Source organism: Trichechus manatus, unplaced genomic scaffold (assembly GCF_000243295.1).
Source record: "Trichechus manatus latirostris isolate Lorelei unplaced genomic scaffold, TriManLat1.0 scaffold00085, whole genome shotgun sequence".
In the NCBI taxonomy this organism is placed as follows: Eukaryota; Metazoa; Chordata; class Mammalia; order Sirenia; family Trichechidae; genus Trichechus; species Trichechus manatus.
Window position 1 is genome coordinate 2,760,413 of NW_004444021.1, and position 123,805 is coordinate 2,884,217.

General features: G+C 35.2%; 1 protein-coding gene and 1 long non-coding RNA gene across 4 annotated transcripts; one reads left to right on the forward strand and one right to left on the reverse strand.

Annotated features, from left to right (window-relative positions):
• Positions 1-12,832: 12,832 nt before the first annotated feature.
• Positions 12,833-83,061, reverse strand: HGF (hepatocyte growth factor). 3 transcript variants are annotated; one of them, XM_004381471.2, is made up of 19 exons: positions 82,701-83,061; positions 82,297-82,441; positions 75,295-75,460; positions 68,245-68,357; positions 67,494-67,608; positions 61,058-61,185; positions 54,458-54,578; positions 52,348-52,466; positions 39,670-39,844; positions 36,317-36,444; positions 29,930-30,032; positions 28,213-28,346; positions 24,445-24,483; positions 23,208-23,304; positions 20,113-20,187; positions 19,139-19,285; positions 18,537-18,643; positions 18,253-18,398; positions 12,833-15,045 (listed from the first exon to the last, which is right to left on the reverse strand). In XM_004381471.2, the coding sequence occupies exons 1-19, from the start codon at positions 82,908-82,910 to the stop codon at positions 14,869-14,871; spliced, it is 2,445 nt and encodes an 814-aa protein (XP_004381528.2). In that variant the 5' UTR covers positions 82,911-83,061; the 3' UTR covers positions 12,833-14,868. The 3 variants fall into 3 exon arrangements, with proteins under 3 accessions (XP_004381528.2, XP_023591810.1, XP_004381529.2); XM_023736042.1 differs by having other exon boundaries at positions 61,058-61,200; positions 82,297-82,426; positions 82,701-83,060; XM_004381472.2 differs by having other exon boundaries at positions 61,058-61,200; positions 82,701-83,060.
• Positions 18,544-32,077, forward strand: LOC111821447 (uncharacterized). The gene is made up of 3 exons (XR_002824869.1): positions 18,544-18,602; positions 26,685-26,807; positions 31,546-32,077. It is a non-coding gene; the product is annotated as an uncharacterized LOC111821447 (long non-coding RNA).
• Positions 83,062-123,805: the final 40,744 nt, after the last annotated feature.

The following is a 123,805-nucleotide window of genomic DNA, read 5'->3' on the forward strand; positions in this document are numbered from 1 at the left end:
ATTTGTTTCCTTGGTTCAAAGACCTTAGGGTCATGGTTTCATTGGTTATTTCAGACAATTGGCCTAATAAAATTGTTGGTGTTTCTGTTTTATTTCCTAGTTTGCAGTATGGCACCTGGGATCTTAAAAACCAGATGATGCCCAATTAGATTTGTTGAGCATTGTTGATAAAAGATTCTATAACAAGATCATGATCCAAAGGAAAGAATGATGAGAGAGTTGTATATAATTCTCCTGGAATCCAGATTTCTGGCTTTCAGGGAGGTTGAGGCAACCCACACAGGCTATTGCCTTTGGGTGTACTTTTGAACCTTGAGCTTTGAGAAAAAAACTGGTTCCTGAAGATACTTTGAGTCAAACAGTGGTCCAGATAAACTAGTAAGACCATTTTGCTTTGGGTACTGAGCTTTTTTTTTTTTTTTTGAAGAATTCAGTCTGTTTTAGGAAACTAACTTCAAAGATCAGACGGAGAGTTATGTTTAGGGTAAATTAGTAATTACTTTAATCAGTCTTTAAGACAATGTCATATGAAATACCTGTGTAATGTTTGTAATCAAACTGTCACCCTCTTACGATGCAGAAAATTATGTATCTTAAAGAAACCAGATTCTCAGAGGAGATCGACCTCATGGCTCAAACTCCGTTTTGTCTTTGGTTCCATTTCTGCTTCTGAGAAAGTGACTCATAACTGTTAATAGGTAAACCAAGGAGGGGCAGCTTGCCCTTGGGAAGAACACGTAGTATGTTTTAAATAGACTAACTGAAGACCTCCTACAGGAGAGGTCCATCCTGTATTAGCTTGCTAATTATTAGTTCTCTAATGGAAACTTTGTTATCACTTGTAAATTTTTCTGTATTTTCTGTTTCTTCTAGACAAACTTTGTGCGCTCCTTATGGATATATGTTTCTGTGTGGTACATCCAACTATACTAATTTAGATGATCCCTTTCTAACTGATAGTGAATTTATGTGGGCAATCACTTGTTTAGATTCCTGATGAATGCGTGGACAATGCACTCAGAGAACTTTAGAATTATCTTTAAGTATTCATAGTAATTATGCTAGTAAATACTGAAAAGGTAATGTTAAAATTGTAAAATGAAAGTCAGAAGAAAACCCATTGGTCCAACACTCAGGATATGGTTGATAGCTTTAATTCCTACTTGTGGTATAGTTGAATTGGAGAAATCTTTAAGAAAATTTGTCAGTCACTATGGGACAAATAACAGATGAGATGGAAGCATAAGAGTGAGCTCTGACCTTATAAGCCAAGGTGACATGAGCTAACAAAATAGCCTTAGATTTTTTTTTTATTAATGTAGTCTGTGCTGTAGCAAATACCTCTTGTTAATTTGGATAAATAACACAGAGAGGTAGACAAGATATACATAGAATTGGACAACAAGCTACTAGGTTACACACACCAGATTTGTTTGGTTGGTTACTACCAGGAGTAAGTACATGGGCTAGATCACTATTGCAAGGAATAGTAATATTCTTAGTCTATATCCTGATAGTATTAGCCCTAATAAAATGTATCCTCTATTGTCTTACACACCTAAAAGGCAAAGAAGGCCTCGGGCTAAAATGTTGATGTACATTGAGTCTGCTCACTTGGGCAATGTGATTGATGAGAACATCGCTCTTACTTAAGATCCTGGTGAAGAACCAGACGGTATCCGGTGGAAAACCAGCACCATGAGTTTAAAGAGCTTGCAATGGCCGCCATCTAGGAGCTTGACTAAGTCCAGGTATTGATCATCGATGTGTTATCTCCAATCTCTGATCAAAAGGAGGGACTGATTTTGGAAATAATATTGGAGTTATTATTCCCTCTCCTTGAGCATACAGAATGTGACCCAACTGGAGCTGGGCTCACAAGAACTCATAAGGACACATCAACTGGGCCCTGAGGTATAAAGACAATAGCTAAGATAATCTTGGAAGACATCTTTTAGAGAAACTCTCACCTAAAGCCCATCAAACACAACAAAAAAGACTTTCCACTCTTATCTTTCTCTATTAGCATTTAGTGAATAGAAATTTGTTGGACCAATGAAGACTCTCCTGACTCTCGTTACTGAAACCTGTACCAATGATTGTTAACAAAGACAATTCAAAATGTAGGATCACAGTTTCTAGCCAGTCTGTGAAAAGACTAAGCTTTCAATGGTTTTGCCCATTTGTAATGTTAATATATACTGATGGCTCTGTAACTGTTTTTTGGACTTGGGCAGACATGGCTGTGGCAGCATGCTTGTCCGTTTTCCCATTCTTGCCTATTCTGTAATATTCTTTGGACTCAGGCAGACATGGCTGCGGCAGCATGCTTGTCCGTTTTCCCACTCTTGCCTACTCTGTAATATTCTTTGGACTTGGACAGACACGGCTGTAGCAGCATACTTGTCTGTTTTCCCACTTTTGTCTAGTTCAGTGATATTTCCTTGGATTCGGGCAGACTTTCTAGCTCTGGCAGCATGTTTGTCCGCTTCCTGCTTTTTGAATATATGCTGAATAAAACTTTCTTTTTGCTTAAAAAAAAAAATAAGTAACCAGTGAAAACCTTACAAATGGTAGCAGATCATTGTCTGATACAGTGCTGGAAGACGAGCCCCTCAGGTTGGAAGGCACACAAAATACAACTGGGGAAGAGCTGCCTCCTCAAAGTAGAGTCGTCCTTGATGTGGATGGAGTCCAGCTTTGGGACCTTCATTTGCTAATGTGGCACGACTCAAAATGAGAAGAAAGAACTAAAATATCCATTAATAATAGGAACATGGAATGTACTAAGTATGAATGTAGGAAAATTGGAAGTCGTCAGCAATGAAATGGTATGCATAAATATCAATATTCTGGGCATTAGTGAGCTTAAATGGACTGGTATTAGTCATACTGAACCAGACAATCATATGGTTTACTATGCCAAGAATGACAAATTGAAGAAGAATGGTGTTACATTCATCGTCAAAAAGAACATTTCAAGATCTGTCTTGAAGTATAACACTGTCAGTGATAAGATAATACCCATATGCCTACAAAGATGACCAGTTAATACAACTGTTATTCAGATTTTCGCACCAACAACTAATGCCAAAGAGAAGGAAACTGAAGATTTTTACCAACTTCTGCAGCCTGAAATTGATCAAACATGCAATCAGTAATGTATTGATAATTACTTGTGACTGGAATGCAAAAGTTGGAAACAAAGAGGAAAGAACAATTGCTGGAAAATATGGCCTTGGTGATAGAAACAGTGCCAGAGATTGCATGATAGAAACAATGCCAGAGATTGCATGATAGAATTTTGCAACGACTTCTTCATTGCAAATCTTTTTTCACCAACATAAATGGTGACTGTATGCATGGGTCTCACCAGATGGAATACACAGGAATCAAACTGACTACATCTGTGGAAAGAGAGGATGAGAAAACTCAATATCATCAGTCAGAACAAGGCCAGGGGCCTACTGTGGAACAGATCATCATTTGCTCATATGTAAGTTCAAGCTGAAGCTGAAGAAAATTTGACAAGTCCACAAGAGTCAAAGTATGACCTTGAGTATATTCCACCTGAATTTAGAGACCATCTCAAGAACAGATTTGACTCATTAAACGCTAATGATCAAAGACCAGCCAAGTTGTGGAATGACATTGAGGACATCATACATGAGAAAGCAAGAGGTTATTAAAGAGACAGGAAAGAAAGAAAAGACCAAAATAGATGTCATAAGAGACTCTGAAACTTGCTCTTGAACACAGAGTAGCTAAGCAAAAGAAGGAACATTAGAGTAAAAAGAGTTGAACAGAAGATTTCAAAGGGTAACACGAGAAGACAAAGTAAAGTATTATAATGAAATGTGCAAAGAAAGACCTAGAGTTAGAAAACCAAAAGGGAACAACATGCTTGGCATTTCTCAGGCTGAAAGAACTAAAGAGAAAATTCAAGCCTTGAGTTACAATATTGAAGGATTCTATGGGGAAAATATTAAGTGATGCAGGAAGCATCAAAAGAAGATGAAAGGAATACGCAGAGTCACCATACCAAAAAGAATTGGTTAACGTTCAGTAACATCAGGAGGTAGCATATGATCATGAACTGATGGTACTGAAGGAAGAAGTCCAAGCTGCACTGAAGGCATTGGTAAAAAACAAGGTTCTAGGAATTGACGTAATACTAATTGAGATGTTTCAACAAACAAATGCACTCGTCTATGCCAAGAGATTTGGAAGACAGCTGTCTAGCCAACCGACTAGAAGAGATCCATATTTGTGCCCATTTCAAAGAAAGGTGATTCAATAGAAATGCAGAAATTATCAAACAATATCATTGTTATCACACACAAGTATCACAAGTAAAATTTTGCTGAAGATCATTCAGAAGTAGTTACAGCAGTAAATCAACAGGAACTGCCAGAAATTCAAGCTGGATTCAGAAGAGGATGTGGAATGAGGGATATCATTGCTGATGTCAGATGGATCCTGGCTGAAAGCAGAGAATATCAGAAATATATTTACTTTTGTTTTATTGACTATGCAAAGGCATTTGGCTGCGTGGATCGTCACAAATTATGGATAACATTGTGAAGAATGAGAATTCCAGAACACTTAATTGTGCTCATGCAGAACCTGTACATAGACCAAGAGGCAGTTCTTCAAACAGAACAAGGGGATACTGGGTGGTTTAAAATCAGGAAAGGTGTGTGTCAGGCTTATATCCTTTCACCATACTTATTCAGTCTGTATGCTGAGCAAATAATCCGAGAAGCTGGACAATATGAAGAAGAACGCGCTATTAGGATTGGAGGAAAACTCATTAACAGCCTGCTATATGCAGATGACACAGCCTTCCTTGCTGAAAGTGAGGAGGAGTTGAAATAACTTACTGATGAAAATCAAAGACTACAGCCTTCAGTATGAATTACACCTTAACATAAAGAAAACAGAAATCTTCACAACTGGACAAATATATAAACAACATCATGATAAAAGGAGAAAAAATTGATGTTGTCAAGGATTTCGTTTTATTTGGATCCACAGTCATCGCCATTGGAAGCAGTAGTCAGGAAATCAAACAATGCATTGCATTGGGCCAATCTGCTGCAAAAGACCTTTTTAAAGTGTTAAAGAGCAAAAGTGTCACATTAAGGACTAAGGTGTGCCTGACCCAAACCATAGTGTTTTAAATCACCTCATATGCCTGTGAAAGCTGGACAATGAATAAGGAAGACCAAAGAAGAATCGATGCCTTTGAATTATGGTGCTGGTGAAGAATATTGAATGTACCATGGACTGCCAAAAGAATGAACAAATCTATCTTGGAAGAAGTACAGCCAGAACGCTCCTTAGAAGCAAGGATGGCAATCTTCGTCTCACATACTTGGGACATATTATAGGAGGGATCAGTCCCTGAAGAAGGACATCATGCTTGATAAAGTAGAGGGTCAGTGAAATAGAGGAAGACCCTCAATGAGATGGATTGACAGTGGCTTCAACAATGAACTCAAGGATAGCAATGATTGTGAGGATGGCACAGTGTTTGATTCTTTTGTACATAGGGTTGATATTAGTCAGAACCAACTTAATGGCACCTAAAAACAACAACAAATTCTTTGCTCTGACTTTCTCTCCTCCTCCTTTTTTCCCTTTTTTTTTATGATTCTTACTTGTCTTTCTTTTCCTTAATTTCTCACTTACAAAGCTGGAATTTTGAGCAGATGAGGGGATATTGTGAGGGCTGATTAGAGGAAATAATTTAGGCTATTTTCTGCTACTTTTGTTTTGGCCTAGATGGTGTTATAATAGGATAACCTTCATTTTTTTTTGTTATCAATATCAGTTCTATGTTAATGAGATGAGAGGTCAAGTAGATGATACACATATGTCGAGAAAAAATATACCTCCACTGCTAAATGTTTGAATTTCACTTAAATAGAGGGGGAAAAAATCATGTAAAAGTAAGATTGATCTGGAAAAATTTTTCAAATGGAAAGATTTGCTGAAAGTTTTTGTAAAGAAGAAAATCTTTTAGTAGATTTTAGGAGACAGTAGAAATCTCAAACTATATGGTTACTATTGTGTCTCAATCAGAAAATGGATATGTACATCAAGTTTTCCTCCTGCACTTAGCAGAATTCGAATGCTTAAAGGCAGAAATAAGTTTTGGTGGTACAATGGTTCAGTGCTTAGCTGCTAACCAAAAGGTCGATGGTTCACAACCCCCAGCAGCTCTGGGAGAAAAGACCTGGCAATTTGTTCCTGTAAAGATTCCCGGAAACCAAACCCACTGCTGTCAAGTCGATTCTGACTCATAGTGAGTACACAGGGTTTCCGAGCTGTAAATATCTAAGGAAGCAGACTGCCATGTCTTTCTCTTGTGGACCCGCTGGTGGTTTCGAACTGCCGAACTTTCTGTTAGTAGCCGATCGCCTTAACCACTGTACCACAGGGCTCCTTCCATAAAGATTACAGTTCTACTAAGTTCTACCAAGTCCTGTAGGGTCTCTGTGAGTCAGAATTGACTTGATGGCGCACAACAACAAAGGCATAACTATTGTCTTTATAAGGGAGTTCTGTATGTATGGTAAGTTTGAAGAATATGCCATACCATAAGGTCTCAAAATGTATATGAGCATCCAGAGGTTCTTAAGACTACCACAGAAAAGTGTATAAAACATCCTAGCAACTCCAAAATTTATTCAAGCCCTAATGTACATTTTGTTCTCAACACAGCTTTTAAGTGTCCAACAGAATGATGTTCCACAAGAGAACGGTTTGGTGAAAGCTTATCTCAGTCCCTGAAAAAATACATTTGTCCTTCCTAGAAGAAATATATTTGTATTTCCTATTTTAAGAAATGTCCATGCGTAAATATTTTATGAGTTTTCTGGTTCATTTGTACACTTAGTAGCCTTCTGTGATGGTTAAGATTGTGTGTCAACTTGGCTGGGCCATGATTCTCAGTGGTTTGGCAGTCATATGATGTTGTGATCACTTCCATGTTGAGATTTGATATAATGTGATCACCCACATGATGAGATCTACTGTGAGTAGCCAGTCAATTGAAAGGAGGTTTCCCTGGGCATGTGGCCTGCATCAGAACTAAGTGGTCTTTCTGGCAAGGCTTGCGTACTTTTGCTCACTCTGGTGTCCTGCAGCTGGCTGCTGTTTGTCTGACTTCTGGTTCTTAGGATTTGAGCTAGCAGCTTACCTGCTGTCTTGCCTGCTGGTTTTGGGATTCTGCGATTGTTGCAGTCTGTGAGCAAGAGCCCTGCTCTCTAACCTGCCGATCTTGGGTTCGCCAGCCCCTCCTGCTATGTGAATCGGGAAGCCTCTATCCTGACCCACTTGGGAAGTTCCAGCCTCTACAACTGCGTGAGCCATTTCCTTGATACAAATCTCTCTCTATATATTTATATACTTTACTGGTTTTGCCTCTCCATAGAACCCAGCCTAAGACACCTTCATAATTAGGAATGTCTGCCCTAGTGCTCAAACTGTATGACTAAAATGTCAATCTTAATGTTTCCCAAATTCTTACGCTCTGAAGTAGAAAGACCTGAGCTTTCCTCTTAGATAGCTATTTGAACAACCAAAGAAAGTTACCAAATCATCATTTTACTTTCTCTGCTTTAGTCTAGAGATCCTTAACAGCTCTTTTCATTCCATAGTGACAAATTTCTTATTAAAGCATTCATTAATTTTCTTTTACAGTGTGTAAATACTGTGTTTTAAGGTATGGTCGTATATTCTAAACTATCATTACACTTGGATTTTATACCCCCTAAAAATCAAAGATCTGAAAACCGGACAATATCTTTGTAAAGCTCTTAAGATATTTCATATAAAAACCCATGTATGTCTTGTTTCATTAAAACATGGTATCTATGTTGATTTTCTCTGTTAGTTAAGAAAACTCATCAAATGAATACATTTTGCTAATCGAGTAACAACATTGTGAAACTCTTCAATGGACAGCAGATGGCATGTTTGCACATAAGTAATGGACTATTGTTGACTCAGGATATTTTTGCAATAATGGGTGTGATACTTTTTTCCCTCAGATATTATGACATGAACACTTCATAGAAGAAACCCAGATGGGAAAATGTTCACCAGCATAACCTAAACTGTATTAGGTTTAAGTAAACAATTTTATACACTGTTGTGAGCCGTCGAGTTGGTTCTGACTCATAGTGACTCCATAGGACAAAATAGAACTGACCCATAGGGTTTCCAAGGGGCAGCTGGTGGATTCGAACTGCAGACCTTTTGGTTAGCAGCTGAGTTCTTAACCACATATATTAGTAGACTAAAATCCAGTTTTCTGTTTTTTAATAACCACATTTACAAATACATATGTATAAATTCTTTAAAGTTGATGCTTTCTGTCTTTTCCAGCTGCATGGTCTAGTTTATGCAATACACTAAACAATTTTAAAATAACCCACTTACCAATTCAAATCTGAATAATGCAATTAAATGTACAGCTCTAAAATTCTTAACCTTCAGCAAGAGTTGAAGAATTTTTTACAAAAATAACAAATCTTTTGTTAACATTGATAAGCCTTCAAAAGAGAATGAATTATAAAATATAGTTATAAAATACATATGTAGTACTAGTACGTGTGAAGCACTGTGCAAAGTAAAGAATACACAAATATTAATAACAAGCCATTGCTGATGTTTCCAAGGGGCTCCAACTGAGTGGAGACGAGTTCACATTAGAAATAAAGCAACATAAAATAATACAGAACAAATCTAATGTAGTCATAGGCAGACTGTTGTAATGGGTGAAAAGGAAGCATATGGAAACACAGCAGCAGGCTAAGGAAGTGATGACTTCTAGATAGGGAGGTTGAGGATGGGCTCACAAAATTAGGTGACATTTAAAGATTTTTAGGTGTGGTAGACAAGCCTGGTGTCCACAGGGTCTATTTTAAACGTGAAAGCATGTTCAAACACAAAAATAACATGGTGGGTGTTCAGGAGTATCTGGGAGAGATGAGAGTCCAAAGTTAGTTTGGAGTTATAATGCATATTAGATTGATAGTGTTTTTTTTTTTTTCTAGTTATTTTTTAAGGATAAATATGCATATTAATCATCTATAATCCCACACTTTTTAAAAAATTACATAAAGTAAAAATGAAAGCCTCTTTTCTTTGCACTGTATTTTCTGTCTTGCTTGGATATGCTTTAGGCAAAGATGTGTTATTCATAATAGTGTAAACGTTGCTCCAAATTACTGCAAATATTCCTTTCGTTTATCTTGAAGCTGATTGTAAATTTCAGCTTCCCTGAATAACCCATACAACTGAGATATTTGTAAATAAAAGAGATAAAAGAAAAACATAGGCTGTCTAGAATAAAACCTTTAATCTGAATTTTACATTAGTGGATTGTAATTTGGTCAAAGTGATATGGAAAGCTCTTTTGGGATTATACAGATTAAGAATGGTACCTCTGTAGGAGAAAAATGAAATACAATGGCGAGACAGCTTCTATACTAAAACATAGAGGAAATGCAGAACAAAGTGATTTTATTCAGGACATTGGCAAACAGTGACTAATCAAAATATTAAATAAGAGTAAATAATTTTACTATATTAAGAAACCCAAAGAAAAAGAGTATTTTCCCATTTTATTTATCAAATCCCAGATATTTACACAACTTCCGCCCTTGCTTCATTAAGGACCCTATTCAAATAGTATCTCTTGAAGAAACTTTCCTGGACCATTCTTCTGGATGCACATGTGTACCATACTTAATCACTCTCACTGTCTCCATAGAGACTACTGGACATAGTGACCACCAGTAGACACAAAGTTTGTGCCATAGAGGGAGATGATTGCCCTCTGAGAGACCTGAAACTATCTTAGTGGCATCAAGGGGTAAGCATTATTCTCTGACACAAGTAAGTCGAGAATAGCTGATCAAAAGATGGTTACCCACCCTGAACAGGGGCAATGAGTAATGTCAGTTGCCTACAGGGGGCCTTCTCCTTTTATTACTCCTTTCCCCTTTGATTATCTCTTTCCCCTACTCTCTTTCTATACATGCTGTTTGGTACGTAGCTTGCTAGTATTTTAACCCCGGTACATAAGGGCTTTTGGATTGCTTACCCTTTGTGCAAAGTAGGCACATTGGATGCAGTCGTAACATTCCCACCTGGGGATGGGAGCCTAACTTCGGGGAACTTTGGCTAATGGTGATGTTTGCTGTTCTTCTCATCTCTGTCTGTTTATTCAGTGAGTAATAAATACCTGTTGATCATGCCATTAGAACAGTGTGTGGTCTATACTGTGCTGCAAACGGTCCTTCACACTAAGAACTTGTGAACTTGGTACATTGTACATCCTATTTAAAATACAATGTAGGTTTAGAAAGGAATGGAGTTCTAAACAGTAGAGGGAAAAAAACAATTTAGGGAAAAAGTAAAATCAGCTGTATATGTATATGTATGTGTGTATATATATATGAAATAATTTTATTGGCACCATAAATGAATAATTATAGTTATTAATAAATTCTGATATTTTAACATTTTCTATAGCATTAGATAGATATAGCAATCATTGCTGGAGATCAGTATCTGTGCCAAAAAAATAAGAAGAGCAAACTTTTGTGGGAATAGGGCAGTATAATATAACTTAAAATAATTAGGACTCTTTTTGGTTAGATCATTCAAATTAGTTCTCCCAAACTTGCTTCTAATTTAAATGAATCAATATGATTCATATTTATTTTGAAGTTAATTCATATTTTGAAGAGATATCTCAAATTGATCATTTAAAATTACCTTTGTAATGTATAGTATATGGTAAAGGAATTTAGTTAAATCCTTCATGACAGTATTCGTACATATTAGCAAATTACATTATAGCATCATTCTAGTAAGTAAGAATGACTAAGTATATTTTATAGAGGAAGAGACTGAAATGCAAAAATAAAGCAAAATAAAACAAAAGAAATCTAGTGCAGTCATAGGCAGACTGTTGTAATGAGTGAAAAGGAAGCATATGCCAACGTATCAGCAGACTGAAGTAGTGATGACTTCTAGATAGGGAGGTTGAGGATGGGCTCACAATGAAAATTAGGTTGTGTTGAGATTAGTGGCTTACTGGAGACCACTGAGATTGTTGTGGATAGAGGTTGGGATAAAATTATTTTGTCATAGTTCTGTAAACAAGTTATATGACATTTCTTGCAAAAAGGTATAAGTAATTTCTGTCAATAAAATCAATGTTGCCATCGTTGTTTTCACTATTAAAGTTCTAGGGAAAGTTCAAATATGTCCATGAATATAATTATAAGAAAGGGAGAATTTGATAAAATATTTTATTAATAATAATAATAATATAATCAAGGTTACAAAAATAACAACTTTATTAACTACAGAAACTTTATAATACAAGTCATAACCACAGTGTTCCCTTTTTTGGGTAAGCATTCAGCTATACCACTCAATAGGCAGCTTATCAATTTCCTATTTACATACAAGACAAAGAGTCATAACATCCACAGTATTCCATTTTTAGTTTCCTAAGGACAGAAACTTTCTATACAAATGGAAATAAAACTATTAAAAAGTTACACTGTCAAGATTCCTACTGTCCAAAGATATTTAACTATTAATGTTAGTTATTGTTGTTGGTTTTTGTTTTATTTTGTATTAGTAACTTCCTAGTTCTAAACTCAGATAAGTGTTGAAAGATAAATTCTTTTTGGACTTTATCATGAAGAGTAATTTATTCACACAAACACTGTTACAATTTATTGAAAGCAGTTATTTTTTGAACCTCTGTAAATCAATTTAAGGTTTTTCAGTATAAAAGCTCACTAAAAGTATTCCTTACCTCATGATTACAATATTACAATAACAGTGTTTCATTTTTAAAAGATTGTTTAGAAACTACAAGAAAATGGCTGATAGCAATTTCCCACTTCTTGACAGTGTTCTTTTGAAGAGAATGCTGTGGCTATAACATTCACTTTGTACAGTACCATTGGTACCAACAAGAAATATTCACAGGAATAAGTGAAATTCAATTTTGCTATCCCATGCCATTATTGTTATTTTTTTCTTGCCTTCCAGTGTCTCACATTTCCCATAATTTGAAACACTTAGATAGCAAGTAAAAGCCTGTTAATACTAGAGATTGACTCAATATAAACCATTTTACTGAGGACCTGCCCACAGCAAATAGGCAAAAGTCATCACATATTTTACAATAAAACTAAAGTATACAAAAGGATTATCATCCCTTCTGCACGGCAGAGGCATCCTGACAAATATTTTAATTTTACATTTCTATTCCCAGTACACATAAGAAAATGTCTATAATTAAAACATCATATAACCATTACAGAAGCAATAAAACAAAAATAGCATTGAAAACTGCTTAACGGTCATTTTGTTCATGAATTGAAATGAAATGGATTTTGGGATAAATTGGGCTTTTTCATTTTTCGCAGTTTATTAAGAGAAAGTAAATAGTATATACCCAGTAAATAGTATCTTTCACCAGCAAGTGATGGCATAATTATACCCTGTCTTACCATGTAAAATAACATGGATCTTGTTCATCTTTCATTGTCCATTCCACCAATCTCCCTCTATCACAAAGGAAACCTCCCCTGGATAGAAGAACTGCTTTGTACACTACACTTGAAGATTTACTGGTGCTCTTTTTATCCTCTAATTAATTTGCAAATACTAAGTTCAAAATGCCTAAGAGTTAACTTCATCTAATATCTGGGTAGTCCCCATCTCTCTTTGCATGGAAGTTTAGAGGGAAAGATATGAAGGAAGTATTTAGAAAGGGAGTATTTGAAAGTATTGAAATTTGTCTAAATGTTTTACAAATATCATTAATATGTGTATTAATAAAATGAGGCCACATCCACTGGGGGGGGAAAAAAAAAAAGAAACTGTGAGAATTAATAAAATGTGGCCAGGCAGGTCAGAGGTTAAAAAAGAAAAACTATGTAAAAAATTCTTTAGACAATATGCCTTTGAAATTTCTATGGATTTTGATTAAAATTATGTGTTGTATCAGGGAAGGAAGAATACAATCAGATCAGATGGTATGGACTGGTAACTTGTTGGAGCTCTCTCTGCGTCCACTGTAAGTTTCTTGATATCAGCACATACCATTTACAAAGAAATATGGCACAGTCTGGATAGGCGTTTCTGAATTTTGATACTCTGTAGATTAAGCTGTCTAGTAAATTTAAAACCATTTTATTCAAGACTGAACAGAATTAGATCATTGTTTAGACTCCTGGCTTTAATAGCGATCATTCAAAGGAATCAAGTCAGAGAAATTGGAATACTGTTTTCAGATGATTCAAATTGGTATTTTTAAGATCTTTTCTACTGGAAGATTTTGTGAAAATTCAGAAAGTCTACCCTCTTACTCTTTGTTATCCCATTTCTGGAAAAATGTATGATTTGACCAGTTGTGCAGATACAGTAATTAATATGATAACTTGACTATTATGATACCAGAATAAGAAAATCGAATGAATATTTTCATGGCATTAGGAAAGATCTATGTAAAATGAAGTAAGGGAAAATGAAGATATTTTGATAAAATATCACATTCAGCAAATTCAATTCTACTTTTAAAAAAATAATTGAATACAAATTTTAGACAAGCTAATTCCTTTCTTTTTTTCCTTTTACATGAGTAAAGCTTTATTAGGCTAAAAGATTTGCAAGTTGAGAAAAGTACTTTTTTTCTTCAATATATACTTCAATGCATGAATTGATGATGGGCTTTACAAAACTTAGGAGCTATATAGAACTTTTGCCCTTAAATAATTTTCAAAACTATAAAGAGGGTGAGCTAAAAGCCAGTCACATCAGCAAGTCTTAAAATGAATTACATTTAATGACGAAAACACTTTTAAACTTCTTTATCTTGACACTATCTAAGAAATGATTTAGAAAAGTAGATCTGAAAGCATCTTGCATAAATAATTGGATTAAGTTTGGAGGAAGGAAATAATACAAATATACATATTACCCTTCTTCCCTATAAGAATTAGAAGCTACATAAAATAACTAGGATAAAAAATATATGTAATAACCTAGACTAGGCATTGTTTAACTCTGTGGATCGTGATCACACCTTAAGCGCCAATCAGTGAGAATCAGCTGCAGATTATGTATGAAGAATGAACTAGGCTCTTCCATTTTGCGCCTTTTCTTAATATTTCTATTGTCCTTTAGAAATTTCTGTTTTTTCATAAGGAAAAACTATAGGTACACACTTCTAAAATGTTTAGGGGTTACATTAGATACAACACAATTTGAACTCTATGCACATGTGTACCTAGGCATGGGTGTATGGGTATGTTTGTTGAAGTATGTTTGTGTAGTAGTATAGTAGGATACAGGGTGAGGAGAAATGCATGAAATATAATCTGTGGCATATGAAAGGGAATATAATTTAAATAGAGTTACAATTCAAGGACATAAAGTAATAAATGGTTGTGGTGAGGTTAAAATAACATTTAACTTATGGTTTATGCATTAAGAATCTAACCTTGGAAAGCAGCGTAGATCTTTTCCATTAAATCTTTTATCATCAAGCGATTATACCTTTGTATTTTGTAATCCATTCAAGTATCTTCAGGAGATATGTTACTACACTTGCATGTACCTTAATTCACTTCAACATTTACAAAATAACACTGACAAACAAAACAACAGAAACACCCACAAATGTTAATGAGTATCTTAACAAACTTGACACTCAAGTAGTTGTCTTCAGGTTGTTATAAGTGACATTTTAATTCCACATTCTCTGAAATCTTCATGTAAAAAAGAACTCTATTGATGGAAGTTTCAGACACACTTCAGCTATGTCTGTGGTACTTTATACGTTAATATAATTTTGTGTATCCATTTTGCATAATATGCTACTCGGACAAAAATACCAGGACGATTTGGAATGGCACATCCACGACCAGGAACAATGACACCAAGAACCATTCTCATTTTATGTTGTTCACACACAAGTGGGCCACCATAATCCCCCTAGGAAGAAAACATGAAACAACAAGAACAACAAAGTATTATATTGGCAATTTAAAAAAAAAGAAGTCCTTAAAGTTATTCTATATTATGTTGTATCTCAAAGGTACATATGAACAACAAAGAAAATAGCTACAACTGAAGTATAAAGACTATGCATCATGCGTTGTCCTTCTGTTGAATTAGCCAGGTAAGACTGAGAAAAATCCAAAAGTCCAAAGTGCTCTGTTATGTGTAGTTTTCAGATAAGAATGACTTTGTCTTTTCTAAAATATTCACTCACTTTTCAAAGTATACTTTGGCTTTGTTGAATGCATGCTAATATACACAACCATTATATTTGATAGATATTTATTTAATAAGGTAGATTTTTATACTTATTTTTACTTTCTTCTGATGTTCAAGATATGTTCAATATAGAAAATTTGGAAAATGTAGAAAACATAAGTAAAAAAGAAACCCACTTGTAATCATATACTTTTAATGATTATACTGCATTGCATTTTCTCTTATTTCTAAAGCTCTTTTTTTCTTGCCCCAACTCCAACTCCAGAATGATCTTTAAAAGTTAAATTAAAACTTGCAGTTGATAGAATAATTTCATTTGCTCTTTTAAAACTGATTTTCCTAGCATAGAGAAGAGATTTTCCTCCACTTGTTGGAATTAGCAGTTAATATATGTATAGAACCTCCTCTTGAAAGGTGCTTCATTTCCACAGAGTAGCTGATTTTTATATCATCTCTTGTGTGGTAACCTTACTGTATTGTTAGATATAGATGTGAGAGAGAGAGATACGTGTGTGTGTGTGTGTAAGATTTTCACTAAATGTGATTGGATTATACTACTACTATATTGTGATGCGATTATATAAACATTTAGGGAATTTCTTTTTCAAATTTCCTTCAGTAGCTAAATTATATATTTTTAAATGTCAGTTCAAACAGAATAAGGAGATACTGCAGGGTTTAAAATCAGGAAAGGTTTGTGTCAGGGTTGTATCCTTTCACCGTACGTATTCAGGGTGTGTGCTGAGCAAATTATCAGAGAAGCTGGACTATATGAAGAAGAATGTGGCATCAGAATTGGAGGAGGACTCATTAACAACTTGGAATATGCAGATGACACAACCTTGCTTGCTGAAAGTGAAGAGGACTTGAAGCACTTACTGATGAAGATAAAGGACTACAGCCTTCAGTATGGATTACACCTCAACATAAAGAAAAAAATCCTCACAACTGGACCAATAAGCTACATCATGATAAACGGAGAAAAGATTGAAGTTGTCAAGGATTTCATTTTACTTGGATCCACAATCAGCACCCATGAAAGCAACAGTCAGGAAATCTAACGATGCATTGCATTGGGCAAATCTGCCGCAAAAGACCTCTTTAATGTGCTAAAAAAACAGCAAAGTGTCACCTTGAAGACTAAAATACACCTGACCCAAGCCATGGTATTTTCAGTAGCCTCATATGCATGTGAAACCTGGACAATGAATAAGGACGACCAAAGAAGAATTGATGCATTTGAATTATGGTGTCGGCAGAGAATATGGAATATACGATGGAATGCCAGAAGAATGAACAAATACCTCTTGAAAGAAGTACAGCCAGAATGCTTCTTAGAAGCAAGGATGGCGAGACTTCATCTCATATACTTTGGATATGTTATCAGGAGGGACCAGTCCTTGGAGAAGGACATCATGCTTGGTAAAGTAGAGGGTCAGCGAAAAAGAGGAAGACACCCAATTAGATGGATTGACACAGTGGCTGCAACAATGGGCTCAAACATAGCAATGATTGTGAGGATGGTGTAGGACCAGACAGTGTTTCGTTCTGTTGTACATAGGATAACTGTGATTCAGAACTGACTTGATGGCCTAACAACAACAAATGTCAGTGATGTAGAAAGTAAAACATTCTGGAGGATAAGCGTATTTTTGAGAAGCAGCAGAATCAATTTGAAGTCAAGACTTGTTAATAAAAATAAGAAATGACAAATATGGCATAAGGGGAAAATAATGCTAAAGTAAGAAAACTATGTTAAGAATGTATAGATGATAAACCTGATTAAAGGCAATTCCTGAAGAGCAGTTTTAAAGGTGTTTTTAGTACTGGCAAGAAGATTGGAATAAGTACACAACTTCCTAGATGACATCTAAGACTGAGACCAGCTTGAATCTCTTGGTGGGCAAGGAGGGGGGAGGGCGTTATATTTATTTCTTAGTAATACTGACTTCCTGGAAGGACACTAAATTCAAAAGTAGTTATAATCACATAATCTGTTTCCAACCATATCATTTGGAACAGTTTTCAAAATTCTTTAACTTAGTAAACATTTCTTTTTTTTTTTTCTTTTCAGGAAGGAGACCTCAGAGCAATGCATCTAATACATACATTTCCATAGATATTTTTGCTCTATGCTTAGGACATTTTCATACATGTCCTTCCATGTTAAAGGAAGTTAATTTCTATTAACTCATTCTATGCCTTGTTACACATAGTATTCCCCACTTCCACAACTCTAAAGTTTGGAGAGCGTGTCTCTCACATTCAAATTACAAAATCTAAAATAACAGTTTAACATCTTGTGTATGTAAAATAGGGATAGGAACACTTCCAAGTTAAAAGAACAGTTGCTTAACAAATGGGAATATGCATGCCCTTAAAGTCAAAAACTTTGACCCTCTGGGTTTTGTTTAAACAAAATTTGTTTAGCACACACACGCACACACACACACACACATACACACACACACACACACACACAAAACAGACTAACCAAAGGCACATTTAAAAATTTAATACTAGGCATGCATCTCTTAATAATTAATGGGGTTCAGTAAGGAAAACTTGGGGAAGATCAGATAAATTTTGAAAAACAGTAGAAAAATGCAAGCTATTTTATCAAACTGCATATTGGATACTTATGATTTGAATAGCTTTCCTTTAGAGTTCTAGCTGTATTTGTTTATTGTTCTTTTGAGAGAAAAATGCTATCATAGTTTGCTACTAATGAAGCCTGGGTTGTCTTACAGTTTAGTTAAAAGAAATTTTGCAGGGACTACATAGGGTTAATTCCCCAGTTCTCTCCTAGAATAGATTAGAATGTAATGATTTTGATTTGAGAAAAATACACAGAGAAAAAAGTAAGCGTGAGAAACTATGCTATCAATACCATACATTCTGATTAAAGGGCTGCCTTTTTACCTCACATGGACCTGATCGAATCTTTTCAGCTCCAGCACATATTTCAGACTCGTTCAGAGTCACTTTCCCTTGATGATACTGGCTGCATTTCTCATTCCCCATAATATAGAGATGAGCTACTCTTAATATACCATCAGAGTTGATCACTAGAAAGGAGCAAAAAAAAATATACAGTTAATGAGCACGAGGTAATGGTGAAAAAAAATAAACCCACGTGATATTTTTATAAAATAAATATGACATTGCTACATGACACTGCCTTTCTTTTTTCACAAAACACTTACATCCAGTGTAGCCCCAACCATAAACACTGCAAGTGGTCTTTTCAGGAATTGTGCATCCATAATTAGGTAAGTCAATTGTACTAACAAAGTCATCCAGGACTGCAGGCCTGAAAAGTGAAAACATAATGATAAATACTCTTGAATAGATCCAACAAAATTTATATAATAAATTATATTATTTAGATAGACTAAACAGTCTTGTTATCTTAAAAAAAGAGGGGGAGACTGTCTAATATGTAGTGTAGAAATTAAGAGTAGATAGTAGAGAGACGAGTCATTTATCTGCTGTTATTTAAGAATTAAAAAGTCACTGTTATGTATTTTAAAAAGCACATCATTTTACATATTAAAGTTATCAAATAACAGCTCATTCGGCTTTCAGTTTTAAAGCAGGAAAATTAGATTGTTGGCCAACTTCATTTCTAAAAAAACGCCTCTCTCTCTGTCTAAATATATACGTATATATGATGTATGTTCTTTTATAATAAATCTTATAATAAATCATTAGAGAGAAAGGATAGCGATACAGCTGAAGAAAATACTTCAACAATTCTAGTGTAGGTTAAAAATACAAAATCTTCTAAAGGAACTAACAAACTAACCGAGCGAGCTTCAGTAAAACCAGATCTGATCCTTCAGGCCCATATACCAGCTGGGAAACATTGAGGACCTGCTTGCGTTTCTCATCTCCTCTTCCATGGACATCATGAATTCCAAGCCAAGCTTCATAATCTTTCAAGTCTTTGTTTCTAAATTAAAAAAATAAATAAAGAAATAAAATGTAAAACATGATTTTAAATTTTACAAGGGCAGTAAAATAACCTAAATTAAAAATTGTATTCCAAATATAATGAATTAAGGGAGATTCTGAATGCTACAAGCATATATAACCAGAAAGAGCTTTAAATTTCTGAAATTCTAAATGGGTAGTTACAAAACTTACGATTATATTTGCTACAGAGTAACTCACTTGTGAAACATTCTCAAGTAAAGTGCATTACATGAATTATAATTTACTATAAATTTTGCTTTATTTATCTGAACTTTGTATATTTTTGGTTTGTTAATGGGGGGTTGAAGGTTTATACATCAACCAACCTTGAGGAGAATTAGGAAATAAGCTTATTTATGCTGCCTCCTTATCTATTCCTTAGGCAAATTTTCATTAAAAATTATTCCCAGGATGATTCTGAGACTATTTTTACATAAAAAAGGATAAGTGAAGATTGAGAAAATTTTATTAATAATTCAGCAAAAGTATTTCTATCTAGATACATACAGTGCAAACAGGAGGTTGAGGTCTAAGTTACCTGCATAATTTTAGCAACGTTTTCCTCCAAGTTAGAGTAAACCCTTCAGGTTATGCTAATTGTGAAAAGAGGTGAATGGAATTAGTACCTATAAGTAGGTATCAAGGAAGTCTAAGTTTTGTAACAAATCCGAAAAGTAAATCAATTTGCTCACTCCACACTGTACATCTCCATAAAATGAATACACACTTTTAGGCTTAAAAGAAAGTGGAAAACATACATATTTAAAAATTCTAAAAACAAATATTTGTTTTGAAAACACTTACCGAGAAGGAAAACATTGTCTTGCGGTAAGAACCCAACTTTCTTTTATCAATGATCCTCCGCAGATATGTTTATTTCTATGAGAAAGAGGAGAGAGAAACAAGTAACATCTGTGCAGAAAGAGCATATGCCAATTAATGCAAATCCTATGGCTCTGTTTGTTAAAAATAAACCCACTAGAGGGAAAAATGTAGAAACTGACTCATCCAGATAAATGAGTATTCTTTTTATCTGAAGAGAGATATTTGTTGTTGGTAGCCTCAGCACTTTTGTTTTTCATAATGTGATCATATTTTGATGAAAACTATTTCTTTTTTTGTGTAACTTAAAGAACTCAGTCACTACACACCAACGGCAATTCCCTACATACACATTCAAAGATGTATATCTCTGCCTTTGTAAGAGTATGTGCTACAAATATTGGAGAATTGTTGTTGCTAGGTGCCATCCAGTCGGTTCTCACTCATAGCGACCGTATGTACAACAGAACAAAACACTGCCTGGTCCTGTGCCATCCTCACAATTAGAATGCAAAAAAAAAAAAAATCCATATGGACCTATTTTAAATTAAGTAATTGTGAAAAATGTACGTTGGCATTTTATTTAGACTCTGAAAATCATCTGGTGGTACCAATATATATTTGTATGCTAATTTCTTCTTTTACTACCATTATTTAGTTCTGATATGTTAACTTAGATATAACTGAATTTGAATGAATTTTTTCAGTTTAAGGCCAGCAATATAATATTTCACTTATAAAATTAAAACAATTTGTAGGACAAATCATCTACGAAATTATAAAACATTTGTAGAGAATAGCAAATACCAGTACATGTATTCACTGATATCCAAATTCTGTAAATCCATTATTTTTTGGCAGAGACATGAAAAAAAGTACAACTTTTCACAATTTACATTTCCAAAGAGTACAGATGTTCAGTGCTTCAGAGAGTAATACAAAAAGATTCCCAGACTAAGACCACAGTTATTTATGGTCTTTACCACACAGGAGGATAAGAGTACAATATCAAGTTTTAATTTCTATCTCTCTCAGTATGTGTTTTGGAAGAATAACTAAACAGCTGTTTTTACTAAGAACTTGGATTAAAAGGAAAAAAAAAACTTTTTAAAAAGCTTATAGTACTATAATCTGATGCAGAAGAGTTTTACCTGCTTCTCCATGAATTTTAAATAAAGATTACCAAAGGAGCATCCTTGTATGTTCTCCAGCTGGTAAAAATAACTCAAAAGTATATGGCTCTTTCTTCCCCCCCGGGGTTATGAGATTAGCAAAGTATCACTACTTAACTCAAAGATGTGAATTCTTTGAGCATTTTCTGCAATAAAGAAAATTAAACACTCTAAATCTTTTATTTAATCTTCATGGCCCTTATTACCTCTTCATACTGCACAATCAGCTTTAATATTTTGGCTAGTTTCACAATTTTATTTCAGAACTACCCACCTAGGACAGCTAGTACACTAGAATTACCTGGTATAAATATTTATGAGATTTGACAAATTTCTCCTTGAGAGGGACATACTAAAAGAGAGCTTTAGGCCATCTCTCACAGTACGGTAATTTCAAGTTTACTGATATGTATGTATATAAAAGGATGCAAACTCCATGCTTGCCACTAAATGGCTTATTCATAAAAGAACTTAGTTTCAAATTATCTCTATCCTACTTTAATGTCACTGTTTAAAATAGATAATTTGTTCCTTTACTATTGGAAGCTAGGAGTGAAGGGATGGGGAGTTGCCACAAAGGAGAGACATTCAAGTTGGGATTTGAGGAATGAAAAGGAATTTCCAGACATAAAATGTGGACAAAGAAAGCCACAAAAAGCAGTGGAAAAAACAGTGTCCAGGCTTGGAGGCTTAGGGTGTGGGGAGAACATGGGGTGTTTAGAAGACAGGGGAAAATGTGGCTAGAATATAAGTACTTTGCTTTTACAACCATAGTGAAAAAACCTGCTATCTGACTGTTTTGCACATTAACGATGTATGTCTGGCAGTAGCAAACGCTGAGGTACAAGGCGAGAGTAACACTGGCTGTGATGGTTAAGGTTATGTGTCAACTTGACTGGACCAGTATTCTCAGCAGTTTGGCAGTTATTTAATGATGTAATTTGGAAGTTATATAATGATGTAGTCATCCTCCATTTTGTGATCTGATGTGGTCATGCTCCATTTTCACATAATGCTGATGGTTGCATAACGACCTGGTCTTTGGTACTTAACCATGTTCATAAGTGAGGAGTTGGTGTACATAATTCTTACCACATAATTACTAAGCTTAATACAATTTGCACAGTGCTTTTATATAGAACGTCATTGATTCTTATGAGCATTGAGAAGTAAAGATGTCAAGAATTTTTTTTAATCCACCTGACTACTATAATATCAAGAATATTCAACTATCAATATAGTTTGCTAATTCTTAATAACAGACTCTAGAATTTAGAATTTTTGCTATTTGTCATTAAAATTACTAGAAAGTCAAAAATTAAACACAAATATGGAACTTCTGATATTCATAGGCATGTTGGAAAATAAAATCATAATATCCTAGATTGGGAAATTATTAACATATTTAATGTAACTAATATGGAGCCCTGGTGGTGTAGTGGTTAAGAGCTTAGCTCCTAACCGGAAGGTCAGCAGTTCAAATCCACCAGCTGCTGCTTGAAAACCCTATTGGGGCAGTTCTACTCTGTCCTATAGGGTTGCTATGAGTCAGAGTTAACTAGACAGTAACAGGTTTGGCTTTTTGGTTTTACTATGGTGATATCAATGGTAGAGTATAAGTCGGTCCTCTGTGTAGTTTGCTTAATCAGAACTGAAGTGTCACTTGGAATTAGGGACACTGCCAACACATATGGGACCTTTCTGAATGCTTAAAAAGGCACTACATCTGGAAGAACGAATTGCAAAACTCAGGACTCGCAATTTGGCAAACGGAATTTGATCAGTCTACTCTTGTATCCACTCGGCTGAGTGCCCAACCTGCATGACCACATGTGGCCATACTGCTGGGAATATATCATTTGCAAACAGTCTGGATATGTATGATTTGTACCAAATCATAATTACCTGTATTTCAAACTAACCATCCATCCTACATTTGTTCGCGTTGGAATCCCATTTACAACTCGCAATTGTTTTGTTTTGGCACATGATATTACAGGATCTAAAAACAGGACCAAACATAACATTTTAAAATAATTAGTGTCTCTTGGCTTTCTTAAATGGAATGACAACTAGATAAATACAACTACTGTAATTGTGTCAGAACATTTTGGAGAAAGAGTAAATATTGTGATCAGAGTGCCAAATCAGGCCAAAAATGCTTTTACCCCCATCTAAGGAGCTGAGTGACATAGATAAGTAGTCAGATCAAGGTACGCAGGATTTTTACGATAGTGGCGATGGCTTCTAATTGTATTTCCCCCACCAAAGTCAACATAGAATGAAACAATGTTATTTGTGATGATTAGTTCTAAATGTCACTGAAAAGCAATAGCCTGAGAGAGGAGGGGGGAATAGCTATTTCTAGTTGTTACTTCTGAATTAGCACAGTAAGAATGTTAAGCCATTTTGAACATGTTACCAACACGATATTTATTGAAATTGTGTTTCAAATGACTAATTATTATGTCCAAATCATTATGTTCAAGTGATACAATACAAAATTCTTTGGAGTGAACTTTATCCTGACCCTCCTCTGTGTTCCTTGCCTTATCCTTTCTGCTCTGGTCCATGGTCTAGAATAGATTTCTATTTGTTTCCTCAGCCTGGGGCACAACAGATGGTTTTTAAGATCAAAACACTTGATTAACTTCCTTCTGCCCAAAAAATACGTGAAAATAAAAAATAAGCAGCTCTCAACAGATCTTCTTAAACTGAGGATTAACTGAACCTCTCCGATTGTGTCATCTTTTGCCTGGCAGACTGCAGGGCATGCAAAGAGCTCTGAAAATTGAACAGAAGGGGGGACACAGCACAGTTTTTCAGCCTTTCCCTTTTCATTCTTTCTGACTTCAGCATTCTGGTGAAGGTCCATTATATTCATTGTGCCCAAAATTAAAAGCAAATATAAATGTTCTTTCAAAGTCTAATATCTTGTAGATTTTCTGAGAATTGAATTTTGATATTCAGTGTGCAGTTGCCTTTGTTACTTCTTAACTTATGCACGTAGAAAAAAACAAAAATAGTTCTAACTTATTTTTATGATGGAAGTCAATACAGTGATGTTTTTCTCTGAAGAAAATAGTATCATTTCTGATACAGAGAGACTCAGAGATACTTTATATTGTGAAAGTTTACTTACGGTCCAAGTTGACTATTGTAGGTGTGGTATCACCTTCACCTATAAAAATAAATATGTACATACATAATTTATTCATATATATTTCTGTTATGTACAGACAAAGCTATCTAGAGATATCCAAACATCCAAGAATTGGATACTTTACTAAATTTGACATTTTTTTTTTCAAGATAAAATGTAATACAGGTAGTCCCCAACTTACAACAGGGGTTCCCTTCCAATGACTCTGATCTAAGTTCTGACTTAAGTCAAATACCTCATTGTTTTTTTAGTTTCCATTATTATTGATTTTTATTATCACTATCTTTCTAAATCATAACATTGAATATCTGTGAGTGAATTTCTGAGAATGATAGCATCAGCAAATTATGCACTGCAGCATTGTATGTAGTACATATTACTAATGATAAGACGTACAAAAAAAAAAAAAGACGGTTGTAACTTCACTATGTCTTAAGTTGGGGACTACCTGTAGTATTCTTTTGAGTAATTTTGTATCATTTATACTGGCCAGTGTTACAAGTATGTGACTACTGATACCAGTTAATGTGAAGAGTGGTGTTTTATAACTGTGGAGACTCTGCTGTGTGGTTTGATGACTGTTAGCAGCTTGAATTACACTGCTGGAATCAAAGGGCTGTTACATTCTACCAAGATGCCCAATAATGCACACAATGGACAGTCCAGTGAATGGGGTTAATTCTCCTTGTTTGCTTGGACTCATAGTTCTTTTTTTTTCCTATTATTTGGCCCATTTACATTCTTTTCTGAAAGCCACTTTTATTTTCATGAGGTTGAGGATAATCGAAACTGCACACGCTCCAGAAATCTTTGCAAGAACTCTAGAGGATAGAAATCAGCATCACTACTGGGGAGAAAAAGAGGGATAACCAAATAATAATTACACTTTGTTTTAATAGTTCAAAGTTTGCTTTTTCAGGACAGCAGTTAAAAAAAAAAAAAAAAGGTATGAAAAAAAGAACACTGAAAACTGCAAATGAATTCTAGCTAAAACCTCATAATTACTTTTTTTTCATAAACTCCCTACTAGTGTTTAATTGCTACGAAGAGAAAGGGTTAGAAGATGTTAGAGTTTGGAAGCACTTCTGCAGTAATGAAGGCAGCACAAGACATTTTCTGGAGCTTAATGGCTGACTGTTCAGAATTGATGGCGTAGATTTCAGCCAGGCAGTGTTTAGACCCAGCTGGTAGTTAATCTCTGGAGATGCCCTGAGCTCAAATAAATGAGCCAAAGCAGGTGGGGGGAGATAACAATAATGGCATATGGATTCCTTTATAATAGATGCAAATTTGATTATTATTTATGAGGAATTGAAAATGAATTAATATATGCTAAGGGGTTTCGCTTTATTTTCATTTTTCAAATTTTATGTATTTTACATGAATTAGCTTATCCTGGAGCAGGGTTTTGCCTTAGAGTGGACTGGGTCAGTGTTTAGCATAAATTAGGATTGATGCAGACTATGGTAGTCAAAACATCCAGACTAATGGCTTTTTGACTGAAGTCAATTACTGGAAATTTTTTAAATAAATAACTAGATACTGTTTCTTAAATTGTTGTGATGAGAAAGACTAGACTACTCAATTTATCCTTAATTGCATATGAAGTCTTTTATTTCTAAGCACCAGATTAATAGATCAACAAATTAGTTAATTCATTATAGGATTTTACTAAAATATTTAAAATTTTATCAAAAAATTAGATTTTTATAGTTTGTATATATGTATATATATGTGTGTGTATATATATGTGTGTGTGTATATATATATACACACCAAAAGCTAAACTTATTGCTGTCAAGTGGAATTCCGACTCATAGTGACCCTATAGGCCAGAGTAGAACTGCCCCATAGGGTTTCCAAGTCTGTAAATCTTTACGGAAGCAGACTGCCACATCTTTCTCCTGTGGAGAGTCTGGTGCGCTTGAACTACCAACCTTTTGGTTAGCAGCTGAGCGCTTAACCACTGCACCGCTAGGGCTCTCTCTGTATGAATCTTCCTCTAAGCCAACATTTCACACACTTTAAGCAGAAACACTAGTTAAAATCTCATTTCTGGAGATTCTGGGTTGATGACTAGGTACTGAGTGTTTTAAAAGCACTCTAAGTTGTTCTGTTGCACACTTGGAGTAAAACATTGAGAAACTCGGCTCTCTAGGCCTTTGCCTTCTCACCATCAAATACTATTCTAACCTCTCTTCTTTTACTTTTTCCCGTAGTCCCTACCACATTACTCATCTCTGAAAAATATATATGATACAAATCTTACTTTGTATCAATTCAGCTTAAATTTGAAGAAAGAAAACATGCCAACAATAAAAGTTGTATCTATAGAAGAGTAGGTAAGCACCTGTGAGTTTGTGTGTGTGTATAGTCTCAAAGCCAATGTGGGCTCTTCCTAAAAATTCAAAGATACCTTTCTTTTACTATATTTTTAAAATCTCAAGTTCAAAACTTTATGAACACACGTTTCCCCAGGTAGACATCTATCTTCTCATTCTGCAGTTTATATATTGGTTTATATTTATTAAATGATATATTGCTTTGAAGTTGTTTACATAAATATATCCCATCTACACTGTAAACTATTTGAGGGTAAGAAATATTATTTGTATTGTGGTATCACTAGCATCTCTTACAGGGATTTACCCACAATAGAAGTTTAATAAAAAATTATGAATGAATGAATAAATCAAAAGATGAGATGGAAGTTTTTGAGTGCTTACTATGCAAGAGGTACTGTTCACAATATCCTTATAGGATAGATATTTTTACTGTATAATTTTTAAAATACAGCAAATGAGCCATAAGTATGTTAAGTAATTTGCCCAAGGCACTTAAGAATAATGGAGAGGGAATTGTTTCCCAGTATATCGGAGTTGAAGCTCTTAACCACTATACTCAGTAGTTAATACTTTAGATTTTTCTAACATGTACTGTGTGTGTGTATGTATACACAGACATATATGCATATTATACATTTTAATTTTTGCATATTTAGTAAGCTTAACATATATGTTAAATATTATTTTATAAGCATTTTAGAAGAAAAGAAATCGAAACCTTTACATAGTTTATAATACAAATGTACAGTGTGGAAATGATTTATACAGTCTCTGCAGTTAAATAAATAACAAGAACTCAAATCTTCTAAGTATAAATTTTATTAGCTTTTCACCAGGGAGGAAAAGTAAATACATCCTGGTTATAAATATTAAGAAAATGGCAATGTAAAAATATTTATTGAAATTAATGTTTGGAATGAAATAAAAATGAGTTATCTGCAATAGCATTCAATTAAATACTAGCAACACCCTGAAGTCTTTCTACAACACATTACTTTTAGTTTTAAAATGTTGGTTGAAAATATTTTTAGAAGATCTTAAAATTATTAGAGTTCTGTCTCCCTTAGTTAGGTTTGTAAATCAAATCACAGTGCTTTGAAATTCTAAGGGAGCATTCTACTCTGTAACTATGCCTATATGCTAAGATTGGCCCACTGCAATTTTTACAATAGATGGAATTCTGTCTGGGAAGAAATCCATTTTAGAAGCCATATCACTTTTTCTCCTTTTTCCTAGATTTTATTACAGCTCTCTATAGCAAACATCCTTACTATATTGAACTACCTTCCTCTTTTAAAAGGACATAGTTTTACAAATTAAATAAGAACCTTGTTTTAAAAGTGTTTTTCTTGTGAGACAAGCCAAAATATTTCACGTGAAATAGATTAGTAAATATACTTACAACGAGAAATGGGGCAATAATCCCAAGGAATGAGAGGATTCCCCGTGTAACACCAGGGACCATGGGCATCATCATCAGGATTCCGGCAGTAATTCTTATTCAGCTTACTAGCGTCTGGTTCCCAGAAAATATGCCTATATAAACAACAAGCTTCAAACATCACAGGATGCTTATTTCATCCAAGAGAAACAAAATATTACCAAGAATATAAAACTTCTACTTAATGTGAATTTTGGTTATTTTGTTTGGGAATTTTTTTCTTATAATTTGAAAGCTTGTTTTTGAACTCAGGAATATCAAGCTTTACACATTCAATTCATGTTCCAAATGAAGGTGGGATCTTTTGGTTTAAAAACCAATATGAAAGCAAAATTCCAAACAATTAGAGAAGTTGTATAGCCTCTGTTCTGCTCCTTCTCTTTTATTTCTCTTTATTAGTTCCCTATCTCAATTTTTGGAGAAGATGAAAATTGGAAGTAAAGACATAAAGAATCTACCCAAATTAGAGTATCACAAGCAAAACTATAAATATGGATGCATATAGATAATAATAATTAGAATGTATAAAAAGAATGAGAGATTTTGTAGCTTTGCTTCTAGTTAATAATTACAGTGGCAATGTAACGATATCCCTGTGCCTAGAAATGGAGAAACATTGTCTAAAAGATCGTTGCTGTGTGCCATCAAGTGGATTCCGACTCATAGTGACCCTATACAACAGAGTAGAACTGCCCCGTAGAGTTTCCTAAGCTGTAATCATTACAGAGAGCAGATTGCCTGGTCTTTTCTCCTGGGGAGCAACTGGTGGGTTTGAACTGCAGACCTTTCCTTTAGCAGCAGGCACTTAACCACTGCACCACCATGGCTCCTTAACTCCTGCTTAAAACATTTTAATGGATCTTTGTAATGCTTAGGATAAAATCCAAACTTCTTAGCACAGCTTACAAGGCTCTATATGATCTTTCCACTGGAGAATTCCTTCTCTCTGTACATTGATTGCATCACATTCAGATTCAACCTTATGAAAATTACTTCAGAATTTCAAGCACATCAACCTGTGGACCTTTGTACAAGCTATTCCATCTGCCTGATGTAGTATTCTTCCTCCTATACTTCCCTTGTCCAGCTATTTCTCACTATGTATGTCCAGCTCATGTCCCTTCTAGGAACCTTTCCTGACCAAATAAGTCTGGGTAGTCACTTCTTTGCATTTCTATGGAATGATTTTTATAACATGTTATCAGCCTTTCCTGTTAGCTATCCCACACTAGGGTGTTAGCTCCATGAGAGCAGAACTCTGCCAATCTTTGATGTTTTAGAGCTATAATGACTAATAGACTAGCTACTAGCCATGTATGGCTATTGAGCACTTGTATTGTGGCTAGTTCAAATTGAGATGTACTGTAAGTATAAATATACACCAGATTTTTAACATTTAGTATGAGAAAAGAATGTAAAATATCTCATTAATAATAATATTCTTATTACGTATTGAAATGATAAAACTTTAGATATATTGGGTAAAGTAAAATATTAAAATTAATTTGCTTATTTGTTTTTACTTCTTTTAATGTGGCTACTAGAAAATTTTAAATTACATAGATGACTGCATTTGTGAGTCACACTATATTTCTATATATAGCACAGTATTTATTGGTGTATACATATTTGCTGTTATCACTACATGCTATATATTGAAAGAAAGAAATTTACACACCGGTGTAAGTCTTCCATATTCTTATCCCACATGGAACACGTTAGTCCAGATCTTGTCTTGGATAAACTACCCATGTAATTCTTGCCATTCCCACGATAACAATCTAAACATAAAATATATGGAAAAAGCCTAATGAATATTAGGGAGATTAGGGAAAAAAAAAATTTTTACAGCCATATGAATTCATGAAAAATCAACATGAAAACAAAGCACTATGAAATCTGTACAAATCAAAAAGACTTACATATCTCAGATTAAAATACCTGTATTTTCAGTCAAATTTCTTCATTAAAATGAGTGCTTATGCAAATTCAAATAATACATACAGTAAAAAAAAGTCAAAGAAGAAATTAAATGAGTATGACCCTTTACAACACTAAAGAAATGAGAATTTTTAGAATGACATACATATCGTACATCTTTTTCTTCTAAAAAGAATTGAGATTTATAGAAAAGTCACAAGAATAATATAAGGAGCACTCATATAGCCTTCACATTCTTCGTGTTTTGATTTTTGATCTTTCATGTCATTGACATTTTGAATCATCTAGGCCAGCTGTTTAACAAATGTTCTTTAATTTGGATTTGTCTGATTATTTTCTTATGAATAAAATGAAGTTAAAGATATTTGGCAGGAATATGACATAGGTGATTTTTTTTTCCTTTTCAGAACATTATGTCAAGTGACATATGATATCACATCCCATTATTATTTAAGTCATGTAAAAGGAAATTTTCACTTTATATTGAACCACCAACAACAAAAATCTCCTGGGGCCTTTGAGAGTGAGTAAATATCCAATTCCCCAACAAACTTTCACAAAATTCTGTTTAAGCATACTTCTATAAATTTTGTGTGAATCAGTTTTTACTATGCTGGCTGTTAAGTGGTTATTTTTCTAACATGTACTTATATTTCTTAATAGGTAAACTTTTGTAAATAGGACTTTTTCTTTCTCTCCTACTCCTTTCCATTTAGTTATTACTACTTCGTGCCCTGGTGCACAATGTTTATGTACTTGGCTAATAACCAAAAGGGCGAAGGTTCAAACCTACCAACCGCTTCATGGGAGAAAAGACCTGGTGATCCCCTAAAGATTACAGCCTCAAAACCCTATGGGGCAGTTCTGGGTCATAATGGAATCGACCCAATGATACACAACAACAATGACTAGTAGTAGTAGTATACTAGTACTAATAGAAGTATCAATATAACTATGGACTTATGTAATCTCTTTTTATTCAATGTGATGTATAATTTATTTCTGTCAGCATTAATTTTGTTTGCTGCCCAAATTTTCAAAATTTACCCAGTGTGAGCTACCTCAAGCTGGCTCCTGTGTCTTTTAACATGTCTTCTGAGATTTTCTTTTTCTTTTAATGGAGCAACTTATATTCTATTAAACCTTAGTAGAAATGCCACTATTTTTAATCAAAAGAAATCTAGTTTTTAAAAAAATGTAAGTTGGAATTCTACATTTAAAAGGAAACATTTCATATTTTGAAATAATACTGAAGATTTAAAGATAACTTTTTCTATTAAACATATCTAATCTTTTTGTAAATTAAAACTGCAGATTTGACTTAAAAATGTTATCCGTTGCTGCTATTGTTAGGTGCCCTCAAGTCGGTTCTGACTCATAGCAACCCTGTGACAACAGAAGGAAACACTGCCCGGTCGTGCACCATCCTCACAGTCTTTGCTATGCTTATCTAAAAATGTTAGCTGCCAGTGTACATCCACATTAAGAATATTCTATGATGGGGTTGTTAACCAATGTCACAAAACAATATGTGTACTACTATTTCATGAGAAACTGTTTGTTCTGTAAGCCTTCACCTGAAGTACAATAAAAAAAAAAAAAGAATATTCTATGATAAAAAAAATTGGTAAACCATGGCATGCTGCTATTGGATTTAAAATATATCTTGTGATTATCATAAATAGTAGTATAAACCAAAAAACCAAACGTTTTGCCTTCGAGTCGACTGACTCATAGTGATCCCATAGGACACAGTAGAACTGCCCCATAGAGTTTCCAAGCAGCGGCTAGTGGATTCGAACTGCTGACATTTTGGTCAGCAGCTGAGCTCTTAACCACTGCACCACCAGGGCAAATCTCAATAAAATTGATTAAACGTGTAATTTAATCATTTAGGCAGGAATCAGTAAACATAGTGAAAAAGAAAAGTAATAATTGTATTCAATAGTCATGTGCATATAGCCTTGGATCACATTTCCCATTTCGGCTTAAAAAATAAATATTTAAATAGGATAAAATTTGATACAGATAATATAAGTCATTACAGTATACAATAAAATTGTTTTAAACACCAATTTATAAATACAAATTTATGTTTATATAAATATTCCATATATGTATTGACATATCCCCTTCTTTATTACTCAAAAACTAATATACTGAAGATACACTTTTGTGCCTTTTTTTTTTTAAATTAACAATATACCCCAAATCACTCCATATTAGTTTATGGAGAGCTTCATTATTCTTTTTTGCAAATTCATAGTAATCCATTGTATAGCTTTACCAGAGTACTTTCGGGTTATTTTTCTATTACTGATAATGCTGCAATGAAAAACTTTGTGCAAAATTTTTGCAAATTGTTGGAGGTATATCTGTGTATATTCAGTTAGTAACATTGTTGAACCAAAGGGTGAGTGCATATGTAATTTTACTAATTATTGTCAAAGTCTGTTCCATAAGGGTTTTACCATTTTGCTCTCCTAAAAACAACGTATGAGAGTACCTTTTCCTCCACAGCTTTCCCAAGAGATTGTGTTGTCAAATTTTTGAAGTTTTGCAAATGTATATAAGAAATGGTATATCAATGTACTTATATTTCACTTTTCTCTTATTATGAATGAATATATCTTAATGTGCTTAAGGGTAACTTTGCCTAAATATTTTTAATAGTCTTTCTGTTCACATTTTTTGTACATTATTTAATTTTTTATAATTTATTCTTGAATTTTAGAGTTTTTTAATATTAAGGATATTTGCTTATCTGTGGTATATATTTTAATGTGTTTCAGAACTTTTTCCAAATTTGTCATTTGTCTTTAGACTTTAGTTATGGTGAGCTTTTTGCTGTTGTTTGATTTTTTTTTTTTTTTTAATATTGCCATGGTAGCTTTTTGATATTGTTTGTCTTTTTATTTTCACTTATTGCCTATAGATTTTGAGTCTTAATTAGAAAGCCTTTCCCCACACCTAATTTATAAAAAAATTCTTCTAGGTTTACTTCTATTATCTGTATCATTTCTTTTTTTCACTCAGATTTCTTATCCATTTGGAGTTTATTTCTGGGTATAGTGTAGGGTATGTATTTATTTTTATCTTTTTTTCAAATGGTTATTCTTTTGATCTAGTATCATATTTTAAAAGCCCATATTTCACCTAGTGGTATAAATTGCTGCTTTTGTAATATAATAAATATTAGTATGTCCTTACGTCTATCTCTGGGCTTCCAATTGTCAATTTATTCATGTGCGAGAACTATAATCTTTTAATTTTAAACTCCTCATAAAATATATTTATATGTAATAGAGTTAGTTCCCACAATAGGTCTTCTTGTTCAAGGTTTTCCTTGTTATAATTGCATGTTTATTTTTCCAGGTCTTTAGAATCATACACTTTAATGTCAGAAAAAAAAATTGCTGATCCTTTTATTAATGTAGCATTAAATTTATAAATTAGCTTAGGCAGAATTAATATTTTGTCATGTTATGTTATGATAAGAACAAGGGATATTTTTCAACATGGTTCTTTTTCCACCTGTTTCTTTACACTAAAGAAAGTTTCTTTACCTGGGTCAATTGCGATAACTTGAGTTTTTCTAGAATATTATCCATTTCATCTAAGTTTTAGATTTTTGTTATGTGAGGTTGTATGAAGTAGTCTCCTATATTTTATAATTTCCCTGTTTCAATATTATTCCACCCTTGATAAATTTTATTTTCTATATTTCTGGTTTTCTTTCTTGAGTCAGTTCGCTGGTAGTTTATCTATTTTGTTAGTTTTTTCAAAGAACATCATTCTGGTTTTTCCATTAGTTCTATTAGTTGTTTCTCTACCTCATTAATACCTGCTTTTATCTTGATTATTTTGTTTCTTGTGCTTTCTTTTGGCTTATTTCCTTCCCCAGTTTTTTGAGTCCAAAATTTAATTTACTTTTTTTCATTATTTTATGATACAGACATAAATATTTAACACTATGGACTTTTTTCTGATTACCACCTTAAATGTATCTTATAATCTAATATGTAGTGTTTTATCAAATTTTTAAGAAATTCTGCAATTTCAATTTTAGCTTTTCTGTAATAGAGAGTTATTTAATATCCAATTGGAAGAACATTTGTATATATGCTAATTCAGATACTGCAAGATTTGAGAAAAAAATGTCTAACTCATCAAACTATATATGGAATATATATGTACATATATATATTATATGTATGTACATATATACATATATAGTGCATACCATTAGCTGGGCAGTATCATACAATGGCATGTACTGCCATTTGAAATTTCACAGATTTATATCAAATTGGGTAACTGTATTTCTTAAACAGAAGGTCTGTGCCTTCTTTGTTTTTGAATTCTCCCATAGAGCCTAACATGTATCAGATATATTGCTGTATCAGATATATTGCTAAAAGAATAATATAACGTATTATTAAAGAATGAGTAAAAGGAAGAAAGCATGGAATAATGAAGAGGTCTTTATAAGGAGAGTCAGATTCTAATATCAGCTGTGCCAATTTGAGAATTTAGGCAAGTTACTTAAATTTCATAAACCTAATTTCATTATCTGTTTACGAGTAGATTTATTAGATAAGCAACAAGACCTGTTTAACCTCCAACATCCAAAATTCTCGTATTCTCGTACATGATCATACGCACCAGAAGCTTATAAAACAATTGTTCTTATTCCCTCTACCACTCTCAAATTATCAGTACTTGTTCAAGTGAACAAGACAGGGAAACAGAAGACCCAGATGTTACCAATCTTCTTTTAATCATTGGTTTCAACTTTATTTCCAGCTGACCTTTAAAATCTGCTAAAGAAAAGTGAAATTGACTGATAAGGGACTCATCTCCTCCCTCTAAAACTCTATTTCACAGTTGTTCATGAATAATTAAAGGACAACAGAAGGAAAAGTATGGATGGAGGAATAAACCTATGAAACTGAGCATTAAGTTTGGCTTGGATGTTTTGGGGATGATTTAGGACTGACCGTGCCATTACAAATAAGTTCGTGTGAAATAGAATATGATCATTTAAAACCATACATCATTATACATTAACAAAATGTCCATAGTTTACATTATTAATGTTTAACAGATGAATTTTTTTTAGATCCACTTTAATCTGGCTTTTCTCCACCACTGCACTCTGAAATAGTTATATTCAGTGGCCTCCATGTTTCCAAATCACGATGGTAATTTATTCCAAACCCCACTGCTACTCATCTTCTCCACTGCCAACCCCCAGGTTCAAATCCCTCTCATCTCTTGCTTGAATTATTCAATCAACCACTCAACTGGTTTCCCTATTTCAGCCTTTGCAGGAAGTTCAGGCTATATTCCATAGTGAAGTCAGAGTGATCAATTTAAAATTTAAGTCAAATCACATAACTTCTCTTCCCAGAACCTTACAACAAAGTCACTTTTTCTGAATGAAAGAGCAAACTTTTACAATTCCTGCAAGGCCTATGCAACTGGAGCCACAATGCCCCTCTTATCTCATCTCACACTACTCTCCACTTTGCTCATTTTGTACCAGGCCACATGCAGTCCTTGTTTCTTTTAACTTTTCAAACACTGTCTCATATCATGTCATTTGTGTTTGCAGTTTCTTCTACCTAGATTGTGCTTTACCTGTACATGACATGGCTTATTCTACTTACACATTTCCTTTGGGACCGCCTTAAGAAGGTTACCTTAATGAGTAAGATCTTGAAAGACATTAAAATATAAAAGAGTCCCTACAACTCTGGGGCATTTTTCTCTGTAACACTTATCACAAACTAACATACTATCCTCACCCCTTTTTTCTTTTTCGTTTTCTTTTCTTTCTGTCTGCTAGAAATTAATTCCATGGAAACAGAGAGTTTAGTTTTGTTTACTGCTGTAACCCTAGTGCCTAGAACTGTGCCTGGCACTAGTATACACTCAAAGAAATAAGTTTGAATGAATAAATAAATATATAAAAGAAATCCAACTTTATATCTGATGATTTTGTTTGCTAGCCAACAAAACCAGTTCATCAAAAAGTAGATCTTCTGCTATAAAATGTGTCCTCCCTTTAGGCATTTCCCCTGAATTTAATCATGCCACATTGCAAAATGCCAGCTGTTACCTTGTCCACTTGACACGTCACATTTTGGAATTTGGGAGCAGTAGCCAACTCGGATGTTTGGATCAGTGGTAAAACACCAGGGTGACTCAGCTCCATCTGGATTTCGGCAATAGTTTTCTCTTAGGTCCCTGTTGAGAATAAACATGTTTATGTAAATTGCCTGAGTTTTTATATTAGTGAAGTCAGCTCTGTTACGTTTCTAGAATCCCAGAAGATATGCATGTCTATAAATAGAGTTTTAAGTCTTTGGACTTAAGATAGTTATAACAGTTTAAAATTCAATATACACAACAGACACTGCCCAAATTACTGAACTAAATGCTGTTAGATGTCAGTATCCTTTTCCTTCCATAGGCCTGGAGTTCATGCAAAAATAACTGTTTCATGAGAGAGAGAAATGGTGCCATTATATTCTTATTACTTCTTCTCATGACTTAGATTCTCAATCTTTACAACTTTAAAAAAATTGACCTGTCATTTATTCGTTTTTGTGGCATGACCCACATATAATGTAGAAACAACATATATCTCTCTTTGAAGGCGAAAGATTATTCTTAGTAGTCATTAACTACTCTCATTTAAAATAAAGTTCAACCTATTCAAACATTTGACACAAAAGAGGATAGCTATTTCTTCCTTGAATTCTGTATTTCTTTGATTCATTTAACTTTCTACATAGATTTATTTTAATTACAAAGTAGTTTTTTCTTGATTCAGAGTAATTATCTGAAAACTTTATAAATATTTCTGTAAAATTAAAGCCTAAGCATAGTCAGAACATCTAGCTATAGGACTTTTTGGTCAATATAACCCATGTGCGTCCTTTATCTTTTCAGTGCATTAATTAGAAATCTAGAGTTTCCAATAAGGGGGAAAAAAAACTAACTGTGGTAATATCCCTTAAATGTGAAAGCTTTTAAAGGTTTTCTACGTTAATATAAGTTGTAATTAAATAAAATGTGGACTTTGTTATTTGAAAATTGCTCTCTATTTCTAAGTAAGCATGTGCATTTTTTCTATAGATCCCTGGCTAATTATTTAACTAGATTACTACTCCATACACTGGCAACTACGGTGTATCACTGAAGTCCAGTTAGATGCACTATGATTGTATTAATGCCCAATAGGAACATCAGAAACTGAGAAACATTTAAGGCAAGAAGCTTGAGTATGGTTAGGAAATCAACAGGTAATATTCTTTCCGGTCAAAATAGTTTCAGATTGCCAGCCACATCAACCACACATATAATTTCATTTTTTTGACTGCCCTAGGTTTTGATACAAACTGTGATATTTAAGGATTTAAGAATTTTGATTGTCAGTATTTAAGGCCATTGAATCACAAGTGTTCATAGTTAAAGCCCCTATTCAAATCTTTAGACTTCTTATAAAATTATTAGTTGGAAAACATGAGAAAAAAACCTTTTATTTCTCTTATACCAAGTTATACTTGTGATTTGCAAAAATTATTAAGTATAAAATATGTGTATTAAATTTTACTTAAAATTTACACAAGTTTGCAATTTTAAATGAATAATTGTAGAGTAAAATTATTTCGGGTTGTTAATTTAAGTCAACGTAATTGAATGGAGGTATAAGATACACGCTTTCCAATGTATCAGTTTCAGCTAACTTATAAAATCTAAATCCTGAGGCACCTCATTAATCAAGATTAAATGAGAATGAAAGGCTAGGTTTGCCAAAATATTTTTCCAAAGGTCTTTCTCTTCACTTGAAGTAGGAATTGTTTATAATTACTGAAGGGGATGGACAATTATACGATTTATGTAGTTTCATCACAGCCATATTGTTCAGTTATAGAGTTTTAAAAATTGTTATTTGGAGTCTCAGTATTGGTGTAAATAGTGTTTAATGCAACATAGGCCCCTGACTGATATTGCTAGACCACAAATGGTAAATAAATGCACTCATATTCTGAGCAAAATTCTGTTTCATGTTTTATCAGTTCTCTGAAACAGCTCACTTTTTGTTTTTTGATATTTCAAATGTTTCATTATTTTGACCAAAGAACTAAATTAGGAAAAGATGGCTTAAGGTTATGATAACAATCAATGGCTACATTTTTTATACTTAAGTTATAATTATAAAATGTGTGAATTAAATTTTGATAATCATTCTCTTTTTCTTACAAAAGAAGTTCTTTGGGCACTTTCGCATGCACAATGTCTTACTTCAGTATTACCAGTCATTACAAGTTAACAAAAAGTGTGAATGACATTTTATCACTATCTCCTTTTGTCCTCATTAACTAGTTTCTTCTCATTTTCTTTGCTTTGTCAACTTTGATATTTATTTCTGAAGTGGGGCTTCTGGGTCAGGTATAGAGAGTGAATTGCTGAGAAGGAAATGAGGGATGTAAGCCCAGAAGGACAACTGTAAATTTTGTAATTATGAAATAATGAAAAAATATCACAACATATGATATTTACCATCTAAGCAAATAATCACTAATTAGCTTCAAAACAAAACAAAAAAACATGAAATATCTGTCCTCTACTGTGGATGGGCCAACTATTGCTCATAGTTTTTCATCCTGAAATGTTAAGCTCTCTTATTAAAAGTCAATTACATCAAAGCCAATATATGTTATTTATAGTTGTTATTTCAGCAAAGTCACTATGAATAGCATATGTGTTACAAATTTCAAAAGCAATCACTTTATGTTCCTCATAAGAAGGTGGACAATTTAAAAACATATGGCATTGTAGCTATGTCTGTTCAACAAAAGTCAAGTGGTGAAAAAAGAGTAGTTACAGAAAATGCACATAATAACTTTATCATTGCAACTCAAGGGCATCAAGGGCAGTTTCTTTGGCTTTATTCTTCTTGATTCTTCTACACATTTTAAAGCAAATTTAGAAACAATGAAAAACATTCATTTAAATTAAAAAAGTTTATGTGTTACAGTTCTTCAAGGCTGAAAAATTATTAATCTAAAATACCAACCGAAATCAAAGCCCTCTTTTTGTAAGGAAAAAAATTCAAATCTCCCCCAAAATTAATATAAAAATCTGAAAACACACTTTTTTGAAACATGTATGGTTTTCATTATCATTAAATGCCTATTAAATACCCCTGCAGGAGCAAAGCTGTTATCAGGAACAACCTAGGGATGTGTTTCCAGAACATGGTACATCAACCACCTGCATCAAAATCACCTAGAGTGCTTGTGAGGACCAAATCCCAGGGTGGAGCATGGGAATCTGTCTTTTAAATCCTGATTATCATAGGCAGTCTAAAGTTTGAGGACCACTAACATAGAAATTAATAGTAACCACTCTGTCTCATTTCTCCCAGGGCCTACTGAAGTTTTTAACATCTAATTTACTTACTTGCACTTGAAATTTTCAGGAGTTATGTCATGCTGGTGAGGATACTGGGAATCCCAGCGCTGACATGGAATTCCATTCCAAATTGTATTGGTCGAGCCCCGATAACCTTCTCCTTGACCTTGAATGCACTCAGTTGTTTCCATAGGAAGATCAGTATCATTCATAGTACTGTGAGCTATTGGTAAAAAGAAATATAAAAAAATTAAATCTGTTGACATATACATCATCTACCTCTTAGAGTTCATTTGTATTTTTATAACTAGGGTTTTTCTGTCACTTGTAAGTTTTCGTAAAGCTTGAGTGTAAATGACTGTACAATTACCCCTAAAATAAGGTTGCTCAAATACATAGAAAATTGGTAATAGTGTTAACCATGAATTTCCTGTACCATGATTAATATATTCTAAGCCAATATGTTACATTTATCTTTTTAATCATCTTATTGGCATTTAAGGAGCCCTAGTGGCACAATGGTTAAGCATTCGGCTGCTAACTCAAAGATTGTCAGTTCGAGCCCACCAGCTGGTCTGCAGGAGAAAGATGTGGCAGTCTGCTTCTGTAAAGATTTACAACCTTAGAAACCCTATGGGGCAGTTCTACTCTGTCCTATAGAGTCTCTGTGAGTTGGAACTGACTTGACGGCAATGGGTTTGGTTTGGTTTTAACATTTAAAAAATCAGTTATTTTTAGGAAAATTTATTTCTTGCTTTTTTTCCTATTCCAACTGCACTGTTTATCATACTTCATGAGGATAATGAAACCCTCAATAACTAAGTCAAAAAAGTACAAAATTCAATTTTACTATAACTTGGACTCTGCTTTTAACTTTAATATTTGCTTAATCAAATTATAACTCAGAAAATTCTTGAACAGCTAAAATTTATATATCTTCTCAAAGCATACATGAAAATGTTTTGGTTCAATAGAGTAATGCCAATGTAAACTCCCCAACTACCTCTATAATTGAAATGGTATTTCAAGAAGTCTCTGGATAAAATTCAAGTTAACACGCTCTATGACAGTATAAGATTTGAATGGATTGCTTTAACTCATTCCATTCTGGAATTAAGTGTAACACTTCTCCAAAGGAGAGTCAGAATCTGACCTGCCTTCAGAGGTTAGTGTAAATTAAAAAACCAAAAGAGGAAACAAACAACGGTTCTTAAATTTCATTTAAATTTATTTCTCTCTTACAAATAGTAAATACTTTTTGTGGCTAAATGCTTTGCTTCATTGAGTTCCATGCAAACTAGGTACATCCTAAGTTTGGAGATGCCCTATGAAGCTTTATGAAAAGGGAGAAGAGTTACATGAATAACCACCGCAGCCACTGGAATAGTTGTATATATAGGTATATACAAATTGCCTTTACATAACTTTGCTTCAGTTCATTTAAAAATGTTTTTCAATTTCTTATGTATCTACTTTAGGGAATAGAAATGTGACTTGGAAATATCCCAGTTAAAAAGAAATTCAAATGGAGATGATAAATGTCCAGATTGACCCATAAAGAAGTAATTGAGAGTTGATAGCCTGGAGAAGTAATTCCCACAATATATTGATTCAGGAAGACAAAAATTATTGACCTGGGAGAAATGGCTTATAAAAAAAGTTGATGCTGGTTACCAAAATCCTTTATGATTTTAAGGATATTGCCTGAAGGTCTTTGAGGAAATACAAAATAAGATGATTAAATATAAATTCTGAAGAATTGTATTTCATCAAGACAAATGCCACTAAACTACTATATTTCTGATGATTTGAGTTAACTATTCATTTTTTTGGACAGGCAGCATGTGTGGAGAAGTTTTTAAAAGGTAATAACCCTAAAACAAGTGAAAAAAGATCAAGCTTATATTGATATATTACACATTTACAGTAAACTAATAAAAACAATGTTCCACAGAGTAAATATAACTTTTTATTAGGTCTCATGAAGATATAAATAATCTAATTATTATGTTTTGTCTTTACTGTAATGAGCATCTATAACTTTAAAATACATAATTTCAAACACCTTGACAGTTTTACTTATTCTTGTGTTTTAATTTGCTAAAAATAACTCTCTCGTGATTTTAACCACAAACTAGCACTACTGAGCTAATATTTTTTCTTTAACTAAAAATTGCCCTCTGAAATCAGTACATCTGTATTTATTCATTTGGCATTCAGCTGCTAGAAGTGACCCCATAAACATATTACAGAAAAACTAATTAATTCTGATGGCAACGTAGAATAAATAATACAGGCAAATAAAGAGATATTAGTGCAGCAAGTTCACCAAATAGTTTTTATCACTAAATAAGAGTTATTATGAGACCTTCATGAAGCTGTATAATAAATATTATCTGATGAGGACAATGATGAATGATTTTCTCACAGACCATTTAACTGTGATATAAATGTTTGATCTTTGCTGCTCACATATTTGCTATCCAAACAAAATAAATTATTCCCGAACTGTGAAAAAAAATAAATAAACCCCTTCTGCTATTCTACTGCATAAATATCAAAACCTAGTGCAAAAACAAAACACATGTTTCTCACCGATTGATCTGGAAAGGACTGTTAGATGTTGGGAAAGCAGTTCCTTTGGACTTAATACTTTAACATGGGATCTGAATAAGGAAATGTTTTGAAGGGTCTCCAGTGGCCAAGCAAAGTGTTAGGGAAGCCCAAAAATATCTCCAAATATCAGCTAAAGCTGATCAGGTTTAGCCAAAGCAGCATGTCTTTTTTAAAATACTGCATCCCCACGTACACAAATATTTTCACAAATATGTCTCACAAGCTCACATTGAAAATACCAGGAGCTCTTCTGAGAGTTCCTCAAAAATAACACATTTTGCTAGAGGTGTCAGTGGTGGCCAGCCTTTGGAAGCAGATGCAAAGATATTTATATGATCCTCACAGTGGCCTATGAGTGAAGGAATCTTTTCCTTTGATGATTGACATGAAGTTTTCTGTTTGGAAATGTTTTAAGGAAAGTAATATTTGCTATTGGAATCTTTCACTGTCCTGTGAGAATATAATCAAAAACAATGGATGGCTCTTAGAACATTAATTTTTCTTTGCTGGTGTGGATGTGACGTGGTCTGATTTCTACAATATTTGCTAGGGAGTTAAAAGCTTTGGCTAACTTTTCTGAGAGAAAGGGCATTAACTGTTAGCTAATTTCTGGGACAAACATCCTGTCCCTAGACGGAGAGAGACCAGTAGAACAAGATCACATATCTAATCCATTTTCTCTGAAGGGCTAGCCAAAGCCTTGCAGAGATCCCACACAACCCTGATGAGAGTTCCTAAATGCCATCTGAGAACATGAGCGCACATGTATATTAGAGTGTTCCACATCCGGTGTTCTGTAAGCTTTGCATAGACGATAAGCAAAAGCCAGATTTTCCAGTGATGACAAGCTATTGCTGTTCTTTAACCCATAGCTAAGAACAAGTTGCTTGATAGGTCAATGGACAAATACCTGATTATCCCTTAGAGTAGTTCAACCCAACCCATTTCTTATTTCCAGCTACTGAAGAGCAGCTGAAACCTAGGATTTGCTTTATGATGGTCCCCAGAGATTGAGAACAGTGGTAAAGCTGCTCTCCCATCAACAGTACTTGTGCTTTTGGGGCCACAAAGGGCAGGATGGGGATCATTGTAAATTTAAAGAGCTTCGTGTTTTAAAATTGACGTGGGAAAATAGTAAAGACCTCCAAAGTACAAACCTCAAATTGCTTGCACGTTTGTTTTCCATGTGAAGCCAGAAATCATATCTGAAACTTTCCCCTGGATTTTGTCCAAGCCTTTTCTGGTATAAAATGCTCGGGAGACAAGACTTTCATAAAAAGTCCTCAATTCTATAGTCTTATTCCTTAGAAGATGACTTGGAAAAGACCTCTAAGTACAAGATTTTTCTCTTGAGAAAGGGTATGGATAGCATTGTTTTTTCCAGACTCAGAATACAGTAAGATTTTATGTCTACAAATCTGTGTTCTGGCCTTGGATATTTTAATAAAATTCAGAGAGACAATCAGCATTCTTTATGAGTATAACACACTTAATTTTAAAAGATTAGATATTCTCTGAAAATTATGCCAATGTTCATTGGCTACTAAGAGGACAGTTACTTTATTATTGATGGCAACATACATTTCATAGTAACCTTAGCTTTCAATGATCTGCCTAGGTCACACTTCTAAAATGGCTCTGGATACTTAAATATCTAGCAGTTTTAAAAAAAAAAAAAAAAAAGGAAACGGAAGAGTAAGAAAAAATAAGCTAAACCATGACAAAATTTGTCTATTTTGTTGCTAAATAAAAAGCCATCAGGACAACCAGCAACAAATGAACGTAACTTGCCCCCGCCCCCCCCGCCAAAAAGAAACCCCGTTGTCATCGAGTCAGTTCTGACTCATAGCAACTCTATAACTTGCCCAGGGTAGCACAAAACTTGAGAACTGCACCTGAGTTGAGGTAACGAGAAGACAGTATAAAACAAATCTGCCTGGATAGTATGTTTGAGAAAAGCAGGGTTTTCAAATGAAAAGCAAGTAGCATGAAGAAATACCAGGAGTCAGGAAGAAAATTAAAAACCACCACTTACTAGAAGGGTAACTTTTATTCATTCAACAAATACTTATTGAACTCCGACTCTGTACAAGGCAATGTGCTAATCACTAACCTGTTGCCATGGAGTTGATTCCAACTCATAGGGACCCAATAGCGACCACTAGGGGATACAAAAACATACATGGTCCTTGTTCTCTTGGAGCTTACAAAATTTGGTAGAGAGAATTATTAACCAAATAAAATGTAAAAATCAGCCTCTGAGAAGTATGTGGAAAGAGGGGTATATGGTGCTACAAAATATGTAATAAGGGATTTGACCAAGTCAAGGATGTCAAATGAAGACTTTCCTAAGGAAATGATAATTAAATTGGAATTTCAACAATGAGTAGCTGTTAACTAGGTGAGGAAGAAAGAGAAAAATTTTCAAGGCAGAGGGAATGGTGGAGCAAAAGGACCTGCAGTGAGAGAGAACATGGAAAATATAAGGTATAGGAAGAAAGCCATTGTGATTGGAACAGAAAGCACAGAGAGAAATGTGGTGGTACATGAGGTTGGAGATACGAGTAGAGGAATAAGGCAGTTTATTTTGTCTTGTCATAAAATCGAGGAAATTACTGAAGGATTTTAATTGGTGTGTGTGTGTTTCTGGGGATGGGGAATGATATATCAGATTTTTGTAAACATTCTGTTTGCAGTGTGGTGAAGAGATTGGTGGGTATTGATACATCTAGCCTCAGAAGGTCATTTGAATATTCAAGTTGAAAGATGACATTCTCTTGGTTGAGGTAAACAGTGATGGAGTGAAATGGCCAGATTTGGCAGATAAACAGACAATAAAATTTACAGGTCTTAGTGATGGATAAATATGAGAAGTGGAGGAGAGGTCTGTACTGTGGCCTGTATTGTAGGCTTTTGAATTTTAAACTGGATCAATTGTGGTACCAATCATGAGAAAGAGAGCCTAGAAAGCAGAATAGACCATCCTATAACACAAATGAAGAAAACCAGAGAAAGATAAGAAATGATAGAAGAGGTCTTCACTTGGGTGAATTGCTGGTGGTGAGAGGTGGGGAACAATTAGAGCAGCCAACAGGTATCTCCTAGTTAGTGTACTCTAAGGAAACCACATCAGCCTTACAAGTCCTGCCATACAACAAAAAAACTGTTCTCAGAGCGGTGCAGGGACACTTGAGGTTCCCAAAACCCTTTCAGGGGTCCAGGAGATCAAAAGTATTTCCATAACAATGCTAAGATATCATTTGCCTGTTATGCTGTTATTCTCTCACAAATGTACAGTGGAATTTCCAGACACCACATGATGTGTGACATCACAAAAGATTAAATGCACAAACATAAGAACTCAGCTGTCTTTTATTAAGACATCAAAGAAACTTGAAAAAGATATAAAACACTGTCATTCTTCTCCCTATTTTTTTCTGGAAAATATAGTTATTTTTCATTTGAAAATGTGTTATAATTTGTTAACATCTAACTGGACTTATTATGAATACTCTTAAGCAAATTAATATTTTTTAATTTCTCATTGTTAATTTCTAATACAGTAAACATTGATTCATATAACTCACATAGACCAAAGTTGTTTGGGATTTTTAATCATGTTAGAGTGTAAAGGTATCTTCAGTCCAAGAAGTTTGAGAACAGCTCAATTGACCTACATAATCAACAAGGTCTTCTAAGGGACATTAACCACAAGACAGCTTCTCAATTTCTACAGACTTTTGATGTTCACTTCAGAAAAATAAAGTTAATCCCAAGAATATTTTCATTTCTCTATGAAAAGTAGTGAACTTATGCCATGGTTTGAATTATGTCCCCCCAAAAATGTGTATCAATTTGGCTAGGCCATGATTCCTGGTACTGTGTGATTTTCCTTATGTTGTAAACGTGCCTCTATGATGTTAATGAGGGACGATGGGTTGCAGTTGTGTTAGTAAGGCAGGACACGATCTACAAGACTGAATTGTGTCTTGAGGCAATCTCTTGAGATATAAAAGACAGAAGTGAGCAGTGAGACGGGGGATCTCATACCATCAAGAAAGCAGTGCCGGGAGCAGAGCGCGTCCTTTGGACTGGGGTCCCTGCGCAGAGAAGCTCCTAGTCCAGGGGAACACCGAAGAGAAGAAGGCTGACAGACAGAAAAAGCCTTCCCCTGGAGCTGATGCCCTGAATTTGGACTTTTAGCCTGCTTTGACTGTGAGGAAATAACTTTCTCTTCGTTAAAACCATCCACTTGTGGTATTTCTGTTACGGCAGCACTAGATGACTAAGACAACTTATCTATAGAGCAAATTGTTATTCTGAATATGAAATTAGTACAGGGGGAAACTGTAAGAAAATTAGTACTTCATTCAGATGCTGTACAGGACTTCCAATCTTATTATATGTGTGCAATGCCTTAAAGTTCCATATGCCTATAACTTTGTTAAAGGTATGTAACTAGAATATTTCAAGGCTGCTGCCATTTGGGTAGAGATCACCTTCTGGGGACTACAATGTGAAAGGCTGAGAAAGCCTATCCCCAACACCCTGGCACACATTCATCAAACAAGGAGCAATATCCATCCTTCACATTCAGTGACATACTGATTGTAAGGTAGAGGGTTGGAAGCAAAGGGGCAAGAGAAAATTTGTGGTTTATTCAACTTTTGAATAAATAAAATTAACTGAGAACAGTATTCAAAAATTTTGGCTTTTGAAGGGTTAGGACACCCTAATGTATCAAAGCAGGGCCAGCTTTTGCTTTACCGTTGTTTTTGTTGTCGTTCAGTGCTGTCGAGTAGGTTCTGACTCACAGCGACCCTATGTACAACAGAACCAAACACTGTCCAGTCCTGCGCCATCCTCACAATCATTGTTATGCTTGAGCCTGTTGTTGCAGCCTCTGTGTCAGTCCATCTTGTTGAGGGTCTTCCTCTCTTTTGCTGACCTCTATTTTACCAAGCATGATGTCCTTCTCCAGGGACGGTCCCTCCTGATAACATATCCAAAGTATGTGAGACAAAGTCTGGCCATCCTTGCCTCTAAGGAGCATTCTGGATGTACTTCGTCCAAGACAGAGTTGTTCGTTCTTTTGGCGGTCCATGGTATATTCAGTATACTTGCCAACACCATCATTCAAAGGCATCGATTCTTCAGTCTCCCTTATCTATTGTCCAGCTTTCACATGCATATGAGGCAATTGAAAACACCACGGCTTGGGTCAGGCATGCCTTAGTCCTTAAAGTGACATCTTTGCTTTACTAATTTGTGCTAAAGTTATGAAATTTAACTTTTACCCTAGGCCTTAGTCTGTTTCATTCACTGCTACATCCCCAGCATGTTGAAAAATGGTTGCCATATAATAGCTGCTCAGTAAATATTGGTTGAATGAATCCTATCAAGAAAGGGGCAAATGAGCCTCTTTGGTTCTCTACATGCTTGCTGAGATTGCTGCTATGCTCGACTTTTGTTATCACTATTTACTTACAACTTCCATGACCTCCTAGAAAATACTGAACTTGAATGCGCTATCAGCACAGGCATCATAGCACCTGCATCTCAGTATAAGCAGAACTAAACTCTTTTTGCTTCTCGTCAAATTAATATCTCTCCTACCAGATAGCATGGGAGATATTTTAGACTTTTCTCTTTCCCTATCCCATTTCCCACTATATCCAATTTGTCATTATATACAGTCCCTTCTGCCTCTTTAATATTGTTCACATCCTTCCTCACCTTGTCTTTCTCACTGCTTACTGCCTCAATCCACATTCTCTTCATTTCTTACTGGCCTGTTACAGTCAGCTCTTATCTGATGCCTGTCTCCTTCCTCAGCCCCCAACATGCCAGTTAAAACTCTGAATATATAGTAATTCTTCTGGATCATTGGTCTTCATTATTTTTTCTCCTATAATCCAAAGAATTGTGAAAAATTTCCGTATTTCCTCATGTTTTTAAGTTGACATCAAAACTTTTTATGGTAAGTTTAAATAGCCACAAAGGATGTGATTTCTGGCACATTATAATTATTGACATTTTTTAAACAAACACACGAAATTTACATCACTTTTTTAAATGTATCTAATGGACTCTAAATTCCACAGTAATTTGATATCTACCTATTCTTGTATAAATCATAAATGATAAAGTTCTTCAATAAGTATCAAAATTTTACTTTTTCTCCTCAAATTCATTTTTCAATTCCATTTTACCCACAGATCGTTTGTCTAATGTATTTTATGTCTGAGATTCTTTTATCCCTCACCCACCATAGTTCTCTGAAACAAAAAAACTTTTACACATTCAAGTTATTTTTCTTAATTTTTTGTGACAAGATTCTCAGACATATATGTGTGTATGTATCTGTATATTCTGGGTAGAGTAAGCACAATTATTTGTTGTTGTTGTTAGTAGCTGCTGAGTCGATTTGGAGTATAGTTATTAGTAATCCATAAATGATAAACAGCATGAATATGTATTTGGTAATGTATTTTGATAAAACATATTGGCAAAGTTTTCTTAGTGTCTCAATGATTTTGCACTCTGTGACACAATACACCACAGTAAAATTCAGGAGGGATGAGAAGTCTTCCTCTTTTTAGTAGAGTAGGAGAAAGGTGGTAGTGAATGGGGAAGTAGGAGTGTTGAGTTTGCATGACTCCTTAGGAGCAGATGCATTTCAGACAAAGGACTTTGGGAAGGAATTCAGATGGAAGTTGAGAAGCGGAAACTTGAGTCTCTTAAATTATCCATGTTCACATACTTTCAGGAGAATCTTCATGTTCTCCTAGTTTTCATGACACCTCTTTGGACACCAGGATTCTAGATCACAAACCAGATAAGACCACTCCCCTACTTAATTTTCAGTGACGCTCATGGCAACTGGATGAGCTACTTGATCGGCCTCACATCAGCCTCATTCTTCTTATCTGTTTCCATTTCCCTATTTTCACCCCAAGCCCTTCCCATATCAACCCACTTACCATGTCCTGAATACTGCAGTGCTGCTCCACCCATCCATGTCTTTGCACCTTTCCTCACTGGCCTAATGACAGTCATTTGTAGAACTGAAATGAGGATTATTAAGAGTGGATGCAAAGCACCTACCTACAGGTACTAAATAAATGGTGGCAATTATGAGTTTCTAATATAATTATTATATAAGGAAACAAGAGTTTCAAAATATCCCTTCAACTTTAGAAAGTTAAGTGACACAGTCATCAACTCTATGATTCAAACATATTGAAAAGTCATAATGAATTCAAGCAGTTGGGACTGAGTCCAGAAACCTGTCCTAGGCCTTTAATGATCCAAATAAAAAGCAATCAATTATCTGTTACAACCAGTGCATGTAAATATTTGTGTGATACACAGAATTTTAAGATGGCCCCAAGAATCCCACACAGTCATACATATATACACTGTATGTATTGAATGTGTGTGGGACTTGGAAATATTATGAGATAGCAACTCCTGTGATTAGGTTATGTTATATAGCAAAGGTGAAGAGATTATGCAGGTATGCAGTTAAAGTCCCTAATCAATTGATTTAAGTTAATTAACAGGGAGATTACTCTGAGTGGACCTGACCTAATCAGATAAGTGCCTTAAAAAAAGAATTGCCACATTGTGGAGAGGGCCATGTGGAGGGAATGTCTGGCAGTCACTAGGAGCTGAGGGCCTCAAGCCTACAACCAAAACAAACTTCATTGTGCCAACAACCAGTGAACTTGGAAGGGAACCGAGTCATATGAGACCAGCAAGCCTGGCCAACACCTTGATTGTGGCCTTGTGAGACTCTGAGTAGAGGACCTACCTGAGTCATGCATGGATACCTGAGCCACAGAAACCATGAGATAATAAATATACATTGTTTTAAAACACTTTAAGTTTTTGGTAATTTGTTATGCAACAGTAGAAAACTAATACAGAATTGAAACCACCACAAAATTCGGGTGTGCATTATAGGCTTTACTATAATGTAAGCCGAAACATTTGGCAAAATATTCATTAAACATTATATCTTATGCTTTCTAGAATATCAACTTTGTTTTGTTTCGTTCATTTTAATAACAATGTAATCTCTGTTTTCATATGTTATAGTCTAAAAACTATTTTCTATAATAAACTATTTCTAAAATATTCCCAAGTCTCAAAAGACTTTTTTAACCTAAACTATATAGGTTTGGCTCATGAACTCTGCTATCATTTTCTTAGAATTCTTATCCTATATGCACCACCCTCTCTTTAACAAAGCCATCAGAATCTGCATGTTACTTGTGTAATTAGCCCATTCCTATTTGGACAGAAAAGAAGAAGCCTATGTAATAGGTAGGAAGTGTCGTATTTATTCTGTTTCTTTCCTCACAGTCTCTTCTAAAAATAGTCTAAAGACTGATTTCGAACTGAAGAGGAGGGCAACGTTTGGATTTTTAGTGCGTGTGTGCCAGCCGTAGGGTGAGTGTGCATATGGGTGCACACAGGCACACACGTGTGTGTATTTCTGCTTGTCTCATTCCAGAGTTTGTAAGTATACCTAAAACACATTAAAAGCAAAGGGAAACAGTTGGATTATTGGACCTAAATAGTCTAGAATGATGGAAAGATTAATAAAATTAAAAAGTCAATAAGTAGAACTAACCCTTCTATACAGAGCAACACTGTCAGAAGAATCATTTTTTATTTTAAAGGACAAAACAGATGATTCAATTTCCCTGGAACATCGTGTTCCACTCTGAGAGGCTTCCAGACTCTGCAGTTATTTCACATATGCCAGGAACACCCCCTTTCTATGGGCTTTATTTCAGTGGTCAAAATATGTCCTTTTATTAGCAGGTCTAAGAGGAGAGAGATTTACCTTAACAGCCATACAGTAGAACTGCCCCATAGGGTTTCTAAGGAGTGCCTGGTGAATTTGAACTGCCGACCTTTTGGTTACCAGCCAATCTCTTAACCACTGTGCCAACAGTACCATAGTATGGATAATATTGAATTAGGCTTGTTCAGAGGAATATCCCCATCATGCTGCTATGGGGAAGTATGGAAATATCTATCCATGCCCTAACCATTGTATATGTTATCATTTTGGGATGCTAGTACCTGATCCTATGTAAATTCTTTATCTCTCTCCTGTATGAATGTGTGTATGTATATATGTATATATATATATATATATATATATATATCTTTATATTATCAAGTCAACTTATAACACTATTATACCATACAAAATGTAGCATAATAGTAATAGCATAATAATAGCAATTCCACTATTCTTAAGGCATTTTAGACAATTGACAAAATAAGGCTGGTAGTCATAGAAATAACATTTTTATATCCAATTATTATCCTATATTATTTCAGAAAAGAGAAGAAAATAAATGTTTCAGCCATGGAGGAGAGGACCAAGTATTCATCAAGGGATACCACAAAGCAAATGAGAACAGGGGTTTTTAAATTTTTTTTTTTTTATAAATTCAAGAGAGTTGGATAAAGGCTTGCAGCTAATATGTAGAAAAGGATTGCAGGACTGCAAAAAGATAGGTTGAAGCAGAAGGTAGGCCGCATTCAAGAACAGCTGGAGAGGTGGAGTTCAGCTAGTAAAGACTGAGGGCATCTGTGAGAAGCTACTAGTAGACTTATTATTCTTCATAGCAGCCTCTGTCATTTACCAGAAGAGGTTCACAATCAGTTGACAGCTCATGTTATGTCTCTGGGAAGGAAATGTAGGGTAACAGAGACGATACAGGATTGGAAGGTAAGAATACAAGGTCCCAACTTTTACTACCCTAATGACTTTGTCATACTGCACATGTTCCCTGATCTTCATGGATTTTTCCTTTTTTTTTTGATGGCATGAGTTTAGGCCTTTATCACACATATAAATGTTTTGTATATATGTGTGCATCTGCCTATTTATCTCTTTCCAAATAATGGCTGTATGAAAATTTGAAAGATTGGGTAGGATTATGTAACACATGCTTAAAATATTAAAACCTGCAAACATTAAAGCATCAGGTAAAATCGTTGTTAACCTGTCTCACTAATAATCACCTGCTTAGATCCAGTTTGTGAGAAGAAAAGGAAGCCATAAATTTGACCCTAACTTACCGCACATTTTAATTGCACAGTACTCCCAGGGGGTGTCAGGGTCAAGAGTATAGCACCACGGCCTCGGCTTGCCATCAGGATTGCGGCAATAATTATCATCAAAGCCCTTGTCGGGATATCTGCAAACCACACCGAGAAAAGTGTCACGTAAATCTGCCTGGAAACACCACCCAGCTCTCAACTTACAAAATAACTTTCCACTTACCTTGGATATTACTAGCTGAGGAAAGAGGAGGTTTTCTATATTTCACCTTACAAGGATTGCTAATTATTGACTATGAAATCTATTAACTTACATATTCCACCAAGTTGAGAGTACCATCCTCTTTACTCATAATTTAGGTTCATTTGGTGTCTGACTGGTAGTTGAAATCCCAAACTGAATACCCATCTCATAGAACCCAGTTGAGGACAGATTACATAAATATGATCTCACGTAGAATGCTCATTAAGAAAACAGATCCTCTTCTAGGGCAGACTTTTAAGTTCAAACTGAAAGTTAGGTTTCAATAGCTCTGTTACTAATGATAGCTCCATTTTGGAAATAGAACCTTTCGAGGTCATGCCCTCACCTCCACCAGAGCAAGAGACAAACTCCATCACACCACCTTCTCCACCACCTCTCACCCTTTAAATGAACAGAGCCCTGAATTGGTGACTTGATTTTAATTGCTACCATATCCCTTCTGCTCTCGCTTAAAAGTAAGAGATGCGTTTACAAAAAGTAGAGTTTTAATTTCACTTAAATGAACCACCCCTCCCCTTCCCGAGAAAAGAGAGATAAAAAGAAGAAAGAAAAAACACCTTTCTAGAAATTGCTTAATAAAGATAAGAATGGAGTTCTCCCTGTAATTATTTGTATTTTTATTCTATGTAATAAAAATAATTCTCTTTTTTCCTTTTTTCAACTAAAAAGTTTCATCTGAAATTAGTGGGCAAATGGAGACATAATTTTTTTAACTATTTAAATTCAAAACCTATTCCTGGGAGAGAAAAAATAGAATTAATTGCCTGGCTTCTCCAGATTGGCTGTCCATATTGGCAATTTCAAAACACACCAGGAAAAGCAACCAGATAATTGTTTACTTATGATATATGTCATGGTGTTATACATGGAATCCCACAGTACTTGGGTCACAGAAGATGCTGCTCTAGAAGGAGATTAGCTTCAATTTAGCAATAATGCCTCCTCCACAGCTCAGGCCAGTCAAACTGGTCAGTTTTTAATGGGCCCCTGTCTTTTTTAGGAGCCCTGGTGGTGCACTGATTAAGAGCTATGGCTGCTACCCAAAAGGTCAGCAGTTTGAATCCACCAGCCACTCCTTGGAAACCTTATAGGGGAGTTCTACTCTGTCCTATAGGGTTGCTATGAGTTGGAATCGACTCAATGTCAGTGGCAACAGGTTGTCTTTTTTATGCTATGGAAGAGAAAAAGGAGGCTTCTTAAAGTGCTTCCCCTGTGCACTCTGTGTCCAGGACCATCCTGATTTCAGGGACTTTTAACCAAGTCAGCCAAGACCAGTTGAAAGTGTAGCTACTACAGGCAATCCCTGGGTTATGAACATCTGACTTATGGACAACTCGTACTTGAGAATGGACTGCTATAAAGCCTATAATATTAAAAATTTGAGTTAAATACGATGGTTAGTAATAATGAATGCACACACTACTTTGTGACACTCATGAAAACATTGCCCAGCTTGGAAGTGTTTCTTAAGTGTTCTATGCGTAGAAAAGTAAAATATAGACTATATACTAAGGCAAACATTTAACTAACTGATGCTAAATAAGAACCGTATGTACCTGTTCTGATTTACTTACAAATTTGACTTAAAGATAGGAACAGATCTCGTTCATAACCTAGGCACTGCCTGTATTCTCATATACCCCACCACAAATTCCTTTTTCCCAAGACTACCTCCTCTAAATGTAATGGCTCAAGAACTTTTGTCAGAAGAATCCTGAACATTCAGGGGAGTTCTAAATTTTATGTTCATGTCCTAACAGGAAAAGATCATAGAAAGAGAATTTCAATGGCAGTTTGTCATGGAGCAAATAATAGACAATTTGTAGAAAGAATCATTAGTAGCATGATTCAGTTGTATTTTACCTTTCTGGCAAGAATTTGTGCCGGTGTGGTGTCTGATGATCCCAGCGCTGGCAAATCTTGCCTGATTCTGTGTGATCCATGGGACCTCGATAACTTTCCCCATTGCAGGTCATGCATTCAACTAATAAAATTAAAGTATGGCATGTTAATCACTTCTGACAGCAAAATCAAGAACACTACTGTTCCATTTAAAGAACAGTAAATCACTTGTTTGGCAAAGAGACTTTTAGAAATCTCTACACATCATTCTAATTTTAAATTAGGACCTAATATCCATCACTAGTGGCATAAAATACTCCCCACAGAACTCTTCGGATAGTTTAAATAGGATTTTTGTAATTAGAGTCGTTCAGATTTAGTATAGGGCCAATGCCCTGCCTATGTAATATTTTACAGTTGTACAAAAGGCACCTGGGAATTGGGCATATAAGATCAACCCTTGTGGGCTTTTCCCTTGCTGGTCTATAATAGAAGTGATCTCAGTGTTTATACAGTCAGAACAATAGTTATTCTCTCTTATCTTTCCTCCTTCCCTGTCAAATAAGAATTATGCAATTTTAATGGAATATGTTATACTCCTACAATTAAGGCCTTAATCAGGACCAGATAGATTTGAGAAACTGTCTTCAGTTAGAAATCTGGTACTATTCGAACAATACAGATATTTTAAAAGAACAAATCATGGCTCCTTTCTGTTAGTGAACGTCCATGCTGAATAGGCTGGTCAGGTTTATATTCTTATCTAGCTTAGGATAGAAGGTGACCTGCTATTGAACTCCTAGTATCACCTTTTTTTAAAATGTATAAGCTGATCTAGTTATGCAGGATCTTACTGATGATTCTGTGAGGCTAATTAACAATTCTCTTTTGGCTGGCCTCAAATGTCACACTGAAAACTCTGAATCACATCAGCTAGCTGAAAATGAGACTTCTCAAATGGACAGGTTGATTTGTAGCACGGCAGGCATCCTGTGGAATAAATCATTGCTTGGCTTCCCTATGAATCCGACAAACTTCCCCAAACACATCATTTGTATCTTGTGATTAACTGATCATCTAACTTTTAGCTAAAGTGGGGAAAGATATCAATGTTTAGTTTTATCCACCAGGATCTAGCTGATGAGTATTTGTTGTAATTTGGGATATAATATTAGAGTCATCACTTTTGAACCTTTGATTTTTATAATCTATTAGGGTATTAACTATTAACTTTCTGAAACAGGAGACCATTTGGCTTGAGCTGTCTTCCTTTCACGTAGTTTAGTCCATAAACTAAGACAAGGAGCCAATTCAGCTTCCCCTCATTTGATACTGAGATTCCCCAGACTACAATCAATAAGCACCTGAACTGTAAATTAGAGGGGGTCTAAGAGCATATTGACAAAGGTGCTCAGGTTAGCCAAGGTCATTTCCACATTGAAACTCTTAACATAGGTTATGCATCATCACATTTCAGCTTCCCAGTTGAACAGCGTATAGATTTATTTAGTTTTCTTTTTAAAAAGAATGTAAGCTGTGATATCTTCATAGAAAATGAGATGGCATTTATCATTGCTGTTTGATCCTTTATATTGAGGGAGAAATAGAATAGAGTATTATGTTTGAGTTTAAGAAATAAGTATACACATGTGCAATTTCGAACAATGTATAGTTTTTATATATTCAGCAATCAGAATGTATTATATATCCTTCAGCAAATGCAGTTTGTAATAATATATCCCTTTCTAATGACAGTGACTAGGATTAGTTTCTGAGAAGCTGTACTATGGGCATAATTATAAAACATTTTTCCTGGACTTAAGGATTTTTGATTTTCTTAAGGAAAAAAATAAGTACACAAATGAAACAGATGATTCTATAAGATGACTATTTTCCAAAATGCATATGGTAGATCAGTGTTTCTCCAAACTTTAATGTGCATAGAAATCACCTTGCGATCTTGTTAAGGGGCTAATTCTGATTCAGGGGGTTTGGGCTGGGGCATTAATAACAAGCTCCCGATGGTTCCTGATGCTGCCGGGTCCATGAACCACACTTTGAGTAGCAAGTATGTCGGCAATTTGTTCTATTCTAAACGTCCTAAGTATTTGGCAGTGATGGCTTTTTAGTATAGACTAGAATTTACTTGGACCTTGAAGGATGAATGAGAATTGGATAAGCTATAAAGGGACAAAATAACATAAAATGACACAGAAACATGAATTAGGTTGTTACGTTTGTGGTAAAGTGAAGAGAGACATGGCTGCAGTTATGGGCCTAGTGAGAAAAAACAAACAAAAAAGCTAACAGGAATAATGTTAGGTTTTAGAAGTCAATGAAAGTTGTTGTTGAGGTAGGAATTAAACATGTTCTGTGACAAAACTATGATACTAAATACCTTAAATTTGCATATTCTATGATTATTTATACAGGATTTTTAACATATAAGATTCCGTTTGATCTTTGCAGTGAGGAAAAACAAGGCTCACAAAAATTGTAAGGAACTTACCCAAAACAGAAAATGTCAAACCTGGATGTGGAACTCAGGTCTTCTGACCTATAGTCTAGTGTTCTTTCCATTATTCTTAATTGCTTTTCATGTCCTACATATTTTAACCTGTTTCCTACACATTCTAACTGGCCATACTTTAGGATGAATTGATAGTAATACTTTTAGGAATTCAAAATCCCTGCTTTTTTCAAAATTGTCCTCATTACCCTCTGCCTTCTTGTTTACAACAGTAGTTTGGCCTCTGTTGCGTTCGCACCTATTGAAGGACTGGAAAAAGGAGTATATGGGAAAGCAATTAGATTGGCCATCTTATCCAAGGTGAATGGCTAGAAATTTTGTATTTTGCCTTGTATCAGACCATCAGGTTAGCCATAAAAATTATCTCAAGCAAGTCAAATTTTGAAGTCACATTCACTTTTCAAACTTCCAGAGTTCTAAGAATCTTCCGAGTTTTTCCCAGCTCAAAGGCAAACAGTACAGGCAGAAGCCAAGTCCACCTATTCAAGAAACCAAGTGAAAGTACCAACTATATAATAGTGAGTGGGGGTGAAGATTTCCGTTTCTGCTCTTCCTTATTTTGGCTATCTCTATTGATACCAGTGCATTATTTAATGGTTCCAGAAAATTCTTCCCTTTAAAAAATACAAAAGCAAAATACTGTCCTAGGTCACATAAACTCAAATTATGTAAAAATTTCTGTTCATAAGTATAATATGTTTTCTAAGAATATTGGAGCCCTGGTGGCACAGTGGTTAAGAGCTCAACTGCTAACCAAAAGATCGGCAGCTAAATTATAGTAGAAAATTACAAAAGCTATACACACATTGTAATATAAGTAGGATTAATTTAACATGCTTCTCCTAATAACCAACTAAAAAAAAAATTATTGTGTTCTATTTTTCTGATTCATAAAACCACAGGTAATTCTGAGTTTACAGGCTAAAACAATTATTTTGAAAGTATCTGAATCTATTTTTAATCAATGTTTATTTTACTCTAATAAGGGTGATCTCCAAGGGGAAAAAAATCCATGCTGGTGAGTACTTCAGCACAACTGAATGTTTAAAATGTGAAAAGCCTCACAAATCTACATTTATAAGTAATAGTTTTATTTAAATCTTTTTAAAAGTCTTTCTCCACACAGAGTATGGAATTACATACGTGAAGCCATGGCCGTATCATTTGGGGATTTTAAGTATAAGGTATTAAAAAATAACGATTACAGCTTAATGAAAATATATTTACTCGGTTATTTGACAATATTTGACAAGATAGCATTAAAGAAGACATCTGTCCCAATGACTAATGATTGCTTATATTTTAAATCCAAAGCAAATGCTAAGGCAAAAAAATGGATTTTGCATACCTCAACTTTCTGTAATTTTTCAATTAAGCATTAGTGATAGTATTTTTTTTACATAACTATATTACTTTTGGGTGCCGTCAAGTCGACCCCATGTGACTGAGCACAACTGCCCCATATGGTTTTCTTGGCTGTAATCTTTGAAGAAGCAGATCTCCAGGTGCTTCTCTCACAGATACACTGGGTGCGTTCCAATGCCAACCTTTCGCTTAGCAACCAAGAGGTTAACTGTTTGCACCACCAGGGCTCTGATTATATAAATATGTGAGGTTCAAATTGTGATACAAGAGTATTCATTTTCCTTTGGAATGCTTAATATTTTTCAAAGCTTTAAATAAGAAAATCATCAATATTAGCCATTGGATATCAGATACATTTCTTTTTGCATCAGAATTTCAAATAAATTTCAGATGACTACTTAGCCAAGAGTTTAATATAGTTATAAAAATTTCATAAAATATATACTGTTCTATATGTCGTCTTGAAAAGAACAATCCAAAGTTTGACTATAGATATTTTTATTATTTAATTTTAAATGTACAAAATGATTTGATAGCTACTTCCTCATCCATAATGATGAGGGACAGAAGTCACCTTTAGAAGTTGCCATTTAATAAATTAGTACCAATAGACAGAAAGGGCTCACCCACTATTCTATTTAAGCATTCTGGATTTTGCAATTTCCCTCTCACATTTTTATTTTATTAATATAAAATTTTTATATCATATCTACATTATTTTGTCTATTTTATACTTTTTATTTTATAGACAGCTCTGTTTTTTTCTCAATTACTATGTTGGAAATGCTTCTTATTTTGGATCCTCTTCATTAAAATCCTGCTAAAACATTGTTCATTTTAGCTTGAATTAAATATCACAGTTCATTTTATACTCCCTGAAATATGCTTAGCCTACAGGGCAGATGCTGGTTCACTTCTCTCAGAGGAGGGTTATTCTACTACTGTCATACCTCTAATTGTTTCCAGAAAGAGCATATCTGCAATCTTTAGTGTCACAGTGACCAATAGCATCGTGTGCCATTAATACTAATGAGCACTGCTCTTTTCTAAGGGAGGTACAATGACCTCAAATTATTAAAAGATATTAGAGAGTTACATTCTAATGAGATACGAATAACTGGAAATATTATTTCCCCAATTACTTCTGTTCTAGCATTTATTATTCTAAATCACCTGCCAATCAGTCCAGACCTGTGTTAATTGTATTTTGATGAAGGTTCTTCTTATAAACTAGGGGTTGAAAAATCACATTCCCACAGGGTTAAGTAGGTAAAATAATACTAAGCTGTTCATAGATTGCCCAAGTTATTTGCCTATAAAAATACTTTGCCAGGTCAAGCAAAACCAATAAACAAAACATCTTGCCAATAATTTTCAACCTCAGAAAACTGTGATATTTGAGATTTCCCTAAGAGTAGGGATTTTTTGCTTCCATGTGTAAATTTAAGACAAATATCAATTACGAACTTATTCATACAAAACAGACTTGTTCATAACGTTATCACAGATAAGTTTATTATTTTTAAAAGAAAAGAAAACAATGGAGAAAGTTATAGTGAACAGAATATGATATGAAATGGAAACTGAGAATTTACAAACAAGAGGTGGAACTGGCTCTAGCACATGAAGTTAGGACTTTAACTAACAACAGAAAACAAATTCACTTTCTCTGTGACAATTAGCTAACAGTGGCCTTTACTCTTATGTGGTAAATATCAACCTAATATTAAATGTATATTTATGGAGAAAATTTTTCAAAAAACGTTTTTTCATTAACAACAAACAGGTAAGATACCTTACTATAAAAATTGGACAGCATTCCAGCAACCGCCAAACTCCAGGTACTTTAAAATTCTACTAAATTTCTAACAGATACTTAATCCTTATTTCATTTGAAATTTTAGAGTTTCTGACAGAACTAAAATATAAAACAAAAATAAAACAACAACAAAAATAACCCAGCTATTCAACAGCCAGGTAACTAAGAAAATCACACCACATACAATGCTGAAATGGTTAGTTTTCCATCTTGTCAGTTATTCAGTTTTCCATTACAAAAGTAAGGAGAGTGCCCATTTATGCTGTGAGAGGAGGTGAGAACATAGACATGGATTTAGGGTGCCTGCCTTCAAGACAGCTTGGGATCCATTGCTTTGATCTCTTCAGATATATTCTGAATGGTACTTAGTTCCAGTCTATGTGTCAAATTTGGTTCTAGTCACATTTTTACCAAAACACACACGGGGCCTGTCAAATTTCCAGTTTCCCCTCCCATATTCTCTTCTGGGCTCGTAAACCCTTGCCACACCACTTCAGAATTGACTTGACAAAGTTTCTGCAGAAGCAGGTGCCAGATGAATAGAATTAGCATTACTAATAAAGGGCTACGTTCCATTTGTCCCCTTTCAGGTGATGTACAGGATCATATTTTGAGGTATGTGAGCTCAAGACAGTACGTTAGTAAGCCCACTCTTACTCTCCGCTGAGGGCTGCCTCAGGCGCTGTTGAAATTTAAACTAAAAACTCACCCATTATCTTGAATTAATCTGGTGATAATCATAGAGCTTAAAAAATATGTAAAAATGCTTTAAAAAGTTGAGTATATTTGTGTTTGGATGAACAACATATTTATTGTGATTTGATTGCTTCTGTTAACCTTTAATGTGAGTTACAGTTCCACGCATAGGGGGAACAGAGTGCCCCAGATGGCATTCAGGTTCATTTACCTTCTGAACACTGAGGAATGTCACAGACTTCGTAGCGTACCTCTGGATTGCTTGTGAAACACCACGGTCCCCCTTCTTCCCCTCGAGGATTTCGACAGTAGTTTTCCTGTAGGTCTTTACCTCGATAGCTCGAAGGCAAAAAGCTAGTTTTAAAATGATAATCATTACAGTATAAGAGCATGCAACTTTATTTTTGGTCTATTAATTTTACTAATTAGTGATTATATTGTCCGTGAAAGTAGAGAAACCCTTTATTTTTTCTCAGACCTCCATATATTTTAACTTGAATTCTGTCATTTCCCTCCATTCTTAAAATACTAACATTTCATAAACATTAACTTAACTGAATTTGAACATCAGCATCAAGTTTAAAATGATTAGCCTCTAGATTGGCTAAGAGCCAAACATTCTAGAACTTAACTGAAATCATTTGAACCACCATTTCAAAGCTTCACTCCAAGGCAACCAGTGGTTGAGCAAAGCCACTTAGGAGACCACTGAGGAGACAGTGCAATTGACCTTGAAATCTCCCTATTTCACTGCTTGTCCACGATAATTACTTGTTTGTTTATTGCTTTTCTTATAAAGAGTAGCCACTTTTTTTCCTGCACAGTTGAGAAACAGATTGATGAAATAGCATGAATAAAGTTTCCAGAATCAGATTAAACCTGGACTCAAATTTGAGCTCTTTCGCTCACTAACTGTAAGACACTAGCAAATAATTTAGACTCTTTTAGCCTAAGTTAGCTTACCTGTACACTGAATATAGTAAATAAATTATAACATCTTCCACCTTATATGGTTGTTTTGAGAAGTTCCAAGAGATGATGGAGTACTGTTGTTGTTGCTGTGTGTCAAGTCGATTCCGACTCACAGAGATTCTATATGAGAGTAGAACTGCCCCATAGGGTTTTCTAGGCTGTAGCCTTTACAGGAGCAGATCACCAGGTCTTTTCTCCTTTGAAGCTGCTGGTGGGTTCTGATGGCCAGCCCGCTGACCTTTTGGTTAGCAGCCAATCGCTTAACCCTTGCACCACCAGGGCTCCTTGATAGGGTACTGGGCACTTAATAAATTCTGCCTATTATTAAGAAACTCTACTTAATAGTCTCTCCTCTGTCATAGTAAAGAACTGAATGACTTATTTCCTTCAAAATATTTGTTAATTTTGACTGTGACTGGGGTTTGGTAATAATAGTGGGCCATCTGGTACAGGGACTATAATGAATTACTTGTGCTTAAACTTTCTAATACCTTATAGTTTTGTTATCAGCATAAAGTATTTCAACACAACATCAAAAAACTCCAAAGCCTTTTTATTGTTTTGTATTGCTTGAGGGCACTGAACTCAAAAATGCTGTATTTGTCTGCTAGACTGCACTAAAAAAATCACAATAAGTAATATACATCTATAGATAAAACTGGTGGTGCAGTGGTTAAGAGCTGTGGCTGCTAACCAAAAGATTGACTGTTCAAATCCACCAGCCACTCCTTGGAAACCCTATGGGGCAGTTCTACTCAGTCCTACAGGGTCACTATGAGTCAGAATCAATTCTGCAGGTTTGGTTTGGGTTTATAAATAACACTAGTAAAAATTTTCTTTGCAAATCCAGTTACATTTCCAATACTCAGTACAGTTTTTGCTATAAAGTTTTATTTCTGCTTTTACTAATCTCTGAGTTCTAAATGGTATTTAAGTTAGAGTCACATTCAAGGATTTTACATGTCCAAACATCCAGTGAAGGAATCATCATTTTTCTTTATGCTGTGACACAAAATGAATACAGACATGCATTGGGTACCAAGCAAAATTTTGTAGTGAAATTCTTTCATTTGGACATGAACATACACCAAAGAGTTAAGTACTCAGAAAATATAAATTATTGGTCAAAAAGAAATTATCTATTCTAAAATACATAAGGCGACCTTAGCTTTTTCAAGGAACTTATGAGATATTATTAGCATTATACAACTCCAAAGAGTCTTTAGATGAAGATTTTATATCCTTACTTCATTAGTATTTTAAATATGGGGAAACAAAAATAAGGTATTAGGCCATATATGACTGACAAAAAAACTAAATCTTAAAGCTCATCATGACTTCATAGTTCCTAACGTAATAAATTTTCAAAGGAAAATGAGGTAATTTGTCTTTAGTTCTGTTTTAGCCCCATCATTCCAGAAAATTTTAGGATATCTTTTGTTAGTGCAATTGCTTGCAAGTTATTTTCTTTCATTTTTGCCACCCTTGACTTTTCATGGTAAATTTATAATGAAAATATCTATTTTCTGACTGAATCAAAGATGTTTATATAAATATATTTTTATAAAATAATGTATTAATAAAATTTGCTTAATGAAAATCTACTGTAACTCAATTTTTATTAAAAAATCTGAGTTAGTATAAAGGTAATAATAAGTTACTGTTAATCACAAAACCTACATTGTTGTCTCAATATACATCACCACCCTGCTATTTAACATTAGTGCTTACACAATTTATTTATTTTCTGGGTTTCTATTTCTTCACTCTAAGATGAATGGAGTAAACTATTACAAGGTTCTTTTTTCTGTATCATTTTATGCATTATGTTTACTAAAAAACTAGATAGTGGTTTTAGTACATGTTAAATATAAAACCCTATTGTTGTCCAGTCAATTCTGAATCATAGCAGCCCTATAGGGCAGAGCAGATCTGCCTCACAAGGTTTCCAAGGCTATAAGTCTTTATGTAAGCAGATAGCCACATCTTTCTCCAGTGGAGCAGCTGGTGGGTTTGAACCACCAACCTTTCAGTTAGCAGCCAAGCACTTAACCACTGAGCCAGTAGGGCTCCTTACATGTTAAATATACAATGTATTAAATATCTACTTTTTAAAAAATTTTTGCAATAGTGTATCTTTGGTTATGTGTATTTTCACCAACAACAAAAAAAAAAGGTCCTCCAAGGTCGAAAAGGCAGAGTGTTGACATGTCATGGGGTTGTTAACCAATGTCATAAAACAGTATGTGTACTGACTGTTTTAATGAGAAACTATTTGTTCTGTAACCCTTCATCTAAAGTACAATAAAAAAATTATTAAAATAAATAAATATCTACAGTTTTAGAAAGAATTTTTGTGCCACCCACAATGCACAGACACACATAAATAAGCACACATATATACACATATACCTTTCCAGTGGACTTGTGAAGAAGTAGTAAATGAATCAAAGATTTAATAGTAAAAATACAGCTGCGAAGGAAGAGAGAGAAAGTAGAAATAAAAACTAGATATGGGTGAAATATAATTAAAGTATTCCTGCTGGAGTTAATAAAATGAAGAGAAAAGATAGACTTATTTCCACAATGTGGTATCAATCCATATCAAATTCCTCTTTAGGATGTGGAAGGTAAAAAGCAGTCTGGGTCATCTCCTCTCTTCATTTTCTGGTGTATATGACTTATACCCAAGTTAACTAATTTTCGTTGTGCTTTCTGTGGTGTTTAGCCTGCTTTTCTTTAGTATCCCATACTTGCAAGGGATGAAGCTTAGTCTTGATCTTTTCACGTATATGTTCATTCAACAAATGTTTATGAGACCCTATTACACATAAGGCCTGTGGTAGTCCATAGGGTCTGTAATAAAGCTTTTAATCGTATACATAGTATTTTTGGTTCTCTATTTTTACTGATAGCAAGGCTTTGAGATAAGTGAAGATATATTTAAAATTGGTTTATATCCAAGTATACTTTGAAATATAAATTAGGTCTTCTAGGAGCTAGCCTCTCTTTCTTTTCTTTTAATATAAACTGTGTTTACAGAAAACTTGATCTATTCCATCATCTGCTTCTTTAATGAATGCTGGGTGGCCAGTGAAGGATACAGATGTAGATATCAGGTCACCTGATTTTCTGGGTAAGCTTCTATACTAATTTCATCATCTATCATCATCTTCCCATTAAGCCACTTGTAAAATATTTTAATGTAGGGAGTCAACAATAAATCACTTCTCCAGCCAGAGACATATTTTTTCCCATTTCCCATAAAATTAATCTTTAGTTAACACTTAAATAAAAAGTGTTAAGCTGGCATGCAGATATTCCAATAAGCCTCTAATTAATGAAAATTAAGTGTTTTTCCTGATGTATACAAAAAAGAATTTGATTAATATACAAGATCTTCCCAACAATAAACCTCCATATCACAAGGAAAAGTTCGCTGGTAAGACAGTTTACTGGACTGGGAAGCCATTTCCCAGGGAGATCTATTACACATTTACTCGTCTAGGAGAGAATCACAATCATAGAGCATTTGGGTTGAAATAAGACCTCTTACTGGGTCAGTCTGTTGAACTCTCCTGGACTGGGGTAGGATTGATTTCAAACGCTATTCCTTTGTTCATGAAAAACTTACCAACATCTTTTCAAGGACAGGTCTACAATTTAAATAAAATTCTTTCTTTACCATCCAGGGAGTGACACCCTGAAAATCCTTAAGAAAAGACAAAAGCAATTATATATGCATATATACTTTTTGGAAACCCTGGTGGAGTAGTGGTTGAGTGCTATAGCTGCTAACCAAAAGGTCAGCAGTTTGAATCCACCAGGTACTCCTTGGAAACTCTATGGGGCAGTTCTACTCTGTCCTATAGGGTCGCTATGAGCCGGAATCGACTAGACGGTAATGGGTTTGGTTTGGTGATAGACTTTTTAATATAAGGATAATACTATATTTGGGAGGCATTCCTATATAGTTGTAAGTAACTAATTTGAAGGAAAAAAATGTTGTTTTCTATTACTGTAATACTGTAGAACACTGTAGACCTTGGACACTTATTAGCTGGTGTTGATTAGCCTGAGATCACAGTTTTTATCTCAGTATGGGACAATTAACTCTTTCGTTTTTTAATGTGAGCTAATTCATTAATTCTATTCTGTTTCCTGAAGTAAAATCATCTTGCAAAATTTTGCCATGAAAAGTGGAATGGAACAAGAAGTGAATTTCTCAAGGCAAAGTCATCACCACTATTTCCAGAATAATGCACAGTATATACTGTACTGATGGGGCAAATGTTTCATGCCCTGTGGTTGTTAATAGCACAGGTTATATATAGTGACACTGGCTGGGCTTGCATTCTGGCCGTACCACTTACTAGATGTGTATGACCTTGGGCAAGTTACTAAGGCTCTTCGTGCTTTAGTTTCATTATACATAAAATAGAAGTAATCAGACCACCTACACTATGTGGTTCTTGTGACGATTAAATGAGATAAACTAGATACTCTGCACAGCAAGATGATCGGCACATGGTAAACTCTCATTAACATCTTTACAGATTAAGGGGGAAATATTTTATCTACATTGTACCAATGTTAAATCTGCTAGTGTATTTAATAACCAGGGGGGCAGCTGTTCAAAACTACTTCAATTCCTGTTAAATTTATTTGTGAAATACATCTTGAAAATCTGTAACTGTATTTAGTTCTTGCCCTGGTGGCACAGTGGTCAAGAGCTTGGCTGCTAACCAAAATGTTGACAATTTTGAATCCACCAGCTGCTCCTTGGAAACCCTATGGGACAGTTCTACTCTGTCCTGTAGGGTTGCAATGAGATGGTATCAACTCGATGGCAATGGGTTTGGTTTTTTTGGGTTTTTTTAGTGGGGACTGGATGTCTGTGTTTCTTCTCCATGATGATTAAAACCCTCAATCTAATGAACCTGTTGATGTAATGTTTACTCATCTTTAAATAGTATTCATCTGTTAACAATGAAACACTTCTCTTAAGCGTGGACATTAATTTCCATGGAACAAGAAGTTTTCCCCAGTCATTAGGCAATAGATGAAATGGGAAAAGCTGGTCAACCTGAGGCAAGAGTTCTTAGTTCTTGATTTTGGCTGCATAATTGTTTAAAATATTTTACCAGTATTACTTGTGCTTGGCTTATTGCCCAAGAGATTCTGATTTAATTGGTCTGCGTTGCAGCCTGGGTGGTGAGATTTTTTTTAAGAACTCTGCAGCAGAGTTAATATGCAGCCAAGGCTGAGAACACCAAGATTAAGGAACACTCGGCCCTCAGGTAAGGTCAGCGTTTGATTCACCTTGGGGTTTATCATCTCTCCAGCTGCTTCATGTTGTACCTTCTCAAAGGCAAAGAAAGAGAGTAAGAAAAATATTTTACTTTAGATGGTATCATTATTTCTTTGTAAACACCAAAATCTGTAAATTGAGACAATGGAGTAAAATAATGATAGGCCACATCTTAATGATAAATTTATTTTTCTTTTGCTAAGTATTTGGACATGAGTTCACATACGTCTTGGCCTAATATGATTCAGCAAAGTCGGCTTAGTTATTATAAAACTAAAGGATTATTCTGAAGGACTAATGTGAGATTGTTAACATGTATTTTAAAGAGAGAGGCTCTGTCCTCTTTTCTTCATGCTGCTCTTACCTGTGTTCGTGTGGTATCATGGAATTCCAGGGCTGGCATTTGATGCCACTCTTAGTGATAGATACTGTTCCCTTGTAGCTGCCCCCTTTGCCAATGATGCAATTTCTAATGTAGTCTATTGGAAGAAAGCAGAGATAAATTTCATAACTATGTGAAACATATGCTGTGTTTATGAAAGAAAAAAAATAAAATTCCATTCAAAACTGTAAATAATTAACTCTTGTAAACTATTTCAAATAATATTGACATTTCTTTCCTAAAGCTTCTACTAGTATTTTCAAAATAATACATTTGAGAATAATCCAAAACAAAAGACTATTGAGAAGTTTTAATTTGTGTGTATATACATGGATAACTGCAGAGATTAGTCTATGTACTCAACATAACTTACTCTGTTTGCTAGGCAAATTTAATTTGGTGATATGTGCAAATATATAGTCCATTTTAACAAAATATTAAAATCAAAAATTAAGTAAAGTTTAAAACCTTCACTAAATTCAGAAAGCCACTTTAAAATAACTAATTAAATTATATAAGTTATTTAAATTTTAATTAAATTTATTAAACAATAGAGTAAATTTTTATATGTCTTTATCTCAGTAAAATTGTATGGGTCTGTGTGTGTGCGCATGTGTATGTGAGAGTGACAGAAAGAGCTAATTACATTATACTGATTATTATTTTTCAACAGGGCAACCAAATTGCAATGAGCTTTATTTTATTATGTACTGTTTGGGGAGAAATCAGTTACCTTTGTTTTCATAGAGGTCAAATTCATGGCCGAACCCTTTTTTCACTCCACTTGACATGCTATTGAATGGGAACCAGAGGCATCGTTTCTTTGCCTTATCAAAGACAAAGGCCCTGAAAAAGATATCTGAATGAAAAGAAGGAATGCTACTATTTATACAGTTTTTAAAGAATGCACACATGGTTTACCAATGAAGGGAATATAAAAACAGATGCACCGTTACATATATATAATAACTTGATTGATATTTGAAACTGCCATTTTGATAGTCAAATAAGAAAGAACAAAATTAAGTTCTTGTAGCCCTGGATAGTGCCCAAAACCAAAGACCAAACCCACTGCCATCGAGTCAATTCCAATTCCCAGCAAACCTATAGGACAGGGTAGAACTGCCCCCATAGAGTTTCCCAGGCTCTAAATCTTTGCAGAAGCAGACTGCCACATCTTTCTCCCTCGGACTGGCTGGTAGGTTCCAGCTACTGACCTTTCACTTTACTGAACACTTTAATCACTGCCCCACCAGTTGCTAAGCAAAAGGTTGGTGGTTTGAGTCACCTCAGAGGCACCTCAGAAGAAAGGCCTGGTGATCTACTTCTAAAAAATAAATAAATGTATCAGCCATTGAAAACCCTATGGAATACAATTCTACTGTGACTCACATGGGGTCACCATGAGTCAGAATCGGCTCCATGGCAAATGTTTTCTTTTTTAGGTATAAATTTAAATATTTGATTGAATACTATTTAGAATAGTCTCCTGCTATTCTAAATGACTTTCAGAAAAATGAGGGCTTCAACAAGTAAAATCAATATAAAACTTGGCAAATTAGATTATTTCTGGAGTTTTTTTTTTTTTTGTTTTAGTAAGTGTGAAGAAGGTTGGAAGATTTTGTTTGCAGTTATATAGAAATGATTAAATTTGAAATATCATGATTAAAATCCAGTGTTTATAATTCTATAAAATTATATGCTGAAGTGACATTCCCTAAAGTATATTAGACAAGTTACCTGTACCAGGAGATTCTTCTAGGAAAATGGGATCTGAAGTGAAATAACTTTGTAAAATTTTGCACCTAATATACCTTTTTGGTGAGTTATAAAGCATTGAAGCATATTAAAGGCTATGAAATCTTGCTCTGTGAATAACTATTTATGCCAATGTTTTCTAAATAGACTTGCATAGAATTTTAAATTAAAAATTAATATCACAGATAATATGCTTTTGATATATCCTCTTGAAGAAAAATTACTAAAATGTTTTACTCCTAAAATTACCATTCCATTGCTAAGTATTATATTGTTTTGTTGTTGTTGTCCATTAAAAAAGCTATTCTACAGTCTAAGTTTTTTCTACGGTAAAATTTAAAAAAAAAAACACAAAACATTGCTTAACTGAGAATATTATACCAAAAACCAAACCCGTTGCCACTGAGTCGATTTGACTCATAGTGACTCCATGGGACAGAGTAGAACTACCCCCTTTCTCACGTTGAGCAGGCTGGTGTGATTGAACCGGCGTCCTTTTGGTTAGCAGCTGAGTGCTTAACCACTGCACCATGAGGGCTCCTTGAGAACAGCATATCAAAACCAAACCCACTGCCACTGAGTTTATTCCGACTCAATTTTAGAGGACAGAGTAGAACTGTCCCATAGGGTTTCCAAGACTGTAAATCTTTACAGAAGCAGATACCCACATCTTTCTCCACAGAGCAGCTGATGGGTTGTTGTTGTTTTTAGGTGCCATCAAGTTGGTTCCGACTCATAGCCACCCTATGTACAACAGAACAAAACACTGCCCAGTCGTGCGCCATCCTCACAATCTCCTCACAATCGTTGTTATGCTGGAGCTCATTGTTGCAGCCACTGTGTCAATCCATTTCATTAAGGGTCTTCCTCTTTTTCGCTGACCTTCTACTTTACCTAGCATGATGTCCTTCTCCAGAGACTGATCCCTCCTCCTAGATTCATAGTTCATACATTCCGTGTTCTGATTATTAATGGATGTTTGCAGCTATTTCTTCTCATTTTGAGTCATGCCACATCAGCAAATGATAGTCCTAAAAGCTTGACTCCATCCACGTCGTTAAGGTCGACTCTACTTTGAGGAGGCAGATCTTCCCTAATCCTCTTTGAGCGCCTTCCAACCTGGGGGGCTCATATTCCGGCACTATATCAGACAATGTCCCGCCGCTATTCGTAAGGTTTTCACTGGCTAATTCTTTTCAGAAGTAGGCTGCCGAGTCCTTTTTCCTAGTCTGTCTTAGTGTGGAAGCTCAGCTGAAACCTGTCTGCCATGGGTGACCCTGCTGGTATTTGAATACTGGTGGCATAGCTTCCAGCACCACAGCAACACGCAAGCCCCCACAGTACCACAAACTGACAGACATGTGGGGGATGGGTATAGTATAGTAAGTATAAAATACGTTAAATATTGTCATTCCTTACAATAGAGGATATGAAGTTGGAATTTTGAATTGTCTTCCTTGCATTAAGGAATGGTATTAAAACTATCCTTCTCACTATGTTCATGCTAAGTCCAATGCCACCATGTACAAGTATTCAGTTAAAGGACATACATAGATTTTTCTAAGAATAAGGATTTTCTCCTCCATTCCATATAATGTATTTATGAGAATCTAATTTTCTAGTAATTTTAGATATTTCAAATTTGTCATTTATTTCTTTGTATTTTGACAACTTTTAAATGAATTTTAAATAAGAAGAAACATTTTTTTAAATAATATTTTATTGAGTTTTTGGTGCAAGTTTACATAGCAAGTTAAGTTCCCATTTGACAATTGCACACACATTTTTCAGTGATATTAGTTACATGTATCATACTGTGTCAGCATTCTCTTTAATTGTGTTCAGTTTGTTCCATCTCCAGTAGACTAGTATTCCTGCCCTCTTATTGTCTCACCTTTGCTTTTTTTTTTTTTATACTTTAGATAAAGGTTTACAGAGCAAACTACTTCTCATTAAACAATTTATACACATATTGTTTTGTGACATTTGTTGCCAACCCCACGACATGTTAACACTCTCCCCTTCTTGACCTTAGGTTCCCCATTACCAACTTTCCTGTCCCCTCCTGCCTTCTCATCCTTGCCCCTAGGCTGGTGTGCCCATTTAGTCTCATTTTGTTTTATGGGCATGTCTAATCTTGGCTGAAGGGTGAACCTCAGGAGTGACTTCATTACTAAGCTAAAAGGGTATCTGGGGGTCATACTCTCAGGGTTTCTCCAGTCTCTATCAGACCAGTAAGTCTGGTCTTTTTGTGTGTGTGTGAGAATTTTGTGCTACATTTTTCTCCAGCCCTGTCCAGACCCTCTGTTGTGATCCCTGCCAGAACAGTCAGTGGTGGTAGCCAGGCACCAGCTAGTTGTGCTGGCCTCAGTCTAGTGGAGGCTGTGGTGTTTGCAGTTCATTAGTCCTTTGGACTAATCTTTCCCTTGTGTCTTTGGTTTTCTTCATTCTCCCTTGCTCCAGACGAGGTGAGACCAGTGGAGTATCTTAGATGGCCGCTCACAAGAGCAGAAATAATTTTTACAAAACAAATACAAAAAAGACATTTGTTGCTGTTGTTGGGTGCCACTGAGTGGATTCTAACTCATAGCGACCCCATGTGACACAGTAGAACTGCCCCATAGGGTGGTCTTGGCTGTAGTCTTTACAGAAACAGATCTCCAGTTCTTTCTCCTGGCAGAGCCACTGGGTGGGTTCGGACCGCCAGCCTTTCGGTTAGCAGCTGTTGCACCACCAAACCAAAAAACCAAACCAAACCCATTGCTGTCAAGTCAATTCCGATTCATAAAGATCCTGTAAGACAGAGTAGAACTTCCCCATAAGGTTTCCAAGGAGCAGCTGTTGGATTCAAACTGCTGACCTTTTGGTTAACAGCAGAGTTCTTAACCACAGTGCCACCAAGGCTCCGTTGCAAAACCAGGGCTTGTTAAAAAGACATTAAATTATTTAAAATATTTAAATTATATTCATAAACTTTACACTCTGATTTACATGTAGATATTTTGAAATATTTACTTTTAAAAATATTTTACAAGTAAAATATTAAGAATAAATCATAAAAGTAAATTTTTTTCAGCTGTCACAAAATAACTTGGTAAGAGAGAGTCCGCTAAAAGCAGACTTCAGTTTTGATCAGGTAGATGGTAAGCTCATGCAAAATATCTGCAGGGAAGTGGAGAGGAGTAATTAAATGATCTCGAAAGCATTGTAAGTAGATAAGGAATACAGATAAAGATAAAAACTCAATACACATCTAAAGAGAAAATTTAAAGTTATGGAAATCAGTAACCCCTCACTTAAGCTCACATTAAAATATGAATATAATGCACATCTATAAATTGCTTTTATATAAACAAATAACCATGATGTGAAATCCTCTTGCAGATTAGTATGGTTTTCTTCTTTTTTTGAAGACTCAGGAGCCCCATAGGAATATGAAAGATTTGTGTCTGTGACTACAAAGGTGCAGCCATCTTAGAAGTGGGTGGCAGAGTTTCCAGTTTGCTAATTTCATTCTTCATTTCTCTCATTCCGTTACATTGGCATGTACTCTCAGAAAAGTGTTTCCTTATGTTAGACCTCTATATAGAGTGATCCCAAGCCATCAAATTCTGAGTTACCTTCTCTTTTACATGTGATTTAAAAGTCTTCATCTTAGCCTTCTTTTAGTTACCATCCTCCTTTTAAGAATTTCTTTTGTCCATCTTCTAGTTGTTTATGACAAGAGGGCAATTCCAGTACCAGTTACTCAGTCATGGTTAGAAGAGGAAAACGTTCTGTCTTCTCTTGAGTCAATTCACAGGTTAGCAATTTTCTGAAGATCTTAGAGTCAGGCATTCTGGTCATCTTTCCTACTTACCAAAGAGCAATGTGAATCTCTGTAAAATCAATATTGTTGATGTCTTCTCAAGAAGATACAGTGTTTGAGAACGTTCCACCCCACCCCAACTCCATTCACGGATGCTTTCACACAGCTTTGCTGCTTTATTCCAAGCAATCTGGTATATTTGCCATTGTCTTCCAATGATTCTGGTGCATGTCACATATCTGCAAACAGGCTCCTTTGATTCATTAAGAATCTAATTTGAGTATCACACTTTATCCGTTCAATTCTAAATAACTTATATAATAGTGATTCCAAATACATAAGTATATGGAATAGATGGTGAGGAGTAGATGGGTGAGAAAGATGACACCATTTCTAGACAGAAGAACTTTGGATGTACATAGCTAATGTTACATGTAGTTTCCTGGACAGGTTGCCATAAATTTGGAAACTAAATGTAACTCAACCAGAACATGGTAGGAAAGTATGAAACCTCGTATACATGGTATATGTGAAGATTTATTAATCAGGCCACATGTGTGTTCTGATGTACCAAAATTATTTTACTTTCTTCTAAATAAAAGGAAAGTCCCCCTGCCCCCCCACACACACACATACCCCCTTCCCAACATGCGGCTGACTAACTTGAGAATTGAGTAGCACTGTTTTTCTTACTTGTGGGCCCAGGAGAATTTATTATCAGATTCAAAGTTAAAAACCAACACTGAGTGATGTGATTTTCCCATTCCCTTTACCCCAACCTTCCAACCCTGAGATAGGAAAATACAACAAATCCAACCTATTCAATTGCCAGAAGAACATCTCCATAAATCTGCATCTGACTTGTTGACTGAGAGTTGTTTTCTCTAATTTATTTTTAAACAATCTTAAGGCTTTTATAGAAAAGTCAGGGAATGCAACAGAATTATCATAGAAACATACTTGCAAAATCAATTTCCCACTCTCCTTGTCAGAAATATATCCCTGAAAGTGGCAGTTTAACTATAAAAATGCTTCCAGAAGAGCTATAAATGAATAGAAAGGAGATAGTCTCTGATCCCCCTAAATCTGTTGAGAGCTTCTCTGACCATGTCCTTTCCCCTCAGGCCCATAACACTCATTTTTTAGAGAAAAAAGCAAGATAAAATTAGAACTTCTTGCCATAACATTTCCAAACCCTATGTTCACATTTTGCATTACCATCCCAATGTAATAAAGTAGAATTCAAAATTTACAGGATTTCATGTGCAATCCTGTAAAAAATGGCATGAAATAGGGAATTAAAAGGTAGGAAGGAAGGGAATGTTCAGGAAGAAGAACTAGGAAATGCATCTTCTTCTGGCAGTCTGGGAGACTATTCAGATGAAATTGTCACCTTCATGGCCCAAAACTACATTCTTTTCTTCTGTGATTACTGACAAAGTAGTAAGGGATTCTTGCCTGTAAGGTCACACAGGGATGGTCAAAAGATAAGAAACTCTTCACATGAGTCCTCTCATGCATCTTTGAATTGCCCCATCACTATTCCCCTAAAACTTCATCATGGCTACTTCCTAACCTCTTTTAAACAGCCTCGGCTGCTGACACCAATTCCTCTACTTTTTATCTAATTATCTCAAAGTCATTTATTTAAACCCCTATAGACAATGATACTGTAGCCTCAACAGTGGGCTCAGACACAATCAAAGATCATGGAGGTGGTGCAACTGGACAATGTTTGGTTTTTTTATATATAAGGTGGCCATGGATTGGGGCCAACTCAATGGCAACTAACAACAAAAATAGACAATAATATAAGTTACAGTAAAGCTTGGATGTTGCCCAATTCATATTCTAAAAGTTTCTCCACTCCTCTTGAAAATAAAATATTTACTCTGAAGAGAATATTTTAAATTGTTAGGAAGATAAGTCTATCCAATTGAATTTTTAGTTCCTAGAGTGCAATTGCTTGTTAAGACGAGAAAACATAAATTCCATAACCAAAGTGACTGTGGATTCTAAAAGATACAGTTTATGTACTCTCCTTATTCAAGTTATATTTCTATCAACTGAGAGGTAAATCTTGTGTTGTAATGAGTTAAAACTAGAATCAAGCTTGTGGTTTTAAGGGCAAATTACGCTGAATACAACAAAACATGATTGTCATGATAACATACTATGTTTAGAAAATTACCCTAGGTAAAAAATGAAGTAACTTACTTGCAAGTAAATGGAAGTCCTTTATTCCTAATACATCTATTGGCACATTGGTCTGCTGTGTTCATTTTTTTGGTTTTTATCTTCAGTAATGGATCTTCTTTAATTAGGGTAGTTTTTGCTGACTTTTTGAATTCATGAAGTGTATTTCTTCTTTTCCTCTGTCCCTCTATTGAAAAAAAAAAAAAAATGGGGGCAATGCTTTTAAGACTCATATAAAAGAATGTCCTTAAGGATCAACTATAAGATAATGGTTTCATCTGAAAACATACTAGACCATGGGATGGAGGCGAGCAGTTCGGGGGAATGATACTCTCGGATAGTTAAGAGTAAGAAAGGAATATTGTAACCAGGGAAAAACAAATAACTTGTCATGTAGAGTCACTGATCTACATTTTTTAAATGAAGGACAACTTTTAAAAGGTAGGACAGAGTTCACTCTAAAGAAATAAATAACATGCTATTCTCCAAGCAACATAAAGGCAAGTATCAGTGCCAGAATCACACTATGTCATGCTTTACAATTAAATTTTCATACCCTTCTACAGTTGGTCCTTTCATAAGTTGCAGTATTGTAAGCCAATTCAAAGACAGGCGAGAAACTTCTCACTAAAAACTGTGCATTGGGCAAATTCTTCTGCCTTGTTCTTTAAAATACTTTATACTATTCAAGTTTTAGCCCTTCTTTTCTCATTTATTATATAAATGTTTTCTGTGCTTTTGGGCACTATTTCTTAGTATCACTGAACTGTTTGTCTTGAGATCAAGCCAAATGCTGTAAATCAAACGTATGTAAAACTTCATCCTTTAATGTAGCAATATCATTTTTCTTCATGAAAGTATTCTAAAAGGCCCCTAGATAGCAGAAAGACTCCTACTAAAACAGCTGAAAAACAGAACTAAAAGATCCTAAAAGACTTAATCTTAAGTTCATATTTAGGGTATCAAGAACTTGTTTCTTCAGTCTCAATTTGCCCAAAGCCACCCAGTTTCAAATGATGACCACCATCCTCACCATGGGGATAAGAACATCTAATATATTGCAGTTGTTGTGTAATGGGAGCCCTGGTAATGCCGTGGTTGAGAGCTCAGCCTGCTAGCCAGAAGGATGGCAGTTCAAATCCACCAGCTGCTCCTTGGAAACCCTATGGGGCAGTTCTACTCTGCCCTATGGAGTAGCTATGAGTCGGAATCAACTCAACAGCAGTGGGTTTGGTTTTTTTGGGGTAATGGAGATGGTCATGAATGTGTCCCTCCTTTGCCTGTCAACTCTTTTGAACATCCTTATAAAGAAGGCAAGGTTAGATTATTATATCCATTTTAAAAATTAAAAAACCAAGACTGAGTGGAAAATTAATTGACCCTTTAGAAGAGTTCATATTTGAAATCCAGCTGCTTGCCTTCAGAATCCTCACACTTAACCACTCACAATGCCATCTTTCTTTAAGAATTGCTAAGAATGTATGTGAAAATATGGTTTGTAATCATGTTCTGAAGATTTGTTTTAGAGATATCAATAGAGAAGAAACGGGTGGTAGAGCAGAAGATACATTGCTGGTCTTCATATGTGGTGAAATGTGTCAGGAAAAGAGAGTGAAATTTTTATGTTGAAAATTTGGAAATATGGCTAACAGAGAGAGGTACAAAGAATGGCATCATACTTTGTGTTTGCCAGTAACCACTGGCTCTAGTTGTTTTATTAAACATGCAGACATTCCTCATTAATGTTCATCCTAACCTGAAGTCCATAAAAAATGCTAATTCCTGGAATGATGCTTTCATCTTTAACTTTTTTTTTTTTGGCCCAACAGGATGAAATCCCTATGTTTACAACAGAGACAGTTTAAAAGACATTTTAAAACAGAAATTCAACCAATCAAATAATCTATCAGCATGTGCATTGTATAAATTCTGGCATTCTTATTGACTTGCCAAATGATCTTGTTTAATTACCTGAAATGTTAATACCCAGTTACTCAATCTACAAAATAAGTTATATTAACTTTAAATTGAAAGAGCTCTTTAAACTATAATTATTAAGTAAATATTTGGAAATCAATTTGGATAAAAAAAGCTTTGAAAATCCATCCTATAATTTTTGGCAGTAAGAGACAGTATCTCATTCAAAGAATGTGCGGTTTTTTCAAATGTTGTTTTCTGATACAGAACCATGTTCATTGGAGATATGTTTCTTCATTAAGAGTTTCTCCTTCCTTTGACCTTATTGCACTGCTTTCTAGGTGTTATGACGTATTTCCCATCATAATAATCATCTGATTTCCCATATAACTTTGAATATTTCTTAGAAACAAAAAATAATTAATGGATACAGAAAGTATATTTAAAAAACAACTGTCCATTAAAATAGAACAATTTTAAATATATACTTCTAAAATGAATTCTGTTAACTAAAAGTATAATTAAAATTAGCCTGATGTAAATATATTCATTATATATGTCTAAGTGTAGGAGAATAGCATAAAAATATATTCAAAAATGTCTAAGACAAGCCTTAAATTCATAAGTGCATTCTATTAATTATCAAATAAAAGAGAATCCCTGGTCTATGCTCTGGTTTCTTTTGCCAATACCACACAACTGAAGGCAAGCAATGAGGACTATTGTAGAGAAAAATGGTCCTCTGGAACTGTTGGTGCCTTTCATTCTAAAGATCCTCAGCTGTCATGTTGAAATGTGTTAATGAGTGGTTGTGCCTCAAAAAGCAATCCACTCTTATTTGTTGTTAAGTTCTTCCAACCCTACCTTTCATCTAAAGACCAGAAAGTATTCTGGAAAACAAATAAATCTATGATTTCCACTTACTAGATAATAAATGCAAGTGAAAAGCTTGTCTGGGGCTACAAAGCTAATCAGGGGCAATCGAAACCAGATACTAGGATTCCCTTCTCACAATTTACTTCTCATGACTTAGAAATTTTCCCTTAAAATTCAATCAGTAACTAATTACTCAAAAAATGTGAAGTTGTAGCTAGTTGTACATCATGTAATCTACACATCTATGAAATTAATTCCTTCTTCAATAAAAGAAAAATTCAAAACAGAAGTCATTCAAAAAAAGCATCTGAAAATAAAATTCCTTTGCTGAAAATAGTTCCAGCTCTCTTTTCCATATGTATTAACAACTGATGCTTGTTTTACTGAAAACAGTTAAAAGCCAAACTTAATTTGGGAAGAAACTCAAAAATATCTTTGGATGAGATTTTTCCCTACTATTTTTTGTGCGTGACTGTTAGCTGAAGTTTATAAACAAAATACTGAAATGAAATCAAAGGGTGAGAGATCATTGCAACTTTGTCATGCTTTCCTATGCTTTACATTACAACTCCCTTTTCCCGTCTTCCAGTATGAAAAAACATTCTGGAAGCTATATTTCCTCAAGAATGTGAAGTCCCTATTTTAGAACTGAAATCATTAGGATCCTAGTGAAAACCTGCAAACAGAAAGTAGGGTCAAATGTATCAAGGTGCTTGAAGAAAGACACATTTCTCCCTCTGGTCCCCGGGCTTCACAATCATTTCTCTCAGTACCTCATATATTTTCTTCTCTGTGTGGACTAACCATTGACTTCAAAGGAAAATCAGTGCAAGGAAGGATTTGCAGGGTGTGGAAAGAAGCAGGAATTTGGCTCCACACATTCTAAGAAATCTACCCCCATGATTAGTGATTAACAGCTTGAGGTGGCAAGATGTTAAGATGAAAGTATACAAATAATTAATGGAAAGGAATGGTTGTGACTGGAGATTTTAAGCTACCCAAAGACAAGAATCATAAAAAGAATTTCAAATTTTCATTGTTAGAATCAAAGGACATGGATTTCCCAAAATGACAATCATCTCCCCTTTTCAAAGAAGGAAATAATTTCACAAATAAAGATGTCAAAAGAAAAAGATTGAAGGATCATGTCAGATTTAAATAAAATGTTTGTATTTGAGAAACAGCATAATAATCTCTTCCCAGGAAATTTACAAAATGAAATGATGTTCAATGTAAGATTAGGGTCCTCCCTAGATATTTCCCTCCTTCCTCTTCTTTCCACTTCCTTGTTCAGGGATTCATGGTTATAGGACCCCCTCTTGGTCTCTGCCTTCACTGTCCATTTCAGCCTATAACTCCCCTTTCACACTGCAACTGAAGCAACCAAGCTAAAGTACAACTTTAATCAAGTACCTTGTCAACCCATACACTTTCAGCTGCTGCCCATGATGTCCAGAATAGAGACCGCATAGTTTAGCCTCATATTCAAGCCTATCGACGTTACTCCAATCTTATTTTCCAATCACAGGCCATACTACTCCCCATCACATACCCAGTATTCTAGCCTCACTTGATTACTTCGCCTTTCTAGGACAGTTTTCACTTTCTTACCTCTATGCCTTTGCCACTTTGTGTTCCTCTGACTTAGGTACCAACCATGGTATATAACCGTCATTTCAGGCTCAGCTTGGGTGCCATATACTCCCTAATCCTGATTTGATCCCCTAAGCTAGAAATAAACTTGCAACCATGGTATAATACTATTTCTAAATCAAGGGTTTTTTCATATTACTTAGCAAAATAGATTTTTTTTTAAAGTGATTTTCATTTTATTTTATTTCAGTATGAATAAAAGAGGAAAAAACCTACCTATTTCACTCACATAGATTTATAGATCTAGGTAGGACTGTCAGCTCTGTCCCTTAACTAGCTAAGATATAAGATAACATAATTAAAATCTTTAAGTCTCAGTTTCCTCATGTAAAATAATTCAATAATGTCAATCTTATTAGAATTAAGTAAGCTTTATTTTTAGAACTTTATCCATAGCAGTTGCTCAACAAATGGAGGTTTCTTTCTCATTTGTTCATCTTTGTATCCTGCACAGGCTCTTGGATATTAGATGCTCAGTTAATGCTGTTTTTGTTATAGAGGACTGAGTATTTGCTTCCAGTGTTGTGGGTATAGAAAGAGGATAATTATTCTATGTAGGTCTACAAGGATGGCTTGGGTCTACTATATTGAATATTTCTTAAGAAACTTTTTAATTAAGTACCTTCAAAGTGCATTTTCTTCATAACTGGTTGGCAACTTATTATAATATCCACTTCTTTTCTAAAATTGCATTATTTTACAATATGCACAAATATAAGTCATATAGTAAACCAAAAACTATAACCAAAGCAAGCAACAAAAACAACAACAAAAAAAAAACCTCTAAAATGTTCAACTTTAGATGACATAAAAAAGAACAAACCTTTTTTGTATGTTCTCAGAGGGCTGCCCATGTTTTCCATTTTGGAGAAATTTATTTAAAAAAAAATCAAAATAAACTTGCCATCCAAACCAAGGAAAGCCCTCCTTTGATGATATATTTTAGCACTATCCACTTCAGGAATTATTCACAGCATATCTGTAATTCCCCATTGGCCTCTCCCTGCTTGCCAGCACACTCTTGGGTTGCATTCTCCTTATACTCAGGAAACGCAGTCATTTCAACATTGGCCAAAGTGAAATATAATTACGAATGTATATCTCCTGCCAAAACCCCGTAATGCATGCCAAAAACAAATAGACATTGTCTATGGTTGATCTACTGTTTGGGTTTTCCACACTGTGTTCTCGCTTTCATTAGCACAGATGATTTCAGGTAACCATATTCTACTTCAGAACACCACCATTTTTATTTTTAGAAATGAAAGCTCTCCAAGTATTAGCCATGATTTCAGTGTATGCTCAGAATCCCCTAAATTAGCAATACCTTACAGGAATCCGTTTTAAAGTGACATATCTCAAGCATGTTAACCTGCTTGCTATGTGAAGAATGGTTTGAACTAATTTCTTTTTCACTTCTTGCAGAAATCTCACTTAAATGCTTTCAAATTGACCCTTCCCAAACAGTGTCACTTCCCAGAAGGGCCACTTAACAAAACAGAAGAAAGCCAGGTGGGGTGAATGACTTTTCTTGTCATTTAGTTCATTTTGAAGTTGTCAACCCTTGGAATACATCAGAAACTAGAACAGAGGTCTGATGAATTTCATATTTAATTCATCCCACAAGATATAGCCAGTTCTCTGTTTTATATTTTAAAAAGACCATGTCTACCATCTGGGCATTTGTTCCATTCCTTTATTCCCGTGTGCCCACCCTTGATGCTCACTGCCTTCTCCCGTTGGTATCCCAGCCACTACAATGATAATACAACCAAGTACAGATGTTTCCTCTTGTACTGATAACAAGAGAAACTCCCAAAATCAACAAATGAAATCTGTAAACCACCAGGCAATATGCACTCCTAAGTAAACCCTCCCCAAGTTTTACACTCAGGGAAGAAAGTGGGAGATTGAGGGGAGCAGTTCTGCAGCTTTAATCAAAGTCACACAATTTATGTCTTCCTTGCCCTGAAGTTTCGAAAAGGCAGGCATCCATACCCAGAAAGAATGAGATCTTAGAAGACAGGCTTTCTCTTTCATTTTTGAAATGTGCATATTCTCAGAGTTTAATCTGCCTTGTCCAAAGAAAAACCTGTATAGAGTCATAATTGGGCCCTGAATATTGGACTGGGGACGTGGAGAGTGGATTGCCATGGAAAATTGCCCTCTGGAAAAGGATGGCTCCCTGCTGTGCTGACCATCACTCTCACCAGTTCAGATCAGACGTTCTCTTCAGCTTTAAACTTGTCCAAACCAGCAAAGTTCCAGCAAGTGTTAGCACTTCATTTTAACTCCATAATCCACAACTGTTAGGCTAAGTGAAAGTGAGGCGGGGGCAGGGTTGGCTGGGGTATGTGAGGGAGGCTGAGGGAAGGTTAATTATCATTTTAAATTCTTTTCAAACAGAAAAAAGTATGTCAAAAGAAAGCACAAGAAAAGATTTTTTAAAAAAAAACCATGCCACTTGCTGAGTTAAGAAAGGATGCTGGGACTAGGCAGTGTTAGAAAGAAAAGGTAAGACTAGCAAGAGAGACTTAAGATAATAATAACAATGGTAATAAAGAAGAGAAAACTCACCTGCATAGGGGATGGCGATGGGAAGCAGGAGGAGGTGCAGGAGGACATGCTGCAGCAGCAGGACTGGCAGAAGTTTTGTCACCCACATGGTGCTGCTGGACAAGCTGGCGGATCCCACTGGAGGAGATGCCTGGACGAGAGAATCCTGTTCGGAGTCAGTGCCTAAAGAAGCCAGTCAGCTCTGAGCTGCTTTTTATTGCGATGAGCTAAGTTTGTTGTGTGATTAACTGGAAAGATCTAGGTCTGAACTCCCTCTTACGGTAAGAAAATGTTTAACAACAGCCCTTCACTCTCTTCCACCCTCCTCTTTTCCCCACTCCCCTACCCCCCCCCCACCCCCCAAACAACACCAAACAGATCCCAGCCTCCCCCCACCGCCTTCTCTGCTTAGGAAAGAAACTTACAAAGAAAAGGTCACCTGGCCTGAGGCCAGCTTCAATTTGGAAGCACGAGCTCCAGATCCCAGTGGCTCCTATCCGAACAGGGAAGGGAGGAGCAAGGCTCAACCCAATAGCTAAATCAAGGCACAGGCAGAGAACCAATTTGCTAAATTTAAACTGGAAAATACGTGTGTTTACATATCTATTTGGGAAAAGAGGAAGGGGAAGCAGCATAATAAGAAAGCAAAGAGCCGCCTTTCAGCCAAATGTGCCCTACCTCCCAATCTGTCTAGTTTCACTGCTAGAGCCATTGAGGGATTGGAAATTCAGACACTGGTTCCCCGGAGACCCAGAGGGAGGAGAGAGGGAGGCAGGGGAGAGGGCAGAGCCCAGGCAGGTCCAGCACAGGTAGAAAGAGAATAGATAAGAAAAGGGTGTGTACGGTGGAGCAAAAATAAATAAAATAAAATAAATAGGCAAAACAAAGCACACACACATTGTCAGGTGGGAAATTGCCCCTGCCCCATGTGCTGAGAGTAGGCAGATTCTTTTTATTTTTTCAGAAGCTATACTAAGCTCCAAAATCACCCTAAATTTGCCCAAAGTGCATTTAAAAAAAAAAAAAAGTCTTATTTCAAGTCTGTGATAAAATCTGGTGATGCTCTTTGTTGTAGTATCTAGAAGATTGCCATTATCCACTGCCTGTCCCTGGCAGGTAAATATAGCACAAACTGTATGTCCATGTACACACACACACACACACACACATTTATACATACCCACCCATAAGTAGGTATATATCTTCTAAGACTGACTTTCACTAGAAATCCATCAGGAATAATGAATGTGCCTATCTCCTTTAGCTCCATCCCCCTTCATGTGTCCACCAGCCTCCCCAAGTCTAACTGGAGGTAAGAAAGTTGTATGTGGGAGATCATTTCCCAGACCTCTCATTTTATTCTGGATTTGTCTTTGTACCTTGAGGTGGATGCTCTGATTAGGCAAGGGCTTGTTTTATTTTTAATGGACTTTGAGGGGTAGTTGCCCTTGTGTATCTCTGTATGAGTGTGAGTGGGGACCAGCTTCTCTGTCCACAGAAAAGGTGAACAAAATTCAGGAATGACTCTGAAGCACTGTGTGGCTGTGCAGAGTGGTCCACCCAACCAGTCCGTTGCCATCGAGTTGAACTGTCCCATAGGGTTTCCAAGGGACAGGTGGTGGATTTGAACTGCCGACCTTTTGGTTAGCAGCCGAATACTTAAACACTGCGCCACCCGGGCTGGGGGAGCAAAATTAAAGTCATGCGAAAAACAGCCTTTCCCACGTTCCTCCTCTTCCAATTCTCATTCCTCCTACAGTTCTTCCTACCCCTATCTCATAAAAAATCTGCTGATGGGCCCCAAATTTGTGGGATATCTAACGAAACTCGAGATTAAAAGAACTACTTCTGAGAGAAACATTTTACACTCTTTTCTATTGTTAATCGTTCTCTTTTTTCATTTTATCCTTATAAAAACAAAATTAAAAATAATCTGTTAGCCTATCCCTGGTGTCCTAAGTATCTATTTTACTTTCCTTTTTATTACCATTACACTTTTTGGAAAATCTCAATTTCAGTGTTCTTTCTGTCCATTACCCTGAATTTCCCCAGTGCATCTTTCGTGCTTTATTAGGGATTAAAACTGCCTTTAAAGAAGCTTTTTTTTTTTTTTTTGGTACGTAAATTCCTATAGGTAAAGAATGAAAGTGATCTCCTTTTTTGTTGTTGTTTGTTTGTTTTTCTCTCTCTGTCTGAGAAAGCAGTCAAAGCTGTAAGCATAATTGTAATTATTATAGGCTTGGAGCTAAATCTATTCAGGATAAGGGATTCAGGGTAACACACGAAGATTGAACAAGTTTATTTAATAAGTCACACTTTTTTTGTTATACAATTTTCTATTGTCACATTAAATAGGGTTGTCTTAGATATCTGGTGCTCCTATAACAGAAATACCACAAGTGGATGCCTTTAATAAAGAAAATTTATTCTCTCACAGTTTAGGAGGCCAGAAGTCCAAATTCAGGGTGCCAGCTCCAGGGGAAGCCTTTCTCCCTCTATTGGCCCTGGGAGAAGGTCCTTGTCATCAGTCTTCCCCTGGTCTAGGAGCTTCCCAAGGTAGGGTCCCAAGGGCGTGCTCCACTCCCAGAGCTTCTTTCTTGGTGATATGAGGTCCCCCTCCTCTCTGCTCAATTCTCTCTTTTGTATTTCGAAAGAGATTGACTCAAGATACAACCCAAAACCACCCACTGCCATAGCAACCCTATAGGATGGAGTCGAACTGCCTCATAGAGTTTCCATGGAGCAGCTGACCTTTTGGTTAGCAGCAATAAGTATTAACCACTACACCACCAGGGCTCCTAGTCCTGTAAATTGAGTCCTGCCTCATTAACATAACTACCTCTAATCCTACCTCATTAACAACATAAAGGTAGGATTTACAACATATAAGAAAATCACATCAGATGAGAAAATGGTGGACAACCACACAATACTGGGAATCATGGCCTAGCCAAGTTGACACACATTTTTGGGGGACACAATTCAATCCATAGCAAGGGTGAACACTTAAACCTATTTAATTGTTATATATTTATATTTCTCTTCTGACAAGACTTATTATATGGCTTATTTATACTGAAATAATAGCTAATATGCACTGAGCTTTTAGTGCACCCTAAGCATCATGGCTAAATACTCTTAAAAAGAGTGTCTTATTTAATCCTTGCAATAAACTTATAAAAAGTGAATTATTATAACTCCCATTTTGTAGTCATGGAAGCCTAGGTAAATTATTCTTATATACTTAAGTAACTTGCCCAAGATCCCAGAGGAACAAAATTTCAGGTGTGAAATTCAAAACCAGGATAGTCACTACCTATAAGGTAGAGTGAGTTTGTATAAGTCTTATGAGGAGAAACATTTTTTGTTTTTTGTTCAAGAGTATAATTGCCAGGATTAGCCTAAGGCCAAACATATAGGAGATGCTCAGTAATTATTTACAAAATAATCCAATAAATAATATGATAAAGTCTCCAAAAATTATAATAGAATAGACAAATACATTACCTATTATGCTATTAATTTATCTTGTCCTGATAATGCATTCTCTTTATTCTCTCTAAATCGTAATCAAAATGTTTTTCCTCATCCCCTGTTCATTACCTTTATTCTCCTTAAGGGTTAAACTGTATAATCCCCAGAAATGTGTCTAAAAGTTTTTTTCCCCTAAAATAGAAGATCTTGTAGAGAATACTTTGAATTCTACAATTTCTGTAGTAACTTAAATACAGTTTGGATACTCATTGCCGCATATAATATTTTAAATCTGTCTTAGATTAAATTTGTCTCTAGTGTCCTATGTAAACTGGAAGAATTGAATGGAAAAAAGTATGTTGTTCGTTTTTGTTTTTTTTAAGGCTGCAATTAGTTTGAAAAAAAAAAAAGTCTTTACCTTCAAAATCCCCATGTTTCTCAAGTGTGACTTATGTTTGTATCAAAGTATATCAGGAAGAAACTAATCCGACCCTATGCTCTGCAAACCACTAATGAGTTTTGTGCTCTTGAACTAGTCATTTCATTTATTAAGCACCTGGTACAGGCTAGATGCCATTCTGTTTGATGCTTTTACTCCTGTAGACTCAAATTAGTCAGACAGCATGGTTTCAAATCCCAGTTGTGTCACTTACTAACTTTGAGAAAGTTAAAGGTATTAGCCTCCCAATACTAATCCTCATTTTCCCTACCACTAAAATGGGAAACTACTGTGCGAAACACTTAACATGTCTTATCTCACTTAACACTCACTAGTCCTCCAAAAAAAAAAAAAGAGTTTTGTATATGTTGAGCAAATCATCGGATAAACTGGACTACATGAAGAAGAATGGGGCATCAGGATTGGAGGAAGACTCATTAACAACCTGCGTTATACAGGTGACACAACCTTGCTTGCTGAAAGTGAAGAGGACTTGAAGCACTTATTGATGAAGATCAAAGACTACAGCCTTCAGTATGGATTACACCTTAACATAAAGAAAACAAAAATCCTCACAACTGGACCAATAAACAATATCATGATAAATGGAGAAAAGATTGAAGTTATCAAGGATTTCATTTTACTTGGATCCACAATCAACACCCACAGAAGCAGCACTCAAGAAATCAAAAGACGCATTGCATTGGGCAAATCTGCTGCAAAAGACTCTTTAAAGTGTTAAAAAGCAAAGATGTCACTTTAAGGACTAAGGTGCGCCTGACCCAAACCATATTATTTTCAGTCATCTCATATGCATGGGAAAGCTGGGCAATGAATAAGGAACACCAGAGAAGAATTGATGCATTTGAATCATGGCGTCGGTGAAAAACATTGAATATACCGTGGACTGCCAAAAGAAGGAACAAATCGGTCTTGGAAGAAACACAGCCAGAATGCTCCTTAGAAGCAAGGATACCAAGACTTCGTCTCATGTACTTTGGGCATATTATCAGTTCCTGGAGAAGGACACCATGCTTGGTAAAGTGGAAGGTCAGCGAAAAAGAGGAAGACCCTCAACAAGATGGATTGACACAGTGGCTGCAACAATGGGCTCAAGCATAACAATGATCATGAGGATGGCGCAGGACTGGGCAGTGTTTCGTATTGTTGTACATAGGGTCGCTAGGAGTTGGAACCAACTTGACAGCGACTAACAACAACAGCATATCTAAGAGCTATGTCTTATTGTTGTCACTGATTTACAGAAAAACCAAGGTTTAGAGAAAAACCAGTTTAACCACTTTAGGTTAAACTGCTAATAAACCACTTAAGGTTAAACAGCTAATAAAGTGTGATTCTAAATCACACCGTCCAGATCTCAAGTCACTGCTCTCACACATTATGCCACATTGAAAGAGATTCAGATTGAAAGATTTCTGACATTCCTTCCAGCTTTAAAATTTGAGTGTTCTACTTATTTAAATTCTTTGGTGGTCACCATGCTTCTACACTATTGATTTCAACATCTAAGAAGCACCTGTGTAATCTTTGGTATTGCGTATCTTTCTTATATGATCATATCTTCTCTTTCTTTCCCTCTTTTTTGAATACAGGAGTCCTGGTGGTGCAGTGGTTAAAGTGCTTGGCTGCTAACCGAAAGGCTGGTGGTTTGAACCTACCAGCTGCTTCTCAGGAGAAAGATGTGGCAGTCTGCTTCCATTCTACTCTGTCCTACAGGGTCGCTATGAGTCTGAAGCAACTCCACGGCAGTGGGTTAGGGTTTTTTAATTCATCCTCTAAATGGTAATTTTTTTTTTCATCTAGAACCCCTCCCACTGAATAATTCATGTTGACTACCTTTAATGTAGGGACTATTGCAAAATTCATAATAATTTTTATTAATTTCCTCTAATAATACAGTGGAGCCCTGGGGACACAGTGGTTAAGAGCTTGACCTCTAACCAAAATGTTGGCAGTTAAAATCCACCAGCCGCTCCTTGGAAACCCTGTGGGGTAGTTCTGCTCTGTCTTATAGGGTCACTATGAGTCAGAATCAACTCGATGGCAACCGGTTTGGTTTTCGTTCTTTTTTTTTTTTTTTTAGTAATACAGCTAATAGACCATGTGCATAAAATATTGGTTAAACAAATGGATTAGCCTTACCTTACATCCAATGTATCTTAAACAGAAACTCCTAATGAAGAAAGAATATATGTCCCATAGATAGAAAATGGTTATTAGGTAATTGCTGCAAGCATTTTTCAAAAAACAAATTTTAAAAAGTGTGTCTAGTATAAAAATCTGAGTATCGGTTCAACTACACATTGGATCAGAGGGATAACCTTTTAAATAAGTGAAACCAAATCAGAGAACATAATATGATACAAGCAGTTAAGCTGACATATTTATTTGCAAAATTGTTCAAGAGTGGGTGTAATGGTCACGCTAAAATGTAGACCTATACTGTCCATATGGTTAACACGAGCTACAGGTAGTTAATGTGAGTTTAAACTTGAATAAAATTAAGTAAGATTAATACTACACTTCTTCAATTTCTTTAGCCACGTTTCAAGTGTGCTATAGCCACGTGTGTGGTTAGTGGCTAGCACAATGAACAATGTAGATACAGAGTATTTCCATCATCATAGAAAGTTCTATTACATAGTGTTGAGCTAATCTAAAAGGATTGGTGTAAATGTCATCTAAATGTGATAATGGGCTTCACCAGAGGGGCAAAGCAAGACAACAAGAAAAGAGAATACTTTTGAAAATCTGTATGTTGTTGAAGTTTTAGCATGAACCCACTCTCTCCCCCCGACTTTTCAGTATTTTAACTAGTTTGAACAAGGGTAGCAGGACTTCAATTTCTTTGTCTTTTAAACATAAGTAACTATGACAGAAGACAGTTCATTGTTTGGAGGATATGTCAAGCATATACCACAGACACAAGCCCAGAGAAATTAGTCATGAGAAAAATATTTTTAAACAGGTATTGCTAACAAAACACCTGTCTACTTAAGGAATGTGATGCAATCCATACAGCCAAGTACAAGTTATCTGGAAATGTGACAAGTCTCTGTCTTTAATGTAATAAAAATGACTTAACTAACATAACTACAGGATTTTAGGATGCATTAGAAGTTTAAAATTTCTTTTGTAATTAATACAACAGTCACTAACCACTAACTGGACTTTAATAGTTACTCAGTCAAATCAAAGACTCAGCCACTCACCCATGACTTTTGCCACACCATTAGGAAATCTGTTGCAGAATTTGTGGTAAGACCACAAGACAACATCCAGAAAAATGACAGTAACAGTTAAAGTACATCATCACAGGGTAGGAATTGTCAAGTGTGTAAAAACAGCAGGGTTATTTTTCTCTAGAAGTATATCATATCTATTTAAGCAGAAATCATCATTTTTCTTTATGCAATTCATGGATGTCCATAACACAAGAGCCAGTGTATAATAAAATAAATTCTTCTCAAACCAAAAGGACAGTCATGATTTGAACTATGCGTTGCCTTTTGGGAGTAAAGAGAAGACAGGTGTTGAGAAGACAAGGAAATCTGAACTAAAACTGAGCTCTGTGATGCTGCATTTTCAGTTTTCTTTTCCCAGCCACGAGGGGCCTTTCTCTGAATCCAGGGGGCCTAGTTAACTAACACTCATCACCGTGCGCTTAAAGGCCAGCTTTTATGTATTTCCAGGTGTTGGCTGCTTTGTTAAATCTGGAGTGCCCCAAACTTACAAAGCCTAAGCATTCTACATCTGGGAAATTCGACACTGGCATATTAGTAAAATGTATGAATTTACAGAATCTATTTCTTTTTTCCTGAAATTAGAATCCAACCCAGATAAAATCATTAGTAGCATAAGAAGACTAAAATATACACGATAGGGAACTTTTCAAAGCAACTGCTTAATCCATTTATTTTGCATCTTAAAAGTCATGTAATAAAATTGAGGGTTCTCTTTTACTATATGTACATGTTGAGTGTTTATTGTGGTCTTGGGGATATCTAAGGGCAACTCCTTTTACCATATGGCACTCAGTACCAGGCATTACATTTCAAACTTGGGTTAAAAAGGCTTCATCTGGTGGAACATTGCTTTTGTGTGAGAGTGTGTGTGTTTTGTTTGTTTGTTTATAATGTACACAGTTCGTTTGGTGAATTGGCTGTAATTTGCATTACTTAGGAGCTATTCACCTAATGCTATGATAGTTTGGTCCCATATAATATATTAACCTCAGTAAATGAAAAACTGCCTGAATTTATATCTAGTTTATGCTTTATAAGGGAGTATGGTTTAGTTTTTTAAAGAAATTTATCCTTAAGTTCCTAATTTATGAGCCTGGACGTCTCATTCCAAATGGTAGAGTCCTTGGCCAACTTCTAAACTCTTTCAGGTTGGGGATTATTTGCCCTCGCTGAACAACTGTAGAACTTGTAAAGCAAAGGCACTATCAAAACCACCAAAACCATTGTTTCTCTCCAGTCATGTAATTATGGAAATGAGGAGGCATATACATGATTACTGAAACTATCTAAAATATTTCTTAATTAATCTTGTTATATGTATAAGCTTTCAATAATTCACAACACTAGCAAAAATAGCAAAATTACAAAAATTCTAAGAGTAAAGGACAAAGTATCTTGCTCAGTGCTTTAATCTAATCCTGAATGGAAGGAGAAGGATAACTCCAGAGTGAGCCAAATATTCTGACCCTGCAACTCTAAAACAGAATTATGCCTCAAATATTCACTAGGTAAGTGACATTGAGCAGAGTACCCACTATGGAGAACACCAGTTTATAGCTAGGCTGAAACTTTTTTCAATGAGTCAGAATCGACTTGACAGCAACCGGTTTGGGTTTTTTGGTTTAATATTTTTTAAAATTTTTTGTCCTGTCTTTTCCCACAGAAATAACTTCCTAATTCTCCAAAGTGCTTTCAGGCCTGATAGTTATGAAGTATCCTCCCAAAAGTTACTTATCAGAATAAACTTTTGTATCTCACTTAATTTTTAATTTAGGAATTCTGTAAAATATATAACTTTAATACCTTGCCATTTAACTTATTGTGCTATGGATTTATTTAATGCTTTCCTAATATACTCAAATAGATAATGCAAAGTCCAGAGCAGGTCCAAATTAACACCACTTACTAACTGAGAAATAAATGACAGATTATTTCACTTATTTATCTGTAAAATAATTATTTATGGTTTTTTATAATTGTTTATAATTATATTTATTATGATCATTAATTATAGTAACGATTAGAGGATAGTCATACAAATTATGTGGGGCATATTTAGGAGCAGAATACAATTTTACACATTATTGCTTTTGTTGTTAATGAAAAGTTTAAGATACTCTTTTGCTCATTTAATACCTCAAACAGAAAATACTTAAGTATTTAATATAGTAATCAAATATTAAGAATGCAGAGTGAAGACATACTCTTGGTGTTATGATATTAAGAAACTCCTTAATGCTTAACAGAGTTTTATTTTATTTTACAATAAATTTTAACTGAAACTAAATGTAAATTAAAGTTTTCCTTATGTATTCATTAATTAACTAATGCAGGGAGATAGCAAATGCCACATAATTTTCATATTATAAAATATTACTAGTGAAAAATTATATTTCAGTAAAATTATATGATTTTTAATAAAGTAAAAAGTTTTGAGCATGTCCAACTTTACATTAGCATATTGTGTGAATAAAGTCATTAAAATAATCTTGAAGTTGTCTAAGGGAAATACAGCATTCAGAAATTTACAGTAGTATGTTTCATTCCATTAAATCAGTAAAAAAGATTAAATACCAACATGCTTTGTTCAAAGTGTCCTTATTGATCAAAATTTTAAATGCTAAAATCTTAACTGAATTTTAGGGCTTTGAACTGGTTCTTCCCAGTTCAGTTATGGCCGAGGAAGCGAAACCTGAACAGACCCGAATTTTTAAAATTTGGGTGAACCAGAATAATAACACTGGAATGGGAAAAATTACAGGTCGAAGACCTGCTAGAAACCTAATCTCCCTCTTAGAAAACAAGGGCAGTGTATGCGTTACATTGCAACCAGATCTCTTGCCCGTCAGATTTGAACAGAGTCAAAAACAGGGGTGCCGCACTCAAAGATGGCAGCTGACTGTGCCGCTGCTTTGAATGTGTGTCACTCTCCACAGGCCTGCCAATAATCCTATCTCAGTGATTTTATATGTTGTAGAAGGGAGAATAATGGCTCCCAAAAATGTTTATGTCCTAGTCCTGAGAACCAGTGAATATGTTAAAGTAAGTGGCAAAAGGAACTTTGCAGAGGTCATTAAGGTTAAGGACCTTGAAATGGGGACAATAGCCTGGATTATCCAGGTGGGCCCTATCTTATCAGATGAGTCTTTAAAATCAGAGAAACTTTCCCAGCTGTGTTCAGAGAGAGAGCTGAGATGATCGAACAAGGGTCAGAGGAATGCAAAGTTCCTGGTTTCGAAGATGGGAGGAAGGGGCCAGGGTCTAAGGAATATGAGCCGCCTCTAGAAGTTGGAAAGTCAAGGAGGCTGTTTCTCCCCTAGCGCCTCCAGAAAGGAGTGCAGTCCTGATGACCTCGGTTTTAGCCCAGTGATACCTGTGTAGAATTCCTACCTACACTACACAAAGATAATAAGTTTAAGTAGTTTGTAAACTCTTCAGAGGTAGCAGTTAAGTCTCTTATTTCATTAAGTCTTTCCTCAATATGTATTTCCACATTTTGCACTTAGTAAGAATCTTGATTTAATGGTTTATTTAATAAGGACATTAAAAAAAAAAAAAAAACTATTTGTACTGATTAGGTTGTGATGGCAATCTTAACCTCAAAGTGGTTTCTGCCCTGCTCTGTGCAACGATGCTTAACTGCTCTCTGAGAGAAACATTTTGCAATGTGCTGTTTGTTCAAGTAATCAGAAGAAAGCACAAAAATTACACTTGACATTGCAGGAAGATTAGCAAACAATAGAGCTGTTTTGAAAGACAGAGATCTGTATCTTTGAAAGGGGAAGTTGCAAAACTGTCTTTTCCTTTATCTATTCAGATTCCTTAGGAAGGAGGATTTTACAACTAGTATTATCCTTGTTGGAAGCTCTTTTATATGTCTGGCACTCCTCCAGTCCAAGTTTATCTGATACCCCAAGGCTTCCCAGAGCCTCCTCTGGGATGTAGATCCAATGTTCTTGTGCAAAATGTAACTGAAAAATTGATGTAGCAGTGCAAAAATTTTGCCAAAAAACTTATTAAAAAGGAATAGAGCAATAGTTGTAAGAATTGCACAAAGTCTGTCAAACACAGATGGGTTTTGCTAAAAATTCTGGCCACATCCTCTAGGACCTGTGGGTGTAAAGTGGGTAACTGAAAGTATTTTTATTTCCCCCTTACCTTATTGGCCCATTTACTATGCCTTGCATGGCTGTTTTATTTACACATCTTATTACAAACATAAATCATATGTTAAAACCCTACTCCAAGTCTTGCACCTGCTGGGAAATGACATTAATAATCTTTGAGTGCCCACTGTACTGATGGATATGAGGTCATGCAAAGAAATAGGAGACATGTTTCCTATCCAAAGGATGAATTATCTTCTACCAATGAGCATAACAAAAATAGCCTGAATAGAGTCACTAGAGATTTATATATTTTTTAAGTTTTTATTTCATGTATTTTATATTTAATTTTGTGCTTCTATTCTTTGTATTACATTTGGTTGTGATTTTTTAAACTGTTATAAGTAGTACTGAGTGTGTTTCTCACCCTTCCTTCCTCAGTTATCTCAGTATTTGGCCGCCACCATGGCTCGTCAGTAATATTCGTCCATTAGTAAACTTAAAAATAACTAGAAATACTGTTTTTGTTCATTTAAGAAAGGTTCATGGGAAATAATCAGGCTATCTCCCATATTAATTTTACTGTAAACAATTTAAATGAAATCATATACTATCAAAATGTAACTCTGGACCTTAAATAGTAATAGACATTTATTAGAGCAATATTGTAAACATGTACCATGTTTTATATTTTTGAAGAACTTTTAAAAAAAATCCTCACAGCAAACATATGGGATAAGCATTATTATTATCTCCGCTTTACAGATGGACTGAGTGAAATTACAAACAGCTAGTCTACGGTAGTATGTGGAGTCCTGATGGCGCAGTGGTCAGGAGCTACATCTGCTAACTAAACGGTCGGCAGTTTGAATCCACCAACTGCAAATGGAAACTCCATGGGGCAGTTCTACTCTGCCCCATAGGGTCACTATGAGTTGGAACCAACCTGACGGTGCCTAACAACCTAACAACACTATATGGTAAAGCTACAATTGGAACCCAAGCATTGCACTTCTGGAGCCTGTGCTAGCAATCTCTAGCAAAAAAGGAATAAAATACTGCACACCAGTTTAGGGACAGAAGATAGGGGCTTTCTCTAATTTGAACTTGAGTTACATGTGGAAATGGGAGGAAATCTACCCATTAATAATAAAACTGGTTTCTCTCCATCTGAAAGGTGGGTGGCAGCATGGACTAGTCATTTCTCTCAATCAGTACTCAGGACTGCTCCATCCCACACATGTATCTATATCACCTTCTATTTTTTTCTGAACCATATGGTGGTTACAAGGTTATTGAATATTGAAACAAAATACTGTGTCTAGAATTCTGATTTACCCATTGCTGCTAATAACATCTCCAATTGGTAGTCATTCATCCTCTGCTATTTCTTCAAACACAAAAAATCTACCATAATTTAGGCAGTCCTTTCTGTTGAGCATTTGTGATGTTAGAAAATCCTCCTTCATATTGCTCTGAAATCTATCGCCTTTTACCTTTCATGCATTTTGGTCTTGATTTTGTCTCCCAGAGCCAAAAAAACTAAGACTAATCCCTTTCAAATACATAAAGATGTGTACTGATTCTTTAAGTGATGCATTCCCACTCCAGTCCTTTCAACTACTCATTCTTAGCTTTTACTCATGTCCAAATGCCCTCTTAAACCACCAAGTGCAGAGAAGAATGGAATACCATAAACATGATCCAATCTACAAAGAATGGAACTCTGATCACCTCTATTCATGAATTAAACACCAAAGAGATGTCAGTTGGACTTGATTCTTATAATGCAGAACCTGCCATCTATTGACACGATATTGTATGTCCAAAACTGAGAGAGAATTTTATACAACAGCATGTCATTTAATCCTCATAACAACCCCCTGAGGAGGGTTCTGTGGGGAGCAAAGCATGCTGTCTCTACCCAGATGCAAATTTTATTTTCTCCCATTTTGCTCAGTGGTCTCTCAGTGCCCACTCCATATCCCTTCTTCAGGCAGCCTTGTGAAACTTCTCTTACATGCTCTGTGGATATTTAAGAACAATAAAATATAAAATGCACATAAATATATTTTATAGCAGTATTAAAACAATGTAGTAAAACCATTCCCACATAATAAATTCTTATAAATGCAGTAATTTTAAAGTGTTGTTTCCCATGTAATATGTCATTTAACTCATACTTATAAGGTTATGTCAGCTCATATATATACATATGATTTGATTACATAAGTATTAATAGATAAGCATTTGATCACAGAATTTTTAGCTGTTTTTTTAAATTAAAATTCACTGCAATTAAGAAAAAATCCATTCATCTTATCATTAGGAAATCTATTTGGAATGTGAAAATAAAAACAACTACAAAAAAGTATCAATAAATCACAAAGAAAGGCCTTTGAAACATTTACTCACATTTAAAACCAGAGATCCTTGTTTTTCAACTGGACTAAAACTTAATTATGATAACATTAGGATCAAGAATAACTCCCCAATAATGTGTTTTAAATTAACTAAATGACACCTTATACTCTTTTCACATCTACTCCAGGAACCCCCGATATTCATAGTTCACAAAAATATAAACAGACTTGTCAGACCTTACTAAATTTATTAAGATTTGGCAGAATGCCTACACAAAAAAATCATGTTTCAGAGTGAAGTTTAAAATGAGAAAGAAAAATATCTCTTGAAGTCAACCAGCAGAGCAAAGCAGGTTGCAGCTAACTGGTGAAATATGAGTTTGTTTAGTATTTATTTATAATATACTTACCATTCCATATTTTTTTTAAACAAAGTTCTAGAACAGATTTATTGCAGCCTGAATTCTGTTCATTCTGGCAGATGTAATCAAAATCTCACTGAGGTAGAACTGTGTCATGAAAGTGAGGGAGAACGATGAAGATAAGCGTATTAACTAGATGATGCTATCGCATAGACTGAGGCCTTAAATTTGTTTTCGCTCACATCTTGAATTTATATACTACTTGGTAAGTTACCCCGTAATACGTTGACTTAGCCTACTTTAGGCATAAAACATTAGACTGTGGTTACTTCCAATTAAATAATAAAATGATAGATATTATAAAAGTCTTTCATAATACTTACAGATACAAATTCATTTAAATCACTATTCTTTCATTGCCTTATTTAGTATGCTATGATTTGCATTTTATTTACCCTTAAGAAATTCATAAAATATTAGGGAAAAATGAATGTACATACATAAATATGCATTCACATATTCCAGATGCATCCTGAGAAGTCAGAAATAGTAAATTCACAAATATTCCTTAAAGCAATTATGGTACACTAATGTCATTATATTTAGAGAATCATCTCTCCAAAACTGTTTGCTTTTATTTACAGTTTGATAACTATTTATTGAAGGTTTCTGGAAGTGTAACATTTTACCTAGAGGAGTCTGTGAAAAATGTAATGACTCACTATATTTAAGAATTAATTCTTTTTCAACAGGACACAAATTACCCCAAGTGCTTACTAATATGGTGAAATAATTGTGTTCATGATAAAAGTAATTTTCTGCTACCAGCCATGGTTCAGAATGTTTACAGGCTCTAGTCCTAAGAATAAAGAATATGAGTTTTCCAGATGCATTTATGACCTAAACTGATTAATGCTAATAAAAGAAAGGACAATAGCCTCTGAAAAAAATTAGAGTTGTTTTATAAACTCTTCATTTTACTCTAATTCTTACAATAAAAACAAAGGAAGTTTATTTTTTTTGCCTCCTGTTAAATATATCATAACAAAAACATTCAAGATACAATAGTCAAAACTCAAATTGGAGACTAAACTTTTAAGTACACAATTAATCCCATAAGTTACAGATTCAGCATAAGTTTCACTGAAATATTATTTAAATAGTAATAATGAAAATGCAACTTTAATTTTCTAACAAGAGAAATGTTGTTTCCATTCTTGCTAATCTTTTCCAGCTATTGAACTACTGCTAATATTACATTTATGTATAACAGGGCCACTGATTTCAGAGGACAATGATCATATATATAACAGGCCAAATAATGTGATCTGATGTAGAGAAGGATAATTCCATTTACCTGCTCAGATATAGCACATATTATTATACTTTTTCTATTGTTATTATATGTTCATTACACTACATAAATATTATATAAAAAGATCTATAAATTTGTATTTAAAACATCACCATAGAAACATTTCAAGAATCTTTGAGGCCAAAATAAGAATGCTTTCCTTAATTTTTTAACATGTTACTTATCTTTAAATAAAACCAAAGGTATAGTTAATAAAGTAGTATCTATGTGTTGTTGTTAGGTGCCATCAGGTTGGTTCCAACTCATACCAACCCTATGTGCAACAAAGCGAAACACTACCCGGTCTTGCTCCATCCTCACAATTGTCACGCTTCAGCCCATTGTTGCAGCCACTATATCAATCCATCTCGTTGAGGGTCTTCCTCTTTTTCAGTGACCCTCTACCTTACCAAGCACGATGTCCTTCTCTACGGACTGGTCCCTCCTGATAACTTGCCCAATGTATATGAAACAAAGTCTCACCATTGTTGCTTCTAAGGAGCATTCTGGCTGTATCTCTTCCAAGACAGATTTGTTCATTCTTCTGGCAGTCTATGGTATATTCAGTATTCTTTGCCATCACAATAATTCAAAGGTGGCAGTTCTTCTTCAGTCTTCCTTATTCATCTGTGTAGGACCTACATATTTTTTTATTATCTTTGAAATTAATAGGTAAGTAACAATTTAATTTTTTTATCCTGTGCCTCAAATATTCACCATAAGGCATCTCTCTCCATATGTTTTTCTTACTTGGCTTCTGTGATATTACCCTATCATACTTTTCACTGTCTGCTTGTGTTTTTATCTTTCATTTTGAGTCAGTTTTGGCCCCATACACCATATTTGTGGCTGGTCTCCAGAGTTCAGTCCTTCATTTTGTTCTAATGCCTAAACACCGACTCCCAGAAAACTGCTTTATGTCATTGCATATACTTCCTTAATGATAAGTAATATGCCTCATTAAACCATGAATCTTCATTGTTTAACTCAGAGACCCACATACATTTCAGTTCCACATACCTATATTCATTCCTTCTTTTACCTTTCTGTCTATAATTACTTATTGTGTACCTAATCTCTGCCAATCACAGTTCCAGGCTCTGAAAATATACTGGTGAACAAGATAGGCAAAGGTCCCTGGTTGAGTAAGTAAGCAAATAAATAAATAATGACTGTCATGGATTGAATTGTGTCCCCCCAAAATATCTGTCAACTTGGCTAGGTCATGATTCCCAGTATTGTATGATTGTCTAGCATTTTGAATTCTGATGTGATTTCCCTATATGTTGTAAATCCTATCACTATGACGTAGTAAGATGGGTTAGCAACAGTTATATTGATGAAATCTACAAGATTAGATAGTGTCTTAAGCCAATCTGTTTTGAACTATAAAAGAGAGAAGCAAGCAGAGAGACATGGGAACCTCATACCACCAAGAAAGCAGCACCGGGAGCAGAGCACATGTCTTGGACCTGGGGTTCCTGTGCGGAGAAGCTCCTAGTCGAGGGGAAGATTGACAACAAGGACCTTCCTTCAGAGCTGACAGAGAAAGCCTTCCCCTGGAGCTGACGCCCTGAATTTGGGCCTGTAGCCTACTAGACTGTGAGAGAATAAATTTCTCTTTGTTAAAGCCATCCACTTGTGGTATTTCTGTTAGAACAGCACTAGATGACTAAAACAAGACTAACCTCATTTAATATTAAGTGTCATGAAGGATGTAAAATGGGACAATGTGTTGGAGTGATGGGGCAAGTAGGGATGGGAACTTAGATTGGACTATAGAAGTCTAAGTGGAGGAGGTAACAAGTGAGGTAAGAGCAGAATGTCAAAAAGGAAACAGCCCTAGAAATTTAGAACAGGGAATTTCAGACAGAAGCCACAGCAAGTATAATTTTAAAGCTGTGTTTCCAGAATAAGCTGCCACCTGACCTACCATTTCAATTATCTTCAGTTGCCTTCTGGTCGTCTCAATAAATATTTGAATGTTAATTAAGAGTCAGTATAACAAACCACTATATTAACTTCCTCTTTAAATGTTTAACTTCAAAATATTTTCAGGAACGCCACTAGTTTTCAAATTACGGGTAGTTTCCAACTTATGAAGTATTCGACTTACAATGAACTACCCTTACAACCATCTGTTTTTTGTGGGATTTTTTGGGACATCTTATTGTTAGTAGTATATACTACATACAATGTTGCAGTACATAATTTGCTGATGTTATCATTCTTACATGTTTAATATTCTGATTTATAAAGATACTGATAATAAAAGGCAATAATAATGAAAACTAAAAAAAAAAAAAATGAGGTATTCAACTTATGTCAGAACTGATAATGGAGTCATCAGAATGGAACCTCGTCATAAGTCCAGGACTACCTGTACCAGGTTTAGAATTTTGAAACAGCTGAGACACACATTCCTCCTCTTCCTTTTTAACTCAGTCAATATGCTTTTGAGATGCTCTCCTATCTCTTTTTTCTCACTTCCCTAGATGTGTCATCCTGGTTCAGATACATGGCTTCCTTTGACCTTAGTTTCTCATCCATAAAAAGGGAGATAATAATTTATTCACCTCTAGTGGAAATAACATGAGTTTTGGAAAAAGACAAAACAAAAATTTGAAATCTGGTCCACCACTTACTAACTGAGGCCTCAGAAAAGTAACAACTTATGTTAATCTCAGTTTCCTGGTCTGTGAAAAAGAGATCCATAAAAGAAAGGTGACAATACTTACTTGACAGGGCTTTTGTAAATATAAGTAAGATATCACATTAAAAAAAACCTAACATATATAGTTCAGCATAAATGTTTAATAAATGTTAAGTAATGTTGTCTATCTCTTTTAATTATAGAACTCAATGAACTGATAAGTAGGAAAGTGCTCACTAATGATGTAGAGTATTTGGTCAAACATGTTTGTGTTTTTCTTTCCTTATATTTCTAATGCCACCACTTGATCCAAATTCTCATCTCTTTCCACTTGAATTTTTCTCTAATCTTTGGGTGATAAGTGAAGAATTCAGAATTCTTCTGCTTTTATCTCTCTTACATCAAGCAAATTGAAATCAGGACATCAGAGCACAGAGCATGGAGATTTAACCTAGAGTGGATCCTAGGAGACAGAAACTGTCAATGAAAACAGGCTTTTGACAGTATCATTTGATTCTTGCCCCGCCACAGACAGTTGCCTGGGAATGAACGTCTATGCTCAATGTAAGAAGAAACAGTCCAGTCATCCTACATTAGAAGGTGATCTTTCTTCATTAAGTTGTCATCTTCTGGAGTTCAAGGCCAAGTCTCATTCAGTGTCCTCAGTGCTTAGCATAGTTCCTTGGACATGATAGGTGCTTAATTTTTTTTATTTGCATGATACTCTGGTTCAGCCTTAGGGAAACAGTAGATTTTCAAATAAAAGGGGGATATATCATTGACTAGAAGTCCCTGGGAGTCACAAAGGAATAGGTGCTTGACTACTAGCCAAAAGGTTGTTGGTTTGAACCATTCAGAGACGCCTGGGAAGACAGGCCTGGAGATCTGTTTCCAAAAGGTCACAGCCTTGAAAACGCTGTAGATCAGTTCTACTCGGCACACATGGGGTCACCATGAGTCAAAATAGACTCTCCAACTAACAACAACAACATCATTGACTAGGAAACCACGAAGAATTCATTTCACTGCGCAAGACTGAGTTTCTGAGGGTTCAGAGGTTCACGTGGATGAATCTGTGACACTTAGCTTCGTGTTGCTCCAGTGGCTGGTTGTTCTAAAAGGACCGTAATCATGGAGCCAATTGGGAGGGGAATCCTCCGCCTGGTTCTGTAAACCCCACAACATCCATGACCAGGAGACTGGCTGCTTGCCCTGCAAACTGCCAATAGAGGGACTATAAAATATCATAGATCGGGTCATATCCCTCAAGGATAAAGAGAAGATCTCATTTTGAAAATATCATTCTTTGCACTGGGAGTTAGAGCAAAGAGGGACTTTTGCTGTGGTTGCTTTGTTTGTTTTCCTTTTTTTTTTTTTTAACCAAGTTCAAGGCAAGAGAAGTGTAGCTTGCCCATAAAGTAACCCCAGCACTCCATGCCAGAGGAATTTCTGACAAAATGAATGGTTTCAAATGCAACAGCCTGCTGACCAAGTTCCCGGTTTGTAGTCTCCCTGGAATCTGCAATCTTGGATTAACCCTCAGCAAAAAAAAAAAAAGAAAGCCCTCATTCGGATGCCTCTGCTATTGTCTGCTCCAATCCTGTGAACCCTTAGGCTGGCTGAGCTAATTTGGACAACTAGATGTATGGTCATACTTAAAAGCTATTTTGTTCTATTCCTTCTAAATATGTTTAAAAAAGAATGTAAGGAGAGTAGCAAAGTCTCTTTAAAATCCCAAATTCAAAACACAGCAGAAGGAACACAGGAAGTTTTACTAAGTAATTGAAGTGATTACATGCAAAGCACTTTCCCATAATCAGTGAGTTTCAAAGGAGGGTAGAGAGTGATTGACAGTGTTGGCCACCCTTGAAACTACATCCTGATTGGAGGAAATAATTGCAAACAGGGAGAAAGAGACCCAGTACTCTAAACACTTTTTTTTTTTCCAGTTCTAATCTAGGAGAAGAAAGACTATACAAGAAAAGAAAGTTTAGAAATCTCATTCTTGGGAAACAAGAAAGCAGGAAGCCTTGCTATAACAACCACAAGATGTTTAACTTTTTTTTTCCCGTTTATTCATTTACTGAGCACCTACTATGTTCCGGGTTGTGGGAAAGATCTAAGGATATGATGTCATGAAAGACATTCATGTTAACTGTAAACCTATAAACAGATAAAACTGTTATTGTAGATACTAGCTTTTCAATATAAGTAATTAGGACACAATGATAAGCTATGATGTCAGATCAAGCTTGCTGTCCATCTGCTGGAATGTACATCTATATATACATATATTACAGATAGAACCAGAGTTGTTTCAGTTGAAACAGGCATGGGATCACTTAGCTCCAAGAACTTTAGAGCCCCGGGAAAGAGTTTGAAAGAAGAAAGTGTTCATGTGTCTCTGTCTGGTTTTGATGCCTTGACTTTGAAATGTCAGAAGAGCTAGACTAGTTTCTTACTGTCTTTAAAATACTTTCTTCCTTTCCTCCTCCACCTTGTTCATTCACTCGAATTCTCCTATTTTGAATTCTTTATTCCCCCCCACCCCGCCCCCCAAAAAAAACAAAAGCCTGCCCATTTCCACAGAGGAAGAAGGAGAGTCAGGAATAAAAAGAGGAAATGGAATGTGTGACTAATTGCTTCCTTTACCATGAGACCAGAAGAACTGGATGGTGCCTGACTACCATTACTGAACACATAGATCAAAGATTCTATAGAAGAATTCTGATCAAAAGGGAGAAAATGCAGAACAGAATTTCAAATTACTGTGGACTCTAGACTTTCTGGAGCCATGAAGGCTGGATGAACCCATGAAACTATTGCCCTGAGATAATCTTTAAACCTTAAAACAAAATAATCCCCTGAAGTCTTCTTAAAACCAAACAATAGTTTAGCTTAACTAATAAAATATGTCTGCCTTGAGCGTTACGCTCTTTTAAGAACTACTTATGTGGAATCAAATTGACAACAGCAACTCAGAAGATTAGATGGGAACCTTAGGGAGGCAGTGAGATTATGTAAATGAGGGAGAAACAACTCAGAAAAGGAGGATGAGAAGGTTTGCACAACTCAAAGAATAAAATCACTGTCACTAAATTGTACATGTAGAAACTGTTGAATTGGTGTGTGTTTTGCTGTGTATATTGTCAACAAAATCAAACAAAAAAAAGCCCACCCATTTCCGCTGAAGATTCCCATATTCAAATTTATCTTTTGATTTTCCCCAAATGCCCGAAGCAGCTACTGAAAATACAGTACTTAATCACATACTGTTTTTTTCTTACTTGCTTAATGTATGAATTTCTCATATGTATCAAGAAGCTCATGGAATAATTGTCTACATCTTTTAAAATGCTTTTTATAAGTACCCAGCCTTTGAGGGCTTGAATCCTGGCTCTACCACTTAATAGCTGTAACCTTTGGACAAGCTACTTACCATCTCTAAGCCTTGTTTTCTTATTGTATAAAGTGAGGATAACACTAGTATATACCCTATACAATTGTTTAAAGAGTTAGATAAAACAATAAAATCATGAATATAAAGTGTTTAGCACAGTGCCTGGCACATAGTAATACTCAGTAAATTTCAGCTCTTATTATTAGTTATTTTCTTAGCAAAGTCTACTGAATGGAATTCTGTTGTATAAAAATTAGAATAGGTCTACGTTTCACATTCTTTCACAAGCAGAAAAATGGAAACTCTTCAGTATGTCACCCATTCACAAGAATGCATTGCCAAAGCCAAATGGGAAGGAACTAGAAAATCCTGAATGGAACTGGCTAAGCAGAAAGTATATTAGACTAAACAACAAGCTGGATGATGTAGGGGAATGAAGCATTAATATGAAAGCATTGGCTTTGAAATCCCTGATCACCCATGGTCGAGTTGGATGAGCAGAAAGTGATGTGGCCCAGCTGCCTTCCTTGCACTGCTTCTTCTATTTTGCAAGTGTTTTCTATGATCAGCTTAGTATCAACAGTATTTAATATTACCTTTAGCTGTTTCATTTCATTTCATGAGTAAATCATTCCCTAAGGTCTTTAGTGGATTCTGTAAGTTAATTATAGGTGGCAGAATTTAATTGGTCTAGAAACAAGGGTTGAACTTGAAAGTTTTTAGAGACACAGATGGCCAAGCACTCTTAGAATAAGTGCTGCTGTGTGCTTTATTATGGTAACAGAGTGATAAACCATGAAATGCTGAGCAAAACTTTATATTGCTGCCAACAGAAAACACAGTGACATTGAAAAACGAATTCTTTGTAGATCATATGCACAATGAAGCACCTTAAAACAAATTCCTCCTTCTAATCATGCTTAAGTGATTTTTTTAATCTTGTAAATTTTTCTAATTCAGTTGACATTCTCTCAGCAATTTTGTTAACTGACAAGTATTGGTCATTTATCTGACCCCATTTTATGTACAAAAACCGCTACTTTAAAAATAATTGAATATTTTAATTATTCCACCCCCTATATGATATATAAGATAAAATTAAAACTATTGAATCTCTCTTTTTAAAAGAAGCTGTATACATTGTATAACCCATTATAGTCATTTGTGATCACAAGAGTAAGTACATTTCACCAAGCTCATTACATAGTGAATGTTATTGGGGGCAGAATGGAACAAAGAATAGTCTTAATTCTTCATTTATTCTCCCTATTTTTAGAAGCATAGCAGAGGATTCAGCTACTTATTTATCCACTCATTTAACATATATTAATTAAACTCCCTCTATGGCCCTGAACCTATGGGTTGCTATGAGTTGGAATCAACTTGACCGTAACGGAGTTTGATGGCCCTGAACGGATATTTAAAAAAAAAACAAAAACCAAACCCATTGCCAACAAGTCGATTCCAAGTCACAGTGACCAAGTAGAACTGTTTCCTAGGAGCCACTGGTGGATTCAAACTGCCCACATTTTGGTTAGCAGCTGTAGCTCGCTGTAGCTCTTAACCACTGCGTCACCAGGGCTCCTGAACGGATACAGTGCCTGGGTATTTAAAAAAAAAAAAATCAGTCAGCAACTATGGAGCTATATTCATGTGCCAGATATTGCTCAAAGCATTTTATTCATTTAATAATCGTAACAGTTCAACGAAGTATGTAGCTACCATTTTACAGATGAATAAACTGTGGCATAGAGAGGTTAAAAGATTAGCACACAGCTATTAAGTCACAGAGCTGGCTATAACCCCAAGTGATCTGCATCCACAGCTCTACTTCTAACCATGAAAAGAGAACTAGAACACTACAATTTTATTTCCAAGGTTCTTAGCTGTCTGATGGCAGAAAAGAAGTTTTCTTTCTTCTGAGTTTGAACAATAGATGTTTATGTTCAAATGAGAAAAAAATTAAACACTGGTGATAAAGCTGATTACCCTCCAGTCTGTCGTCCCTTCTTGCATAGGTTGTATATTAGGGAGGAGACTGAATCATTATGCTTGACATTTTTATATGGCTTATTAAAGATTTTTTTTTTAATAGTCACAACATTCCAGGAAAGAAAGAAGCCTCTGAAAGTGATTCCTAGGCTCAGGTTTAAAATTTTCCTTGCTTCTTTCATCACAACAAATTGCTTCTCAGGCAGCAAAGTTAAGTGTTATTTTGTTCACTTAACAGACTAAAAGTTACAGCTCAAATAGGTCAAGAAACTTGCCAAATTCCATTACATTGGACAGAGACAAGACTAAAAGGCCAATCTTCATTGCTAGCCCAGAGTTTTTCCAGCCACGTGATACTACATCTCACATTAAATAGTGCTTAATATTCTAGAAAGGAGTCCTGGTAGCGCAGTGGTTAAGCGCGTGGCTACTTGGTCGCCTTTCGAACCCACAAGCCACTCTGCGGAAGACTGCTTCTGTAAAGATTAGAGCCTTGGAAACCCTCTGCGGCAGTTCTACCCTGTCCTATAGGGTCGCTATGAGGCGAAATTTATTCCACGGCAATGGGTTTGGTTTTTTTTTGGCTTAATATTCTAGACATGAATCATAATATAACAATTAGGTTTCGATGGTAGTGGATGATGTTGCTGTTCCTTGTGTGCCCTTCCCATCCACCCACTAGGTTTCAATAGACAGCACTTGTGTCTCTTCTAAATGGTGAGCTGGAAGGACTGAGAATTTCTATCACTCTGGAATGGCCCTTAAGCAGTACTGAGGGGACTCTAGCTCGCTTGCATGGGGGAACAACACAGAAGCACAGTCTATGCTCCAGAGTTCCCCTGCAGGATCAGATTAAATCTATCCTTTGCCCAATTTTGCCTGAAATCATTCTTTTTTTTTTGGCTTACACTCCTTCCATGTCCTGCTTCTCCTCTCCTGTACCATTTTCCCCTGAAGTGCTTCTTTAATAAGCCACTCACACCTGTATCCTTGTCTCAGTATCTGCCTCTGTAGAACTTACTCTAAGACAGAATACAGTTACTTTATTATTATTAATATTGTTGTTTCTTTTTAGTAATTTAATTATTGTTTTCAGTACTGTCCCACTGATTACTGTTATAATACTCTTATGCCAATTCCTACATTCTGCTGAGATCTATATTTGGGGTGGCAACTACCAAGCATCATTCACTTTGATGTTTCAAAAGTCCCTCCAATGTCTAACAGAGGATAATTTATCTCCTCCCAATCACCCTCACTGCCTCTCCTTCTTATCTCTGTCAGCGGCAGTTTCTTAACCAAGAAACAGCAGTCATTTTAAATTTTTTTTTTAACTTCTTATAGCAAAGCAGTCACCAATACCTGCTTATGCATTTTTTTGCAAATAATGTTTATTATTCGACGTATTTTTGTTACTACTGCATTAAGTTGCATTCTCATCATAATTTGCTTGTTCTACTCTGTTCTACTTTCTACGTCGTCTCCATTCTCTATCCTCAAATTTATTCTACACCAAAATGATCTTTCCAAAGCGGAACTATGATCATGTTATGTCTTTGGCTGAGGAACTTTGATAATCTCTGGAGACTGGGATACAAGCCCCTTCCTGACCGGTAGAATTCAGGTATACGACCCAGCTCCAGTCAAGTCTCCAGCCTCATCTGAAGTCAAAATCCTCCACTCAACACAATGTCTAAGCTAATCAGAGCTGTAAAATACTTTGAACCCTACAGCTCAGTGTCCATGCTGTGTCCCCGCTGCCTGGAATGTAACTCTCCCAGCAGATCTGCTCATTCTTTATAACCCAACACCTCACCTAAATTATCTTCTCTTACTTTCCCAGACAAAAATGAGTAGTTCTTCCCTTCTCTGTGGTAACTGGGGTTTGCACAATAAGCCATTTAGAAAATTTGTCACTTGGTTTTATTGACTGTTGAGTGTCTGTCTCTCTCATTTTAGGTTCTTAGCTCCTTAAGGGCAAGAGCTTTATTAATCAACCATGTATCATCAGTTTGAGGCAATAATAGAAGAAGGAAATATGAATGGTGAAAAAACAAATGATAAATATTTTGCAAATAAACAAAACTATATTTTTGTTCTGTTGTACATAGGGTCACTATGAGTCAGAACCGACTCAACAGCACCTAACGACAACAACAACGTATTTACAAAAAGTTTTCTACTGGTTCTGAGGCCTAGATTTATAAAACTATATTGTTTCTTTTTTGAATTCAGAAGTTTGTCCAAGCTCCATCCCAACTCCAGAAAGCTCTTAAAATGTCCCTAATATGGTTCACCCAGAATCTGTTTGAACACAATAATCTGAATTTTATTTCCTTATCTGCAAATGGGGATAATTATACATACCTTACAGGGTGGTTGTAAGGATCACTGAAAGATAACATATGAGACAATTTAGGGGACTAATCGCCTCTTACAAATGCAGATGTTATTTTGGCCCTAAGAAGTAAAAACGAGAGAATCAATGACCTCTGAAACAATGCCCATTGGAAGGGGAAGGAGGGAAAAGAAGTCACTATATTTGAGCAAATCCATTCTATTTTCAGAAAATTCTAAATCCACATTTCACTGAACACTTCTCATCTGTTTAAAATATTAATGAAAATGTCATATTCTAATGCAAGGGGCAAAAAGGAATAGTTATATATCCAGAGTCTTCAGTGGTTAATAATTGAGCTAGAGTTGTATCATTCAAGATATTCCATTAGGTGGCCAAAAGTTACTATAGATTTGACCATTTCTAAATGTATTTTACATAATTCTGGAATAAATATCTCACTTTCTAATAATATATCCATTTCATTAAGATATGCATTAAACATTATAGATTCTGTGTTCTGAAATTCATGTCTAAGAGAATATCTCTTGCTTCTAAATATTTTTTGGCTTTATGTAATTACTTGATATAAGCTAGAGATAAATGTACAAATTGCTGTGTAGATATTGATTGCAAATATATATCTCAAAATGCATGAAAACATTAAAAATTTCTAGATTTGAATGCTAGCATATTAAGTATGCCTGTAAGATTATTTCCATAACACCTACTTCTGATTTAAAGAATTGACTTGATGGCAACAGGTTTGGTTTGGTTTTAAAATATATAGAGACAGATAATTGATAGGTAGATAGATAATTTTCTTTTTATAAAATTCTTTGATTGATCTTGAGTTCCCTAAGTAATACCATAAAGAATTTAATTTTTTGGTACATACAGATTAAAATATTTTTAGATGAATTATATAATTCAGATTGTTCAGTGAAGTTTATGAGCTCCTGTAAATGGTAAGAAATTTTATTTAAATTACTGCCAATGAAAATGTAGATCTAGGTTAGAAATAAGTTTTGTTTTATTGTTCTTTTTTATGACTGGGAAAAATAAATGGTAGTTATTTACTTCCTTGTATTATAGCCCTGTATGGAAAAGATTAATGACAAATTTCCACGAATTTCCACTAAAAAGCATCTTTATACCGAATTTCCAATCCATTTAACCAGTGTAGGTTAGAATGTCCACCAGCACCAAAACATGAAATCAAAATGTAAATAAAAGATCAAAGGGTTTGCACAGCTGGCCACAGTGGCCACTCACTTCACACCAGTCCTCACTGAGCAGTTAGCAAAATCATGTTTCATAGCTATGTTGAGTGTCAGTGTCACTCTGAAACTGCAGTGTAGGTTTGGAGATCAGGCAAGAAAAATCGACATGGGGTTATAAAGAAAAGAAGCTGAAAATATCAGCAAAATCGCCAGAAAACCTTTGCCCTACCAAGAAGATAAATGATTTTGACTTCCAAACTTTTTTACCCTTAATTAGCAGATTCATTTTGCAGGCAATTGTTTTGAATTGTGTTGTGAATTAAGAGGCATTTTGATTTTCAAGCAAATCCACAAGACATTGTCAAGTAACCTCAAATAAGATCTTGACATGCTGTACATCATCAATTCCTCTTTTTAAACCAGGCATGCAAATTCCGAATCACTTACTAGGGCTCAAGAGTGAATCATGTCTTGCTTATATAAGGTTGCTTTATGAGAGGAGATTCCATTCATGGAATGGTTTCAAAGAACATGGTGATAAATATGAATTGAATTCTTCCAGAATGAAATTATTACACAAAGCAACAAGAGGTGGATCCCACAATTTGAGAAATAGACCATTTCCCCCTTCTCTTTATAATGCCCTTTAAAGCCTGTCTATAATACATCTGGTGTGTGTTCTCCTAGGCTGAAAATAACTAGTAGACCACCAGTAATTTAAATTGTACCCTGTTCCAAGGATGTCTGACATGTGGTCCCTTTGGAAGAACTAATGCAAAAAACTGGCTCTAACCCTGGAAATAAGGTTACTGTAGACTAACAGAAGGTTGCAATTAACTAATATCAAGAAAGTTAACCTGCAAATCTCTCTCTCAAATACATACTAATCTCATTTGTAAACCATTTTATGCAGTTACAGAGAATGAAATAATAAGGGTTATAATGTTTAATTTTAAATTTGATTTCTTTTTCTGAAAAGAAAAATAAGAAGGAAATGTCACATTATGTTAATAGTTACCAGGCTACCAAAGAACACACACAGTGAATTTATTTAATGCCTTGAGTTTAGCTAGATAGATAGATGGTAGATAGAAGATAGATGATTGATACATAGATAGACAGGTAGATAGACAGACAGACAGATAGATTAGATAGATACAGATAGAAAAAGATACAATACTCTTTATGACTATGATGTATGTTTTCATTTAAATATATTTAAAAGAAGTAAACAAGATTTTATATTTTAAGTCTTTCTCTATCATTTTCCATTATTGTGATTTACTAGTAGGGAAAAAATAAAGGATAGACTGATTAGAAAACTAAAGTTTGAAGGATTAGAAATTACCTAATTTAATCACTGCACTTCTTTGAACAGGGAACTAAAATCTGCATCATTGAGATGACTTGCCACAGTGTACAGACCAGTTGCTGGTAAACTTGAACCAGAAATTTGTTTTCCTGATTAGAAGTTCAGAACACATTTTTACAATACCATACTACCTTTCATGAAATATTCTGCTTGTATATCCATAACTGATAAAATGTGGGCATGCTTAACTAGAAGATTAAAATGGAAGCATATAAAATATGGTGACAAATTTAAATAAATTTTTGCATTAAAAAGCTCCATTTAGAATATTAAAAAAGGGGGCATTAGGATAGTGAAAGCAGTAAATTTTCTAATTGAAGAAAGCAATCCGTTTATTTGTACCTTTTTAAAACCAGCAGAACCTGATCATGAAGCATTTAAGATGTGTCTATAGTGAAAGAATTACTGAAGTTTTATGTGCACTATTTGAAACAAAGTGCATAACAGAATAGAGAGGACGATATTACTCCAGTGTCATATGAATTATGGTGCTGTTCATACGTGCTTAGTAGGACCAACAGAAATCCCTGGATAAAATATTACTACAGGAGAATTGATCTTGGAAGGTATCAAAAATCAGGAAAGATAACAAATATGAATGGAAGTAATATTCAGCAACACCTCCATAAATCATAAAAATAAGTTCCAAGGTAGCTACTTTTATTTTTGAGAAACTTACCCTAAAATATATATATATCAAAATTTATATCAAGTTTCCTTTCAATATCTGTAGAGAAAGAAGTTCTCCTAGAAGGTGAAGTGGCAAAGTAACTGTGAAACCACATAGATTATGGGTGTGCTTCAATTTCTTGAGCCTCACTTTCCTCATCTGAAAAATATTGAAACTAATAAATGTCTTACAGAGTTACGTAAGTAACATATGTAAAGTGCCTGGTGCAGAAGAGAAGTTTAATAAATGATAGCTCATGTTATTAATGTGATTGGAGAAACTTCAGAAACAGGCTGGGAACAGAAGACTCCACAGTGCTGCTAGCTTTGGCTCTGTAAACATCCACTTGGCAAGAACAAATCATTTGTACAATGTAGCTTTTTTTTTTTTTTTTAATGCAGGTGCAAATACATGATTTATGCTTTTTTAAAATAAATCTAGTTTTACTCATGGTTAACTATGTAAAATGGGACTTTTTTACCCCAGAGGATCTGTGCTCATAGTATCTACATATTTTAAAAAGTGGAAATGTTTAGAATCAGTAATAATAGGAATTGTAGAAATGATGGTGTCAGCAAAAGCTTAAAGTATTTGCAAGTAAATTTTTTGAAAGTATTATACCGAAGTCCAGGGTCATGATTTACTTTTTTAAAAATATTACTGGTATCACCTATCTACAATCAGCATCACAATGCAAGCTTCAAGTCAGGGGTGGGTTAACCAGTAAGCAAGATATGCACAGGTTTACAGTAAGCAATTGTGTTTATTTACTGATCTGTAGTACACGATTTCACACGGGTTTCACCACAGGTGTGGTTAAAAAAAAAAAAAAAGGTGAAGTTGTGCACTACAGATTAGTAAGTAAACAGAAGTAAACCTGTGCATTCCTTGCTTATTGGGTAATGCATCCCTGCTTCAAGTAATTAGATGAGTGAAAAGAAGTCTAAAACTAAAATCATAGGCAGTGTGCTATTACAAGTAGCTGTAACAAGAGGATCATTAAAACTGGGGTGGAATTTCAATTATTCACTTGCTGTCTGTGGGAACATTGATAAAACACTAGACCTTAATTTTGTTAACTGTAATCTAGGTCAGTGTGTCATTGATTTTCCATCCTTTTATAGTATGGTTATTTTTTATTTGTTAGCCATGAAATCCTTTCTCCCAAAGACAGCTACTCACCTGCCCCGTACTTAAGACAGATGAAGTGCCATCTTCTCTGATTGAAGCAGAGGTGGCCTGACATTCTTCTGCCTTCCAGATTGGCCCACCCACCATTTTCCCAACAATCTCCCCATTGACCTAGGGTGCACCATAGAACCTAGTTTAAAACAATCTTTTCTGAAGTCTTAGAATGTAAAAGCCTTCTGGTAGAATGGTTCATTTAGAACAGTGTTCTGCTTCCTTAAGAAAATATCTCCATTTTTGATTATCCAAAAAAGGCTAATTTCCCCCTTTCATTTTTATACAAAATAACACTTTTAACATGGGTTATCACACAGTTCTCCTAAAAAGACTACATAGTATAAAGTAAATAACTGAATTTAGAGCAACAAAATCTGGCTTGATTCCATTTGCCTCTACAACCTGGTAACCTTGGTCAAGCCATATAACTTCTCTGAGCCTCAGTTTCTCAAATATGTAATGAACACAACAATCTCAGCTTACCTCAAAGGATTGTTGTGAGTTCCCAATACAAAGTCCTTATAATATTTCTAACATTTGCATTTTGTACTATAACCCTAATTCCTACGGTTTTATCTTAGTTCTCTGCTTAAATGGATTAAATGCTCACGCTAGTTCTTATATAAAAATTTTCTTTCACTGAGTTCTTTTAATTTGATTCATTTTTAATTTGGTTACATTTAATCCTCAATTAGCTCCTTCTAGAAGGGCCCATAAATGCTGTATTCCCTTAGATATTTTGTTCTTTGATTCATTCTCCCTCTACACCTCTGAACTGTTGGGTTTTTTTAACCTCTTTTGTTTATTCCAGATTCTTAAAGAGGATACAAAATATCTCACATCTCCCTTTTTCTCCCAGATTTATCACTCTTTGAGCCCTGTCTTTTTGTTCTGATTAGGACTGACTGCCCTGTTGTTGTTGGGTGCTGTGGAGTCAGTTTTGACTTACAACGACCCTACAGGACAAAGTAGAACTGCCCCACAGGCTTTCGAACGAGCAACTGGTGGATTCGAACTGCCAACCTTTTTGATTAGCAGCCATAGCTCACGGTAGCTCTTAACCACTGTGCCACCAGGGCTCAGTGCCCTGTAGGTCCTCTGAAAATGGTTATTTTGAATATTTTCTTCAGTACTTTCCTGATTCAAATCTACTGTTTACTACCCATTTTGAGGGAGCATATCCTCAATTAACATCCTAAGAAAGGAAATGGAGGTCGTAAGCTCTCTGAGTCGTTGCCTACCTGAAAATGTCATCATTCTACCCTCACATTTAATTATAAGTTAGCTGAGATTGAACGTAAGTTTCCCTTAAATGTCAAAGGTATTGCTCCCTTGCCTTTTGACATCCAGCACTGCTGATTAGAAATGGAAATTCTGTTGCTTATTTGGTAAGTTTCCCTTCTTTATTTGCTCTGTTCTCTAATCTGGGCCTTATATTTAGTTAAATTTTAGTCTCACTGGATTGATTCTGTCTCTTACATTTTCTTACATCTCTTTTGTCTCCATCGTTCTAATTGTGAGAAAATTCCTCAATTTTACCTTAATTTATTAATATCTTAAAAATTGTATATTATAAAGATACACTAAATACATTTTCTGACTAAATGCTGAATGAATGTGTTAAAATCAGTATTCAGCCATATTTGAAGTTAAAGGTGAATGTCGCTCTCATAGAACGAAGTTCTGTTATCCAAGAAAAAGTCCAGTTATAATTTACATATTTTACAATGTTTTCCTTTAAAACATTAGTAGTCAAATTGTAAAGGTTCAGCATGAGAAGTTTGGAATAATAATTTCTTAGCAAAGTCACCTCTAGTTTACTCCTGCAATCTCAATGCTGTACATTGAAATACTAAATAAAATCTCTTTTCAACTTCATATTTAAAAACGCTACTGATAGAGTTTAATATAACTGAGGAAACATTTTTACAATAACATGGTTTCTTTCAATAGAAAGTTTTGTATTTGATTTCATAGTTTGGGCAAAATGTGCTCCATAGGGTTATCAATGGTTGATTTTTCAAAAGTAGATCACCAGGCCTTTCTTATGAGGCACCTCTGGGTGGACTTGAACCTGCAATCTTTCAGTTAGCAATCAAGTGCATTAACTATTTGCACCACCCAGGGACTCCCATGTATCTTTAGTCCCCTTTAATTTGGAACGGTACCTCAGCCTTTCTTAGTCTTTCATGACATGGAAAATTTTGAAGTGTCCAGCCAATTATTTTAAGAATGTCTCTCAATTTGGGTTCTTCTTATATTTCCCAATAAATAAATTCAGGTTATGCATATCTATTTAATATTCAAATTAATTCCTATATTACTTTTCACTTTAACTCTTTTAAAATAATACATTTTTCATAAACATTTATAGATTCATCATTAATTATTGCAGAATTCTATACTTGCAGGAATATATATATTTACACATCAACTGACTGATAGAACTTCAACATATAAATCACATTAATGTTTTACTCCAAGAGAAGTAAATATTCAGACATGAAAAATGAATCTGAATGACATGGTCTGTCCCTTTTATTGGCATTGATGTGGTGATTAGACTTCATGGTAGCCAAACCACTTTTAATATGTATGTTCAGGAATGCTAGAATTTACAGTAAAGAAGCCATTCACCTTTTTGGTCTGTCATAGGAAAAGACTGAAGCCTAATCCAAATAATAGATTTTGGCCAACTATAAAGACTGAAGGCATCCAATGTAAAGTTTGTGACATTTTTAAATATGTATAGTCAATCTTCATGAGTTCTTTCTTGTTTTCTATTTATTCTTTATTTTGCCTTATCCTTACTTTGTGGACATGAGTATTACTTCAAATCTCTCTGAAGGTATTCAATAAAGATTTATTCAAGCTTGATGCTGTGATCCAAGCAGGGCTTGCTTCATGAGCATAGGACCTATGAAGTCTCACAGGGCTTGCAGTCAGAGGTTCCCCATTCTTTTTTTAATGCTTCCTATCACCGTCTTGGAGCCCTGGTGGTACAACGGTTAAGAGCTGTGGCTGCTAACCAAAAGATCGGCAGTTTGAATCTACCAGCCGCTCCTAGGAAACCTATAGGGCAGCTCTACTCTGTCCTATAGTGTCGCTGTGAGTTGGAATCGAGTTGATGGCAAAAGGTTTGGTTTTTTTTAATTACCATCTTGAAATTATTAATAATTTTTGACTAAGGAGTCCCACATGTATTTTTGCACTAAATCCGAAAACTTATGTGGTTGATCTTAGTTTTAAATGCACTCTTTCTTCTCAGGTCAATTTTATTTTATTTTTCTCATTGTTTACTTTGATCTCTTATTTTGATGTTGTTTCTTTTCTGCAACTCTCTAGTAATCTTTGGTTGTCTATTCATTTTTAAGAATGAGGCAATAAAAAATTGTCTTGGTATCTGTGGGTACAGGCAGGGTGTCTTAGTTTCCTACTACAACATGGAAGTCTTTAAAGAACACAAACGTATTGTCTCACAGTTTCGGAGGCTAGAAGTCCCAATCAGAGTATAAGCTGTGTTGATTCCTTCTGTGGACTCTGAGAGAGAAGCTGTTCCATGGCTCTTCCCTAGCTTCTGGTGGCCGCCAACAATCCATAGCATTTCTCAGCTTGTAGATGCATCTTCACATGCAGTCTCCTCCCTGTGTGTCTCTGCATCGGTTCTCCTTCTAGCTATCAGACACCAGCCAGATAGAATTAAGACCCACTACGTTAACCTAACTCAGAACATCTCAAACACCCTCTTTCACTACTCTAAGGTCATAATCACAGCTATTGGGGTTACAACATCAACATATCTTTTTGGGGGGAACACAATTGCATTTATAACACAGGGCTTTGCCTTAAAGTGCTCAGGCAGGAACTCTGTCCATCCCTGAAGGGACTTCTTGAAAGTTGTTCTTGGGACATTCAATTTCCCCACAGAAAAAACCTCTAATTGTGATACTGAAGCAATTGCCTTTCAAGTTATGGTCACTCCAAGGAACAGATGAAAACAAGCCCCTCTTTATCATCTGCACCATTTAGCAGAATGCTACTTTTTTTTTTTTTTTCCAGACCATCCAATTTCCAGAAATTGTGATATGGTTGAGGGATATATTTCTTCAAATATATTCACTCTTAAATAATTTGGTTATCATTATCTTGGATAAAAATATAAAGAACATCTAAGACTTGGAGATATGAAAGTTTAATCAGCTGATAGCTTTCTCTAGTATTTGGCTATGATTCTAGGCTAGAATTATCCCATAGAATTTGAACAGTCTGACTGCTCTTTTTAAAGAAGATTATTTTAAAAAATTATACCCTAAGTATTTATATCTAGGGAATGGGACTAATAGAAAGATTTGGGCATCAGTGACAAGGTACTTATGCTTTTAAATTGTTTAGTATTTGAATTTTTATTAAACTATTGACAACAGATTTCTTTTTTTTTTTTTTAAATATAAATACAGCATTATGGATTGAATTGTGTCCCCGCCAAAATATGTGTTGTAAATCATAACCCCTATACCTGTGGATGTAATCTCATTTAGGAATAGGGTTTTCTTTTTTATGTTAATAAGGCCATATCAGCATAGGCAGTGTTTTAAACCAATCACTCTTGAGATATAAAAGGAGCAGATTAGGCTCAGAAGCAAGCAAGCACAGATGGGGGAAGATAAATGCCAAGCTACATGACAATCTCCAAGAAACCAAGAAATAGAAGCTGAAAATAGACAAGAACCATCGTCCTAAGAGCCAACAGAGAAAGAAAGCGTACCCCTAGAGCTGGCACCCTGAATTCATACTTCTAGCCTCCTAAAGTGTAAGAAAATAAATTTCTGTTTGTTAACGTCACCCACTTGTGCTATTGCTGTTATAGCAGTGCTAAGAAACAAAGACTAATAGTAAAAAATAATTTCAATAATAAATTAAATTAACCTACCTAGATCAGTAAGATACATTTACCAAAACTTCCAGAGAAGGCAACTTCAAAGTCTGTCATAAAATATAATCTTTCTTATTTTCCTAAAATGATACTAATCTTCATCTATAGCTTCTTTTCTTTAGCCTTTTTTCATTTGTTTGTCTTTGTTTGAACTTGAAACCAGGTTTGTTTGTTTTTTAATAATATATTTAACACATATTTTAAAAATGTATTTGATTGTATACCCAGTGCATTCATGGAACTCTGATTATGAATTTATTTTTATGAGAAGCAGCTGTATGAAAAGAGTTTCTGCATCTCTTTTAAAACAGCTATTGAAGGTATGAGCCATGCAGTCAGATTTGAATCTTGGTTCCATCACTGACCACCTAGGGGACCTTGAGCAACAGACTAATCAAAGCTATAGTGTAATTTTAATTTTCACGGAGTGATTATGAGGATTAATAAATATAAAGCTCCTAAAATGGTGCCTGGTACATAATAAGCACTCAATAAATACCAGAAAAAAAGCACTGCCACTGTTGTTGTTGCTGTTGCCATCCATACTGGACATGGGTCTTGTTCGGATCACTTGTTCAGCAGTCTATTTTCCCCTTTTTAACAGCACACTCGTTTTGGGGAATTACCACCTCCCTCTTTGCACAACCTTGACGAAGTTATAAATTCAGGTGATTGCTTTCTCACTGTGGAAGCCAGTAGAGTCCCTGGAAGTTCCTTTCATCAGAGCTTTCCTCTCACTTCCTCAGTACAACTAAGAGGCTGCCATACTACCTAAGCTCAGCCGATCAGACTCTCTCACAGGACTTTAAATCCTGAGCATGGTACAGGTATGGAGCCATTTTAAAAAACATCTGATAGATATTTTCCTTTTAGGAGGATGGCCCTTAATATTTTTCCCTCCCTGGTGGTAACAGGTTCACTCTCTCCTTTTTCTCCATCCTTATACAACATGACCTGGGGGTGGGGATAAGAAAGAAGGAAAACTAAGTTTCCCAGTTAAAGAGCGTCACTTTATTTTGAAAAATTCTGACTGGTGCAATAATGTATAGGGTTATCAGATTATTCAGTTTCTCTCTTATCTCAGATTAGTATTCCCACTCCACTCAGCGTAGCTAATTTACTTAACCATATTTATCTTGATCCAGCAAGGTCTATCCGGACCAAGCCATTGACATAGCAGGAGGGGTGGGGTGGGCAATGATGGCAAGAGAAGGAAGGTAGTTCCTGCCACTAGTAAGTACTTGTTAGTGAAGTAAGGGCAAAAGAAAAGTTTGACTTATTCATTAGAGTGCTAGTGCCTAGGAGAAACTGTCAACTCTTCCTACTATTGAGACACAAGTCACCTTATTAGAGATACAAGGACAGCAGAAAAGGGGCACTCATTCATTGAAGTGCTATAGCCTGGGAGAAGCTGTCAGACTTTCAGCTACAGAGATTCTAAAACAGCCTGGTTTCTCTGGGGTCCAAACCTGGTTCTTCAGTCTTCCCTTTGATTCTGAGAGTTCCCTCATATCTTTCCAATAAATTCCCTCAAGTTACCCAGAGGTGGTTTCTGTGGTTTGAAACTGAAGACTAACTGAATCAATGAGAGGGGTGTTTGTTTTTTGGTTTTTTTTTTTTTTTTCAATTTATTGTAGTTTTCTTTTTACCTTCACTGCTTGGACGTTAAGGCTAAAATTATCTCATGATTGCAGTGGCTATCTTTAAGACAGGATCTTGGGGAAAAAAGTAACACGCTTTTTTTTTCTCCTACTGGTACTTCTTTACATTTATTTTAATGTTTGATTACATATTTGCCTTCTATCATATCACTTACTTTATACTTAAGTGGATGACTTAGAAAACTAAAACTTTAAAAAACAATTTTAACCAAATCAGAGATAGAGAGAGATGGTGCATTTTTATTTCAGACTATTAAAGCATTACCACATTTTCATCCACACTGCTATTCTCCTATACCCACCCCAAAGGAATTAGCTGTGAAAACATAATTTTTTATTCTATATAATAAATTAGTCATTAGGTTTCTCTTACCAGATTTCTTCTTAACCTGATAATTTGCATATATGTATAACCATGAAACTTTAGTGTAAGTCAGATTATTATGAAAGTTAATGCAATGCTTTTTCTTCCGCCTTTGATATTTAATGTCATTGTACCCTTTTCTTTTTATTTAAACTCTTCAGTGACACTCACTAATGATTAATGACCCGCTGGCTCGTGCTGCCTTATAACATGAAAGTCACCGAAATACCTTTTCCCTGGAGAGCAATTATTCTGTGGAACAATATCCCCTACCTGGTACATTGAAGTCCCAAAGGTTGGCTGTTAAACCTGCAGTTGTAATTCGTGAAAAAGTCCAGAATGCCTAGTTTTGAACTGCTGGGATTTTTATGCACAGTTTCATTTTACTAGAAACAATTCATTTATTTTCTCTCTTTGCTTACAAAGATTTCAAATAAATGGCAGAAATGACACAAGCTTGAACTAAATGTTTTCCTCTTTAAATCCAAAGATACCTAACTGGAAGCTATGTACCTTCCAGCTTATTAGGTTGGAAAATTATACTGATGACATTAAAAAGAAATGCAGAAAGTCAGTAGTGTGTATGTATTCAGATGTTCATCCATTCTGATATTTCAGTGGGGTAAGACAGTTGGAAAAAGGACACAGCACAGACCTCAGAGTTACATTTGAAACAGTATAGAATTTCAATATATAATTCCATACATAAATCTCTGATCCTTGAAGTAAAAGATGCTTCCTATTTTGATAATTTTCTTATCTACAGAATATACAGAATATTTTGCTCAGGGTAAGTATATAAACATGGCCAAAATCATTCAACTTTTAGAGCCTAAAGAAGTCACTAACTTCCTTAAGATATTTGATAGTGAAGAATAGGTTGCCAGCTTTTCCTATATATTTATTTAAAAAATTATAATGTCTATTTAGTAGATCAATTAGTAAAAAATCCTTTGTTATGTGCCTGCAACAGTTTCGAATGCTGTGAAAGATGCAAATGATATTATTCCTTCACATAAAGTATTTGTAGTCTTTTTGGTAAGATAAAAACATCATGTCCATTAGAGAACAAGGAAGGACCAGAGCATATGATACTGACGATAATCATATGAATTCATAAAATATAGACATTATTATGAACTTGCTTAGCCATAGAAGACAGGGAACAATAATTTTTGAGCTGAACCTCCAGGTATAATCACAGTTTGAAGGAAAAGAGGAGAGGTAAAAAGGAAGGAAGAGAGAATAATTGAAAACAAAGTTTTGAAGCAGATTAAAAAAAAAAAAAAGTGACTTGTGTAGGATACCAGATGGAAACGGCCTACCTAGAGCAGAGAGTAAATGCTGGACTATGCTAGAAAATAGATTTAGATTAGAAAGACCCAGACATCCCAGAAGAAGTGTTTGGACTAGCTAGTGGCTGTGAATATTGACGGGCCATTGATCTGAGGCTAGAGTGGTGGATGATGGAGTATAGGCAGGGGAGTCATCCAGAAGACTCTTTCAGTAATTCAAGTCTGAGGTGATGAAAGCACAGAGTAGGGAGGTAGCTATGGGAATAAAGCAGGGGAGGCAAAGATGAAGGAATGATAACTCTTGGGGACAGGTTATAATTAGATGATGAAGGAGAAGAAGGAGTAAAAGATGACTCCACAATTTCTAGTCTCATTCCGATGACTAGAAGAATAATAGTATCCAGGAAAGATATGGTGCAGTTAGGACTTGATAAATTAAATGTGGTGGCCCAACATCTAAGTGGTAACACCCTACCAGCAACTGGAAATACGACTCAGGAAAACAGCTGAAAATTCATAGATAAATATAATTGATATATGACATTGATAAACAAGAAGACTGGGAGACCTAAAAGAATTTTTATTTTGGTGTAAGTAAAATTAAAGTGTCACATTGAGAAATCTCATTCATTTTAACTTAATATCTGGATGACCCCAGAAAGATGTCTCAGCCACTTTGCTCCTCAATCTCTTCATCTGTAAACTGCAGATAAAAACCTTGGTTTTTCCCAACTCAGAGGAGAGTGTCTAAATTTTTTATCCTCATTATGTTTTATACTTTAAAAAAAATGGTTAGTGAATCGGTCAATAAGTGAACAAACATTTTTATGTTTGCATCCTGTGCCGTCTCTTAATGATACATATATGTAATATATGAAGGATATGCATATACAGAAGTTTTTGATGAAATGTGCATCTGTGCTCTGGGGCCTCCCTTCTGGGTTACTGTAGAGTGTATCACCCTCTCTTATCCCACTGCTGCAAATCAACCCATCTGCCTAGCACCATTTCCTCCTGCTTCTTCCAGTTCTGGAGGCCTGTGAGAAGCAAAGGAACACAGTGACACTAACAGCTGTGTGCAGAAAACGAAAGAAATAAAAAGAGGATGTATTGTCCACCAGACATCATCAAGCTACTGGCAGCCACAATATTCTCCAATACTCCTGTTGCAGTAAGGAGGAAATCGGATGAAAAGAGAAGGAGGAAGCAGAGATGAAAATTGAGACAGGGAAAGAAGAGAACAAGGACAAGTCTTTTTTCAATTCTTAACAAGAGCTCTAGAGTCCCTCTTTACCATTTATCACTTTACCTCATCACTTCTATTTATCAGCCCCTGCACTCTCACAGAGCCCTGGTGGTCCAGTGGTTAAGAGCTCAGCTGCTAACGAAAAGGTTGGCAGTTTGAATCCACCAGCCGCTCCTTGGAAACCCTATGGGGCAGTTCTACTCTGTCCTATAGTTTCACTATGAGTCGAAATCGACTCGACGGCAACGGATTTGGTTGTCTATTTTTTTGGAATCTCTCATACTAAAGAGCCCCGGTGACCCAATGGTTACATGCTTGGCTGCTAATTGGAACGTTGGCAGTTCGGACTCACACAGCATCTCCAAGGAAGAAAGACCTAGAAATCTGCTTCCATAAAGATTACAGCCTAGAAAACCCTATGGGGCAGTTCTACTCTGTCACATGAGTCACTATGAGACAAAAATAGACTCGACGGTATCCAACAACAACAACCTCTCATACTTGAATTTTGCTGTCTCCTCTATCCTCTATGTAGAGTTGTTGCTTTCTATAATCTTCAAGTCCACGGTACTGAAGACAGTGCTGTTAGTCTAAAGTTGGGGACAGTCCTGTTTATCACCATATATCACCATCTCTTAGGGCACAAAGAGGCAGAACGGTAACAAATACAAGAGAGAGCTTTTTGTCTCTCATACTATTGAGAGATCTTCCGTGAGTTGCTGATAATTGACTTAAAGGTCACTATTATAAAAGAAGTTGATGTCATTCCAAATGTGAAGATTTTTCTGTCCATTTCCTTTCCTTTCACTACAGATGATACATTTTCAAAGATTTCTCAGCACTTGGCCTTCAGAATTTTACATTATTCTGTTCATAATTTTGTTTATTACATTTTTTAATCTCTAGGTTAGATTCAGTTATTAATATTTTCTGTTTTCTTGAGTTTTTATTTATTTATTTATTTTTACTCTTCTCTACAGTTCTGCGGGGAAGAAAGTATTGAGCCAAAATAATGAAAAACGTTATTTTTGTCCCTACTGTACCACAATGGAGGGGGCAAGTCACATTTATTTTGGTCTCTTAAAATCTATGTTCTCTCTGAAATTTAGTTCTCTCAGTATAAACTCAGGATAATAATGTTTATCCTACTGAGCTGTTCTGCCCTTTAAATTGCCTAATTTAAGTACAATACCCCATGTACTTAGAACATTTGATAACTATTATTATTGGATGATAGCTTTAAAATGCTACTTTTGATCACTTTTTAATGAGAAAATCACAAGTATTTTGGGATATGGAAGACCTCAATGGTAGATGCCTACCATTCATAAACCACGTTATGAATTAAACATTCTTGAATTCTTGAATTAAGAGACTCTTGGTGTTATAAATATATTTTTTTGATTTTGAATAAAGAGAAATGTTGTATTTTAAACCAAAATACAGTTGAAGAAAAATGTAGTAAACAGGTGCCTAGAACCTCAGCAAGAGGACGAACACCCACAAGTTCTTAGAAGATAGGCAATAAAACACTCCTGCCCCTGATCCACTGTCAGCTTGCCAGAGGGGAAGCTTTTCCCTTCCCAGTTGCCATATATGTGCTATATTTAAGTAGCATTTTAGTCCCATCACTAAGGCAGCATCAGGGGAGCTGATCCATAGGGAAACACCCAGGTGCCTGCGTTTGTAGGTAGGACAGAAAACCACTAGATGGTTTTAATATTGTTTCACATAAAGTTATAAATATTTGTAATGAATTTACCTTTACTTTTTATTGATTATTAGAATCATGAAGATTAAGAAGAAAATTTTAATATTTAATTTATAACAAAAT

Excerpts from the sequence above, each read along its gene's own strand:
- HGF (XM_004381472.2), bottom strand. The coding sequence starts at position 82,910 with ATGCTGCTTCCCCTTCCTCTTTTCCCAAATAGATATGTAAACACACGT. Across the intron at positions 30,033-36,316 it reads TGACGTGTCAAGTGGACAAG|ATTGTTATCGTGGGAATGGC; the intron begins GTAACAGCTGGC and ends TTTTATGTTTAG. Across the intron at positions 18,399-18,536 it reads TGGTTGGGGCTACACTGGAT|TGATCAACTCTGATGGTATA; the intron begins GTAAGTGTTTTG and ends GCTCCTTTCTAG.